General features: G+C 39.0%; 7 protein-coding genes across 8 annotated transcripts; 5 read left to right on the top strand and 2 right to left on the bottom strand.

The window, feature by feature from the left end:
* Positions 1-11,145: 11,145 nt before the first annotated feature.
* Positions 11,146-28,674, bottom strand: LOC139137395 (nucleoside hydrolase-like). Of its 2 annotated transcripts, none has more exons than XM_070705451.1 (5): positions 28,517-28,674; positions 22,587-22,773; positions 16,692-16,983; positions 15,807-15,943; positions 11,146-11,733 (listed from the first exon to the last, which is right to left on the bottom strand). In XM_070705451.1, the coding sequence occupies exons 1-5, from the start codon at positions 28,600-28,602 to the stop codon at positions 11,407-11,409; spliced, it is 1,029 nt and encodes a 342-aa protein (XP_070561552.1). In that variant the 5' UTR covers positions 28,603-28,674; the 3' UTR covers positions 11,146-11,406. The 2 variants fall into 2 exon arrangements, with proteins under 2 accessions (XP_070561552.1, XP_070561551.1); XM_070705450.1 differs by lacking the exon at positions 15,807-15,943 and adding an exon at positions 13,104-13,249.
* A 4,056-nt stretch (positions 28,675-32,730) lies between these two features.
* LOC139137394 (proton channel OTOP2-like) lies at positions 32,731-39,016 on the top strand. Its single transcript, XM_070705449.1, has 2 exons — positions 32,731-34,655; positions 37,238-39,016. The coding sequence occupies exons 1-2, from the start codon at positions 33,087-33,089 to the stop codon at positions 37,577-37,579; spliced, it is 1,911 nt and encodes a 636-aa protein (XP_070561550.1). The 5' UTR covers positions 32,731-33,086; the 3' UTR covers positions 37,580-39,016.
* Positions 39,017-40,800: 1,784 nt separating this feature from the next.
* Positions 40,801-46,068, top strand: LOC139137393 (proton channel OtopLc-like). The gene is made up of 2 exons (XM_070705448.1): positions 40,801-42,546; positions 44,611-46,068. Exons 1-2 carry the CDS (start codon positions 41,968-41,970, stop codon positions 44,956-44,958), a joined length of 927 nt encoding a protein of 308 aa, XP_070561549.1. The 5' UTR covers positions 40,801-41,967; the 3' UTR covers positions 44,959-46,068.
* On the top strand, positions 40,973-41,884 carry LOC139136463 (proton channel OTOP3-like). The gene has a single exon (XM_070704189.1). It carries the CDS (start codon positions 40,973-40,975, stop codon positions 41,882-41,884), a length of 912 nt encoding a protein of 303 aa, XP_070560290.1.
* A 2,012-nt stretch (positions 46,069-48,080) lies between the features above and the next one.
* LOC139137391 (proton channel OTOP2-like) lies at positions 48,081-54,342 on the top strand. The gene is made up of 2 exons (XM_070705446.1): positions 48,081-50,051; positions 52,720-54,342. The coding sequence occupies exons 1-2, from the start codon at positions 48,480-48,482 to the stop codon at positions 53,059-53,061; spliced, it is 1,914 nt and encodes a 637-aa protein (XP_070561547.1). The 5' UTR covers positions 48,081-48,479; the 3' UTR covers positions 53,062-54,342.
* On the bottom strand, positions 54,343-61,949 carry LOC139137392 (COP9 signalosome complex subunit 7b-like). The gene is given in 9 exon segments (XM_070705447.1): positions 54,343-55,444; positions 56,769-56,896; positions 58,251-58,356; positions 58,854-58,996; positions 59,781-59,929; positions 60,484-60,507; positions 60,510-60,558; positions 60,889-61,063; positions 61,827-61,949. Coding segments are annotated over 8 exon segments (816 nt in total). The 5' UTR covers positions 61,060-61,063; positions 61,827-61,949; the 3' UTR covers positions 54,343-55,398.
* Positions 61,950-71,841: 9,892 nt separating this feature from the next.
* On the top strand, positions 71,842-87,319 carry LOC139137387 (uncharacterized). The gene is made up of 10 exons (XM_070705442.1): positions 71,842-71,958; positions 72,756-73,089; positions 73,788-73,991; positions 75,427-75,522; positions 76,427-76,520; positions 77,816-78,168; positions 79,344-79,547; positions 86,203-86,298; positions 86,526-86,619; positions 86,976-87,319. Exons 2-10 carry the CDS (start codon positions 72,817-72,819, stop codon positions 87,206-87,208), a joined length of 1,647 nt encoding a protein of 548 aa, XP_070561543.1. The 5' UTR covers positions 71,842-71,958; positions 72,756-72,816; the 3' UTR covers positions 87,209-87,319.
* The last annotated feature ends 27,768 nt before the right edge of the window (positions 87,320-115,087 follow it).

Genomic DNA, 115,087 nt, shown 5'->3' with positions numbered 1-115,087 from the left:
CGTATCTCCACCTGTGTGACGTACACCAGCACAGATAAGAAATCCATATTACCGCTGTTGTACGTCATCAACCGGAACTTTTTTTCCTGCAATGGTACCGTTCGTACGTGCACGTCGCGACACAGACCGATTTGTCGTGATCGATGCCGTGCTCTCATGGCATTTTGACAAAAAGGTGACCCGATAAATCCAGATACGGAAACATAGAAGGCATGCCCAACGAAATTTCGAGTCGCTAAAGCTTTACTATTCCCAAGAATCGAATGAGGATACCGTCGATCGTTTGGCTCAGTAACGTCACGGTTCCAGTTGCAAGGCTCAATGTGGATATCGTCGCGTCGTACCTGGCGATCGCCAAGCGACGTCGTACCTGGCGATCCCGGTTGGCGATAAACCCGAAAGATACACCTCAACGAAAGTTCAACTTAATAAATGAATACTGTATAAACTTCGGGAAAGCGACATAGAAGGCACAAATATCGACGAACAACGATAAATTTCCTTCATCACACAAATACTATTCCGTTGTTTCTCGATCGGAATCAAGCCTAAGCTGTCGAACTGTAGCGTAAACTCTGCAGTGCAGCGCTGTAGAATCCGATGCATTTCGAAAGTTGACTCGGACAACACTCACAACAGAACAGAGTTCCCGTCAAGTAACAAAATTGGGAAGTACCTACGGGCGATATATGTGTTACAGCAAATATCAAAGTCCGTATGACGAAAACATTGACGACTGAGATGGCCACCGGCGGAGACGTGACCGGTGACGGCAGTGCCCAATACAAGCGTACACTGTGTGTGTCATCGATCTGAAACTTTCGGGTATGGGCTCGCCAAGGCCGTAAACTTGTGATATTTTAAAAGCCACAGCATCTCTAAGAATGATAACTACTGTTTCGATCGTGCCGTTGCATTCGCTTTATAAATATAATTCTAAATATTCTAAATAACTCAAAATACTATCGTTATCAGTCGCCAGCGCGGTGAAAGCTATGCCCGCCGATGGCAGACTTGCCTTGGCATCGCTCCAGCGCGAGACAATGATTGACACGCGCACGTGACCGAATCCGTATGTCTGATTGGTGGAGATACCATTCCATGTATCAAAGTTTTAGCTTAATGGGATTTATGAATGAAAGTATACCTGTAAACATTTGCACATCTCCTGGGTGACGGACCGCTTTACTCATTAAATGAAAGTAATCCGCGTTAATAAAACACAAAATCGCGATAAAAATCATGCACTTTGTTACAATAATTTTGATCCATCCACATCAAAGAAAAATAAGAAGACTGTTCATGTGATAAATAATCCCATGGATTTTTTCTCTGTTTGACGTCATCGTATACTCGTGTTTTTCGCGGAGCCCGGCTCGAAGTTGTACGGCTCCGCGAAAACACTCGTATACGATGACGTCCAAACAGAGAAAAATACCAAGGGATTATATATAATTATCACATACATGGACCCAGCTATCCCTATAGTATGACGTCACACTATAGGTATATGACTTAGACTACTATTAATCCATATTCAACATGTGGTGGATATGGGACCCGGACTACTTTTAAAAGTAAACATTGCAAAAAAACCAGTTGTTCCGTGTGTCCCTGAACTGCAAAAGTGGAGTGTAATGAAGCATAAGGAAATATGGAGTATATGTAAAATACAAAATACCGTCGATACCAGAATTTTTGTGAATTTTTGTTTTTTCGTCGTCGATTTGCGATGAATTGTTTGCTTTCTTCACCACGTACTGTCATATTAATACGCTATGTTGCCGACATTTAGATATTATTCCCTAATATTTTTCTTCGTTCAGCGGAGGAAAATATGAGTGACGTAATGACCGTGTCATCACAAGTCGAAGACGAGTGATGACACGGTCATTACGTCACGGGGAATTTCCGAGCTGAACAAAGAAAAAATATTGTAGAAATAACGGGCAACGCGCTGACCATTAACGTTTTATTTGCGGGCAAGGGCGAGAGGAAAGCCAAAAATAATGGGCGAGGCTTGCCGAGCCGTTAATTTGGCTTTCCTCGAGCCCGCGCCCACAAATACACGTTAATGGTCAGAGCGGAGTCTGTTATTTCCATTATATTATCAGCGAACCCAAGAAAACCGTCAAAATTTCCGAAAATTTCAGAAGCGAATGACAACTCGGCCCCAGAAACTGAGCAATACGCGACGCACTGTCACCCGCGCTGTAAAAAATTGGCAAACCGGGAGATGTTTTCAGGAAAAAAAGTATCTCAACTTGACCTACAAGTGCTCCATTTTGTGACTGATTATGATTTACGTTGAGGTGTAAAGTTACGATACTTTGAGTTGTTAATCTTATTATTCATATTCACGAGCATGTAAACAAACCACTACTGTGTATTTATGGTCAGTCACATGGTTCAGCTCGACCAATCAAAATGCGACGGCAGGGCATGGTAATATAATAGGGAATAATATACTTATCACATGCACAAGCCAAGAATTCGTTTTTTTTTGCAAAGTACAAGAAGTTTTCCACAACGGTTCCGCATTTTAACTTTGAACTACTTTAGTAATAATATCAACACGCCGTGGGCAAATTGTTTATCATTTTTGGTAGTCCGTCGTGTAAGCGAGGAACACGGCGTTCACGGAGAAAATGACAGACGACCTCTCGGTCTACACGTACCTTCCGCAAAGTTATACACTATTCCAAAGATAGCATTAGCCTATACATATTTACCTCAGAGAAAGTTACGCTATTTTTCGGGAACTAAATCGACTGAATGTCAACGGCGCGAACACTGTGTAACGTCGCGCCTGACCCTGGTTATACAATGCTTACGGAACCACTGTAACGCGACCAGCTTCGAGTTCGTTGTTTCCGCAGTTATTCACGTAACTCCTTAGGAATATACAGGCGGTACACTCTTGTGTTTTCATTGTTCCGTTATTATTGTTGTAGTCTATGAAAATCTAGTTTTCATTACATGACTTTTGGAAGCCTGGACACCGCACTTGACCCGCTTACAAGTTGCAGTGGAAACCGTATGTCTACGGCATGAAACGGAACACAGTGCGTCGAAAGTTCAGGCGTCGGCTGGGTCTATACCAATACGAAGCCCCATATTATATGGGCGACAAACTAAAAGACAACGACTCAAAATTTGTCGAGTCGATGTTTTTGTCAGACTCTAATAATCATGACTAAGTTTTACGAAATCTTCACGTCAGACACATTTTGGTCGTGGGAGAAATACCGGCCGCCATGTGGTTTGTTTAAATTGATGAGCACACCGAAGATCGACGCACCAAAACTGATGACATGGATGCGGGTTGTCGTGACGTAGAACGACCAGCGAATAAATTCGTATTTTTTGTTCGGAGACGACAAACTTGGTGTTACGGAGATGGTTTATTTCACACAAAGGTTAAGGTGGTTGGAAAAGGCTCTTTTTGCACCAATTCTTTTCTCAGAGTTAATGTCAAGTTTCAAGTGTTAGAATCAAGATATTTAGTTCAAATTTTCAGGATAACTACCTTAGTTAATATTTTCTCCAAAGAAATATAAAAATTGCATATTTGCAGCCATGATTTTGAAATATGACACCAGTAAATATTAAAATTTAATTTTTCATTTTTTTTACATATTTGAATTTAATAATAATTGGATAGTATTAATATTACCAAATTAGTTATAAATATGTTGACACTATTTATTGTAAGATTTGTACGGCAGGATTTGTAAATAAAATTTGTTTTTATGATTTTACATGGGTTTATATATCAAAAAATTATTAAAAATTCTTTCAAATTTCAAAATGTGATTTTTCAAAAAGTACTTCAAATACAGGAAAATTGTGCCGTACAAATCTTATCTGTAACCTTGTTATAGGCTGTAAAAATTCCATGTCCATATCTCATTTCAAAGTTGGATTAAATTGGTATACAATTATGTAGGAAAACTGTTATTCTGTCAAAAATGTTGAAAACAAGCCATATTTGCACCCCTCTTTTGAAGTCATAGAGCAGTTTTTTGGTTAATCTCACTTTTGACACCTCTTGACACTCAAAGAATCTAAAAATGCATTTACAATAGCAGTCACTCACTCTGAATGCCAGCACCGCCTTGTCAAACTTTCCTGAAAAACAGCAAATAATGACTTTCCCTTTTCAAACATTTTATTAAAAGCTAGGGGACTTCTACCATATTTAATACACTAAGGACTCCCCAACTTCTTCATATTTAGTCAGTTTTTCAGAAGTTTTAACAGGCTATAACTCTGCAATGCCTTTGTGCCCAAATGTCTAGTTTTTTTTATTCCACAGAGAATGTTGACTACTTTTATATTTAATAGTTTTGTTGAAATTTATAACTGACGCTCTGGCCTTTCCAACCACCTTAATGAACCTAGCGTCATTGATACAGAAAAATATCCATTAAAACAACAAGGTCTCAATGTATACGTCGATATGCACACCATATTTGAGACAAACGCACAATACGCTAATTACGTTTTACGAGGATGGTTACGGAAGTCGGGATTAAAATAAGAATATATTTGATTATATTAGAATCATGAAGGTAGTAATTTCACGTGATGGTTTTGCACGTGTCACAGTGACGTTTGCATATTGATGGTAACATGTCAATCTAAGATCAGACCTGTATTGATGTTTATGATTGGATGTATCATTTTATCTTCATTCATGTCTATCGTATGATCAAAGCCACGCCTTAAATATAACGTTTAAAATCCCTCTAAAACAATACAAAGAAGATAGTAGAGAGAGAGAGAGAGTGAGAGAGAGATGAGAGAGGAGAGAGAGAGAGAGAGAGACAGCGGACCCAAGACATTTAGACTATGGGAGAAGCGTATCATGGGCGAGGCAACTGTCAAGCTTGTCTACAGAGAAATAAAGTCTATGTAGTACCAACTAACTCTGAACGTCTCGTGTGGTCAATACACTGAAGATCCCAGGTACCTCCTCGGCAGGCCAAGGCGAGTTCAACAAACAAACCCCCCTTTGAAACCAGATATGAACTGAAAATGCTCACTTGTTTCATTATATTGCAGTTGTGTTTAAATTTGAACCTTTGCCACATGTTTGCAACTTCATTGAAAGTATTATGATCACATAATGAACAATTTCACACGCGATTAACTCTAAAAGATCATGAAGTATACAAATACGTAATTAGCTAGAATAAAAATACCTTCTTTGACTGCTGTCATTGTACCACCACTTTATATAGCAAGTGTAATTACCTTTAGCCAAGTCCTTCAAGCCATATATCCCAAACTGTGAAAGCTCATTAGATATGCTAATTATAAATTAGCTGACATGAAAATGTGAAATGACTTTCAATATTGTTTTAACCTGGTATAATCATCAATGTACACAGCATGTTTTGCCAACTTTGATCATTCCCAGTATATATCCCTAATTAGAAAAGATCATTGAAAATGAAAGATTAGGAATTGGCTGAAGGAAAAATGCTTAATGACTTTCAATAATGTTGTATCATAGTATCTCCGATACATGTAGCAAGTTTGTCAACTTTGGTCAAGTCAATTCAGATATATATCCCTAATTAGGAAAGTTCATTAAATATGCAAATTAGGAATTGGCTGAAGAGAAAATGCTTAAAGACTTTCAAAAATATTTTATTATAGTGTCTTAATGTACATAGCAAGTTTCATCAATTTTGATCAAGTCAATTCAGATATATATCCCTAATTATGAAATTCATTAATATGCAAATTAGGAATTGGCCGAAGAAAAATGTCTTTTGACTTTCAATAATGTTATATCACAGTACCTTTGATGTATACAGCAAGTTTCAACCACTACAATCAAGTTAATTCAGATATATATCCCTAATTAGGAAAGTTCATTAAATATGCAAATTCGGAATTGGCTGAAGTAAAACTGCCAAATGACTTTCAATAATGTTGTATCATAGTATCTTTAATGTACCGGTATAAGCAAGTTTCATCAATTTTGGTCAGTTACTTCAGATATATATCCCTCATTAGCAAAGTTCATTAATATGTAAATTAGGAATTGGCTGAAGTAAAATGCTGATGATTTTCAATAATTTTGTATCATAATATCTCCAATATATGTAGCAAGTTGTCAACTTTGGTCAAGTCAATTCAGATATATATCCCTGATTAGGAAAGTTCATTAAATATGCAAATTAGGAATTGGCTGAAGAGAAAATACTAAATGACTTTCAATAATTTCATAGTATCTTCAATACATGTAGCAAGTTTGGTCAACTTTGTTCCAGTCAATTCAAATATATATCCCTAATTAGCAAAGTTCACTAAATATGCAAATTAGCAACTACCTTTCATGTCAACCCTTAATGGTTCCCACTGCTGATATATCTTGGTGTAATCAACATTTGTAGTAAATCTCATCAAATTGTGTGCAGTAGTTTTTAATTTATATCCGTTTTTTTTCTAAAACCATTAATTATGCAAATGAGCAAAAAGTATGCACGCCACACCTACCAAAAACTAATCAGTTCTTGCCATTTGTTAACTGAATCTTATGTACCAGATTTGATTATGATCTGATCAGCCGTTTTGAGATATCAGACCAACAGCAGAGAGACAGACAGACAGACAGACACACACACACACAGACACACAGACAGACAGACAGACATCGCTGCGACATATGCTCACGTGTGTGAACACGTGAGCAAAAACGAATAGTAACGATGGTTTGTGATAATTTGTGTTGTGTACCTCGTCAAAAGGGCCTCTGTCGATGTCCATCAAACATGATAAACATAGACGATAACCCAAGACAGGTAGAGTAACAATCGTCCCTGCGGCCGTAAGAATGTTTTCTGAAGCAACATTGACGGGTTTAAGGTTAACATCACGATCAAAGCTGCTGCGGCAGTCAACCGAGTCGAGCCGAGGAAACGAAGAGCGTTCATCAATTCTGACAGCAATGACGATACCCCGGACTTGAGACATATCAGAAGAAATGCCATTTTATTAGCTCACGTGTTCACACAAGTGAGCTTATGTCGCAGCGATGTGTGTGTGTGTGTGTCTGTGTCTGTGTGTTCGTGTGTATGCAATAGTCAAATTATGGTCATATGTCATTTACTATTTGTACCTCACATTCATTAAATATCATACTGTCGCCTGAAATTTGTTCGCAAACATTTTTTTTAATCTTGTGTGAAAACGCTTCTTTTCAAAGAATCAGTCGTACTTTTTATCTAAAATTTGTGACAGTGCTGTTCAGCCACTCGATATGTTACATTTACTGGAAAAGTCTTTGTGAATATTATATTATTGTTATTGATGTCATTATTGTTGTTGTTATTATCACTGTTTACTAGAGTCTGTCAGTTGTAAGATAGGACCTTAAAAGTGTCAATTCTAAAGTCTGAGTACTGTATTTTGAATGAGCTGTGAATGTATTCCACTCTTTTTATGTATAACCTGATGTCCAGAACTGTTGTAAGAAAAATGTGATTGTGAAATATTACTTAGTGCATGTTGCTTTCTAATACTGAATTCTCATAGAGGAAACAGAAAGTTTCAGGAACTTGTCATACTTTTAATATGAACTGCAGATTTCATAATGACTAGTACACTTTGCAGAACAGACTTTCAATTTACAGACATCAAGATATTTCTGACATATATCTCTGATATAATAATTTACTAAGCACAAAGGGCGCGCCGAAAAATATTAATCATCAAGATATCTCTATAGGACCTTAATTATATATATATATATATATATATATATATATATATATATATATAATATATATATATAATATTGTTTGATATTTTAAAGAAATGTGCCTGAAGGGTGCACCGAAAAATTTTAAACATACAGATATGTCTGATATATATCTAAGTTTTGCACTAGGACGGGGCTCTGAAAAATGTCTTAATATTGTTAAAGTTACGCGCCCGAAGGAGCGCTGAAAATGCAACTGAATGATGAAATTTGTGGCTGGCACAATGCATTTACGCAAGTATGAGCCGTGTCGAAATTCAAAAACACACTGACCCCCCCCCCCCCACCCGCCTATTGGACATTTCAAACCATGGTGACCCCCCTATCACCAAAGTCAAAACAGGGTGACACCCCCCAACCCCCATTGATGCATTGTGCCTGAACAGGTTTGAATTGGCGATAGTTACCTATGTCCATGATGATGGATACTGACCAATATTCAGTACAGAATTGGTGTTAGAGGGCGCCCTGGTGCAATTTCACTACAAATAATTATATTGTTTGTGGCGACTTTTAGTAATTTGATTGAGGGAGAAGTCCTGAGAACTGTGCTGAAATTTTGTTGTGAGCAATGTAAACAATGTATGATTTATAAAACCTTAAACATTTTGTCATGTACACATGGTAAAATGCACTTTCTGTGACGTAATGCATATAGATATCATGCATGAAGTACATCGTTTGCAAAGGCGAGTTGCAAGGTACAGTTCCGACGACTTAACATTTGCTCAAACTTTCCTCAATAAATCTTTCAACCATTCTCTTTCGAAATCAGGAATTGAAATTGAGGGTCACCGCGCAAATTTTGGCACTAGGGAAACAAATCATCCAAGATTTACAGATATTTGAAATTCAAAATGGCCTTCTTCCCTGTGTTTATCTCTATGAAGAAAAATAAACTTTCGACTGTCCAAAAACTAAGATGGTGAAAAATTTTTTTACACCAAATGAACCCAAACAAGTGATAGATCAGATTAGAATTGGTAAAAATTGAAAGCCCGAATATCTGCCCCAAGGTGCGTTCTACTTTAAGAATAGTACTTTGTCATTCAATTTGCTACAGTTTATTGTGTACACATAAACTAATAAACATGTTGACCTTCTTGATCAATAGAGGGAGACATCTAACTACAAGAAAACTAAAATAGACAATTGCATGCAAACATCATCTTTTGCTGGAAACCAGAAAAAATCCAAACTTTTTATTTACTTTCACCAGCTCCTAATACATAGTAAACATTCCTGTTTGAACTTGAAATTGTACATTCCAACTGAACTTAATAGAAATTCCTCTATCTGGCAATAAAACTTACTTACATTTCTATGTACCCACTAGCATTTCAGAGGAATAAAGTACAGAAAAGTATCATAAATTCACCACGCTCTCACAACTGAACTTTAAATTAAAGAAAGTTACATCTTTTTAAACATACTCTTTGTTGAAATCAATGCAACCTGATGTGAGCAAACTGGAATGATAGCTGTTTTCAATAGATTTACAAATAAGATAAATGTTATAAATTGAAAGATTACAACATTGAAGAAAAACAGTACATCTGGTCAAGAGATCACACTCTTGTGAATTAAAGGTATCCTGTCACCTGCAATTTAAATATGCCCATATATGGTCGAAGGGGCGTTCTTTATATTCAAAATGCGCAAGTGAGGGTGCTGGTTTTAAAAAGCGGCCACCCGCTTAAAATCTAATTGGTTAGATTTTCTCTTTCCATTGTAACTGTGGCAAAATTGGAAAAGGTGACAGTATACCTTAAGCAATAATGTACCCCCTCCTGGCTAATAATGGAAAGAAAATGTTGTATGACAGAATGTATGAAGTAAAAATAAGTACATTATGGATGCAAAGTTTTAGTCCATTATGGGCCAGGAGAGGGTACATTATTGCTATTATTTTATGGTTTTGGCAGTGCCAGTGAATTTATAGATATATAAAATATCTTGGGCCACAATACTGAATAATCAGATACATTATCAATAATAATCTGGGTGATGACATCACAAAATTCACTGGTATTGATAAAGATATAATACAGTTACTTTTAATTTTCGCTGAACTTACAGAAATGTGTCAATTACATCTTTAGAGAGTCACCTGACGAAGTCCTAAAAGATAATTAGATTAGTTCAGAACATAGTTAACACAACCTGAGTACTTATGCACCAGTATTCATTTCTGTTGCTTGTAAAATTTTGTATCTTTATGAGACAGTTGATCTGGTAGTATGAAATAATTGTCTGATGTCATGACTCTCTCTGGGTCCCTGTCAGCGGAGGTTTTGAGTTGTGTGATAAGATCTTTATGACCCTGGTGTCATTGTTAAAAACCAAAACGGCCGAACATGATTCTGTCTTTATGTTGCAAAGTGAATTTGAAATGGTGAATTTTAATTTCGTTTTGATGGTGCGATTGTGGTTGTGAAGAAACATCAAACCTTGAAACATGTTTGGTCAGTGTACGCCATTTTGTAATCAAACCGGGTGTGCCACGAGGCATAGTTGTGTGATTGTCAGCCACGATTGTTCTAGGCTTTTCAAAACATAAAACTATTATTGCAACTTTGATTGGCTAGAAATGATGATGATCATGTATATTGGTTGTGTTGTCAAGAAAACAAGTATGTTGTGGTTGGAGTTAGTGTGTAATACTTGAAGTCCAAAATTATGGTGTTATTCGTCAACAATTTTCTAAATCTTTGTACGTTTAGTTTCAAAATCTTAAAGATTTCTTCATACATTCTCCGTTTAAATGTTTGGCTATTTCAAAAACACATGTTCATTTTTGAAATTTTTCTAAACCAAAAAATACCAATCCTGAATTTTAACAAGTGATTAATTCAAAACAGCGGCAGGGTCAAGAGAACAAACAACAACATGATTCCTGAGTAATAATTCTGCGGGTAAGTACAAATCATGTTTTTATTTGAATTTTTCAGTTGCCTAGATAATATTCTATGAAGGCAAGGCTGCCATCTGATTTGTCAATGATATAAATTGTATGTAATTGTTTGACCACACCAACTTTAGGTCTTAAAAGTGACATCAAAAGTCAACACGCATTCGCTTTTTTGGCAAGAAAACTACAGGTACACTGCTTAGGTTTAGATAAGACACAATACAATACACATGTTTTCATTTATTTGCAAAATTTAAATCAGCAACTTTATGGAAAGTTTCATTTCCATGCATAACCAAGCGAATGCTAAACGTTATCAATCTTGCTTTGCTGGCTGCTCTAAATAGGACAAACTATGGACTATACCAAAGGTTACATGGGAGGACAAACTATGGACTATACCATGCAGGTTACAGGGGAGGACAAACCATGGACTATACCATAGGTTACAGGGAGGACAAACCATGGACTATACCAAAGGTTACATGGGAGGACAAACTATGGACTATACCATACAGGTTACAGGGGAGGACAAACTATGGACTATACCATAGGTTACAGTAATCACTCTTTTCGATGCCACAAGCAAATTCAACCTCCAAAGGACTCTGGTTAGGCAACTAGAAATATCAAGGTCTGTGATGGGATTGATGCTATCTTCACTGCAAGTGTAAGATCTGATCCATATTTTTTCTGAACTCTGCTCTGGAATCAGTATCTACCTAAGAGCACTTTCAAAAAGTTCTACGAAGGCATTTTTGTTCACTCTCATGATGATGTTGAGATTGGGTTCCTTCTTAAGCAAGCCTTCCCAATCAACTACCATCTGACCTCGGGTCCAGGAGCCATTTAACTCAACCGTGGCGTAATGCTTCTCCGACTTCTCCACGATGTCTGGCCGAAGAAGTGCAGCCATTGCTAGGGCGTCACATGAACGGAAAAACCCGAGGCGTTGGAAGCGCTCCTCATCAATTTGCTTCTGTCGAATTCTCTTGACAAAGTGTGCCTTCTTGGTTGGCATATTTACCATTTCAAGGAATTTGTCCTGATGGGATGACGTTAAAAATGAAAAGTTAGTAAAATAAGAACACAAAAAGTACTATGCGGACACTAGTTCTGCTACTGTTCTACATACATGCACATATTTGTTAACTCTGACCAGTTCAGTGTATCTTGTACACCAAGGAAACACTACACCACAAACACAGAGACAACACAAATAATAAACTGAAGCTAAATGTAAACTTGAAAATGATTGCATGTTTATTTTAATTTAAACTGCAAAACTTCTTTTGGCACCAAAATATACATGTCCCCACCTAAATAAACATATCAGAAATATCTTGATATAGGCATAAATCTAGTGTTCTTCACGGTACCCCTATAGCTTGTGCAAATCAAATATGACCCTTGGCACGGTCATTTCATTTTGGAGAGAGGGAACTACTAGTATTGTATACCGAAACATCTTCTCTTCAGTGACAGAATACCGCAGTTGATGTGGTTGTCAATGCATGAAACATTATGACGTGTGAGAGAACATAAAACAATGATTAAAAGCTTACACATACATACACACATACATACATACATACATACACACATACATACATACATGTACATACATACATACATGTACATTCATACATACATACATACATACATACATATATACATTGTACATACATGTACATACATACATACATATACATACATACATACATATATACATTGTACATACATGTACATACATACATACATACATACATACATACAATACATACATACATACATACATACATACATACATGTACATACATACATACATACATACATAAATACATACATTCAGACAGACAGACAGACAGACAGACAGACACAACAGATTGAATACTAGTAGCTCCTAATATTATTCGGATGTTATTGCCAGTGGAAGCTAAACAATAAGCATATTGTTCCAGTTAATCTATGGGCTAAACACAAGAAAATAATAGCAATGGTGTGTAAATTTGCCCATTTCGCATTTTAAATTCATTAGCATATATTTGAAAGAAGCACACTGATTTGCACAAAATATGATTTATAGAAGCAGTAGTGCATCTAAATGCCAATTTTATGCATGCAGCAATTCTCAGGTTATTGCAGTGGACAGACATACAGACAGACAGACAAACAACAATGCCAACTGATCCCAAGCTTCTTGTGCTACATGTATACCAAATGAGAGCTACATACAGATATGAATGTGGAAACAGCCAGAACACCCCTTCAAGTATTTACAACTGAGACACATCACCCAGAAACATTTCATTTTTGAGAGACTAACGATAAAATATCATGTCAGGTATTTGTAGCAGCATTTTGAACTTTGGACATGGTTGAGTATTGAAAATGAATGGTTACTGCAACACTTACAACAGAGGGATTATTATAAGGCTGACAACAAACTTCCCAAGTAACTATGGAAGCAGGACATTTGATATCATTGAAAACTGCCAAAGCACCTTCAGGATCACCCTGAAAATTAAACTCTGCACTCAGACTTTCTCCATTCCCACGTCCTTGAAAGACAAAAAGCATACATGTGATTGATGTCTCTCAGATGCAAGTTCATTAACACATTTCAAGCAAGGAAGCATATTGCATACATGTAGTTGTCTTAGCACTGCCTGGAATCTTGCAAAGGTAGAAATTACAATACATCACCAATACATGTTGATGTCATTTTTCAAGACACTGTAACTTGCATCTAACAGGAATGCATCTTCAAGCAGTTCACCTATACGCCTGGTCCTGATTCAGCATTGACAACGATGGGTTTGAGCTACAACATGATGGTCAAAGTGTGAAACACATAAAGAGTGCGTCATTAGAGAGATTGCTTTGCTCAAAGTGCTTACTGGAAGTGAACGGCCAACTGACGGTCATACTGAGTTGAAGGCACTTTACAGCGACCCATCCTGGAGTGGCCCGTGGATAAAAATCAAGTTAACTTCGGCCTGTCAGCATTCGTACTCCACAATACATGCAAATGTACAGTGATACCAAAACTAACTCTGCTGGCAAATAAAGCTATTTGATTGTGCTTCCATATGGTAATTACTCTATCACTGTGGAATTCATGCAACTGATGCTGTATTATGACTCCTTATCTTACTTGTTGATGAAACTCTGCCCTAACATATCACATATTCAAAATTTGGTGCTAGAGAAACAAATTACTCAATATTTACTGATACCATCCCGGTATTGAAGTTTAGGCGACGAAATATCTGTCCCTGGGTTGCAGTCTCCTATAATGAGACAGCTGAAGACCATCTCAAAGTCCATGTTTCAATACTCTTCAAGCAAGTGCTAAAATGGTGCTCTTGGTATTTTCATTCCTTGTAGTAGCAACACAGTGTAATTTGGTGACATGTGCTGGTGCTTGTTGGTCCTGGCCATCCTTTTAAACATACCTTAATTTGGTGACATGCACGATTTGAAATTTTGTGTAAACACCTCATCGTGTTGCAGACATTGAAGGGAAAAGCTAGTTGAGATTGGTGACACACACAGTGGTAAAACACATGGAGTAAGCTAGTGTTTGCAGCTTTCCAAGCAATGCTGGGTACATGAATGCAAGTACTTCACATGAAGATGCTGACTGGCCCACTGGGTAATAGCACATATTTATTTCTCCACGGACCATATGAAATAGAAATTAACACTGGTAACTCAAAGTTTGAAGAGCAAACTTAAATAACCCTTTACCTGCCAGACAGTATCACTTCCCCATCAGCCAAGTCAGTAAAAAGCGGTATTGAGCCAAAACATTTTCACCCACTTGGCTTGGCCTGTTATAGCATCTTTTGTCCAAAAAAATCAAGTTTACAGTATTTATCGTTTCAACAGCTTTCAAATATACAGTATTATTTTAAAATACACCATATGGAATATGTTGTGTTTCGTTAATTTTAACCATCTTGACCTGATGGTGAAATATGGACTTAGCAGGAAAAGCGTTTATGCCATTACATAATAGGGCCTGTCAATATCTTATTCATGACACACATCATCAATATCATAACAAGAACACGGGTATAATTCTGCCTCAACACAGGATGGTACAGACATAGTTTTTTATATTACATGAAGGGAAAGGGAGAAAATGGCTAACTATTCTTATACATTCAACTAACTTTCTGCTTGTACCTTGAGCACAAAATGAGCATACACTGCAGACCCATAAATAGACACATCATAAATACAATATTGATGGAGTGTGTCATGACAAAAACAATGACCTCAAAACATCCTTCCTTACTATAGACATTTACATTGCAAGTTGTAGGGTGTATGTTTGAATAGGAAATAGCTTCAAACGATGAAGATTATGTGTTTTGTTGCAAACTGCATAGATTAAACCACCTGCACTTTATCTTGAGGTACAGAATGTGTCTCAGTAGATATTACCACTTAAATTTTTACACTTGTGGGGGGGGGGGGGTCATTTTAAAGCTCTTGGTGTAAGGAAAATGTTCACCGTCTCATTTTTTGAAAATCAAAATTGCACTTTTGACAATAGCATTAACATAGGGATGGCAGCCATGTTGAATTTCAAATATAGGTAGATTTTGGTTAATTTTTTTTCTACTTCCTAATTTTGCACATTTACCCCGGATTATCATTTTTGATTTGGTGAGAGAATGGTAGAATGTTTCTTTCCATTCAGTACAGTTTGAGCAAAAGTGCAGCCTTTTGCTGCCGCAATGCATACTACATTAATGTACCCTAAAGGAGGCACCGACTTCAAATTGGTACAGTTTGGAGCAAACTTATCCTTGTAATTTTTGGAGAAAAAAAATTTAAAAAAATTGATAAAACGTGGCTTCTGAAACCCATATGATGAAGCATTTAAAGGTAAAGTCACTATATTTTTGTTATATTTCCTGCATTTTTTTCCCTGTTTGTAAAATGCAATATTTTCGTAACACTTCAAAGTCATGGCACACAGCACGCTTACTGTGGAAAGTCAATAAGTAGACTTTGAATCTTCAGCTGACAACAAACTTGCAATTGTGTGTCACATGTAAGTGAAGGAGTGTTCTGATTGGTCAAAACTATTATCAGCCCTACCGAAGGCAAGGTTTCTCGTAGACAGACTTCATACGGCAACGATGACAATGAGCATTTGCAGTTGTTTAACGTAACAAACGCTGCTTCTTTGTCATTGTAAAAATTGGTTTCTGCCGTTAAACTAAGTCTTCCTTTAGCTACATATAAAATACAATATGATGAGAAACATCAGACAATTTCCATCAATCTAATTTAGCGGGATAAATATAATCACAGACGCCATAGATACAAAACAAGGCTTGAAAATTTTTTTGTGGCAAGGCTGAACAAAATGTTGAGGAAAACAAAGATATGATTTTTCACAAGAAAGTGTGTTTTATGCACCATTTAAGGGACCAGTTATGCTAAATTTTTGTCAATTTTTTTCACTATTTTTGTTCTTAATAACCATAATTTCCTGTTGTACTCCCCACAGCATGTTGAAATGTACAGTGTTCATCTTCTCAACTCATGCTATACACGTGTGTAATCTGCATTGTTACTGTTCAAAGTGATTTCTTCAGAATGAATTCCGGTCTGGACTAAGATTCAAGTGTAAACAATAACAGTGCAGTTATGTTGACAAGCTATAAAGCAGGTGTTTCAACATTCTTGTTGGAGTATAAGAATTTGCAATTGACATACAAAATACAAATAATGGGAAAAAATCATAGAAAATTAGCATTACTGGCCCTGTAATATTATTTTCATTTCACTGTCAAGGCAAATTATTCAGTGTCTCATCAGACTTTCATTTAAGCAGTGCCTAAGCAATATTGTCAAACACTCAGAAATATGGCTTAGGTATATGAGTACTATAAAGGATGAAGAACTTCTGAGATAGGTCTGAAAACAGTAAAAAGTAGTAAACGAGGTTTACATTTTGTACGTCCTTAGAAAACTAACCTTCAATGTTGCCTCCCATGATCATAATGTGTTTCAGATTTGACGTGAAGTTCTGATCAAGTCGAATGGCAAGGGCAAGGTTTGTCAGTGGACCAATGGCAATCAAGGTGAGTTCCCCTTTCATCTCATTTGCATAGCGTATGAGTGCTTGGACTGCATGCTCTGATTTGGCCAGACTTTCCAGGGGTGCATTCGGATCAGGAGCATCTCCAAGGCCATCGTCACCATGGTATGCACTTGCATGGACTTTCTCCCCTATCAGGGATGCTTCTGCACCTCTGAAAACTGGAATCTGAAAATACAAACAACTATACATGTACAGTATGAGGACAGCATTTCAAAGCTAGCTCAAGGCCTATCATCAATTGTGCCATCAAATTAGGACTGAGGGAATTACTCCCTACTTTGGAGCATTCGGTGGCACACACATTGACACATTTGAGATCAATGTCAGCTTGAGTACTGATAAAATTTCCCTGCGGGAAAGTCTTATCGGATTTTAAACCCTTGTCCTGCCAAGTTCATATTACACTATCATATAAATTTGGTTAAAAAGCTTGTGAAGCACAACGTGTTCAATATGGTGCATTTTAACAAAAAATAGCGTCAATGACACTGTAGCTCCCATCCTGGACTATTTAGTGTTTGTTCTCTGGTCAGATATTTGAACATGTGTGAAAGGGATAAAGTGCATGAAGTGAAAATACTTAAATGAAATGTACTGGAGACAGTGAAATATGTTTAATGTAATTATTCAGAATATAAAATGGAAAAGATACAGAATTAGATATATCGAATACTGTGATACAACCATTAACTCAACAAGTCATTTACAATGACATAGTCCCCACTTGTAATAGGAGTATTAGTCTTGATGGGGCAGGAAAATGTGGTCATTAAGAAGTATCACTGGAGTGTATATGTTGAGATCTATGGGCACATAGGTCTATGTCGTTGTTCCCAATTTGAAACACATGAGGCATGTCTAAGTTATGGTTCTAAATCGGAAAAAAGATCAGACCTCCAGCAGTATTGGCCAGCAAGAAATACATATGCGCATTATAAATGAGGTACAAGATGTGACATCTTAAGGTCTAATATCCTATCAAAATTGGAGGGTACAGAACTTGTGGTTACTGAAATATGCATATATATGTATAATCAAGGTCAAAGGTCATCGAGGTCACATGACATTTTGAAAAAAAAAATTATATTGCTAATTAATCCCTATATGCCAAAAAATCAGATCTCTAGCTCTATTCGCTTGCCCAGAATTAGATGTGTACATAATTAATGAGGTAAAGCGTGTGTTGTCATAAGGTCTCTATCCTACTAAATACAAAGGACATAGCACTTGTGGTTACTTATTTTTGACATAAACATAAATTTAGGTAAAAGGTCATCGAGGTCACATGACATTTGGTCAAAAAATTTCTCTCCTATAGTTATCCCTATATACCAAAAATCAGACATCCAGCTCTATTGGCTCGCTCAGAATGAGATATGCGCATAATTATTGAGGTACAGTATGTGGCGTCATAAGGTGTCCAATCATACCAAACATGAAGGGTGTAGCACTTGTGGTTACCGAGTTATGGAAAATATGTATATTTGAGGTCAAAGGTCACCGAGGTCACGTGACATTTTGTCAAAAAAATTGTTTTGCTAAGTTATCCCTATATACCAAAAATCAGACCTCTAGCTCTATTGGCTCGCTCAAAATAGATATGTGCATAATCATGAGGTACAATATGTGGCGTCATAAGCTGTCCCATCATATCATACATGAAGGGTGTAGCACTTGCGGTTACTGAGTTATGGACAAATATGTATATTTGAGGTCAAAGGTCACCGAGGTCACGTGACATTTTGTCAAAAAAATTGTATTGCTAAGTTATCCCTATATACCAAAAATCAGACCTCTAGCTCTATTGGCTCGCTCAAAATTAGATATGTGCATAATTAATGAGGTACAATATGTGGCGTCATAAGGTGTCCCATCATACCATACATGAAGGGTGTAGCACTTGTGGTTACTGAGTTATGGACAAAAATGTATATTTGAGGTCAAAGGTCACCGAGGTCACGTGACATTTTGTCAAAAAAATTGTATTGCTAAGTTATCCCTATATACCAAAAATCAGACCTCTAGCTCTATTGGCTCGCTCAAAATTAGATATGCACATAATTAATGAGGTACAATATGTGGCGTCATAAGGTGTCCCATCATACCATACATGAAGGCTGTAGCACTTGTGGTTACTGAGTTATGGACAAATATGTATATTTGAGGTCAAAGGTCACCGAGGTCACGTGACATTTTGTCAAAAAAATTGTATTGCTAAGTTATCCCTATATACCAAAAATCAGACCTCTAGCTCTATTGGCTCGCTCAAAATTAGATATGCGCATAATTAATGAGGTACAATTTGTGGCGTCATAAGGTGTCCCATCATACCATACATGAAGGCTGTAGCACTTGTGGTTACTGAGTTACGGAAAAATATGTATATTTGAGGTCAAGGTCACCGAGGTCACATGACATTTTGTCAAAAAATTGTTTTGCTAAGTTATCCCTATATACCAAAAATCAGACCTCTAGCTCTATTGGCTCGCTCAAAATTAGATATGTGCATAAATATGAGGTACAATATGTGGCGTCATAAGCTGTCCCATCATACTATACATGAAGGGTGTAGCACTTGGGTTACCGAGTTATGGACAAATATGTATATTTGAGGTCAACGGTCACGTGACATTTTGTCAAAAAAATTGTTTTGCTAAGTTATCCCTATATACAAAAAATCAGACCTCTAGCTCTATTGGCTCGCTCAAAATTAGATATGCGCATAATTAATGAGGTACAATATGTGGCGTCATAAGGTGTCCCATCATACCATACATGAAGGCTGTAGCACTTGTGGTTACCGAGTTATGGACAAATATGTATATTTGAGGTCAAAGGTCATCAAGGTCACATGACATTTTGTCAAAATATCCGAGATATCTGCGTGAACGGATGGACTCACGGATGGACGAACAGACGGACATGACCCAATCTATAAGCTCACTGGACTTCATCCGTGGGGACTAAAAATTGTGTCACTGCATCCTTTTTGCAATATGAATACGATGAGAAACTAAATTTTTATTTTCGTGGCCTTATACATGGGAGTCTATGGAGATCTGCCTTATACATGGGAGTCTATGGACGTGTAAACTAAAATATGCAAATTCACCACGATTTGCCCAAATTTGGGAAAGGTCACTCCTATGCACTTCCATACCAAGTTTCAAATCAAGCAGACTTGTGGTTTCAGAGCAGAAGATTTTTTGACCAAAAATGGGAGAAAATTACAAAAAAATTCATGAAAAATAGCAAGTCCAAGATACTGACCCAAGATGTGCACAATCATTTCATGTCAGCCCAAAGTACTCAGGTTCTTCCCCAGAGTTCCAGAGTGCTGGACGGCTCTTAATATTCATGAGCATTAATATCAATGAAAACTTAACATTTATATGCTTGTATTTTTACATTCTTAGGGCTTGATATACAAATAATAGCCAATTCCACTGTACCTTCAAAGTATTTTTTCAGTTTTAACTGAACAAAACAGAAAGAAAACAATCTTTAGTAGTTGTAAAGGAATCTTTTGAAGCTTCTGAAAATAATGTACCACTTTTTTGTCATCATTTTCCTGTGCTATATCATCCCTCACCACTATGAAGTTTGGATTACCATTGCACTGTACCAGCATCCAGTGTTTTTTCAAATGACCTAGGTGGTCTTGTTACTGCTCATGCGCAGACTTTATAGAGTTTAAACCAAGAACTTAGGGGTTGGCTAATCGGCCATAGTTTTGAAAGTTGAATTTCTCGATGTCAAATTCACTTCAATTGCTTCTTGATAGTCATTGTAGAATGGGAAAATTCACAAACAGAGAGGCTTGTTGCCACGGACAAGTAACTTTTGGCTTATTGACCTGAAAAATAAGTGAGTGTTCATTGATAATTCAAAGACTGGATTCGTTGACACCAACTTGCTCGTGACTTTCATTGCATGCAGTCTTTCACAATGCCACTCATTGAGTTTGAACTGAACATTGAAGAGTACGTTTTAGTTAGAAGTCCTGTTTTTGTGCTCATTTTCGCTTCCGTACTTCATTTTTGTGGTGTTATAAACCTTGATACAAAGCAAAAAAACTTCAGTTTTTCTCCTTCTTTCGATCGTACAGAGATACTGTGTGACAGGAAAACCGTGTCTAGTTCATTAGGGCGATGATCTTGTGAACGTACGTTCAACAGCTGAACAGCTTTTCATATGCAAAATCAGCGTACGGTAATCAACCAGTGGTATTGTTTAAATAGCATTTTATTGAAAGGCATTCTATAGTACCATTGTTTTCATCAACTCTTCACTCTTCACGCAATTTTATGAACTGCTTGACCTCAAAAGTGTCATAGACATTCATGTTGATTGTTCAAAGCATTGAACTGTAAGTGCCGGTCGGTCACTTGTCAATGCTGGTCGGAAATTCTGAGTGCCGGACGGGCCCGTCCAGCGCCGTCCGGCGTGGGGAGAACCCTGAGTACTTACATGCTAATTTTTCATGTAATCTGCTCAGTGGTTATTGAGTTTTTCAATTTTGACTGTTTTTACATTTTTTCACTTAATTTGCATTTTTGGCAATAACAACTTCATTTGAACAAAATCTCATCTACAGCCCATCACCATGTACACACCAAATATCAAGATGAAATGTACAGCGGTTTGGAGTTTTGGATGTTGACGGACAGACATACAGACATACAGATATACAGACATACAGACATACATACATACAGACATTTCCCTAGCCTATAAGAATAGCTTCCATTGCCATATATACATATGGCTATGGGAGCAAAAAAGTGAACATTTGAAGGCCCCTGAAAAAAACATACTGTAAACATGACTTTTACAGACAAAAGCTGCTATAAGAGACCAAGCTAAGCAAGTGAAAATACATATAGACTTTGCTCAATACCACTCTTTACTGACTTGGCAGATGGGGAAGTAATACTGTCTGGCTAGAAAACAGCACGCTCTGACAGAGGTGTGTTAAGTTAGCTTTGATTTCAAGTCAACACTTCACCAAGTCAATGCTTCATATCAACACTTTACACTGCTATACAGATAAGAATGGAAAGTGAAATTGATCTAATTTTGTCACACTTGTGTAATTGGTTTGTAAAGTTGCTCCAATACTGTCTTCAGAAGTGCACTGACTTGTAACTCTGGCGAAAATCAGAGAGCTTTTATGGACCCATAATAAACACACACCAAGGAGTACACTTTGCAGTGCACTTCACATACACAGAATCATATTACACATATACAACTCTGAGTTACAGTGTATCACAGCAGAGTCGGAGTCTAGTTGTCATTAGACTGTTGTTGCCTTTGCATTGTATGAAGTTCTTTGGCAAAAAAATCATGATCCACAGGAAAAGAGGTGTACCGTACCTTCGCCAGAAGCAGTACATGAGAAAGTTGTCAAAATGTACGGGGATGGAAAGTCAGGAAATGTTATTATACCCTACACACACAGACACTAATCAGTTCCTACCGGCCGTCAGGCTTTATTGCTCTATCAACAATTACAGTCGAAGCCTACTGTGAAACAACAATATCATCCGTCTGTTGTTTGCCGCAACTTAACTACAATTACCGATCCTGTAGTAAATTTTGAGATAACTTTACAAAGCAATTACACAAGTGTGATAACATTTAGATAAATTTCACTGTCGTTTCTTATCTGCATAGCACAGTGACAGGTAAACACTTCATCAAATCAACACTTACATCAAGATAACAGTTCATCAAGTCAATACAAGCATCAAGTCAACACTTACATCAAGTCTGTCTGCAGCTTGCAAGGTTCTCAAAACATTCTTTGTAACTTGGTGGACATTGGTGTTGCCATGGACACAGGTTATTCCGACCACCTCAACATCTGGCTGGGCTAAAGCCATCAAGATGGCTTCAGCGTCATCGATGCCTGAATCAGTGTCAATCAACAACTTCATTCTCTTCTTCTGGCTGTGATCGTGAAAACACATGAAGAGAATTCAGTGTAACGATGAAGAATACCAGCAGTGTATAAATTTTGTTAACCAGTAGAATCTTACTCATTTTTATCACTGTGTCATTGCAAAATAAATAAAAAGTTTACCACTCAGAGAGATTAGTTTTACCAAAGGCAGAACACAGATAGGATGAAGTGTGAAACTCAGGTAAAACATGTTGTCAATGATAAGGTAGAATACACCTCGGGGACAGATATTTGAATTCTCAAACTTTTACAATTCTTTTCTGCTATACCACTTGTTTGGGTTCATTTTAAATGTCTTGGTGTAAGAAAACTTTTCACTGGCTTAGTTTTTCGAAATAAGACAATTTATTTTTCTCCATAAAGTTAACACAGGGATGGAAGCCATTTTTAATTTTACAAATCGGTAAATCTGAGGTTATTTGTTTCTCGACTAAAAAAAGATTTGCACAGTGACCCCCGATTTTTATTCTCAATTTTGAAAGAGAATGATTGAAAGATTCCTTAATGAAAGTTTGAGCAAAAGTTTTAGCCTTTGACTTTCGAGGCGCATACTACCTTAAATCCAATTAGTAGCATGAATTTCATTGTGTTTGTAGAGGGCAGTATGGCCGTAAACATTAATTGCAATAAAAAGTTCCTATTGTCATCCACTGTAGCACACACCTCAGGGCAGTTTTGCAGATCTTTTCACAACACTTTTCTGATCTAGATTGTGTTCACTCATTTGAAACAGTATGATTAAAATGGGTTGTTACTGCCTTGATTAAAATGGAGTTGTTATTGCCTTGTTTTTGTGAAAACATAAGAGACACTGTCTTCATTGAGACAACGCTGCAAAATGGTAGTGTTAATTTTAACTGAAGTCAAGTCCTGAAGTATATACATTCAGTCTTTATTTTCTCCAAATCTTGGTTATTTGACTTATTTCATAGCCTGTGGGTGGAGAATTGGACATGGCTTGGAAAAAATGTAAAATTCTCCTGTAACGCCCCCCCCCCCCCCTCCACCCCCTCGCCAGTTGCATAATATCACTTTGACAATGGCAGTGACATACGATTAGATAAAGAGCTGGGTTATGACAAACCATGGAAGAACTGCCAGTTGAGTACATGGTTAGATGCGGTAAGAGCGCGCAGTACGTGTTTTGATTATTTTTGCAATCTGCATTGCAACAATACTGACGTGTGGGGGCCATCAACCAAGTAAGATTGATGGTTTAGAGGTCAAACCTCGTCTCACTGTAGCTGCATCAGACATGTCTCGAATTTGTGGCAACAACTGGCGTAAAATCAGCAGAGAATGTGAGACGCACATCAAAGAACTTGTTTGACAGCCATTACATATGTAATATTCTGTTTTGGGTGTGATATCAATACACAAATCCATTGTGCGAACATCAATGCCAGAGTTAAATACATTTGCAAATTACAAACTGGAAAGAGAAGCCTGTCTTTTATTTCTCATTTTGATGTGATATTTGTGAGGTGACTTCAAATGTTTTCATAAGCTTGACTCAGATGGAAATGTTGGGCAATTGAATGCATACGCCACAAGATCTGATGTTTTAGGGGTAAAACAAATCATTTTGAAATTGCCCCTCATGTGCACTTTCATTGAGAACAGTATACACTGTACACATGCATGTATTGGCTGGCTATGAGGGTACCAGCATATACCATTATGTTTTCAACTCTGAGGGCCCATGAGTCACCCAAATAACAGTCTCATGAGGCCATACGTTGAGGGGAAACTATCTGTTTGAGGTAACTCACGGGCCATTTGGGAAACAAATATACTGTATGCTATTACCTTCATGGCTAGTCAATGCTACGTACATAGTACATGTATACGTCTAACACACATGACCTCAATAATTTTTCCTGACCAAAGATTGAGAAATGTTGCCGCTATCACTTGTCTCAGTCACAGGTGATAGCACAATCCTTGATAACTTTTTCTATCATGTATGCATGTGTAGAATCTAGCTTATCCAGGTAAAATTTGTCCTGATTGTTACTTGGGCCGATGGACCCTGTCATTGGTCAATTGTCACTATTCACAGCAATTCAGGGAGTCTATTTGTATTATTCAATTATAATATTCAGATTCTGCCAACCAATTGGACGACAGCTTCCGAGACACTGCACATTAATCCTATTTTGGGGGCGGCCAAGAGGTGTGAGGGATTTCCAAAAATGTAATAAATTGAAGGACTAAACATCAGCAGACCGTCGCGCTACTGGTAGGCTGTTGTGTAGATCGTGGGGTGAATGTCCCGGCTTGGCAAGCAGTAACTTAGCTGCTGAGAAAAGCGAGGTGACTGGGGGCCAGTCTAGGATTTTAAATACATCTACACTATAATTTGCATGGACACTGATGCGGAGTGACCTAATTGCAAACAACAGCTTGCGACTGTGTAATGCTGCTTATCCAACTACCATGTACATAAATCACTCTTAAATGTGTTTTCATTATAGTGCAGCCTGCAGACCTAGCTGAAATTTAAATGCAATAACTGTAGCCCTATGGCCAGGTTGGCTTCGATTTGGCCACAGACGCTTCTACTTTATAGGTTTTAGTGTTTGGTTTGGGCCATGCACACCAACACAGCCCCGGTACTTTAGTCACTTCGACCCCGTCACACTTTTCCTGTTTATAAGACAACATTTTAACTATGTCATGCAGGTGATGTTTTTTTCCTTGAGAAATCTGCTTGCTTGCTATTTGATACGCAAAATGAAGGCGCCACGGTCTAGCGCCTGTGCGGAAGTGGCGACGATTTGCCAGATGTATTACTACTAGACGCATCTGCCTTTTGGCCATGGACTCGAGGTTTTAGGCCATATGCGTTCTCAGCGTAACTAGCTTCCACCGTGGAGGTACACTTCCACTACAGCCCTTCAAACTGCTATGAACATCGAACAAACCGACAAAGTGCTTTCGAGATAAGGGATCGAGGTGACTAGGGTGCAGCAGGGGGTGGTGTTAGCTGCAAAATTGTAGCTTTACGGTGAGGCGGTCGGTGAGTTTTGGCTTTTGCGACATCGCTCACCAGTAGAGCTACAATGCCGAAGGCCCTGTAGCATACAAAATAAGCGCGCCACACATGGCGCAGCATTTTCATGTAAAATCTCACATATTTACTGCATTTGGTCGTACCGATTTATCACTACTGAAGACTAAACACTATACTACACTAACCTTGTCGTTTATGGGGTTTGGTATTAGCACAGACACGTCGATCGCGTTCCATAAACATTGAGCGTGTTTCTGTGAGCCGCCATTACCGGAAGTTGGTAATGGCGGCTCCAAGAAATGTTTTTGGAACGCGATCGACGTATTTGAAAAATACCAAACCCCATACACGACAAGGTTAGTGCAGTATAGTGTTAAATCTTCAGTAGTGATAAATCAGTATGACCTAATGCAGTAAATATATGGGATTTTACATCAAAATGCATTGCCATGTGAAGCGTGCGTTGTGCTTATTAGTCCCCGCGGACGAAGTCCGGCGGGGACTTATAGATTGGGTCCCGTCTGTGCGTCCGTCTGTCCGTCCGTCCGTCCGTCCGTCCGTCATCAACAGTTTCTCAGACACTGCTAAACCAATTTCGTTCAAACTTGGCACAAAGGCATAGCACTATGACCTACAGATGCACGTCGATTTATTTTGCGATACGATCCAATATGGCCGCGAGGCGGCCATTTTGTTGCGATTTTTCATGTCTTTGGACCATAACTCAGACATCCTTGAACAGATTCTGTTCAAACTTGGCACAAAGGCATAACACTATGGCCTACATGTGCATGTCAAATTATTTTGCGATACGATCCAATACGGGCGCGAGGCGGCCATTTTGTTGCGATTTTTCATGTCTTTGGACCATAACTCAGACATCCTTGAACAGATTCTGTTCAAACTTGGCACAAAGGCATAACACTATGGCCTACATGTGCATGTCAAATTATTTTGTGATACGATCCAACATGGCCGCAAGGCGGCCATTTTGTTTGCGATTTTTTCATGTCTTTGAACCATAACTCAAACATCCTTGAACCGATTCTGTTCAAACTTGGCACAAAGGCATAACACTATGGCCTACATATGCATGTCAAATTATATTGCGATACAATCCAATATGGGCGTGAGGCGGCCATTTTTTTTGCGATTTTTTTCATGTCTTTGAACCATAATTACTCAAACATCCTTGAACTGATTTTGTTCAAACTTGGCACAAAGGCAAAGCACTATGGCATACATATGCATGTATCAATTAACCTTGTTATAGGATCCAATATGGCTGCAGAACTGCCATTTTGTTGGAATTTTGCATGTCTTTGAAGCTTAATTCAAAGGTCATTACACCCATTTTGTCCAAACTTGGCACAAAGATCCAGCACTATGGCATACATATACATGTCAATTTACTTCGTGACATGTTCCAATATTGCTGCCAGATTGTCATTTTTTTCCAATATCGCTGCCAGATGGTCATTTTTGGATTTTTTCATGTCTTTGAGGCGTAATCATATGCAAACATTCCTTAACCAATGTTGTTGAGACTTGGTACAAAGATAAAGTACTATGGCATACATATGCATGTCTACTAATTTTATGCTATGATCCATATGGTCAATAGACAGCCATTTGATTTCAATTTCGGTGTGATTTTTTTATGTTTTTAAAACATAAACATAGGTCACTGTCCCTCGATGGACTGATTTTGTTCAAACGTGATACAAAGATAAAATACTATGGCTGCATTCTTGTGCACATTAATTTGTTTCATTCTATGATCCGAAATGGCTGATTACAACAACATACCCGATCCCATACCATTTCGAAAATTCCACCAAACCATGTGTATAGTATGTGCCATCATGACACTAGAGGCAGTGAGGGCATCGTTATGTGTGATGTAATCAAAAGTTCCTTCAGTTGTCATTACCGGCAGAGATGAGTCATTTATTGAACGTTCCGTAGATTACTTTATTATGCAAGTCACAGGCCTGATGCACCTGTTGCATCAATGTCATTCCACAGCTACCTAGACCACAGCTACCTAGACACCAAAGATTATAACAAAATGGACAAGCGGGGACTGTGTCATCAATGATGACTTGTTTTGTATGCTTCAGGGCCTTCGGCATTGTAGCTCTACTGGTGAGCGATATCGCAAAAGCAAAAACTCACCGACCGCCTCACCGTAGAGCTACAATTTTGCAGCTAGGGGTGGTGTGACCAGGGCTGACAGCGACACTCGAATTAAACGCTCAAGTGAGCGGTCCAAACGACTCCCTCCCTCGTAAAACCGACCACCTTCACATTTGCTGTACAGCAATTCACGGTAACGTGGATGCAAGAAAATAATAGGGTCGAAAGCTATGTGTTGCATTGCAGCGGATCCGTAGCCCTACCACTCCCTTTGCTGGTTGTGCCCCACTCCCCCAACACAACCAGCAAAGGGAGTGGCAGGGCTACGGATCCGCAGCAATGTGCTGCAAGGGCAGGGTTCCACGATTGTCAAGCGCCATCAATCATGAGTGGACGCCATGCTGAGGTAGTGATCACAGTCAGGCATATGTACACGTCTATGGGGGCGTACAATGGGGGCATATAGCTCTATATATAGACGCCGAGCGGAATAGACTGATCACGAGTGACTGTGTAGTGATTGACCATTGGAAGCTTGTGGCTGTAGCTACCCTGCCATTACACATCATACTTACCAAAACGTTGCTGTACCAGTTATACGACACAAAAATGATCGGATTGGAGTTAGAGCACGAGCTAACATCCACGCTAAAACAATCATGAACACGTCTCGAGCTCCTGCAGTCGATGTGACGCGGGATCGAGTGCGTCGATATATTTTAAAACTTCCGGGTTACTGCCGATGGACAGCGCCCTCTCCCATGTATTCCGGCCACAGATACAGCTACCTCTCATTCATCGTAAAAATTACCTGACCCTTAAAGTATCACTTGAGATTTCTTGCTAATATCTAAAAAAAATGAATAAATTACGACTTTTATAGTGTTTAAGCTCAGGTCGTGTGCCGTTTTATTTTACTTTGAAATTAGCTTACTTTTTACGGTGTTTAGCTGCAAGAATGTGCAAAAATTTTTACTTTCAAGATATAATTTTGGCAAGAAAATATCGCCCCTTGTTAGTAGACAGACTGGTACGACCCTTGATGCTGCTCTGCTACATATGTCAACATGGTAAAAGGTACTTAACCCTACAGTCCCTTGGTGGGCTATTCAGCTCTGGGACTATTCGCCCCATAGACGAGTGCACTGAAGCAAGACTCGTCTATGGGGCGAATAGTCCCAAAGCTGAACAGCCCACCAAGCGACTTTGTTAACCCTTTCGCTTTATAGTGACTTTCAAGATATCAAGTGCTTATAACTATACAAACTTTCCATCAGGAAACCTCCATACTTCTACTCTCCACAACAAAATATACTCTCGACGGACCTCTCCGAAATACAACATTCCCGGATCGCCATCGTCTTGTTTTCCACGTTTTTCCTCTTCTCAACTAGACTTGGTTCAAGTCTGTGATTTGTGAATGTTTGAGTGAAGTGAACGCAATGATTGTATTTTGCTTTTTTATGTGAAACGGGCGCGTGTGTGGACGCGATGAGTGGAGTGAACGCTATACAGCAGAGTTTCACACGGAATCCGGCAGAAACTAACTCACTACTGCGCAGACTCAAACGTGACGCATTCAATCGCTGGCGTGAGCTGCCAAATTCCAGATAGGTTTGTACGAAATAGGAGAGACACAAGAGAAACTATTATAAATGATTTTATTTTTTTAAATTCACCGACTTGAACCAAGTCTACTTCCCAACCGGCAAACTCATGAAACGTACCAATCATCATCATACCCCCTACCCGCCCAATGGACCCTTTTCAAGATCAGTGCTCACTGCGCAATGCAGTGAGAACAAAACCCCTCCAAATTTGCACAAACAGCTTGGTTTGCTGCCCCTTAATTTGGTCCCGACCCTACCCCTTCCTTTGTTTTTGATAAAAAGTGACCCGATGTTTTCAAGTCAGAAAATTCTTTCTCTGTTGTGTTCAATGGAAAACTGCTATGACCTTTCCAACTTCAGAGAACGAATTTCAATACCAAATGCAGTTACGTTACGTGAACTATAGAGCGTTGTTAGGCGAGAATCATTTGATTCTGGGGGGTATGGAGGATTTTGAGAAAAAAAAAATTGTCACCAGGTGAGATAGAAGAAAAAAAATTGATCCTGTCATGGCCTGAGAAAAAAAATTGTCATAACAGACAGAAGTGAAAAAAAAATTGTCACAATGCACCAGAAATTAGCAAAATTTGGAAACCTTATTCTCATGTATTCTTTGCCGGCGCGCCGCCATAGGCGGCGCAAATGTTTTTACCACAAGCAATTCTTATGTTTTTTCCCCAGCACTTATGATATAAGCATGCACTACATAGGTCTACTTTACACCTCAGTACACTCAATGTTTTCCTTCCGTTTCTGACCAAGAAATCATATTTCAGGATTTCTGTTGCAATATCTCAATGGCATAGGCACTATCTAAAGGGGACTATTTGACTTCTGTAAATGGCGAAAATTTAAAACACAAGACAGGAGTCAATAAACTAGTGTTAATAAGCCTTGTTTCTCTGACCACAAAAGATAACATCTTCCCTGAAACTTACATCGATGCTTGGTCATGTAATTATAACACCGGATCGCCTCACTATAGAGTCCGTCAATATAGTGGCGAACTCTCTCAATAACTAATCTGGCTTCTCCTCTTCGAGGACGAAGATGACTTAATAATCACACAACCAAGCGGAGAGGGTACAAAACAAGAGAGCGACTGATGAAGGAACCCCATTTTTTATTCTTAAACACCGTTAAGACGAATCACTCAACCAAACCGGTTTACCGGGACTGAGATCACATGACCAGGGTCAAATCACTATCAATTCACCAGTGTCTCGCCGTGTATTCGGAGGAATGGGGGAGGGGGGGAGGGGGTCACTAAAAAATTGAAAACTTCAAAATGTGGAGAGTAAGAAGGGGCGGGGTTATTCATTTTTTTGTGCGAAATAAATTGAAACACATCTTAGATTGCACACATCCATAAATTACTCAAATTTTCGGCTGACTCGCAGCGTGTTTGCAAGGTTATATCTGATTGGTCGATTGTCACTATTCACAGAAACTTAGGGAGTTTATTTGTATTATTTTATTATAACGGTAGATTCTGCCACACCAATTGGATAACAGCTTCGAAATCGCTGCACGTCGGCCCAAAATTTTCAATGCGAGAGGGGCACCCCTATCATGCTCTCCCCTTTGGTCTTCTAACAGTTTTACTGGTAAAAGAAAAAATTAAAATACCTCTCGGATTGCACTACACTGCACCGTGGCGCACATCAATTTCTCAAAATTTTCACAGGATCTAGGACAAAACTGAACTGTTGTGAATTCATCCTTTATTATCACAGAAACATGTTTTAATTTACCTCAGTTCAATGACCATTTTGACAGTTAAACATACCATATTCAGGCTTTTCATTAGAAGCTTGCAGCTGGAGAAATGACACAAGAAGGTCACAGATTTTCCGTTCCTGTATATTCATTTGTCTTTAGTCTCTGGCAAACAGAACTGTTTTTCACAAATTGTATTGTCATTGTTTGGTTGTTGAATATTGTGACTCAAACACTGATCATGCAAAAAATGTAAAAAATATCAGTGTTCAATGTCATTTTCAAACAGTTTTACCGAGTGCAAAATAAACTGAAACTCCTCTCAGATTGCACCATTAAACATCAATTTCTCAAATTTTCAATACGAGAGGGGGAGCCTCCCTCCCGTGCTCTCCCCCTTTGGGTATTCTTACAGTTTCACTTAGTAAAAAATTAAAAAACATCTCTCGGATTGCACAGACTGCACCATTGCACACATCAATATCTTAAAAATTCCATGCAAGATAGGGGAAAGCCCCTGTGACGCTTTCCCCTAAGCCTTTCGCGTGTTCTCGCCCTGTACTTTCAAATTCTGCCCGGTCAGATATCCTAGTGAAAACCCTGTCATAATACCCATCCCAAATTAAACAATATACTATATGGTTAGATACTGCGTGAGCTTTTATATCTTCATTTTATTGTGACTTGCAATTTCATTTTGATGGGTTCACCTGTTTTGAACCACCATGAGATAACTGATGATAGTCTAGCAGGGTACATCAGGATTTGAAAGGTCTTAATACTGTTGCTGTATTTTGTAAATTTTACAATTACATGTATTGGTATTTAACTTTTCTAAATGGGGGGGGATCAGTCAAAATTTCAGAGTTAGAGAGGGAGGTTACTCAATTTCATTATGGTTGGCGGGGGGGGGGGCACTCGAAATTTCGGAGTTTCAGGTCGTAAATAATGACGACTCCCTTATATACAACGCATTACAAACTTGATGACCAAAAAAAATGCACTGCTACTCCATTTGGAAAACAAAAATTGATGCAGCTCTGACAGTAGAAAAAAAATGCTGTCACTCTGACAGGAAAAAAAATTGCTCCCATACCCACTTCCTACATTACCCCCCCCCCCCCCGAAATCAAATAGTTCTCCCCTTAACAGAATAACTGGCTCATTTTCTCTTTTTCCACACTTCGTTATTGGTACATCGTCAAGCAGCATCCAGCATCGTACTCATAATTTCATGCAAATAGTATGTAAAAATAAGTAAATTTATGTGCAGCTGGTATCGCTCCTCCCCTGCTGACCTAACCGGGTGACCTGAACACTAAATAGAATCTATTATCAGATTATGTACACAAAATCTACATTTCACCATGTTCTTTTGATTTATTTCCTCAAGAGTGGCATCCGAGTCGTTTGGAAAGTCCGCCACACATATAAATAGCACGGGGATTTCCCGTTTTTCTGCATTTGTTTACGCTTGCGTAAAGCGACGTTAACCGAGAAGAACAGTCCGGAACTGAAAGGCGTTTATTTTTTTCCAGCCGTCATAAGGAAGGACGGGGGTAAAATATGGTCTCCAACTACCGCCATGGATGAACATGATACAGTTTTACCTGTCGTGAACACCCAAACCATTGTTTTTAGGAGAGTCTCTGCCCAAACGCAGTAGTGGTCAGAAAGCGGTGAGCATTTATCTACCCGTCATTTATCGTGTAGCTGAATGGAAGATACGATACGCATTCTCCTAACACACGATCCAGTTTCAGGTTAACAGATATATTTTGTAGCTGACTGCATTTCGGCGTATTCTCTATCAGCGATGGCTGTACGGAAACAGTGGCTTGTAAGTCCGTTGATTACCGGCCGTGGAAGCTCGGTTGCCCGACGTGATGGGCGTGTCTCCTCCGTTCTCTTTGCATGTAACCTGGTGACCGTCGCTGTCGTTTTCATGATCACACAGTTGATGTCTGGCAGACCAGGCAGCCTTGTCAACGAAGTTACTGCCCGCCATGTTCAAATTCTCATTTCGATCATGCTTGTGTTCGCCACCTCGTTTATGATATGGTTTATTATCCGTGGCAGTCGGTACTCGCTGTGGCTGCTCGAAGACAAGTCGCACGATGGACAATCACAGGCCCATTTCACCTTAGATCTCCTGGGCGTCTACATATTTGGCACAGGTAAAATAGTGCTTGAACTGTTGGAGATGTTCGCTGCCTTGGAGTGCGTGGCAGTGGCCCATCACCTTGACAACATGGCTGACTACGTCACCAGTGTCGTGTTTTACGCACTACGACTGGTCTTCCAGGTAACGGAGATGTTGTTCCTCGGCAAATTTTCGAGAGCCACGCTTCACAATAGTGTTGTTACCCGTTATTCACTGTTGCTGGTTTTGTCAGTCAATCTCATGCTGTGGTTCTTCACTCTAGCAGCCGAATCAGAGGAACTGTTTTCGCACTCACCGTTCACTCGGCGAATGGACAAGATATATTCTGCCAACGAGACTGCCATGTTAACGCAGATTGAACAGTGCATAAACCACACCACGAAATGGCAGGTGAAGATGAAAACTGTCGACCACATTCTTTTCCCTTTCTGTTTGGAATACTCACTGGTTGCCGCGAATGTTCTCTACCATATTTGGACTTCCATGAAATTTCTGAAATGTTGGCATACAGAGCAGAAGCGATATTCCAAACGAGCAGGTAGGGAGGAGACTTTGAAGGTCTTAAAATTCACAGAAGATCACGATAATAACAGTGTTGTCGTTACCGTCGATAATATAAGCATACAGTCGAAGGATGCAGTCAGCATCATGAGAAATGACAACCGAGGGGATGAGGGAGAAAGCTCCAGCCTCGTTCGCGACGACCAAAACGGTTTGGAGTCGAGTACTTCATCGTCAAGGAAGCGGAAACGGACCCCGACTCAGCAAAATATGATAATGCCACACTGCGGGTCGGCAGGCAGCATCGCTGGAACATTTTTGATGATTGTGATGGTGTTGGTATCGGCATTGCAGCAGCAACATTTTATGCAGGGCAAAATAGAGCACGTCTACTACGCGACAAAAGTAGCCTACTTCGCTATCATGTCCGTTCTCTGTTGGATTGGCTTTGAGCTGATCGCGACCCAAGACTACGAACACCGACCTTACGGAGGGGACGATGCGTTGCTCGTCATTCCAGTAACCGGGGAGTTCTGCTACATGTACTTCAAGGTTTTATCCGGTATAGGGGTGATCATGAACCCCGGCAAAGGTGAACTGTTGAGCGCCTGGCTTTTACTGGCAGAAAAACTGTTCACTGGTATGGAATTGTGGTTGCAGACTACCTTTCTGATAGCAGCATCGCGGTATCGTCCAAGATGCCAAGCTAAGAGTTTAAAGGTAAACAAAGACGCAAGTATTGACTTTGACAGATTCTCACCAGTGAAGAAGTTTGGCCGATTCTCACCAATGAACGGTGCGTCTGGTTGATTCTCACCAGCGAATGATGAGTATAATACATTCTCACTGTGCTTGGTGAGAATTTCCAGTATCACTGGTGAGAATCTGTTACTTAATTCTCAAGGAGTGCACTACTCACTACTAGCCAGTGAGAATTTAAAAATTATCACTGATAGCGGTGAGGATAATATAGCGATTCTCACACTAATTGCGAGAAAGCGTCACTTTCTCGCTCCAGTCTCGCAAGTTTTTCTTGTAGTGAAAGTGATGACTGACCATGAGTGTACATCAAAACCATCGTGACTGTCAACTTATATCAAAACAAAACGAAGTTTCCCTTGCACACATGACTGATGGCCAAATAACAGTAGTTTCGAATAAATCGCAGTTTAAAGACAGGGAGGCATGACACATATCTATAACTTTCGTTCTGTCTTGATTATTTCCCCGAATGCTGTCGGCGGCATCATTTTCTTCTTGCTGCCCAGAAAGGGACGTAGATGTAACTTTCGATCAACTTTAACCCTTTCACCCCCAGTTTCCTGTATACAGGTCCAACTTTACCATAGGAAACAATGGATTTGGGACAAACCATGGTGGTGAAAGGGTTAAATCATCTCTGTTCTAGAAAACGGTACATTTTCTTTTTCCTTCCACTCCGATGTACGTGAAATACACCGTGACAGGTTTTTAGTCCGAACACAACGCAAGGCAAAGTGCACAAAAATATATAGCGTCATCAGTTTTCGACACATGGAATATTCAGACCCGGAAAAGAAACGCGCTCTGTGTTGGCAAGCTGCCAGACTGAGCATTTCAACTTGATATTAGAACGAGAAACTAGTAACAGAACAACCATACCGAAAACAGATCAAAGGTTACTCTATCTGACCTTCATCTACGTAAGATTAGAGCAGATTTAATTGTTTTGAACCGGTTGGGAATCATTAATGTCAGTTATAGCGCTGTGTACGATATCATACGTGTGCCATCAAATCCATAGCCTCCTATGATAAAAATACTAAAAGTCCCCGACTGTTTCAAAGGTACGCACATGTTCAAATGTTTAAAAGTGATCACAATAACCTTTGAAAAGTTATCAGCGTTTTAAACAAGGGGTTTTACTGGTAGTCTTTCTTGATTTATCGACATCATCATCTTGTCTTTCGTTATTCCACGTTATTTGTCCTATTTTCTGATGCTTTCCACTCTCTTCTTTTGAAATAATGTAAATCTCGTGTCTCCCTAATCATGTTGCCTGATGGCGTTTCCTCTTGCATCATATCGGCCGCGAAGTCGTGTAGAGATGAAATATGAATGAGACTCGTTTTCGCGCATTCACGCTGCCACGTGACAAAGATGGCGCCTTCGCTATGTGGAGAATTTAATGTTTTTGTATCGTTGTTTAGTAAGCATGCCTACTACTATCCTGGAAACAAGTGACATCTTAATTTCCCAATTTTGTTAGTCGGCAGTTCTTCGGCACCACTTCAAATCTGACAAAATCGCCTGACAGTGAGGGAACGATGGCTTTTCTGCAGGAGAGCAATTTGTAATGTGATATCATTTGTGTTATGGACGACTGTTTCCAATGAGCGCCGTGTAGTTCTCAGAATTCCAATATAGTTTATCCGGGAGAAACCGGCGTCGATATCCGCATTGTATATTTTGAAAGCGTACCAGCAGGTCATGCGGTCATTCTAACTTCTCAAAATCGGGACCCCTGACTTTGGAGAACAAATAGATTTCTCCTCTTTCGATTCCAATAAACACGTCTGCACACAGAAAATATTAATATCTTTCAAACGGTTGATGGACCCACTCAATACGCACCCCAAAAGTGAAAGACTTAAACTTTTGCCCAAATTTGCGTGAAGGCAACTTTCAGTCGTTCTCTTTCAAAATACAGAATAATAATCAAAGGTCACAGTGCAAATTGTTGGTACCCGGAAAATACATAACTTCGAAATTGATATTTGACATTCAAAATGGCCCCTATTCCCGTGTTAACTCTGTGGTAAAAATTTAACACTTTCGATTTTCCCAAACAATCTGGTAAAAGTTTTTATCATCTTAGTTACGAGCTTAATATGAGCCCCCACAGATGGTAGACCAAAACGATCGCAAAACTTTGAGAGTCTGTCAGCGATGCCAATCTACCGACCTTCAAGGTATTCAACGTTGTTATCTTGTAAAAGATATTTTATTACACTCTACAGGTAATTTTCGAACGAAAGCGTTCAAACAAAATCGAAATAAAAACCTGCTGAAAACATCTGCAAATCAGCATATTTTGTCCTTAAGTTAAAGGTAAACAGTCACCTGTAATCTAAATATGCCCATATGTGTCAAAGGGGCGTTCCTTGTATTCAAAATGCCCATGTGAGGGCGCTGTTTTTAAAAACGCAGCCACCCGCTTAAAATCTGTGATTGGTTAGATTTTCTCTTTCCATGGTAACTGTGGCAAAATTAGAACAGGTGATGGTATACCTTCAAAACAAGTTTATATTTTATTTCCGTAGATACAAGGGATTATTTTGTGCCTGCTCTTCTGTAATCTTGGATTTTGGATCAAGTCTTCGTTCATTGATCAGCTCGACGATCACTTGTCACCAGTCGAAGTTCAAGTCTACTCGGTTCCAAACCAGTGGGCGCTCATCATGAAGGTTCTGCTCCCTTTCTGCATATTCTACCGTTTTCATTCGGTCATCATGTGTTGCGGTATCTACGTGAGATTCCGAGAACAGCCGAGACTTCACGAGATGGACTGCTACACATCGGACGAGGAGAACCCTATTCTTAGAGTACAGAACGCTCAGGGTACGAAGTGTAGAAATTACGAGAGCGTTCAGAAGACCGCATGACTGAACACTTTATGGAAGTTAAACTTTCAAGTTTAAACATTTTAAAGTAAAACTAAATCATGTGTGTGTGTTCGCATGCGCAAACGCAACTGAAAGACCAGACTCCTGGGAATGGGAAGTGACGTTATTTGTGTACAATCTTTAACAAAGGATTGCAAGCGGTAGTCAATATTTTGTGCTACCACACTGTGAAAGGTAATTACCACCTTCTTGCTCTCCCAGGCACCATTATAAAGGTGAAAAAATTCTAGAATTATCGCCATTACACTTACAGGGTGATAATTTACTAATTGCGATAACCTTTGAACATCGAGCATTTGTTCTCGAACACATAGAACACATTTACGTGAAGTCATAACGCATAAGATACAAACATTTCCCACCTTTTATCTTTCAAACAATCAGCTGTAAATTACGCAATAAAGTATCCCGTCCTATAACGGACGAAAGGAAACTTTGCACAACAGAATTTGCGAGGCAAAAACCGAGTAAAGATGGAGGGCAAAGTTTACTTGAGTCTATATGGGCCTGGAAGGGGTACATTTTTGCTATTATTTTACAATTTTGGCAATGACAGAATATGTAGATGTAGAAAACAGGAGCGGCTTATCAAAGCCGCGTTGACAAATCGTAGTCCCTGGAGTAGCTGTCAAATTCAGATGCGCAATTCTAACACCAAGGGAAGACAAAGTGAAATCAGCAGAAAGTACCTTCCGAGGCATCATTCATGAAAATGTCTATACCAGTCGTTCGTCTTGTCGATAAAGTTATTTGGAAAGCCACTGGAGGAAAATTACTGTTTGAAAGGTCGGATAAAAATGTTATCTACACTATTTCACTGCAATACGTCACGAATGGATTACTTCAGTGACATCACAGTGACGTCATTCAGCTTGAAGTGGCTCTATGCCCTTCAACAACCACTTTTTCGAGTCAGAATGTGTATAATACGATTATCTTCCTTAAAAGGGGCTAGTGCTCTCAATGATTGAGCTGCAGAACCCGACAAATCAAGACTAACGCCGAAATACTGCGACTTTCCATCAAAACATACAACCGGGGAATTATCGAAGTTGCTCGTAATGCACTATCGGCATCTGTGATCCCGATAATAGCAAGTTGCGAAAATTACGTTTTCACTGTGGTCGTGAGTTTGTGTAAAATGGTAAAATAGATTTTTCATATGAATTTAAACATTGACAATGATGATCAATCTGAATATCGGTAAATTCTTGCTTGTTTATCGCTCATTACATTTTAAATGTTATAAATTTTATTCTATATCATCAAGGAAGACAATAAGTCATTTGAAAGTTTTATTCTATGTACAGTATGAACTAATAATAAAGTCTCTGTGTATATGCAATGCCATTATTATCCTATGGACAAGCATGAACATTGTGGGAAGTGAATAAAGATTTCTGTCCCAGAAACATATATGTGAACGTTTCAATGTGTTGTTCCATTAACTGTGTGTGACTTGACATGTTGAAATCCATAACGGTGAACATCTGAAGTGACTGAAATTCTTGTCGGTGAAATTCTATACCGTAGCCTTTTGTTCTTTGGTCGAAGTCATTTCTGATAATGTCCTTTATTGTGGGCAAAACAAATCTACCCTTTAATGCTACTTAGACGCTTGCCACATGGCCATACTAGTGGGGTTTTTTTTGCGCACACACTCAAGCCACATAATGGACAAGCGGCTTATCTTTCACTTACATGTGTTGACGAATGCGGAAAGAAGAAACTTAAGGTTGATATCGAGGGTCAGTGGAGCTCCAGACCGCCACTGGTGGCGTGCAACACTGCGCTACTTACTTAAGTGGAATCACAGGAGTGCATAACACTGCTAAACTAAAGAGTACTATGATTAATACACAATTGTTGGTAACAGTGTTTACAATAGCACTCCATTTACAGGAACAGCGATCCAGCATTGTATGGCTGCAAATGTCCAGTATCTCGGTGGCTGCTGGCCCTCAAACTGTGCTTGTTTGTCAAATACATATTAACAACAATGACAAAAAACGATGCTGTTATTATTGTTGTTGTTGTTGTTGTTGTTGTTGTTATCATGATTATTATCATGCGTCATATACAAATGAATATCTGACACCAAATCATCTGTGCTTAAAAACAATACAATGATGCACCACTATCTCATAACACTGACATCTTTACTTTTCCACATGGCCGGCAACTGAGTGCTATCTCGGGATGAACGAAAATATGAGAAAGAGTAGTATTACCGGTGCAAATTTTTCCATTGGCCTGTCAACATATCAGTTACAAGAGAAAGATTGGTGAAAAGTTGGTCATCGCGACCATGTACGTATCGGAAGAAGGGTAACATCGATGTGAAAGATGCATCTTGTCACTGGAAATTAGATGTGCTCTTTTTAACAGGTAATTCGTCTCGTAGACTTGCCCAAAGTTTGTGCGTATCTAATATCAAAACAGTGTAAACGGAAAGAATGAACTTCAAGAGACTGTCGTGTTAATGGTGAGGTGATCGCGAAATTGAAGTAATTTCCTCCGGCAGACAGGCTATTGCGTATACAAGTGGGGTGAACGCGATGGCCCACAGACGCTGGGCCAGCCAGTAACTGCATGCAGCAGAGAAACGCAAAGCGAATGAGTGGGGCGTTCTATTCGTCTGGCTGTTTTAAATAGTACTCTCTTATTGGACTGAACGAGGGAGGAGGAAATGAGAGACAGATTTTACACTCTCAATTCCGACGCCCACGTTGACATTTCAGAGTATAGAGTGCAGTCTTTCGTTCTCCCAGATGACGTCATATGTGAAAGTCTTATCGACTGTCGAAGACGCAAAGTACAATGATCAACTCTTCGGTCATCATCGAGCTATTGTCTGTGGCTTACGATGTTCGCGAAATCATTAAAAATGGAAAATATGTCAGGGTGTGTAATATGACAAAGTACGGGCACAATGCATTTTGACTTGTGTGGATATTACAGTTTTCGCCTTCAACGAGCGATCGCTTTTATTATTAAAATGCAAACTGCAAATGCCCACGGTGTCAACAGTTGACCTAGTGGATGGGGTGGTAAACTGTAGGTTTGCCTTCCTTTGGGGAAGCACTATGTAAAAATAGCATGGCTATTTCCCAATCTTGACTACCACGCATGTTCGGAAAGACCGAAAGTAAATGTCGTGACCATTCGCTTATAGCCATTGGACACTGTGGTGAAACACGGTCTTTGCATCTCTGTGCGTCAGATTGAGTGCATCGCAAACACACCCTTTTGCGGTAGACAAGAAGAGGTGTCAGCATAGTCGAATGAGGAATATCACTTCCCACTAAGATCTGGGCTTAAAATTCACTGATCATCCAGCTGTACGTTTCTGCGTATTATTCGCTATCAGCGATGGCTGTACGGAAACAGTGGCTTGTAAGTCCGTTGGTTACAGGCCGTGGAAGCTCGGTTGCCCGACGTGATGGGCGTGTCTCCTCCATTCTCTTTGCATGTAACCTGGTGACCGTCGCTGTCGTTTTCATGATCACACAGTTGATGTCTGGCAGACCAGGTAGCCTTGTCAACGAAGTCACTGCCGGCCATGTTCAAATTCTCATTTCGATCATGCTTGTGTTTGCCACCTCGTTTATGATGTGGTTTATTATCCGTGGCAGTCGGTACTCGCTGTGGCTGCTCGAAGACAAGTCGCACGATGGACAATCACAGGCCCATTTCACCTTAGATCTCATAAGCGTGTACATTTTTGGTACAGGTAAAATTGTACTTGATCTGTTGGAAATGTTCGCTGCATTGGAATGCGTGGCAGTGACCCATCACCTTGACAACATGGCTGATTACGTCACCAGTGTCGTATTTTACGCATTACGACTGGTCTTCCAGGTAACGGAGATGTTGTTCCTTGGAAAATTTTCGCGAGCTACGCTTCACAATAGTGTTGTTATCCGTTATTCACTGTTGCTGGTTTTGTCGGTCAATCTCATGCTGTGGTTCTTCACTCTAGCAGCCGAATCAGAGGAACTGTTTTCGCATCCACAATTCAGTCGTTCGATGTACGAGATATATTCTGCAAACGAGACAGCCACGTTAACGCTGATTGAACAGTGCATAAACCACACCACAAAATGGCAGGTGAGGATGAAAACTGTCGACCACATTCTTTTCCCGTTCTGTTTGGAATACTCACTGGTTGCCGCGAATGTTCTCTATCATATTTGGACTTCCATGAAATTTCTGAAACGTTCATATACAGAGCAGAAGCGATATTTCAAACGAGCAGGTAGAAAGAGATTTCGAAAGTGTTAAAAATCACAGAAGATCACGATAATGACAGCATCGTCGTTACCGTCGATAATATAAGCATACAGTCGAAGGATGAAGTCAACATCATGAGAAAAGGCGACAAACGGGATGAGGGAGAAAGCTCCAGCCTCGTTCGCGACGACCAAAACGGTTTGGAGTCGAGCACTTCCTCGTCAGATTTAAGGAAGCGGAAACGGACCCCGACTCAGCAAAATATGGTAATGCCACAATGCGGGTCGGCAGGCAGCATCGCTGGAATATTTTTGATGATTGTGATGGTGTTGGTATCAGCATTACAGCAGCAACATTTCATGCAGGGTAAAATAGAGCACGTCTACTACGCGACGAAAGTAGCCTACTTCGCTATCATGTCCGTTCTCTGTTGGATTGGCTTTGAGCTGATCGCCACCCAGGATTACGAACACCGACCTTACGGAGGGGACGATGCATTGCTCGTCATTCCAGTAACTGTGCAGTTCTGTTACATGTACTTCAAGGTTTTATCCGGCATCGGGGTGATCATGAACCCCGACAATGGTGAACTGTGGAGCGCCTGGCTTTTACTGGCAGAAAAACTGTTCACTGGTATGGAATTGTGGTTGCAGACTACCTTTCTGATCGCAGCATCGCGGTATCGTCCAAGATGCCAAGCCAAGAGTTTAAAGGTAAACAAAGACAGATGTATTGAGTTTTGTAACTTTGTTTCTGGCATGCCAGCAAAGCGATGAACTAATTTCACATCGAAACCATCGTGACTGTCAACATATCAAAACAAAATGAAGTTTCCCTTGCACACATTACTGATGACCAAATACCATTAGTTTCGAATAAATCGCAGTATAAAGACAAGGAGGCACGACACATATGTTTAACTTTCATTCTATCTTACTCTTATTTCCCGAATGTTGTCGATGATATCATTTTCTTCCTGACGTAGCTCATCTCTGTTCTAGAAAACCGGTACTTATGCTTTTCATCCCTATTTATGTGAAATATGCAGGTTTCTTTCGTGGAAACACAACGCAAGACAGAGTTCACAATAACGTCATTTTTAGCTCACGTTTGGTATATGTACATACACCAAAGAGAGCTTACATGGTGGGTCGGTGGCATCTGTATATCTGTTAATATGTATGCATGTGTGAGCGGAAGTATGTCCGTTCACATCAAAAACTCCGAAACCGCAGCACCCATCATCGTAATATTTGGTGTACAGTTGCACCCAGGAATGGAAACGGGAATTTCTTCAAATGAACATATCAGTGTCAATAATATGCACATGATTTTTAAAAAGGGAAAATCCTGCGAATTGCTAAAACTCTATAACCACAGGTTAGATTGGGTTAAGACTTGGTATGCAGATTCTTGAGGGTGATTTTAGTTAATAGATGTTTTCAAATTGAGGTGAAATTTTCATAGCGGAATAATGTTTCTGAACCGGTTGTGAATCATTATTGTTATTAATAGCCTAGCGCTATGTACGACATGGCAGAAGCTGCCATAAAATTAATAATTCGTACATAACCATAGCTTAATATGAGCCTCCTATGGCAGGAAACTACTCAGAGCCTCGACTGTTTGAAAGCTGCAGACATGTTCAAATGTGTAAATGTGACAATTAATCTTTGAAAGGTTCTCAGCGGTTTTGTAATGGTAGTCTTCTTCGATTGATCGACATCGTCTTGCCTTTCATTATTCCACGTTATTTGTCCGATTTTCTGAAGCTATTACAGTCTGAAGTAATGTAATATCTCGCATCTAATAATCAGTTGCCCAATGGCGTTTCAGCTTGCATCTTCTCTGTCGCGAAGTCGTGGAGAGATGAAATATGAATGAGACTCGTTCTCGTGCAAGGAAAGATGGCGACTTCGCTGTGTGGATGATTTAACATTTATAATTGTATCGTTGTTGAGTGAGCTTACCTACTATCCTGGAAAGCGATATTTCAATTTGTCGACAATGTCAGCCGGCACTTTCATTCGCACCACTTCAAATCTAAAAATCCTTTGACATTGAGGGAACTTACCAATGATCCTGACAAACATTATTAATTGAACATGTAATGTTTTTTCTGCAGCATAGCAATTTGTAATGTGATATGATTTTAACAGTAGCACCTAGGCGTATGTAGTTATGTCAGGCTGAAGTCGTGCAGAGTTACCGATATTAGGGAGGAACCGTTGTCGACGTCCGCGTTTTATATTTGAAGGCATGCCTACAGATCCACATCATAAAGGTCATGCTAGCATTCGAAACCAAGACTGTTGATCTAGATTTAACCCTTTTCGGTTCCAATAATGTTCATTTTAACTTTCAGCCGTTCTGTCGTGAAAATCACGAATAACAACCCGGGGTCACCGTGCAAATTTTGGTACCGGAGAAACAAATAACTTAAATTTACCGATATTTGACATTCAAAATGACCGCCATCCCTGTGTTAACTCTATAAAAATTTAAAATTTTCGATTTTACCATTTTAGTTATGAGCTTCAAAATGAGCTCCCACAAGTGGTAGATAAAAAACTATTGTAAAAGTTTGAGAGTCTGAATATCTGTTCCCGAGACACATTCTATCTGAGAGGTAATCAACGTTGTTATCTGCACAGGTAATTTTCGAAAAAAAGGCGTTCAAACAAAATCGAAATATAAACCTGCTAAAAGTATCATGCAAATGCTGTATATTTTGTCCTAATGTTAAAACAATTTTATGTTTTATTTCGAATCCTTAGATACAAGGGCTGGTTTTGTGCTTGCTCTTCTGTGATCTTGGATTTTGGATCAAGTCTTCGTTCATCGATCAGCTCGACGATCATTTGTCACCAGTCGAAGTCCAAGTCTACTCGGTTCCGAACCAGTGGGCGCTCATCATGAAGGTTCTGCTCCCTTTCTGCATATTCTATCGTTTTCACGCGATCATCATGTGTTGCGGTATCTACGTGAGATTCCGAGAACAGCCGAGACTTCACGAGACGGACTGCTGCACTTGCGACGACTCGGAGGAGAACCCTATTCTGAGAGAACAGAACACTCAGAGTACGAACTGTAGAGATTACGAGAGCATTCAGAAGACTGCATGACTGAACACTTTGTGAAACTTAAACTTTCAAGTAACATTTGAAGGTAAAACTAAATCGTGTCTGTGTGTTCGCATACGCAGATGCAACTTAAAGACCAGTCTCCAGTCTTGTCCCCTGACCTATTCCTACCGTTGGCTAACCATGGTTTCCAGAACCAAGCATCCAATGTCGACATTGAATGAAAAACTAAAAATCATTAATTTTTGAGTCACTGCCGTACATGCGAAAGGAGGGTAAGTCTGTCATGTCTAAAATAAAACCATAGACGATAATCGTATTGCACCACTGAATGCCATCAAATAGAGAAGTACAAAGTCGGATACTTAAAAGTAAAGCCGTGCAAATAACGTGAACGTTCTATGCTTCTTCGTCTAATTTCCAAGCTTGCCACTATAAAGATGTGCTAATCACATGATCTTGTCAGGTGACTGTGCTCATTAATATGCAGTCAAAATTTCTGACTAAAATGGCGGCCCATGCGTAGCATTATGAGTAAAAATCTGGGAGATGAGATCACATAATTCACTAATTTTGACAAAGTTTTAATGTAATATGCCATGCAGGACAAGCAGTGCATGGAAATTCCTTTGAACATTGGTTATGCTGGTTTATATCAGAGAAACAGCAGCGGCTTATTAAAGCCTTTTTGCCAAATCTCACTGAGTCCGCGGAGGAACTGTTGGCCAAATTCAACAATTCTAGCGCCACAGGGAAGATAGATCAGTGTGAAATTAGTAAGGCATAAGATCAGAGTCCTCATTCATCATGTGAGAAAGTCTGTCAATCATTCGTCTCGTCAATAAAGTAATTTTGAAAGACACTGGAGGAAAACTACAGCAGTTTGAAAGGTCAAACACAAAATTTTCTCCACCCTATTTTACAAAAGCCGATTCTGCAATACGCCATCAGTAAATGACTTGAGTGACACAACGATGACGTCATGCACCTGAAAGTGGTTCTATGCCCTTCCACAACCACTTTCAGTAATAAAAAGTATAATGAGATTATCATCCTTAAAAGGGGCTAGCCCTCTCAATGATTGAGCTGAAGAACCCGACAAATCAAGACCAATGCCGAAATTCTGCGACTTTCCATCAAAACACACAACCGAAAAATTATCAAGGTCGCTCGTATTATGTTGTATCGGCATCTATGATCCTGATATGTCGCAAGTTGGGAAAATTACGGTTTCATTGTGGGCGTGACCGTTTGTGTAAAACGATTAATTGATTTTTCACATACATTTAACATTGACAATCATGGCCAATTTGAATATCAATAAATTCTTGGCTGTTTACCGCTCATTACTTGAGCATGGTGGTAATCAAGGAAGACAGAACGGCATTTAAGGTTCCAAGACAAGAAATTGACCATTTTAAACTAACAATTCTCTAGTGTTTAAGAAGCTCAGAACCCCCGTAAATTGTATATTTTCGGAAAGCCTAGATACAGGGAACAGTTTGGTTACCATAGTGTCACCATTGTTTACATAACTATCATGTGACAGGTAATTTGCATAACCTTTGAAAAATCGGTTTTCCCTATGTTTTGTTTCAATGCTTTGAGATATCTGTATGAAGTTTGTGTGAGTGCAAGCTGTCCTGAGGGTCTTCAAAAGTGTGTCTCAGAATTTTTTTAAACCTTCTACAACAATTTTTATGCCAGAAAAACTTCCAGAGCAGTGAATTTAAGCGTAGTTGATTTCTTTAAAATTGTGCTCCAAAAAAACTAAGCAAGATATAAAAAATCTGAGACACACTTTGGAAGAGCGTTGTGACAGCTTGCATTCCAGCAAGTTTGAGTCAGATATTTTGAAGTATTGAGACAAAACATAGGGAAAACCGTTTTTTGAAAGGTTATGCAAATTACCGTGTCACGTGATAGTTATGTAAACAATGGAGACACTGTGGTTACCAAAATGTTCCCGTATATCTAGGCTTTCAGAAAATGTATACTTTACAGGGGTTCTGAGCTTATTAACCGTTAGAGAATTGTTAGATTAAAAAGGTCAAATTTCTTGTCTTGGAACCTTAAATGTTTTTTTCTGTGTAGTGCATGAACAATATTAAAATCTTTGCGCATGTGCAATATAACTATGGATAAGCATGCACTCTTGTCGTATATTGGAAAGTGAATAAAGATTTCTGTCTTAGAAACATGTATGTGAACGTTTCAATGTGTTATGATATCCCTTTTATTAACTGCGTGAATTGAAATTTGAAGTCCATAACGGTGATGAAGTGACTGAAATTCGTACTTGTCTGTTGAAATCTATTCTGGAACTTTTTGCTCTTTAGTCGAAGTAATTTGGATAATGTCCTTATTCTAAACAAAAACAAATGTACCTCTAAATGTCACTTTACGCTTATCAATTTGCCATAGGTTTTTTCGGGCTCGCACTCAAGCCACATGACTTTCAAATCACCTATGATTAAACAGACTATACAGAGATGCACCACTGTCTCATAACACTGACTCATGAAAGTTTTTGATTGGCCTGTCACAATATCAGTGGCAACAGAAAGACTGGGGACAGTTTGATCATCGCGACCATGATGGACGTATCTGAATAAGGGTTACAATTGTCGCGAGCCAGAGGATAATTTCTGCTCCGCTGACCTACGCAAAATTAACGACGGGTAGCGCTAAGCTGTTGCCGTAAAGAGGCGCGTGGTTTACGACGAAGGTGGGTTACATGCATCTTGCAATTGGAAATTATTGTGCTCTCATATCCGTCTTGTAGTATTCTTGCCCCAAGTCTGTGGCATAAAAATGTCAACAGAAAGTAAACAGAAGGAATAAACTTTAGCAGACTGTCGCATTAAAGGTATACAGTCACCTGTAATCTAAATATGCCCATATATGGTCACAGGGGCGTTCCGTGGATTTAGTATCGGAGAAAAGCCTTGAGCGAGCGGGGTTGGGATGGGGGCAATCTATTCGTCTGCTTGTTTTCACCAGTCCTCTCTTACATGTAAGAAGAGGAAATGAGAGAAAAGTTTTAACACTTTCACTTTCGACGCCCACGTTGACAGTTAAGACTATAGCGAGTGGTCTTTCGTTCTCCCAGATGACGTCATATGTGTGTGGATATTATGTTTCGCGATAAACTGCAATCGCCCACGGTGTCAACTATTGACCTTGTGCATGGGATGTTAAACTGAAGTCCTTTGTATTCGGGCTTGCCTTCCTTCGGTGAAGCACTGTGTAAAAATAGCACGGGTATTCCCAGTGTTGTAGAGTATCACGCATGTCCGGGTAGACCGCAGTGAAAATATGTTGTGAACTTTCGCTCATTGCCATCGGGCACTTATAGGTGAAACACGGTCTCCGTGCATCATCTTACCTGTTGTCACAGTAGTTGGATTGTTGATCGAGTGCATGCCAAACACACCCGATTGCGGTAGACAAGCAAACGTGTCAGCATAGTCGAATGAGGAATATCACTTCCCACTAAGATCTGGGCTTAAAATTCACTGATCATCCAGCTGTACGTTTCTGCGTATTATTCGCTATCAGCGATGGCTGTACGGAAACAGTGGCTTGTAAGTCCGTTGATTACAGGCCGTGGAAGCTCGGTTGCTCGACGTGATGGGCGTGTCTCCTCCATTCTCTTTGCATGTAACCTGGTGACTGTTGCTTTCGTTCTCATGATTACACAGTTGATGTCTGGCAGACCAGGTAGCTTTGTCAACGAAGTCACTGCCGGCCATGTTCAAATTCTCATTTCGATCATGCTTGTGTTTGCCACCTCGTTTATGATGTGGTTTATTATCCGTGGCAGTCGGTACTCGCTGTGGCTGCTCGAAGACAAGTCGCACGATGGACAATCACAGGCCCATTTCACATTGGATCTCCTGGGCGTCTACATATTTGGTACAGGCAAAATAGTGCTTGAACTGTTGGAGATGTTCGCTGCCTTGGAGTGCGTGGCAATGGCCGATCACCTTGACAATATGGCTGATTACGTCACCAGTGTCGTGTTTTACGCATTACGACTGGTCTTCCAGGTAACGGAGATGTTGTTCCTTGGAAAATTTTCGCGAGCCACGCTTCACAATAGTGTTGTTATCCGTTATTCACTGTTGCTGGTTTTGTCGGTCAATCTCATGCTGTGGTTCTTCACTCTAGCAGCCGAATCAGAGGAACTGCTTTCGCGTCCACAGTTCAGTCGTTCAATGCACGAGATATATTCTGCAAACGAAACTGCCACGTTAACGCTGATTGAACAGTGCATAAACCACACCACGAAATGGCAGGTGAAGATGAAAACCGTTGACCACATTCTTTTCCCTTTTTGTTTGGAATATTCACTGGTCGCTGTGAATATCTTGTATCACATATGGATTTCCATGAAATTTCTGAAGTCGGCGCGTGGAAGGGGGAAGCGAGATTTCAGACAAGAAGGCAAGGAAAAGTCTCCCGGGTTCGTAAATATCACGGGAGACCACGGTTTCAGCGGCCTCTTCTTGGACACGGAGAAGAGCAGCATCCTGGCGAAGTATGAAGAACACGTCACACAAGGAGAACAGGACAGTTCAAACCTCGTTCACGGCGAGAAAAACATTTCGGACTCTAGTAATTGTAGTAGTATTGAATCTGCGAATTACCGGAGTGGGGATAGGACACCGACTCAGCAAAATATGGTAATGCCACAGTGCGGATCGGTAGGCAGCCTCGCCGGGATATTTTTGATGATTGTGATGGTGTTGATGTCAGCCCTGCAACAGCAACATTTCATGCAGAGCAAAATCGAGTACGCATACTACGCGACCAAAATAGTGTACTTCAGTATTATGAGCGCTCTCTGCTGGGTTGGCTTCGAGCTCATCGCCACCCAAGACTACGAGCACAGACCATACGGAGGGGACGATTCGTTGCTCGTCATAACAGTAATCGGGGTGTTCGGTTTTATTTACTTCAAGGCCTTTTCTGCCATTGGTGTGATCATGTACCCACACGGAGGCAATGTTTGGAGCGCCCGGTTTTTACTGGTGGAAAAGTTAATCAACGGTGTCGAACTATGGTTGCAGACAACATTCCTAATCGCAGCATCACGATATCACCCAAGATGCAAACGGAAAGGTGCAAAGGTAAACAACCTATACCGTTTAAAAGGGGAAAGATGCTGTTTTATATTTTCCTGATGTCAAGAAATCATGGTAGGCCTTTATTAGGTCGCATAAAGTCACTCATTGTACAAAACATCGACATAACGTACATACATATACATACATACGTATGTAAGTACATACATACATACATACATACATACATACATACGTACGTACGTACGTACGTACGTACGTACGTAAGTACGTACGTACATACATACATACATACATACATACATACATACATACATACATACATACTACATACATACATACATACATACATACGATAGCGTAACAGACCTACCCATCTCTACATTGGCTATTGTATTTTTCCCCAGTTTCAATGAAATTTAGGACAATCATTGTCCAGATATTTGCAAATGTCCGAAATCAACAGACATGCAAGTCAGTGTTAATTATGCAAGCCTTACTGACTCACGTAAATCTGATCTGTCGTTCTTGAGATCCTTTCGACCGACTGACCTCGGTAGGGCATTCATAACTTCCTTGCGTGAAAACGAGCGTTAACATATTGCGTTCCAACTTCTCGCTTTCGTTTGCATCACTTCTGTTCAAAAACAAATTGTTTGACTCTGTTCTAAACTGCTCGTACAAACCCTCATACAAACAGTGTATGTCCGCCCGACAGTAACGCTCTTGGATTGGTAGGGAGAAGCAAATTACTTGACAGGGATAGAGTGGTGTAAAGTCTCTATAAAATGTGGAGAAGCTCTGCGGGCGTTCTCCCAGCAGTCCAAGTGGGGAATTGCTGGGAGAACTGTAGTCAGTGGGTGAAAATTTTCAGCTTGTACCTGCGAACAGCTTAAATTCTCTTGTATAGTTAAGTTCATTCAAATGACAAGGATTGAATAGCAGTTATTTCCATGTAAACACAAACACCTCTGGTAATTATTTCTCGAAACTGACAGTTTGATCGCCTCGTTAACAATGACCTCATTTCATCTGTGAACTAAACACGACCTAAACAATTTTATTATCCTACTATACGTCTGGTCAATTTTGCTCATGTAACCACAGTCCGTGATGCAGGGACATGGTGTACCATAATAATATCATCCAAACCGTTGGCTCAGTATGCGCCTCGAAAGTGAAAGACTTTATACTTTTGCTAAAACTTTCCTCCAGGAATCTTTCAACCATTCTCTATTAAAATCAATAAATCAGTGGTCACCGTGCAAATTCCGGTACCAGAGAAACAAATTACCCAAGATTTACCGATATTTGAAATTCAAAATGGCCGCCATCCCTGTGTTAACTCTATGGAGAAAAATAAAATTTTCGATTTTTCAAAAAACTAAGACTGTGAAAGTTTGTCTTTCTCCAAGAGCTTCAAAATGAGCCCCCACAAGTGGTAGATCAGAAAAGAATTTGAAAAGCTTGAGAATCCAAATACCTGTCCCCGATCTGCGCATTCCAATTGTTGCCACAGGCACTCTCGCACCACAGGGAATGGAGTAATCATGTTGTTGTTGTTGTTGTTGTTGTTGTTATTGTTGTTGTTGTTGATGGTGATGATGATGATGACGATAATAAAAAATATTAAAAAACAATGTGTCATTCCTTGCTGTTGTTTGTCGATGTTGTAGATAATTGTAAAAGAAAACTGTAATCGTGACCAAAAAACGACGTAGGTCGCCCAACGTCACTCCCGTCCTATAATATAGGACGGGAGTGACGTTGGGCGACCTACGTCGTTTTTTGGTCACGATTACAGTTTTCTTTTACAATTATCTACAACATCGACAAACAACAGCAAGGAATGACACATTGTTTTTTAATATTTTTTATTATCGTCATCATCATCATCATCACCATCAACAACAACAACAATAACAACAACAACAACAACAACAACAACAACAACAACAACAACAACAACAACAACAACAACAACATGATTACTCCATTCCCTGTGCTCGCACTCGTGCACTCACACAGCCACTGTGCAAAGACTAGCCACTGATCAGCTACACAGTGTTGGCTACAGGCAGTTATCAGTTAAAATGCCATCATTCCACATGAACCAGTCCCCTTGAGGTTCCAGTGGTAGTAACTTTTGGTGTATTTTCTAGCGTTCTTGTTAATCTGTTTGTAAAACGGTTTCTTGTTTCCCACCAAAATCATGTCCAAATGCATTGTTTTCAACTTGTTCACACAGACTGAACGCGAGTAATGTCCAATTGTATCTGTTGACGACTGAAGTTTTCTGGACTAGAAATCATGTGTCGACAATAACATGATACATCATACATATTGCGCGTTTGCTGAGCTAATACTTCTTATTCAAACATGAAGAAGAGAAGAAGAAGTTTTCTGAAACAAAAGAAATGATAAGATTGCATCAAAAATTACCAATTGTTTCTGTAATTTATTTGTCCATTTCACGCCCAAAAGCTAGCCTTTCACATCTGTAATAAAATATCAAACGATGATGGATTCGTTGGTTTAAAATGGACAACCTTTTGAACAATTTGTCGAATGATGTCGTCATGTACAGAGCCTTCGCAAAAGTCAGTTTCGATATCAAAGACAAAAATATTGAAGATTTTCACTGTAAACTACTGCAAAGCCACCTTACTTTTTTTCATGATCTCAAACGATTTTTAAAATCTTATTTCCTTAGGTACAAGGGCTGGTTTTGTGCCTGCTCTTCTGTAATCTTGGATTGTGGAGCAAGGCTTCGTTCATTGATCAGTTCGATCATTACCTCTCATCGGTCGAGATTGAAGTCTACTCTCTTCCGAACCAGTGGGCGCTCATCATGAAAGTGTTGCTTCCCTTCTGCATTTTCTATCGTTTCCACTCGGTCATCATGTGTTGCGGTATCTACGTGAGATTCCGAGAACAGCCGAGATATGACGAGACGGACTGTTGCACATCTGACGAGGAGAGCCCTATTCTTACAGTACAGAACGCTCAGAGTACGAACTGTAAAGACTACGAAAGTATTCAGAAGACCACATGACTCAAATCACTGCTCGTAGACTGAATAAGATTTCTGATTACTGAAATTTTACTTTCCCCATGGTGTAAACCTGGGAAAATTACCTTAATCTTAACAATGTAAAGTTTCCTTTTTTCAAATAAGCCTTAAATGGTCGTCTTTAACCACAGGCGCCCGTGGTCTGGCTAGTCTGCTTGATCGATCGATCGTCTGCTCGATCTATCGAACCCTTTGCTCTGCCGTCCACTGCAACTAAATTTTAGTTTCGGTAGAGGGCAGAGCAACGAGTACGCGATTGATCGATCAGGCAGACTACCCAGCCCACAAGCGCCTGTTTCTGTCTGTATCTATGAGTTTCAAGAATATAGTAATCACAAGAGTTTACATCATCAAAGAAGCTTGTTATTCAGGCCCACATTGGCCCACTACACCAACCAGTTCATTAGAAAATCGCACGAATTAGTTTTGTTTCATAAGACGAAGTGTGTTCTATTTACCACAGGTGCTCAGAATTTTTTTCTTCTTATTTGCTAAATTGAAGAGCTCTAATTTGTTTTCGCCATTGTTTCAATCATATCGATATCGTTGCAAGTAAAGGAACGTTATGATAAGTCGGGCTATAATGCTGCAAGAATCGAGCAAGTATTCGTTACAGAGAGCACCCAATACCTGCCTTTCCATTCTATCATTACCTGGAGGTTGAAAGGAGAGCCACAGCCAGCTCACACATAAACCTTGCAAGGCCCAAAATCACAGCCTGTTGAACACCGATTGATTGAAAACTTGCAAAAGAACCCGTTTTAACATCACTCGTTTACGTTTGGCTTTACTCACCTGCAATCATATAAGCCGATCGTACAAACAGGGCATTTTCAACTTACTCAGTCTTGAACTGCAAACCTACGATTGGCTATATCAAAAACATGACTTAACTTACTCGGTCTTGAAATGCAGACCTACGATTGGCAACAGCCTCTTAAGGGGCTGGCAGATGTATCTCTAAATTTTTTCACTTTTTATGTCAACTAGTTTGTTTTTGCACGCTCCAAAGCATTTTGAGATACAGTGTAAGCTTGAAAATTCGGCCTATAAATGTGTGAAATATCCAAAAATGGACCAGTAATATTGGTTCTCACTCATACATTTGTAAACTTTATGCACTTTTACATGTGTGTGATATATGTGATACATTGATACATAGATATATACATACCCACACATACATAGAAACACACGAGACAGACATACACACCAACATCAATCCATTCTACCTCAATAAATATAGCAAATGGGAGGTACAAATCAGTCTCGCTGCATTCAGCTTTGTGTTTTTATTTTTTATTTTGCATATTTCTCTATGCATCTTAAAGATTACAACTATGGTACACAAAAAAGTCTTCAAAGAACACATCCAAACAAGTCCTGCCTGAATAGAGCAGTCACATGACTTATTTGGCACTCTGCCAAGTATTATTCAAATGATCATATTCTGGTTTAACTACCTGACATCTGATAAGCAAAATATGTCCTGTTGCCTTTTAGTTTATCATGGTATTCAATGATCCCGGGGTCTGTACACTCACAGTCACTGCAAAGTCAAACACTTTCCTCAGCTTTCCTGGAAGTTTGGGGATTATTGGGTGTGCAGAAGAATTTTTCCCGGAACATTATCAGTCTAGTGTCGCAGAATCTTCCCTGCAACACACAGTTCTGTATGAAATTCGTATTTAGCAATTTTCATACAAACTTTTGCCAGTACTTTGCAGGACAAATGTACCTATTATGAAGACTTTCTAGGAGAGATTTGAGATTTCAGTACTTTCAATAACTTTTCTTAAAAGTGCAAACCCCAGGATGAAAGTGAGGGATAATTAGATGACTAATATTGGTAAACCTAACGGTATATACTAATATAACAATGCAGGTTAGAGACAGTGAACTAGATAACATCATGAAATCTATGACTTTGACTCTGTAAACCAACCTGTCAGTGAAGTATCCTTCATTTTCATTCCTGATTAGCAAACACCTTAACTCGTACCTTCCTTTTCCTAATGCCACTGTTCTTATCAAGTATAGGTCACACTCATCTACTCATCAGAGGATTATTCCGTTCTGGCTTTCAAAGGGGTGTAGAAATTCTGACCCGTTCAATCAAACCTACATGTGCCTGACACACTACAAAATTTCAGACGAGTCTCAACTGAATGTTGCCAGCAAAATTTTTTGAGAATTGCGTTCCATTGCACAAAAATCACAAGGTACGCAAGGAAAAGTTGCACTGAAAGTAATTTGAATCTTTAAGTTCACTAAAACTCGTAAATATTGTCCGAAATGTTCTTGCGAAAGCCTTTGTTTTCAACTCTGTGACGACTTCTGCCAAAATTTCCCACTTCCTCTCAACCTGTATTAGGAAAAAATGCAAAAAGAAATTTAAAAAACAATGATATATGATGATATATATATACATTTAACACGATTGGAACTAATTTGGTATAATTGGCTTTTTTAATTGTTCAAACTTATCAAAAGTGATAGGTGAAATATGGCTGAAAGTAGAGATATTACAAATAAGGCCATTTAAAGAAAATTCTTTGTTTGCCGTCCTTGGATTTTTGAAAAACCTACCAGCCAGCAAGGGCAAAAAACAAACACAGACAAAAAACACAGTGTATTCAAATAACCTCATTTTTTATTTGGTTTCTTTAGAAGAAGAAATGGTTTTATTTGTAATAGTCTTAACATGTGTTTGTTTCTTAATTTTCTCTGAAAACCTACTGGCACGCGTAAGCAGACTCATGAAAACAAGTGAATTGCAAAAAGGAAAATTAGATGAGGTTACATTTGCTGATTAAACCAAAATTATTATAATATTCAATTATCCAAAATTAGTTCCAATCGAGTTATTTATACAGAGGGAAATCCTTCAATGGCCCTATTTGAGATTTTTGTGTAGGACAGTAACCAAAGAAGAGAAACACAACCCACTTGTGACTACTACACAGGAACACTCCTGATTAAATATGTTACAGCTACATTGGTAGCATATTTTGGGTTGCTTTTTTCAGGATACCATCCAATCTTTCTTTCTTTCACTGACATTAAATTACACACTTTAAATTCTTTGAGCTGAGTCAGTAAATGATATGTCCCGCCTGTACAGACCAATTGATGTAAAAATTACTGGCTACATTTGAAATCAAACCATAATTTGAACAGCGCTCTTATCACTGATCACCATATGTAATACGCTGTTGTTAAATATGCCTTTCTAAATAAACTTCAGGAGATTTTTGGTGAATGAATAGCTATGGATCATTTCCTGACAGTAATTTAATATTACTTTTACGTGACATGTACATCATGTCAAAAGTTATATTACAATAAGTTTCACATTGGCAATTATGTTTCTGAGTGCGAGCCCAGATATTATTTCTGAATTTAAACTTACTCATACATTCTGTGTACAAATGTAGTAACATGCACACATACATCTGTCAGCAAATTAACACGAAAAGACTTGAGTTTGAAAGAAAACCATGAAAATATTGAAAAAGATGTACCACTGAGACTAAGAGGTCAATGAACTATCACACAAATGCACACTAATGGCAGTGTATGAAGTACCGGTAGAAATATTCAAGCACCTGTCTTTTGCTCAACCAATTATGGCTGTGGGATACTATTTTTGAAATTGGTGTTTGTTAGTTTGATGATACTTTACTCACCCCTTGACTTTTGATGATTTCTTAGTCGCTCTGGTTGGCTGTGCTTCAACTTCCCTAGTGTCTGTGCTCATGTGTTGATCATCCATGTCTTGTGATGTGGCTTTCAGTGTTTTCTTGATGTTTGCAACCTACACAGTCAAATATGAAAGTTCTTCATGTCAGTCAGTGACTCATACCCCTGATTGCTAAATGTAAAGACAGTTAAGCACTGTGGGTGCTATTTGACATTCCCTTTACACAAAGCTATTTGTATCAATGGGGTAATATGATATAGAAATAAGTCCAATAACCACTATCATTCAAGGTAAATATGTAATATACCAGGTCAAAGAAATAAATGAAAGATGACAATAACAAAGGTCACATTGAACCGCTGCTTAGTAGTATGGTAGTACCAGGTGTCCAGAATGGGTAAGTATACACTGATGTAATGTTGTATCTGTCAAGATTGACCAAAAGAGATAAACCGAGTGTAATTCAACAAAACTACCAAATTATTATTGTAAATTAAAGCCAGGAATGCTGTCACTCATCCTTTGAGAAAGAGATGTGTTGTGTTTTTGATGTCACAATGTGTATCTGTCAACGAACTTCTTAAATTTGTGCAAATTTCTTTGCCTCATCCTCATACTATTCAATGTGTATCTGACATTGCTTGTCTCTGAAAGAACTTTCTGGAGTAACTGGGGTGTCAGTTTGGCTCAGAGGACACACTGTTACAATTCATTTGGCATGTCAACTTTCAGTCACCAGACCCTGTTGTAACCCTTTGACCACAATGGTTTGGCCGGAACTCATTGTTATTAATAGTGATCATGGACCTGTCTATTGGGAAATGGGGATGAACAGGTCAACTCTCTTTTCAGTTGCTCTTCAGTGTAACCCACATCATGGTACCACTGTTTTCCCTGATGCTGGTAGACCTATTTGCTGTCGGGTATGACAGGAGAAACAGTTGATGACAGAGGCTTTCCAACTTTCTGACTTCGATGATATTAAATATTTCAGCATTTTTGGACATCTCATTTTGTAACATTTGTGAAAGCTCACATGATGAAACTGAGACTGATAGAGATCTATGTCACACATGGGGTAATCGAGATGCTCCACTTTATAAAACAATGGTCATCTATTAATTACTAAAACCACAGATCTAAACATTTCATGCAATTGGTCAGTATTTGATATGAAACAAAATGAGGCAGTTAGATATTCCATAGGGATATACACCTCAGAAAGCAGATCATAGCGTCTAACCTGTTTGCATCTGTAAGGGGAATACACATGCCATATCCCATGTTTCCTACATGGTACCGGAAATTATCCTTCATGAACAAATAATTAAAGGGGAATGGCAGATGATGGAAAATTCTCTATCCAAGCTAGACAAAACGTTCAAAAATGATGGGAAAATCCAGTTGTGCACAAGGGATTACCCCTGGGAATCAAGTACACTGAATGACACAAATCATGTATTGTTACCTCTGTATCAACTCTCTGCTTTGTCTTGACGCAGTTTTCTTTGTAACTATTGGCATGTTTTATTTGTTGATCGATTCCACTTAGTACAGTTTCACAACCATCACACCTACAAGACACAAAGATAGTAATGAGATGTTTCAAGAGGCACTTAAGTGAATGCACAGATACCCTACATAGGTTGGGTTTTCGTTAAAGACTACCAGCTGATAGCAGGTACCGCAGTGAAATGTTTCTATATCATACTGTATGCGTGTAAACAGAGTCATACAACAGGGATGTAGAAATATTTGGTTACAGGGGATAAACATAAAAGTGGCTACATGTATTGTGTGAGCACATAGAACTTGTGCAAAATGTCCCCAATTTTTCATCAAACTAACTTCATTAAATATTCACAGCAAGTAAATTTAAACTGACTGCCAGCTGCTTTAGCTGGCTGTAAGCTATTTTCTACATGCCTGTAATTACCAGATCAGTACTAAAATCTAAAAATTTGTTCTCGATTTTTGTACAAAATCTCTTTAAAGACAATAAAACACTCCATTTCTGATGAATAGTGGCTGAACAGACTGTTATCATCACATGTCGGTGAATAAAACTTACCATTCTTGAAGAACTTTGACGATATGTGAAATGTTCTCAGGCCTGATATCTCTACCGATGACATAGTCAATTTCTAGTTGTTTGTTTTTCTGGTCTAATTTACCCCTGACGACGTCTGCATAAATACAGTCAATGATAAGATCCTGAAATGGAATCCATGAAGAACATGAAAAGTTAGAAATGTTGAACGAGTCCGGCAATTCTAGCTATGTTAATAGAGGATAGTTTCTCTTTTGAGTAACCGGGATAACTAAGGATAAATATGGGATACATCTGAAAACAAAGTCTCTCTATCAGAAAAACGTTGTTGGAGTTATATTCTATAAAGGCAACAAAAATTGACTTTAGCACTCAAAGGTTTAAAGAATAGTAATATTTCACGTAACAAAAACTGAAATTTTAAACTTTACACTTTCTCTAGTTCTTTGCAGAAGAAATCTTTAATCTGTTTACCCCAATTGCATGTAAACAGGTCCACAATCACCATTGATAACAATGGGTTTGGGCCAAACCATGGTGGTATATGGGTTAAACTGCCCTCCTAGTACTTTCTAAATAACAATTGATCAAGAATAGGTATTAAGTATCACAATGGAAATTTTCCATCAATGAAGCAAAATTACTAAACATGCTGACAAGTAAAATTGTATACAACCTCTACTTTCTCTGTTATTTCTGTTAGCAAAATCTGAATTTCTAATTTGCCAGAGACAAAAAAGTGAGCCTTCCATTCCTTTCTATTCTCAAAATCTCAAAATCTTGAACATTGAACACAATACAAAAAGGGAGAGTTTTTGAGGAATATCACATTGCTGGAAAATTATTGTATGGATGGAATCAACCTTGACTGAACGAAAGAAAGAAGTACACATGTATAATCCGATTATTTTTTCTATATACTTATCTGACATGTGGCATTTGACTCACCTCTAGCTCTCTAAGGTTTTTCATGTCAAGCTCCTGCAGTAGCACAGAGTACGGAATGCACTTTGTTTTGTCAGCTAGGGAGACTATTGTCAGGTGACGCAGCTTTGCTTGTTGGGTAGGGGTCAACTCAGGGAGTTCAGACGCACTTGCTGAATTTGAGAAAGAAAGTGTTTTTGTTATCAAGCTGTCAGGGTAAACATGTCAAAGGAAATGTGCATTCAATATGTTACATGTATAAGTCAGTATCATCAAGCTGCTATCATAATCTTCCTTAATATTAACTCTCCCAATATATGAACTCGCAAGTAGGAAAGAAGTTAAAACAAGCCATAACCATATAACCTTTGTGAAATTCTGTAGCAACCCTGTACTTTTTGAGAAAATGGTACAAATTATACCAGGAGTATTAACCCTTTGAGTGCTGCAATTTTTCCACCAAAATTTTACTGTACCGTTTTGCCAAATTTTATGAATTTTTTGAAATTTTTTGATAATTTTGAACCAAATGGACATAGCCTTTCAAGGGTAACAATTTTCAACAAAAATTTTGGGAAAATCTGAAAAAAATTGTCCAGATCTGAAAAAAGTTGCTAGCTGTGTTGTATTCTATAGAGGCAACAAAAGTTGACTTTGGCACTCAAAGGTTTAATGAATCGCATCTGTATTACTGAGTTTCATTAGTTTCTATGTGAATGCCTCTCACCTTTGTAATCTGTGTACATTCCAAGGCAAACATGTTCAGTAATTTCAGATAGGCTGCATTGGGACCATTCGCAAGCTGTGGATAGCAATAATTGAGAAGGAGGACAAAAGTATGATTTCAATATAGTGTGCGGGATTACAATAATTCAATCAATGTTTGGTAGAGTGATATCGTTGCATGGGATGTGACTACAGCTACAATGTACGATTCAAAAGCTTATCTGAATGACGGTATGTTTGGCTGATCTTTCAAAGTCAAACCTTGATTTCCATTGTGAAGTATAAATGAAAATCTGTGAAGCATCACAGTTCAGTTCCTCTACACTGTTGCACATGCACATGATACGAGGCATTTCAATGTCACCAGAAACACATAGACACCTGGCGGCTTCAAGAAATTCCATACCTCTTGTACATTGGGCATTTCCAGTAGCTCTCCGAACACATAAACTCCGGGAGCTTCCAGGACCTGCTTGATGAGGGCCACCACTGCCGCTCCCTTGGCAGATTTTGCAAGCAAAATGAACTGTTCCAATGGATGGTTTGACGCAATCTGCTGTTGCTTCAACTCTGACATGGTGCTGTAATAAGCATGGGAGAAAACATTACTCTTACAAACACGATTTTTGTGAGTGACCGTGTTACAAACCGCCCAATTCAATATCGGTATGCATTATAACACACTTTGTTCTCACTGAGAATGTGGATATATCGCAAGGAGGTTCATTACTTCAATCAAAGATGTCAACTCAACGATCACGTATGTAATGGGCTACTTTTATAATCTCGGGTCTACACATTCATTTTTGAACCTGGTGTTAACGGGGCTCTAAGTAAAATGTATACACCCTCCGCCGTGCGACATGTTTAGCCCGGGCCATCGAGAAATGGTGCGTCGTTTAGAATTAAGGCATGCGACCGACCCAATGGAGCCGTAATAGGGTTGATCGCTCCGCCGAGAGCTTAGACTAAGAGCCCCTGGAAGCCCGTGTCAGTGTTTTGTCGACTTACATAATACATGTATCTTTACCAGAGTCGAAACGTTCGCTGATGCTTGCTTTTAACGCCTAAAAATTCTCAGGCGTATATTGAGGGCTGATTGATTTAGAATATATATATATATATATATATATACCAGTAGCACACATCTCCGTGATCCTGATGATGTACATATGTATACAGTCGCAGTGAAGTTCATCAAAGTTCATGTCATCGCGAACCGGAAGTCCGTTCAATTTTTGCGGCACACAGTGTTTCAAGGTTCCTAACAAATCTCGCGTGCTTTCTAATTTGTCATTGTAGTGTACCTACTATAAATTAAAGCACAAGGGATGGAAAACGTACCTCTAGTCCTCAAATTTGTCACTTTTACCAGAGTGGAACAGTCCGTATCGTTTGCACTCTTGTCTGTGCGTCTGGTTAAGACCATTTAACCTTACTGTAAAAGATACACATTGACCCTCTAACAATACAGAATCTTTTATACGATGTGTGCCCTCAACGGCAAACATCCCGCAAAACCCTGGCACAAAGTGCTCGCTACTGTTTTCGCTATGGAGATGTTATATGGCACTTTTAGAAAAGAGATAACCGATACATTTAAGTAGTTGTTTGAGGCGTTTTATCTATTTTATGCTTTCAGGTAAAAATTCGTAATTCATGGAGACGATTTGGGGTTTGCCTGTATACATTCCTATAGCACACAGCCAGTGTGCGAAATTAAGAGAAAATAGCTTCAGGTCATAAGGGCCTGCACCAAGCCAAAGCTTCAGGTCCTTAGAGAAAACGGCCGGTCCTCAATAAATGCAGTTGTTAACGACCATTGAAGTAAACTTCTCCATCAATACTATGCTTTTGAATGTTGTAATATTTAATGTTTCATGTCCTTTTATCAACAGAGTCAGTAAGTATTCTCTGAAAAGGACTATTGTTTATATAGATTGCAGAATAGTGTAAGTGAATGATCATGAATCATTCATCTACATTATCTGGGATCTGAAAAAGATCACAGCCCTCATCTTCCTCACTGTCATGCGCACACATTTATTAATGTTTCCACCATTGGGGGACTATGGGACTGACAGGGGAGTTTGACATTTTTTTCTAGCCATGTCTAACCCCCCACTCCCGGACCATAAAATGATGTCAAACACTCAGGGGCCGGCGAATACAGGCTCATGCACTGACTACATGTGGATAATGAAAGCGAGACAGTTTGTCTCTCATGACTTTCTGTGGGGGATGATGTTCTCTACATGACTGTGTACAATTGTACACTACACCAGGGCATGTGATATTGTGATTTGAAAATGGTTGGCGAGCTGGAAATCACTTCTGAAATTAGCCGACGCAAGTGGTAGAAGAGTGAGTGAATAACTTAGTACCCTGAAATCAGTCATGAGTAAGGGGAGTGTATGAATAATTTTTTATGCAAACATTGATCACTACGTCTTTTTGTTGTAATGTAAAACAGAAGGGAGAAAATACTTGGCATGTATTTTGATATGACGTATGGATTACTTTCAACATTTTTCAAAAAATAAATATGCTTAAATGTGACCTCTATTGCATTCATGAAGAAACAGACGAAGTTATACTTTTAATTAAAGGGACAAATAAGCTTATCGTAACTTTTTTCTCGATTATAGAAATTGCAGACAACATGAATGGCACACGTCGCCACTCGCAGAAATGAATGCATATTTTCTGATCGAAAAGTTTTACCGGAGTGATTGCTGGGTCTCATCGCCCTTTGAAGTTTAGTTATTAAAATGACCCTGAAAAATTGACAGAAACTATGCTGCTGAAAACGATCGCGACACGATCAGTTAATAATACCGTAAAATCTTAAAAGACGTAATTTTTGCGACATGTTGGCCTACAGCCCAAGATGACGGTGAGTTTTGCATGCCTGTCGTAAAACGGTATACATCGAAACAATTTGAAGCCCTACTCTCAGCCTCTGAGAGTATACACGACAAAACTGTTATAATAAGGCCTCTCCATTTTATAAAATGTACACTTATTATCGCGTCGATATATCGTGGTAACAGTCGGCCTTGTGAACTTTGGTTAAAGACCAACGAGCAAGCAAGATGTTCCCGCGGTCCACAAACAAACGCAGCGAAACGTGAACTTGATTGTTGACTGCAGGTAGCACAATTGGGCTGTCATGTAACATCAGGCGTAGTTCAAAACCATGGACGTAAAAAATACCTCGATAATCAAAACAATATATGTTTAGTCAACAGCGCTGTACTCGTAGTAGGTTTTTGTCTTAAACTCTTCTTTGAACCGTTTATGTTTTGAACGCTTCAATGGAAAATCAAAGTAAAGGAAATGGAGTCAGTTTGATAAAACGAAGGGCTGTATATGTACATTTGTGTATATGTAAATTCCAAACACTTAAAGTGTGGAACTAGTGAAGTGATTCTTGGTGTTGTTGTCATATGACACAGATATGCTAACATTACCAAGGTTACACTCACTAGACGAGTATTGTTATAATATTGTATCGCATTGTTGCACCAAAATCAATCCATCCCATTGCTAGAATCTGCATGCACGGACGTAATTCATACTGATCTGAATGTAATTACCTGCACCGTGCTATGCGCGTCGATCGGAGGGATTAGACTCTTCGTAAATGTAAAACGTCGCAAGACAAAATAAATTACTTGTTGCGACATTGTCATCCCCTCTTTGGTCTGGCGTACCATAGATCGAATTCCCCACAACCAGGACACGAAGTGCGATCAATATCCCATGTTGTTCAGGGGTCGGATTGTCTTGCCAGGAATTTAATTACTAGATTACAATTTCAATGGAAAACAAAAGGCTATGACACCTTCATAATCCTCTTACAGACTAGAACAAACTCGATCCCTGGGATCAATTCCACTACCTTTAACACTGTTTATAACAGTACACCCCCATCACCATGTGGAAAACATTGATAGGTGCATGACATTCAAGTCTGAATCACATGATTCAAAGTCAGTCATCATTTGCATCTGTTACAGGTCTTGACGGAGAAATTTTCATCATTTATTCCAAATTGCAGTCGGTCATAAGGACCGACATGTTGCTAAAAACTTTCGGCCCGACGAGAAATCTGTCGGTCTCGGACCGTCGGACCGACGTTAATTTCGCACACTGCACACAGCATAGATTTGGTTCAAGTCTGTGATTTGTGGATATTTTAGTGGGGAGAATGCGATGATTTGTGTTACTAGTATGTTCTCATGTGAAACGCGTGAGTGGGGTGGGATGAACGCAATGAGTGGGGTGAACGCTATACAGGGGAGTTTCTCCCGGAATGATTCCGGCAGGAACTAACTCAATACTGCGCAGACTCAAACGTAACGCGTTCAATCTCTTGGAAAACCTGGCCTGGGCTGCCAAATTCCAAATGGGTTCGTATGAAATAGGAGAGACACAAGAGAAACTATTATAAATGGTTTTAGTTTTTATTCTCCGACTTGAACCAAGTCTACACACAGCATCGAACACCGATGGTATTGCAATCCGTGCAAAATACGTCCTATGGTTTTCCTTTTTTTAAGGACACGTTTTTGTTTTTCCGTAAAACGTTCTCGAAAGATAATTAAATAACTACTCATTCCGAAAAGTTTATAACAAAACGAGGGTACCCCTCTCACCAAACGGGGGTTCTAATTGCGGGGACTCCGTTCGTTTCATCGTGACTGCCGATATTTTACTTAGGCTACAAAGATTTTCGAGTGTGTATGCCAAAGGAAAAGAAAACAAAAAAGCTGCATTTTTGTATTTTCCTTTTCATGTGTACGCGACTTCAAATTATCTCCTTCTCTCTCAGTGTATAAGTAGGCCTATACGAGTACAATCCAAAGTAAATGAACGCCCAGTCACCATTCAAACTTTTGTACAAGACTCGGAGACAAATAACCTAAATTTCTCGATATTTGAAATTCAAAATGGCCGCCATCCCTGTGTTAACTCTATGGTGAAAAATAAAATTTCGATTTTCGAAAAACTGAGACGGTGAAAAAATATCAAAACAGAGTAAACCGCAGCAGATAATATCGTTCTTGGTAGGCTGTTGCGTAAATTGTGGGGTGAAACGTGAAGCGTTGGCCACACAGCTCGGCCAGCCAGCAACTCCTGCCGAGAAAAGCCATGCGACGGGGGTCTGTCTAGTTTGAAGTATACAGATGTATAATTCCATATATTCAGCATACTTTCTTGTCGATATTGTTTTGCTATGAACCACAATTACACAACAACAAGAACAACACTGATAATACCAACAAAATGCCTGAGACTAGAGCCCACAAAGAAAGTGACCAGAAGCGCTTCAAACAAAATAACTGCAGGCATAATAAAATATCAAATTTACATCTTCTATTTAAAAGAAATCGATATTAATTGAAAAGATGCAATTGCACAATATGTCTAAAAACATTATAGCAACGCTTTTGGACAGAGAATATTTGACAAAACTAAAAGTTTTCTCTTTATTATGGTAGGTAGGTTTAAGATGGTAAGGGGAACGTAGACTACGCCTCCGGACAATGTGACAGTGTCACGGATCGTGTGAAGGTGAGTAGTTTAAGCTTTTGTTGACCAGGCCAATTGATGTAAAATCTCCTTGCAAAACCTTGAGCTTTGCTCCCATCATTTGCTGGTTGTCATTCAGACAGCGGGAACACTGCGACGGTATACTTCAGGTGATGTAACCGTTGCTTCTCTTTCTTAAAGGGCCTATGACATGATTTCCAAAGTTTTTATTTTTTCCCTTCAAAAACTCAGCTAGGGGACCTGTCTTTGGATTGCATATTGTGTCAGTTCGGAAAGATGTGCGCGAAGGGCAAAATTTGACTCCCTTTTCTTGCTCGGTGATCAGGGGGCCTCTTCGCACCCGAGCCAGGCAGCGGTATTTGCATATTGACCAACAGGTAGAATTGACGTCATTTGTACAACGCTATTGTCACGAAAGTGTATTTAGCGTTCTTGTATAAATTAGATCACAAACAAAGTCAGCTATATAAACAGTGCTCACAGACGCCCAGTAAACACTGGTAAGGAAGCCACACCGGCGGTCCAGCTGCAGGGACTTATCAAGTTGCTTCCAGCGAGGACAGTGTTGACCAGAATTCAGAAAGTGATTTCGAGGGGAATTAGCTTAAAGACACATAGGCAACCCCAGGCATCCGGGACGAGTGGTTCCAAATCAGAGTCAGATTCTGACTCGGAATGACAAAGCGCGAGTGGACAAAGCAACGGAATGCTCGGGACAGATTTGACAGTACGACGAGCCTACTTTTCATTTCTTTGTATGAAATAAGACAGTATCAGTCTTAGTTTGAACTTTTCACGGTTGAATTTATTTTATAAAATGTGGAGCAATTCAGTGCCTGAGTATTTCGATTCAATGCATTGCATGTTGTAGCTGATACTGCAGTAGGCCTACAGTACACTCAGTGTGCAGTTTTCGGACGACCTCAGTTTTCGGACATGCAATCACATTCTGTTCGTCGGACTCACTTCGCTCCGTAATGATAGTGTTTTACAAGTTGTGTGACCTCATATTAAGTGAAGTGATACTGCTGTCCCGTTTTTGATAGTTTGCTTAGTAGAAGCTATTTCGGGCTATACAAATTCGGCAATGTTAGCCAGACCATACGATAAAAGGTGCCGAAAGCAACACACAGAGACAGCCCATAGGTAAGCGCCAAACACGTCGAAATATGGTTATGTCGTATATTAAACGTAACTAATTATCACGAAATATTTACATTCAGTTTTTTAAACACATTGAAAATGAAAATTGGGGTTTTGAAGTTTCAAATTATCAACATTTAGCCCCTACTCACTTTCCAAATACGACGTCCGATTATTGCGATAGCAGTCCGATTACTACGCACTCAACACGGGGTCAAAAATTTTGCAACTTGACCCCTATATACCACTTCCGTCGTGTTAACACTTTGACGATAAACACAAAAGGTATGGCACGGTCCCTCCACAAAATGAGGGACCGTGGGTATGGTAATAAGAATTCGTAGTGCTCGTCATTTATGAAACGACTTTGGTTGGACGAAATTCACTACCCTTTCCGAAAACTATCACTCTAGCTAAATCTGTGTATTTATAGACTCTTGGTTATTGATATTAGTGTACTTGATTACACTAGGGTGATTACAAGCACACGTGTGCAAAAATTTGATTTTGGAATTTTACCAAAAGGTTGATTCACTATATATTGTGGTCTGTGAGGAAAATATGAATAATTTGTTTAAAATACAAAACTAGCTAAATCTGTGCTTTTATAAATGTTTGACAATTGATATAAATGTTCGTGATGAGAACAATATGTTTAAAAGAGCAGATATGAAAAACAAATATGATATTGGAATTTCACCAGAGTGATTAGTTGCATAGTTCAAAAAAGATTCTTTGAAAGTTCACAGGTCAGATGAGAAATTATATGTAAATTAAGATATTACTGATATGGACTGTGACACCTGGGGAGGGTGGTCTCTTTTGAGGGACCCAATTTTCCACCCCATGGCCATAAGGTGCAAAGGGTTAATGAATCAAATCTGATGAATTATTTTTGCGTGTTCCACATTGTAGATATTTAATTTGGAGGGGTTTTGGCATTTTATTTGTCGCTTAGGTTCCACCGAGCCCCCTCCCCATAAAAAAAACCCGAATGCTTCCTAATAACCGTTCAAGTACGGTTTACTCGTTGGCTCCATAGGGTAGCAGTGCGCGAGAAGGTCAATCCTCGAATTAACCAACTGTCAGACTTGTTGTCTTAGAAAAAATAAACACAAGGCCAAAGTTGTAACTTGTTCAGCGGGTGCGCGCTAAATTGACCTTTCGGGCACATGTTTTTCTGCGGACGCGCTACTCAATTCTTGACGGTGTCCCCGACAACAAGGTGACGGGAAATAATGAAATGTTGACCAATAGAGTACTCCGCGTCACTTTTTGGAAACGTTTTATAATAATCAACGAATTCTTCACTAGAGTGCCTGTTAGGAGCACGTTCAAGCAAAAGTTTTCATTTCGTGTCACCCTACTTGCAGCTGTCCAATTTGCCGGATAACTCCTGGCCAAAATATCTGAGAGATATTTAAGCAAGTGTTGGTGCGTCCAGTTCTCCAACTTGGTAAACTGCGAGATCCAGTAAGTGGTATCGTTTTATGGCTTATGAATTGTTTAATTGATCTCAGGGTCGATTTGTGTATCTAGGATAGAATTACCATCGTGTGAAAGACTCTGAATTCATGTTTGAAGAGAATTATGTACATATTTATTCATTAAACATGCCAGGTGGGTGAATGTGATCCATCCAAACAGATCACCCACAAAGAAAACAGGTAATCTAAGGCTTTTTTGTTCATGAAATTCTTCTTCTAACACATGTGGCATGGAAAAGTCCACTCCAACGCAACAATACCCGTTCTGTCCTTACATACTAGTCGCACAGCTATAGAAAGCCTGTGTTTATATTTTACAGTGATAGTTCTCATCAACATCAGTAGCGCGCACTATAAAAGAGAAAAGTTTGTCAAACTTTCGGATTAATTTTATCGATAGGCAACCATTATTCATTATTTCATATATATAAATATATATATATATATATATATATATATATATATAATATATATATATATATATATATATATATATATATATATAAAACATATATATAATGGCGCTTCTTCATCAATGTTCTAGAGCCCCAGCAATATTAAATGGTCCACCCTAATCTGCCTCTAACTGCCTGGATATTGTCCATGTTTTACAACCAAACCGATTCATTCTTTGATGTATTGGACCGTTATCAATCCTTTCCCTCTGTACGTCCTCAGTTGATTGTGTTTACTCCGGGCGTACACTGGATGTCAGAGTAAACTTTAGCCATCAATGCACAATTCGTTCATTCACGTCACCGATACGACTCGATACTCCGAAAACTCGAAGCGTTTTTACACTAAGCTATTCTGCTATATCCAGAGAATACGTATATTCGAAGTAAGCGAACGGATCTGACTAAAAAAAGAAGTCAACAGAATTTTAAATACCATTTTGAGAGACAACGATATAGTCGAGTTACTTCCAGAGCTACAATGCAGTGAGCATAATGTGACACTATACTAGAGATATCGGTTTACCAGAACGCAATCCTTCAAGACACTCTGTTTACATCAAGCTAGTGCCTAAGCAACCTCTGGCCAATAGCAGTACAGTAAACACATTGCGAAAATCGACCTTCTGACGATATTCGATCGCATTTTGCGGTGTAACTTTGTCTCTACTAGTCAGTCCTTCACATTTTCACCCGGATGTGGACGGGCTTACTTCACCCATTTGCTGTACTTAATGTTCAGCCCAGTGACAGCTTGTCACCAGAAAGTAGAGACACCCTGGGCACATTTTAACGGTAAGTGGATACCCATGACACGTAAAACTACCGCTTCCTAAACGCATATGCTGAAGATTCGAGAAATCCTCGACAACATTTGCAAATCCTAAACTGATAGTTTGTATTGTGCTCGAGCGGTGTCCGTCGTTAACTCTCCTCAGCAAATAAATTGGATGAAAATGCTTCTAAGTGCATTACGTCATTATACAGTCGGGATATACCAAAACATTTGGCGAGACATAATATCATGGCAAACACATCAGGAAACGATAGATCAAAATAACCCATTGTCTCTAGACCAAACTGCTATTACAGGGTACGTTATGATAGATTTATGACGTATCGACAAACAAACAGACGATAACGAACAGTTGTGAAGTCAACAAATAAACTCGTGGTGGTGAGGTCTTTATGATAACGCATTCTTCAAAGTTTATCAAAAGGTCGAGCACGCATGTGTTAGCATAATACATTACACTTTTTCTCTCTCGTTTTCTTTTAACAGAAGCACGTCCGCGTTTCTTATTTAAAACTAGTAAAACATAATATTTTCATTCCGACATGTTTAATTCTATTTTTCAATTTATAAGCACCTACTCCAACCCTATCTGGTGGCCTTTTAAGTTGGCATTCGATCCGGTAGTTTATAGAGTTCGGTATCGTTTGAGATGCTGACTGTATTTGCACATGCAGCATTGGCCAAATAACTACCACTGCAATGTCGACCTAGGTTGGTACGATGTGCTGGTGTTCAAATATCACTTAAGGGACCGTCTCAGATTGCCACAGAAGTTCAAAAAGCGAAATTCGTTCGTTTAAGGGAGGGGTTTGACCTCCATTCAATTGGTGAACTTCACTTTCGCACTTTTAGTTTGTGATCGCAAGTTCTCTTTACACTGTTTGTAGAAATAAGAAAAACTGCACACTTGTACCTGCACATTTTGCTGTAACTGTTTCCACCTCGTTCGTGTCATGCTATGGTTAATATTCAAATTTGATCGATTACTTGACGATGTAATGTGGTCAGGGAATAGATATTCTTGTGCAACAATCTGAGACGATCCCTAAGGTTAACACATCTCAAAATGTCACCCCTTCTCAAACTTAGTCTCGTTCTCACTGATACAAACGACGAGTCAATCGCATGTAGTCTAGGGTCAGGCTATTTGATCATGCATGATTGTGTTTTACAAACTCACATCCATCGTTGACCGAGCGATGGATCCCTGTGCAAGCATGCCATTTTAATAAACAAATGTATATTTAGAGCGTACCCCGGCCGTGTGAATCGATGTAGGCCAAACAGGGTCAAACTTCGCCACGTGTTTCTTAAATCTGGCACTAAAAACTCTCAAAGCTAGACTGTTTAGGCTACATGGGTATGATGAGAGAATGACGTCCTTTATCCAGAATGATTTGTAAAAAGCATATGAATGAATTCTACTAGGATTTTGTCAACTTTGTTACGATTGAGTGGCTCTGCATCTTTCCAAAAGTATTCAATAACACCATAAATCTAATACCAAAGGTCACAAAAGCGACACTTTTGAAAACAATTTATGTTCCTTTGCTACGCTATGTAAATGCGAAACCTTGCTAATACATTCTATGACTGTTCCTCTTTATGTTGTGAGTTCGAATCCGATCAGAAATTTGCTGAATTTTCTACCCTTGGTAGATAGCTCTGCTGATGGACAGAATTGTCCCCGAGGATGTATTCATTTCTTTGATAAAGTTTGTGTGCGATGTGTGACGGCGAGTATCCACAGTTGCTTGTGAATCGATACACGACGGCCGCTGTGGTATGCATTAGAAAAGCAAGATGGTCAGCGTCTGGTTTGAAAGTAGTGGCGCTGTGATCTACTGTCAGTTCCTGTTAGTTTGAAACATTTAAATTGTAAATTAGGGTATCACACTACCAGCGCTAATGCACCCGCTGCTGACCAGCCCTCTGCCAATTTGAGAAAGTCGCGGTTTCATGTCGAAAGCGCGGGTCCCGTCGGAAATCGCACCCAGACGTGCACCGAAGATGGTTTTTGACACAAAAGATAGCAGGTATGAATTTGGAGATGTCCTTGAAGTCATTGATGCTAATTTATGAATAATTGTGGCCTCTTATGATGGAAATCCGTCTTTGAACTCGGCGATATCTGCGTACATATAGCTGCCATTCCATTTCGCAATTTCCTACTTTCAAAGTGCATACCACCTCTGTCGTATATCGATTCACAAGCGACTGTGCAAGTGTGTGAGTACGAGTGCTTCATGAACTCTACAGCGCTTGGCGGGGTCGCAGCCGATTGTAACAACTCGGATCGGCTATATTAAACCGCTCTTTATAAAGGATGGGGATTTGGCAAAGCGGCTTTGACTGTGATGTCCTTCGTTAGGACACTGTTTGCCGTACTTTGTTAGTTCGAATCCGGGATCGAAAGTTACTGAACTTTTTACATTGAAGGAAACAAATTGCGGTCGCGTACTTTAAGGAAGTCAGTCATCGGACCTGTGCCCAAAGGTTGCCAGGGACCCCTGCGACCAATGTAAACACTATATCTAGGTTACGTTGGCGATTGATGAAAGTTGAAAGATGTTTGTTAACAATGTATATCCTAAAATTTAAATGTTGCAGCTATGTTGAAGTGATGCATCTAGATATCATGCATAAATACATTTTTTGTAAACATGAAAGTCGCATACGCGCAATTCCGACGACGGCCTCCAGAGCTTTGTTTTACGCTAGAGCTATGCAGTCTTGGTAATATGTCTTTAAAAAGACATTGTGAAACTGGCCAGTGAAGTATTTTATGGTCATCGTGTTATTGAGGCTGACGAATTTCATTTAAAATCGACAGAAAACCCACCGAGAGAGACACCAAGGAAGTAGTCCATTAGAATATCAAGACTTTTGTTACAATGGAGAAGAAAGGAGTATTTCCCACATATTTTGTAATCGTCATCGCTGCCACGTCGATTGTCTCAACATTAGCAGACGTCTCCCCCTTCTTGGATATGACATATGCGTTTAAGACGGGCGAGACCATCTACTGGCCGACAGCAAGACCCTTCGAATTAGAGATTGTGCAAGCTGGAGAAAATGATCGATTCGGAATATACATGGAGTGGAATAACTTCTGTGCAGCCGAACACGGAGGGACGCATGTAGATTCTCCCGCTCATTTTGTCAAGGTAGGAGACGTGCATGTTGGCCAGCTGAGACCATGTTTTTTTTTAATATTTCGCAAAATTTGACACAAGATCAGTAGCACACATTAATTTTTTACCCTTATGGTTCCTTTGTTACTGTTTGATATGAATCCATTAGCAAGGCTTTTCAGTGACTAGCGATACGGGTCAACGTCTCACGAAATCCGCCAGGAGAAATTGTATATGCAATCTGAACTCTGTTTTAAATTAAATAATGAGATCACAGCCGATATTTCATTTCATATACCATTGAATACCATTTGCGAAGACCAACACAAAGTAAATTCGACACAGCTGCGAAGCAGAATTAAAATTCCTGGAGGCCTTTTTCGTACGCGAATACCACAAAAAGGCAGTCGTGTTTTCTCATAGTCACAGAGAGAGAGAGAGAGAGAGAGAGAGAGAGAGAGAGAGAGAGAGAGAGAGAGAGAGAGAGAGAGAGAGAGAGAGAGACAGACAGACAGACAGACAGACAGACAGACAGACAGAGAAAGAGAGAGAGGAGTGAGGGAGGGAGGGAGGAAAAGAGAGAGGCACAAATAATGGTATATGACAGAACGGAAAAATACTGTATTGGTAATTCATTTAAGTGAAAAACAAAATAGGAAGGAATTTGTCATGCTTTGTTTGACTTCGGTCATCGTAATGGTAGCAACCGTATACATTTGTTACTGACATAGGGGCGCAATAGGGTCCACGAAGTAGCACTGGACACCTTAATTGGACCGGCAGTCAAGCTAGACATCAAAGATAAGGCAGACGAGAATAGCGATGCCGAGTTGACCGTTTCTGACATACAAGACTGGGAGAAAATCCACGGAGAGATACCAGATGACGTCATCTTGTTGGTCTACAGTGGTTGGGGAAGTCGATGGCCAGACAAGGTACACTTCTTGTATACATATCCTAGTCTTTCCGGTTTAAAGTGTCTATGTAGACTCCAGTATTTGATACCATATTCGAAAAGCAGTTTTAAACTAGCAGCTATATAGTAAGCAGCTATTAAACGGCGCACGGTCCTCGCACGCTCAGGCGCTTCCGCCGTACGACTCGGGCGGCAAAAGCCGTATCAGGGCCGTAAAGATTAATAATACAACCAGTGTGACAGTTTTCGGACGACCTCAGTTTTCGGACATTTAATGACATGCTGTTCGTTGTACTCACTTCGCTCCGTATTGATAGCGTTTTACAAGTCATGTGACAGCATATTAAGTCAGGTGACGCTGCTGTCCCGTTTTGGATAGTTTTTTTTTCGGTAGAAGCTATTTCGGGCTACAAACTTGGCGAAGTTAGCCACACCGTACGATACAAGGTGTCGAACGCAACACACAGAGACAGCCCATGTCCGATATGTAAGCGCCATACACGTCGAAATATAGTTGCGTCGTCCATGGATTAAACGTAACTAATTTATCACGAAATATTTACATACAGTTTTCTAAACACATCGAAATTGAAAATCGGGGGTTTGAAGTTTCAAAATATCAATATTTAGTCCCTATAATCATATTCCAAATACGACGTCCGATTACTGCGATAGCAGTCCGATTAACTGCGCACTCAACATGGGTCAATAATTTGGCAACTTTGACCCCCTAAATGCCACTTCCGTGTTTGAGGTTTGAGGATAAACAAAATAAAGTTTCAAAAGGTATGGTAATAAGATTTCGTAGTGCTCGTCATATATGAAAAGGCTTTTTGGGCGAAATTCATTACCGTGTCCGAAAACTGTCACACTGAGTGTAACGTTTACACTGCCTCCGACAAATGACTAGCAACTTTGACCTCAGTGAAAACCTACACGTACTGGCAAATCTGCCAGAAAAGGGTAAAAGAAGATACTGTGCATTTATCTTGTCCATATTTTTCATTCTTCTTGCCTGATAAAAATAAAATTCGAGCATTTATGACAATTGTAAAGCAGGTGCACATGTGTATGCTTTTGAAGTTTATGTTTTGCGAGCTAGATAGATGATAAGAAATATATTCTTTCGATTTAAAATAATGATTTCACCTTTAGTCGGTGATAATGAATCTGACATTGAACTTTGATACACGGTTCCTGATCACAAGTATAATACCCTCAATATAGAAGCTTTGGAATGTCTTTTAAAATAAATTACTTGTAATATTCTGACCATCAAGATATTCATGACGTCTCTCTCTGATAAAGGACGCAATATTTTATAGTTGTCCCCGTGAACTTCATAAGAGTGAACAACCTATTGTTGTCGGATGAATTTTGATTGACTTTTCAAAAGCGGTGAGCGGATTACAATACAATGCTCTGACTATATCGAACACTTTAATTTCCAATAGAAAGCCTTTTTAGGAACAGACACCAACGACACATCACAGCTTCATTTCCCTGGAATCAGTCCCGAAGCTGCTCAATGGCTTGTCGACAACAGAAGGGTAAGTCGAAATTCTTAATTATTCATTAAGGTAGCACGCGCCTCGAAAGCGAAAAAAACCTTAAACTTCAGCCCAAACTTTCCTCTACGAAACTTTCAACCATACTCACACAAAATCAAGAATGTAAAACAGGAGTCACCGAGCAAAATTTGGAATTAGAGAAGGGTGTTAGTGAACATTTATTTGAAATTCAAATGGCCGCCACCCCTGTGTTAACTCTATGGGGAAAATATTTTTTGGAAAAAAACAAAGAGGGTGAAAGTGTTTCTTACACTAAGAGCTTTAAAATGAGCCCCCACGAGTGATAGATCAGAAAAGAATTGCAAATATTTGAGAGTCCGAATTAATATCTGTCCCAGCTGGAGGCATATCCTACATTACATTAAACATGTCGTGACAAACACTTAACGAGAGGTTAATTTCGTTCAGTATGATCAACATTGTTACTTCTTCTGGGCGCTATGGAAAAATGGAAAACGACCGCTGAAGAAGTTATGATGTAACCGGTACAGAACAAAATACATTCGTATGAACAATCTCACAGGAATACAATGTAGACCAATTTCTATGACTGTTCATGTATTAGACTGAAAGATCCATCGCTCGGCTTTGGCGCTCTCTACGCTCCCCTGGCGCCCTCAAGTGACGAATCTTTGAGTCTATTCATGTGCATGGTTTAGTGCATGGTTTATTCAAATTCAGTGTTTCACCTGCCTGACACTCTTTCAAAAACACAGCGAATGCATCGCTTGTAAATAAGCGCATTTTGCTTCTATTCCGCATGAGCACTTATTATAATTTTGGTGGTAAAATCGAAAGGTATAGGTAGCTGAAAGTAAAAAGACTGCAAACTTCAATATTAGATGTTTCAATAACATATTGTAACATTGCCTTTTTTTTAAAGATCAAAGCTGTTGGTATCGATACCCCTTCCTTTGATTGCGGACAATCAAAGACGTTTCAGGCACATCGGATTCTATTTGAAAAAAATATACCGGGTAAGTTACAAAATGTATTAATCTAAGTTGCCACGGAGTCTATCAATAAGGCGGGGCGGGGAGGGGGACTTCAATGTTGTTTGATAAATAACTGTTACCATACATGAGTGGCATACTTCTATGATGCAAGTCAACGACTCTTGTTTATATTTGAATATGTTTTATTTGGAATAGTAAAGAAGGGTTACAGTGCTTGTCAGTAAAGGGAGAGTTTTTTGCCCTTTGTAACATGACTTTGATATAATCTGATCGGGTCGCGGTTGCCTTAAAGCCCCAGTAATGCTAATGATGATAATTTTACCAATTTTTATTTTGATTGTGAACCATAATTCCTTGTTCTTCTCCCCCAAGAATGTTGATATACACTGTTTCCAGCTTGTCAACTCAGCCTTTGTGTAAACTGCATTGTTATTGTTGAAAAGTGATTTCTGGTTCGAACTACGATTCCAATGTAAACAATAAAAATGCATTTACACATTGAATGATAAGTTGATAAGCTAAAAAGTGGGTATTTCAACATTCTTTGGAGGGTAGAATAAGAAGTTGCAATTGATATATACAATAAAAATAATGAAACAAATCATCAAAAGTTAACATTACTGGGGCTTTAAGCATACTTTAATCGTGTGACTATACAGCAGTACAAACTTTCATTGTTTTGTGTCAAACTGGCTGTTAAACAGCCGGTAATTCGAATCACACAGTGAGCTATATTCGGCGCATGCGCCAATATCCTAACCCTAAAATGGCAGTCATCAATCCCTTGTTCTCGCATTAGCGTTCGTTAACATTGACTATTTATGTGATTTAGTTAGTCTTTTGTTCTCCTTTGAAAGTTGTGCACTGTTCCAGTTTTAAACGAGAATTAGAGCTGATCACACACCTGTCCATTTACAGTCATTCTCACTCTGTTGCCTGCGTTTTTCCTGTACTATTCTATCCCTTTTAAGGTACAGTGCGTTTCGGGGACAAGTTATGGGGAAGATTTCCATATCTATTACCGTTCTAGTCTGTTACCTTTGTGAATTCAGTTTTCATCGTCTGGTTGCTCAAAAATTCCAACTTTTATTCACCTATAGAGTAAGCACAAGGTGAGCGCTATTGGATTTATATTAGTTTTCCCTAATGGTAAACTTCTTAGAGGGTGATCCAAAACTTGTATTCTTTGTAACCGTATAGTGCCAGGTTCTAAGGTTAATAGAGCACTTCAATGTTTTTTGCGGAAAGTTTGAGCTAAACTTAAAACATTCTGTATGGGCTCTGGGGCAAAATACCATCTTGTTCTTTTTCCAAAGGTCTTGAAACTATAGCACAGCTTGATCAATTGCCGGCGACCGGTGCTACCATATACGCAGTGCCCATTGGAATTCATGATGGCAGTGGAGCTCCAGCGCGGATCTTCGCCACTGGATGGCGCGGCGATATTCCGGAACCTTGCAACATAGAGGCAGGCGGTCCGTCTCCTTATTTGGACATGAGTTACCGCTTTAAGGAAAATGAAACCATCTATTGGCCGGGCTCAAGACCGTTTGAATTAAACATCGAATTCCGTGGAGAAACAGAAGGGGGATATTATTACGAAGGCAACAGCATTTGTGCAGCTGAGCACGGAGGCACTCACATGGACGCACCATCTCATTTTGTTAGGGTAAGGGACCGTCTCAGATTGTCGCATAAGTTCAAAAAGCGAAATTCGTTCGTTTACGGGGGGAGGGGAGTTGACTTCCATTCAATTTGTGAACTTCATTTTCGCACTTTTATTTTGTGATTATATGTACTCTTTACATAGTGTGTAAAAATAAACAAAAACTGCACACTTGTACCAACAAATTTTGCTGTAACTGTTTCCATCTCGTTCGCGTCATCCCATGTTTAGTACTCAACTTTGATTGATTACTTGACGATTACTGTGCTTAGTGGATACATACTCCTTAGTGGCTATAGCAAAATGCCACATTGTACTCCCAGGCAGACATCAACATTTCGCACTTTTGAACTTTCAGTTAGGGGGTTTTGATGTAAACGAAATAATTTCGTTTCTTGAACTTATGCGACAATCTGAAACGGCCCAAGAGAATATGTGTGTTGAACGAGCCCAGACACAGGCAATTGCAAAGCCTTTCTGAACACACACGCTCTCTCTCTCTCTCTCTCTCTCTCTCTCTCTCTCTCTCTCTCTCTCTCTCTCTCTCTCTCTCCATACTCCATAGAAAAGCTAGTTTTTCTGAGGGATGGCAAGATCAGTGTTTTCTCTGCATGTTCACTGAAAGGGGACTCTTTGTGCCCCATTCATCAAAACTAGGGGGCAGATTTGACATATGTGGGAGCAGTCACTGTTTGTGTTGATTTTGCCTTCCTAGTAGGAAGCACTTCCCCGATATACCCTATTAATAGATAGATAGATAGATAGATAGATAGATAGATAGATAGATAGATAGATAGATAGATAGATAGACAGACAGACAGACAGACAGACAGACAGACAGATAGATAGATAGGTGGGTGGGTGGGTGGGTGGGTGGGTGGGTGGGTGCTTGGGTGGATGGATGGATGGATGGATAGATGGATGGATATATAGATAGATAGATAGATAGATAGATAGATAGATAGATAGATAGATAGATAGATATCACACATATATGTAATACGCACATATACTTATATGGATACTTAAATGACAGTGCAGCTGGCGTTCGTTTCATAACTGCTGTCAAACACGCAAATCGACTGTTTATGGAGAAACACTAAGGTATCCTCTGTTATGATTACGCTGTATTCATCGTTCAAGTTACTGTATGCTTTCCCTAACCTCGTTTACCACAGGGAAAACCTCGGGTTCACGACGTGCCCCTCGACGCTCTTATAGGGCCAGCTGTGAAGATTGATATAAAGGCAAAAGCGGACGAGGATTCGTTAGCTGAGATGGAAGTTGCCGATCTGGAAGCCTGGGAAGAGGCTAATGGTCGTATCCCAGATGGCGTCATAGTTATGGTGTACTCTGGCCGGGGATTCCAATGGCTTAATAGGGTATATATATCATGACAGTTTGAACTTAATTCTTGCTGCTTGTTTTGTGGTGTTAACCCGTATTTTAACAAGTTAAATCACAAATCACTGACTAGAACTATTTTTATAGCAAAAGTTTGGGGTGTTCACACTAATACACCGAAACAAAAGGAACTTGTAAGTTCGTGGCATTGCATTATGTATGTTATGTAGGTCATTTCCCCCACACTCATCATGACCTGAGTTCAATTAGTCTAGAACATTCTCAAGGTCACTGCCCTTGATGACCTCACAACCTTGAATTCAATTAGTCATGTTTGGAATGTTCTGGAAAGTTGATTAGTTGTGTAAGGGAGATAATTTTAGAACAGTAATTAGCATGTCAATAAAAGTTCTAGATTGTTCTTATATGCCTTTATAAAAGGGACGTGCACAGCTTCCAGTCAGACTTTTGGGATCGTGTCTCTTGTGTGTTACTAAACTCCAGCAGTAGTCATTCTCAAGACTTTTCAAGACCTTCACTGTCAACGCTGGATTTATACTGTGGACTTTGTGCAGCTTCAAGCCTGCAAGCCAAAGGACTGTTCATTCATCCGACTGACTGTTACAACTCTGAGACTGGAGCTTTGCCGTCCCAGCTGAGATAAGTAGTCTGTACACTTTTAAAGCTTGTACTCTGTCCCTGACTTAGCAATTAGTTTTGTTTTCGTAATAAATTTTGTTTAAACGTAAACTGCTGAGTTCACCCTTTTGTTCGTTTTCTCTGCACGTAACAAATTGGGGGCTCGTCCGGGATACGAATATTTTGAGCCGTTTGACAACATTTTGCCTACCTTTTCAAAACTACTGTATACTGTGAACTCAGCGAAATTCAATCATGGCGGAATTCAAGCCAGACGAATTTATGGATGACCTTGATCAGGACACATTTAATTCCCTCAGAAAAGACAACCTCATAGCACTGGCCAATTTCCTTAAAGTAGATGTCAAAAGATCTATGCGCAAGCGAGAAATACAGTTCAAGATTGCAAAACATTTAGTTAATTCTGGCCATTTTGAGGAGTCTGCCTTAAAAGATTATGAGCCTGAGTCTTCCTTCGAACTCAAAAAATTGGAATTAGAAATACAGGCAGATTTCGAGCTAAAAAAATTGGCATTAGAAAAAGAAAAAGAATTACAAATGAAAGAAAAAGAATTACAAATGGAAAAGGAGAGACAGGCATTAGAAAAAGAAAAATACAAATGCAGTTAGAAATGGAAGAAAGACAGAAAGAGAGGGAATTGGAAATGAAAGAAAAAGAATTACAAATGGAAGAAAGACAAAGGGAGAAAGAAAGAGAGGAAAAGAAAAGGAAAGAGAATTAGCAGAACACCGACTGCAGTTAGAAATAAAACGTTTAGAGCTTGGACAGTCAGGAAAATTCTTCCCTTCAGACAAGTTTGACATCACTAAGCATTTCAGGTTAGTTCCCCCTTTCCAAGAAAAGGATGTTGATAAATATTTCCTTCATTTTGAGAAAATTGCTCAGAGTCTGGATTGGCCTAAGGAGTCCTGGTCTATGCTTTTGCAGAGTGCTTTGGTGGGTAAAGCCAGAGAAATTTACATTCAGTTGTCAGTAGAGCAGGCTTCAGATTATGATTCTGTGAAGGAATTAATTCTCAAGGGTTATGAGTTGGTGCCTGAAGCTTACCGTCAGAAATTTAGGGATTGTGAGAAGGTGAAGGATCAAACTTATGTTGAATTTGCTCGAACAAAAGAACAACTGTTTGATCGTTGGTGCTCTTCTGAAAAGGTCAGTCAGAATTATGACAAATTACGACAGCTTGTTTTGATTGAGGAATTTAAAAGGTGCATCCGGAGTGACATCAAGACGTTTATCAATGAACAAAAGGCAGATACATTGGAGGTTGCTGCACGTTTGGCCGATGATTATTCATTGACCCACAAATCTTCATTTCTCAGCAAACCATCCCAGTCCTTTTCATACAGAAACAATGCAGGTAAATTTAACTCCTCCTTTTCATCCAAGAATTTCTCAAAGGAGAGTAGGAAATCAAATGACAACAGTTCACAGAGTTCAAGTAACACTCCCACATCATCAGATCCCAAGTCTCAATCTCCTTCTGACAAACAGTTCGGTACACTTTCTTGTAATTATTGTAAGAAAGACGGCCATTTAATGTCAGAGTGTTTCAAATTGAAAAGAAAACGTGAAGGTCAAAGTGGTCAAAGTGGATCTAAGCCCACCGGCTTTATTTCTTCATCAACTCAATTAGAGTCTAATAATGTGTGCAACACATTTTCTGAGGTTAAACCCCTCTTATCCCCAATTAATGAGGTCAAGGTCAATTCTTCTCAAGATAGCATTATGGGTATTTTCGAACCATTTATTCATGATGGTTTTATATCACTTTCTAGTGATTTCTCTTCCGCTACCCCTGTCAAAATTTTAAGAGATACCGGGGCTTCCCAGTCTCTTTTGTTGGCAGATACCCTGCCGTTTTCTGAAAAGTCATTTTCAGGTTCTAAAGTTCTTATTAAGGGGGTAGATTGTAATGACTACATTCCTGTTCCTCTCCATAATGTCTATTTGTCTTCGGACTTTGTTTCTGGACCTGTGACTTTAGGTATTAGGCCTTTTTGCCTTTTGAAGGGATTCACCTTCTTCTTGGAAACGACCTTGCTGGGGACAAGGTCATTACTAATCCACTTGTGACTGATAATCCTAGTTTAGATCAAAATCCAGAGCCAATAGAGGAAGACATTCCCGGCCTTTCCCATCATGTGCCATTACTCGAGCCATGTCAAAGAAAACTTCTGAGAATCAAAATACTCTCAAAAATAATGTCACAGATGTTGACTTAAATGACACCTTTCTCAGTCAGGTGTTTGACACGGATCATTCCGTTATCCCTCGTGGATTTGAAACTTCCAGTAAAACTTCTGCTGACCAAAGTCAGACATTTCTAGATCAAATCTCATTGCAGAACAACACAAAGACCCAGATATTTTGTCTTTGTTTGACAGGGTAGATGATGAAGGTAAAACTTCAGATAGCTCTGTTTCCTATTATACAAAATCTGGTATTCTCATGCGTAAATGGAGACCTCCAGATGTTTTGGTTGATGACGATTGGGCTATAAAACATCAATTGTGATTCCAAAGCCCTATCGTGCTGAAATATTGCGCCTGGCCCATGAAACGCCCTGGGCTGGTCACTTAGGAGTCAGGAAAACTTATCATAAAATTCTCAGTCACTTTTATTGGCCTAATCTCAGGCAGGATGTAGCACATTTCTGTAAAACTTGTCACACATGTCAAATGGTAGGAAAGCCGAATCAGACCATTCCAAAGGCCCCTTTACAGCCAATTCCTGCATTTCAAGAACCATTTAGTAGGATTCTAATAGACTGTGTTGGGCCCTTACCAAAAACAAGATCAGGAAATGAGTACATGCTGACAATAATGTGTACATCAACTCGGTTCCCAGAAGCCATACCACTGAGAAATATAAAGACAAAGACTATAGTGAGAGCTTTAGTCAAATTTTCACTTTATTTGGCCTCCCTAAATGTGTCCAGTCCGATCAAGGCTCCAACTTTATGTCTGGTATTTTTCAACAAGTAATGGATCAGCTAGGCATTAAACAGTATAGGTCATCCGCCTATCATCCAGAAAGTCAGGGTGCTCTTGAGCGATTTCATCAAACTTTGAAAAACATGATTAGGACCTACTGTTTTGACACAGAGAAGCAGTGGGATGAAGGAATTCATTTTCTGCTCTTTGCTGTTAGAGAGTCAATTCAGGAGTCTCTTGGTTTTAGCCCATTTGAGCTTGTATTTGGACATACAGTCCGTGGCCCACTTAAGCTCGTTAAAGAGAAATTCCTGTCAGACGATGATGATTGTCTGAATATTTTGCAATATGTGTCAGATTTCGTACAAAACTCTCTAAAGCATGTGAATTAGCCAGAGAAAATCTTGAGTCATCTCAGCAGTCAATGAAAACCAAATATGATAAAAGCACCTCAAAACGGAAGTTTGAACCAGGTCAAAAAGTTCTTGTTCTACTTCCAATTCCTGGCAAACCACTCCATGCTCGTTACTTTGGGCCATACCTAATTGATAAGAAATTGAGTGATTTAAATTACATCATAATAACACCTGACAGGCGAAAACAAAAACAGCTATGTCACATAAATATGCTTAAGCCATATTTGGATAGGGATAATCCTACTATAACTCAGCCTGTCAGTGCAGTCAGTTCAAACCATTATGAAGATAGTGATACTGAAACTGACTTGAGTGAAAATACTCTAAACTCAAAGCTGGGCTCGGTCAAGCTTCAGAACTCAGAAATCCTGGAGAAGCTGGAGTCTACAAAGTTGGCACACCTCCAGCCAGAACAACAACAACAGGTGAAAGAACTGCTCCATGAATATAAACACCTGTTTCAAGATGTTCCAACGAGGACAAACGTCATCTATCACGACGTTGATGTTGGGGACAGTAAGCCTGTAAAACAACATCCATACAGACTGAATCCAACAAAAGCGAAATATCTCCAGGAAGAAGTCAAATACCTGCTGGACAATGACTTTATTGAACCCAGTAAAAGTAACTGGAGTTCGCCGTGCATACTTGTTCCCAAATCAGATCACAGTTATCGTATGTGCACGGACTTTAGGAAGGTCAACACTTTAACAAAGACAGACACTTTCCCAATCCCGAGGATTGATGACTGCATCGACCGAGTGGGAAAAGCCAAGTATGTGACGAAATTTGACCTACTGAAGGGATTTTGGCAAGTCCCTCTGACGGATCGTGCTCGTGAAATATCCGCCTTTGTTACACCAGACGGATTGTTCCAGTACAAGGTGATGCCATTCGGAATGAAGAACTCCGGCAACGTTCCAACGGATGATCAACGACGTCATATCCGGGCTAGACGGGTGTGCAGCTTACGTTGACGACGTAGTCCTGTATAGTGACACCTGGGAGGAACACATCAAGCTCATGCGGAAGTTCTTTGAGAGACTGAGCAAAGCAATGTTGACTGTCAACCTTGCCAAATCTGAGTTTGGTTGGGCTAGGGTAACTTACCTCGGACATACTGTAGGACAGGGTGAGGTAAAACCTGTTGATGCCAAAATCAGTGCCATTTCAAGTTTTCCCATACCAAACTGCAAACGACAACTGATGCGCTTTCTCGGTATGGCTGGTTACTACAGAAAATTCTGTCCAAATTTCTCCACAATTACTGAGCCTTTGACTAACTTACTTAAAAAGAAAGTAAAGTTTGTTTGGTCAGAGCAATGCCAACAGGCATTTGATACACTTAAAGCCATACTGCAAAGTGCTCCAGTGTTGTCTGCACCAGATTTCACTTTGCCATTCAAATTAGCTGTGGATGCTAGTGATACGGCTGCTGGTGCTGTTTTATTGCAAGAGGATAGTCATGGTGTAGATCATCCTGTTTGCTATTTTTCACGCAAATTTAACAAATCCCAGAGAAACTACTCTACAATTGAAAAAGAGTGTTTATCTTTGATATTAGCTTTACAGCATTTTGAAGTTTATGTTACTTCTTCAAATCAGCCAATAGTGGTTTATATTGATCACAACCCTCTTGTCTTTCTACAGAAATTAAAGGCAAAAATCAGAGATTGCTAAGATGGAGTTTAATGTTACAGGAGTTTAATCTTGACATTAGACATATCAAAGGCAGAGACAATTTAATTGCAGACTGTCTCTCTCGTATTTAGAGTTTATTGTTGTTCACTTTCAAGAAATTTTATTGTTGTTCACTTTCAAGAAACTTTACTTTAGAGTAAAACAAAATTTGAGTACTTAAATCCTTTTCAAGATTACATTTGTAAAAGAAAGATTTTTCTTTGAAAAATTTTTTTTTTGAAGAGGGGGTGTGTTATGTAGGTCATTTCCCCCCACACTCATCATGACCTGAGTTCAATTAGTCTAGAACATTCTCAAGGTCACTGCCCTTGATGACCTCACAACCTTGAATTCAATTAGTCATGTTTGGAATGTTCTGGAAAGTTGATTAGTTGTGTAAGGGAGATAATTTTAGAACAGTAATTAGCATGTCAATAAAAGTTCTAGATTGTTCTTATATGCCTTTATAAAAGGGACGTGCACAGCTTCCAGTCAGACTTTTGGGATCGTGTCTCTTGTGTGTTACTAAACTCCAGCAGTAGTCATTCTCAAGACTTTTCAAGACCTTCACTGTCAACGCTGGATTTATACTGTGGACTTTGTGCAGCTTCAAGCCTGCAAGCCAAAGGACTGTTCATTCATCCGACTGACTGTTACAACTCTGAGACTGGAGCTTTGCCGTCCCAGCTGAGATAAGTAGTCTGTACACTTTTAAAGCTTGTACTCTGTCCCTGACTTAGCAATTAGTTTTGTTTTCGTAATAAATTTTGTTTAAACGTAAACTGCTGAGTTCACCCTTTTGTTCGTTTTCCTCTGCACGTAACAGTATAAAGAGAGCTGTAAAAAATAACACCACATTTTGAAAAAATTGCGAGTAATGCAAGGGGGGTGCTAAGCACCTTTTTACTTTTTCACACGTATTGGCGTAACGAACAATTTAGCAGTGATCGTTATAATAGTGGTATGGGGCCAATTTTCTAGCCCGGTACATTTGTTTTTCCAGACAGCCTTTCTTGGATTAGAAACGAACAATGCATCCCTTCTGCATTTTCCCGGAATTCATCCCGACGCGGCAAGATGGCTAGTTAATAACAGAAAGGTAGGTGAAGCTTTACCGCTTCTAACTCTTTAGTTGCAGGCTCAGCGCATTTACACACGGAGATAGCGGTAGTACTGGTATTTTGGTAACCTCTGCTTAACTAAATATGATAATAGGCTGAGAAAGAAATGGAAAGTGTGCGAACATGAAAAATGAGGCATGTCGGGAGTTATATAATATTTTCTCGGAAACTGTGAGTTTTAGGAATTTACGTCATTGTATTTCAGATAAAATGTGTGGGAATCGACACGCCATCGCCGGATCATGGTCAGTCCCGAACACTTGGTAGCCACTTAACATTTTTTAAAAACGATATCCCAGGTGAGTCCAGTGTTTATATTTAGTTTGTGTGCTAGGCTGCGCGGCGCCGAAGCACGTCATTTAGGGTGTCGTGATGCGTTTGTCTGACAGCAAACGTTGTGTTGACGATCGACACACAGACATGTTATAATCACTAACCCAGACTGTGGACAAAAGACGTAATGAAAATTTCCAGTGTTGTAATAACGATTTTCTTGTTCGATGGATTAATTATGATGTCCTCTTGTAAACACCTTAAACGTTGTAAATATTGTGATTTTGGCGGTCACCATTTCATGAAACAGCAATTTCTGCTCAAATTTTAAACCGAGAAACCCATATTTTATAAAGCATTCTCACAATATGTTCTGTTTCAGTTCTCGAAAATGTCGCAAATCTTGACAAGCTGCCTTCAAAAGGTGCCACTGTTTTCGCCATTCCCATGAAAATACACGAAGGAAGCGGTGCTCCGACGAGAATCTTTGCCACCGGTTGGAATCCTGATCTCAATGATCCTTGCAGAGTCGTTGGTGGCGCTTGTCATCCAACTTTTGGCATATCGCTGCTCTTGTCGATCGTTGCTAACATTTTTATCAAACTGGTTTTCTAGTTCGTGCAACACATATTCCTTAGCGTTAAAATTTGAACAGGACATGCATTATACATTTGAAAAGTAATTACAAGGAAAGAGTTTAAAATTTGTCATGATGCATTTTTACGTAACATTTGAATGGTTGTAGTACGTGTTTTTGATATCACTTGCTCACTATAACCCTATTTTTGTTATGATAGCATTGTCTCCGATTGGAAGTGTTGCCTCGTTGATTGAGTCAGTAATTCTATTGAGAACTACAGATTTACGGTATTGGGAGTCTAATGAAAGCCTTGAGCAGGGCAATGCTACAGGTTTGGTTATCGTGTACAAGAAAATGGGGATTGCAAGCGACCGTATTATTGCAATTGCATCACACATTATGTAAGTAACTTTGTTGCAGTAGATAAAGCTTAAATCCAATGGATGGATCAAACATATACTGCGGCTATGATTATAAATGACGGATTGAGGACAAACAACGTTACTGAGTTTTAGAAAAAGTGATAAGATGACAATTGATCTGTGAATTTCACAAATTGACGTCTGTGAAGACCTCAAAGGTGTCCCTGACCTCAAAGGTGTCCCCATGTTTTCAGTTAAACTTGATTTCCGTGCAGTCTAATTAATTTTCGACTTTACAGAAACAATAAAATGTTCGCTAATTCTATGCAAATATACTGAGTTTTAGAAAGAAGAAACTGATTGCTCAAAGTTTAATAGAGAGTCATTGTACTAACATCATACCGAAACCTACGCAGAAAAAACATGGCACATGACAACGTATTATTGTATCATTTCTCAGACTGAAAGAGGTGAGTTTTTAAATTGTTTGAACTCTTAATAAAATAAAAAATGTAAGTACAGTGAAACCTGTCTACTAAGGACACCTTCAAGAATGGAAAAGTGTCTTTAATATAGAGGTGACAGGTTAAATTCTATTCAAAGTGTAACTTTTGTTTGATAAATCTGTCCTTAATAAAGAGATGTCCTGAGTAGAGAGGTGTCAGTAAGTACAGGTTTCATTGTATATGCGTGTATAGCGGGCATATTTTTACTGTACCTAGAAGGGCAAAAAGGTTATAGAAAGTAAAAAATGGTATGACGTTGTCTAGTGAAGATTTTAGCTACTTGAACGGTTCGCGAAATTTCTACAATCGACTCACATGCACTGTTTCCATTTCTAAAAGTTCAATTATTGCGGTCAGTCGATCCATACATTCATCGAAATGTGCTTTGTCAAAGCTACAAGCATTGCTTAACCCTGCGGAGGGAGCACTGAACCCCAAAGTGAGTACAGGTGTACCTTGGAGAGTTCGAACTACAAAGCACAAACTGTACAATTTTTATGTTTGTTTTAGAAATGACAGGTCAACAAAGTTTTTATGATCAAAGGTGCTAGATTAAAATACAGAGGTCAAAGGTTTACCTTTATTTATCGTCTCCTCGGTCAAAAGTCGACACGAGGCAAATTAGCGATCCACATGATGCTTTCCGCTTGTAATTTCCTCAATGATTGTGCAATTAGCTACTATCGTCTAACTCTTGGTTTGAAACAATTGTTCATCTTCATTAGCAGATTAGTATACCATTATTACTTAGCATAATTCATGCCACAGCATCACTTGGAAAGCTAGCTTCTTGTCGTCACCATCCTTATCTCCTATTGTTTCAAAGTTGCCATGCTCCTCCCCCCCTCTCTCTCTCTCCCTCCTCCTCCTCCTCCTCCTCTTCTAAAAGCCATGAGTATGGATAGTTCTAGTAATCTGACGTACCTTATATCAATGTCATCCCTAAACCTTTCGCTTTTCAAAAACATCATGTTATTTTCTTTTTTTCTATGGGTCATTACAGTTATTTGTAGTTTTGGTTTGGGTAACTTTCTCTCCGTTTTAGTTCAAAAGAATTCTTCATAGACTCTGCTTGTCCTATGGCGTGGAAATCTGGTTCGCTCGCCGTGCTCGGTGGGGGGGGGGTGATTTCATTCACTTCATTATGATGAATTTGCCATCAGGTTTGCAGGTGTAATAGGGATATTGCATTGGTTCAAATTATGAAAGTTATGAAATTGAGTATGCTGCATACGCCGTTATCTTGTCGCTTTTGGTGAGACCACCATCTTCTAAAACACCTTATATAAGGTTACTGCGAACAACAACAGATTTTTGAAAACTACTATAATTTATTTGATTTTGTTCTACGGCTTCTTGGGTTCTTAATTTTATTTGCTTCAAAATCTTGAGTCGACCACTTTCGAATTGTCAACGATAAAATACCAGTAATTTATCAAAAGCCAAGTATAGCATGTAGATTTTGTTTCGCCTGTTTCACAAATTTGTGTAGTGAAAAAGTAACACAATGATTGGGGTCATCTCAAACCATCACTTGACCTTCGAGAAATCCCTACATCACAACAAATGCACGGCATTGTAATGTTATGTTTTTACCTATACAGCATAGCCCGGACAAAATCTACCGGCAGATTTCCTAGTGATTTTAATCAACTACATGTGCGTATCTGATGCAAGAATTCCTGTTAGGAATGAGTACTTTCTCTTCAGCCAAATCATATTCAAACGAACGTTTTATATACACAAGCTAGTACAAGTCACAAACGCAGGCATCAAATCCGGTCAAATATCCACAACACATTCTCAAACATATCATATGCTCCCAAGGATATTTTTCTGACGAAATCCTAAGGCTGCGGCCACTACTGTCCATCTCGAAAAAATATTCTTTTCTGACATACAAGCAGCAGAAGAATTTTCAAAGGATGCTTACACTGTTTATTGAAAGAGCAAAAGGTACAATAACATGTCAGAATTAAAAGGATCAGAGATAGCATTACCTTTGATAGTGTTTTTTATTTTTGTTACAGAAAACATTTTCTTACTCCCTAATGTACAGTGAAATACAACGTATAAGTTTGTTAAGGTATTATGCGCCTCGAAAGTGAAAGATTTAAATTTTTGCTCAAACTTTCCTCATGATCAAGCAATAGTTCAATCACTCCTTTTCAAAATGAAGAGTAAAAATCGGGTGGGGGGTGTCAAATGTTGGTACTACAGAGACAAATTACTTAAGATTTACCGATATTTGAAATTCAAATGGCTGCTATCCCTGTGTTAATGATGTGGAGAAAAATAAAATTTTCGATTTTCGAAAAACTAAGCAAGTAGAAAGTTTTCTTACACCAAGAGCTTTAAAATGAGCCCCCACAAGTGGTAGACCAGAAAAGAATTGTAAGTTTGAGAGTCTGAATATCAGTCCCCGAGGCGCATTCCACCTTAAGGCAACGCATGGTATAAGACTGCAATGCTGCTATTGTGTTTCGGAGATAACTCGCTCCTCCATTTCTCAATATATGAAATCAAAGTTCGCACACCTTAATTTACATAATGTTCCAAAATCAGTGACCTCGTGGTGTATGGACCTTGATATAAGATATTGAGAGCGTTTGACACGAAATACATGTGTAACAGTTGACAAATTCTAATCCTAACTTATTGAACTCACATATACAGATTTCACTAAGACTATGATGTTGGCAATTGAAATCGACAAATAAAATGTATGAAAGAAACCCAAACGATTGGTGGAAAATAGATAAAAGTTACAGCTAGTAGAGCTTTGAAATCACTGTTTATGCATAGTTTTCACAAAACAATAATATTATACAATATATAAATCTTGTATTTGTGTAGACGGGGTAGAGTTTGCTTATGCTTGTGATAAACATGTGTGTACCATGCAAATAATATGTGCTTGTTACACATCTAGTGGCTTCAAACGGCAATGTAAACCATAGGATAGAACATTGGACAAAACCGATATCTATAATTACTGTAAGCTGTTTCTTTTCAGTTAAATAGTAGGTTCAGCTGAAGTGATCGGGTAAGTCAAATCAATTCAGCTCTAACTCGTAAAATTTAAACAATACTAAAATCTGCAGGCCCTTTTTATAGCATAAGTTACAATACAGTATAAGCACCTTGCTCAGAGTAGAAACAGAACACAGAGCGCATTTCTTCTGTGTTCAGTCCGTCAATGACAGTCATGTAAAATTATGATGCTGTCGTTCTGAATTTATAATTCAGAAAATAACAAAATCTTTACGTAGGTAACACCAACATGTGTGAGCCACGCAACAGCAAACCTATTCGGCTGTGTCAATAAAATACGCAAAAGTTCACACCAAAACTTTCAAATGTGGCATGCTACATCGTAGTTAAGGTAAACGTAGTCTAAAAAACTGTGAAAACTCAGCTCTTCTGAATACAGGGGTAGAAAGAACAAGATATGAAATTATGTATCAATTTCAAGATTTTCAAAAGAGAGAATTCAGCACCATCTTGCAGCTTCGTATCTACTTTTCTGTAAATGTATAGTTATGATCGCGGGTGGTTTACAAAAAAAAAAAAACAAGTACAGTTACGAAAAGTAATATTCGGTCTCAGTGAAAGTTATTACATTCCTTGTTACAATCTGCTGGAAAACCGAATAAATCTTTTCATTGCGTATCGTACTATTTATTTGTGAGCGTAGTCCACTTGGAGATGAGAATGCTAAAGTTTAAAGAAAAACATTGTTACTTTTGAAATACTTTTGGTACAACACTCTGTAAAACACAGGGTGTTGGAAGCACATTTCCGTAAAGGCTAACCAAAAGATTTGGAACAAGCACGAAAAACAAATTAAGGCGTAATATTAGGGTATTAATTATGATATGCGCACAACTCTGTGATGAGAATAGGTCAACTGTTCAAAACCTTAGGAGAGTCTCACAGTGAATTGCTACGAGATAATCTCTTTCGGATTCCTATACCAATGAACATTTTGCCTGTGTATACGTACCTATGAGACAATCTACTGGATTATTCTTTGTGGTTGTCATGAGTTTATGGTTTAATTGAAGACATTGAATTAATGGACGCAACACAGGTTGAAGGTCGATAACATATATTGTCATAAAGCATGAGATTTCATCATCATCTATGTTTATAAACAAAAGGCCCAAATAAATTTTGAGGCTGCAAAGTCTTCCGATCTACCCGCATTTTTCTTCCACCTCACCCAACATGTTCAAGACAATAAAGATCGAGAGACACAAACATTTTGGGATTAATGAAATAAAGTACCTAATGCTTACATATGTATCTAATTGAAAATAGAGGCTGTGATAGTGTGTTCACTATGTTAGAAAAATTACATTTTAGATTTCTACCTTATCACGACGTTTGAAACTTCATTAATTCAATAGGCTATGGATGTGTTATCGCAAGCGGTAGACTAGAGCAGCTAGAAAAGAGTTGTAAAAAATTGAGTATTAGAAATCTATCCCTGACGAGCATTCCAATTAGAGTTCTACATGTTTTGTCTGGGTCGTGTCATCATGTTCTCATGATTTGTCATACTGTATTATGGCATATCATGTCATTTCATATGACGTCAAGTCATGTTGTGCCTTGTCACGACTTTACTGTGAAAAAACTTTGATGCAATAATTTCCATAATCACACACCGCTACTTTCAAGTCATCGGTCACACAAATGCCAGTCGGGTTTTTCAAGCCGTCGGGAGTGTCATCAATGCGACAAACAAAGTCCCCTTGTCGGTCGTATTTTAAAATGTTATTATTGTAGTTATCTGTGACATACACGTAGCTATTTTTGTCCACGGCGAGTCCGGTTGGACTGAGCAACTCACCATATCCAAAGGCAAACAGGAAACGGCCATCATCATCAAACACCTGTACTCTTCCATTAACGCAATCGAAAGTTTACATAAACATTTCCACCATGATCAACAAAGATATACCTTGGGTATCGAAATTGGCCCTCGTGACTACCAAGGCTACCGAATGAGCGAATGTAACTGCCGTCTTGATTGTAGATTAGGACACAGTGTCCCTTATTATCAACAACATAGACCCTCCCATTAATAGGATTGACGGAAACACCAATTGGGTTTTTAATTTTGCCGTTTCCCAAACACCTTATTAGCTTGCCATTCTCATCACAGACAATAACGTGCTTATTTCCAAAGTCGGTGATATTGAGGTGACCGTTCCCTGACAGGGCCACATCATAGGGGCGAAAATTACCCAGTTTTGGAAACGTGATTGTCTTACGATATTGCCCCCCTACTGTGAAAGACTGCAATCGTCCATTATTATGTTCACAGATCAACAAATCCCCATTTCCCATCACCTTTATGCCCTGTAAACCAATAAATTGGCCAGTGCCTGAACCTCGCCCTCCAAACTCACATACCAACCCTTTCGTTCGTAACGGTGCTCTTGGTGACACCGCTATTGGTTTCTTACTTTCTGCAGCCTTTGTATGTATCTCTGCGAAATTCGTGCATTTCGACATTCCTTTGGTCTTATCATTTTCATGGGTTTCGTTTTCCGTCCTTCGTTATCGTTTCCATTCTCTTCAAATTCTGGTCCCGATTCAGCCGAGATGGACTCGGTCACCACTTCGGTTGGGGTCACCGTGATGGAGTCGTCTTCATCGCCATCCATTTTCGTCTCGATGTTGTCAGTTTTTTTAGTCTCTCTTCGAAGCAGGTTTATTTCACCGAGCCTCCAGTCTTTACAGACATCGTCACATCGTACAAATTCCATGTAGTCGTCTTCCGTCGGCGATACTCGTGTCTTTAGTTTAAGCAATTCTTCCGCCTGGTCCTCGACTCCCTTCTTTGCTGATGTCACCTGTGGCGCATTCCCATACTGCAACATGTCTCCACCTATTCACGGGTACATTTGAGGTCATTCTCAGCGATGTCCAGTTCTTTCAATTGCGATGTGAGGTTGAATTTCCGTTTTTCATATTCTGCTTTCAGTTCTGCCTGAAGTTTGTTTCCGTTTTCTTGTATCAGACGTGTGTGTTCTTCGACCTTCTGACGGATGTGCTGGCTAACCTCATCCGTCTCTTTCCGAAAACAGCTGTCCAACGAGTCTAACACTTGTTGTACTGCAACTTTGCTGTCAACGGCCTCCGTCTCTTTCTCTTTCACTTTGTCGATTATGGCTGATAAATCCTCGATGAAACTTCCCGCGCCTCTCGAACACATCTGTAGCGATGTTCTGGTTTCGCATGGTCTAACGCAGTACACTTCAGACAGATTGCCTCTTTACATGTATCGCAGAAGAACTCAATCTGGTACTCCCTATGAGCAGAGCAGTAGACTGGTGGTTGAATGGAGGTGAGGTCACTGCACCGTGCGACATTGTAGTCGTCGAGCGACATGAGACGATGTGCTTTCATCAGAGGAAATTTTGTGTGGGCGGACGCACATAACTGACAAATATCAAAAGCGCATTCAATACAGCGTGTCGTCGCACCTTCTTGTTCACATGCTTGACAGTTTCTCGACCCGTCCTCGCTTTCTCGTTTGGCGAAGAGATCAACTAAGTCATTGAGGAAACCATTGGACGAAATTGAAGAGACGCCATTCGGGAGCTCGTGTGACCGACGGCATACTGGGCATGTGATACTGCCGTCACTTGTCTTCACTAGCTTATTCGTGCACAGCTCACAGAAACTATGTAAACACGGTAGGATTTTTGCATTCCTGTATCGCTCTGAACAAATTCAACATAGGAGAAAATTTCTGTCGATTTCTGCCAGAAGGTTTGAATCTCTGGCCGCCATTTTGTGTATTAAAGGTTGGCAAATACTGAGAATACGATAATTTTCTACGAAATTAAAGCATTAGTGGAGAGGGGTGGTGAATTATGAGGGAAATCTAAAAATCAAAATTGCTAAAACATAGAGCTTCTTTTTTAAACATTAATGAAATCAAAGTCTGCGAAAAATAGTATGTATACCGAGCGAAGTCCGAAGAAATAGCTTGTCAAATATTAAGAAAGGGCAAGATGCACTCAGCATCTTGACCACCCCTACCGGCATCGAATGGTCCATACTTGATCTCGTGTTAGGCTGCGTTCACAAATAACGATTAGGGGGGGGGGGGCTGGAGGAATCTCGATTGAAATCTTATTTTTTTTCAGATCCCCCCCTGAGTACCCTAAAAAATTTTCAAATGCCCCCCCTCTATATGGTCAAAATTTTTCAAGTCCCCCCCCCCCCAACTATCACAGGCCCGCATATTTGTAAAGGATGTGAGCGCAGAAAAAATAAACATGTATTGCGCCGTTCTGCTCACAGGTGTTCAACACTACCTGTATTAGCACTTTGTATAGTCATATTCCCAAGGCAAGTTCTTTAAATGCATCAGTGAATTTTTTAGATGTATTGGTCTAAAAGCCAACTTGAGTTAATCCAACTCTGGCCAGGTCAATTGCTCCTGTTGAAGAGCACACAAAATGCAATCATGAGAGAGTAGGAAAATTGTGAATTCTGGCTAATTGCCGTATTGCACAGTGACCTACCAAAAAATTGTTTCAAAACTACAAGACCTATATGAATTAGATGCTACTCAAAATTGATGGTCACATATTTTTTCTTCGAGTCTTTTATTACTATTCAAAGTTTACTTCTGTATCATTTTATAATAAGAGTGTGAAAATTTAGAAAATCAAGCATGGTGACCCCATCTTTTTTTTTTAATATTTGATTATTCTCATATGCCAGAATTCAAACATTTATATGTTTTCTTCCATGTGTTGCTCTCTGGCCTGATCTTGTGTACAAGTGAGTTTCACTGTCATGAGTGTCATTTGACCCAAACCCTTCTTCAACTACCATGTACATCAGAGCTGTCTCTGTCACTGTTCAGGTATGCAGTGACAGTGACACTGCAGTAGCAGGGTAGTATCTGGTAGTGACACTACCCGTAGGCTGTATAAACTTTGATAATTTTGGCAATATTTTGTTCAGTTTTACAACTGCGTTCTTGTTCGACTTCCTACAGCATGTTGAATTGTCCATGGCGTATTCAGCATGCTATCACAGCCTATGTATGTGTACCATGCATGTGTATCACTGACAACTGACTGTCAGTCTGGACTCCAATTAAATTATCACCAAATACATATTTATATTTATATATACAGGCTTTGTCGACAAACTAAATATTGTGTGTTTGAGCATGCTGTAGGGAGATAGCAAGAAACTGTAGTTGTTATATTGCATAGAAATATTGCAGAAATCATTAACAGTTGCAGCTTCTGCCCTGTTACGAGGCTCAAGTTTGTTTTTTTACGACAAATCACACTTTTAGATTTTTTCGAGATAAAAGTCATGAAATGTGACAAAATGGTTCTAGATTTTGTTAAATTATTACTAACATTACAACATTTTGATGACATAAAAAATGATATTCATTTTTCATTGAATTACCTACAAAAACTTGGAATTGGAAAATGTAAAACTCAAAAGGGACCCAAAAATTTTCAAGTCCCCCCCTACAGGTAGAGCAAAATTTTCAAGTCCCCCCCTTCCACTACCCCCAAAATTTTCGAATCCCCCCTGAATTCCTCCAGCCCCCCCCAACCGTTTTTTGTGAACGCAGCCTTACGCGTACATTCGTCCGTATGAAAAGTTTTTATATCGACTATCAATCATGAGATGTGAAATCACTTCCGGGTTCTTTACCCCGCGGTGTAAACAAATCCGTCTGATTTTTATACATCCATTGATCTTTGTTGATGCTTGTTTGGCTTGAGCCGAGATTTGAAACATTTTGGCAAAAATCGTTGTCTGCAGACTGCTGTGATAGCTGGCAGTAGCATCTTTGGCAAAACAGTTATAAAGCCCGGTGAAAATCGTAGCAGCTGGCATGAATGGAGGAGGGGACACACTCATAGAAAAGGCGTACGGGTATGTGCCGCCCGAATTAGTCACTTTTTCACGAAAAAACTGAACATGTGTCGATTTTTCATCCTTAGAAGCTAAATATGGGTCGATAACAATGTTCTAGGCTTTAGGAAAACCTGTACATGCAACATAATAATCCTGAAAATTCTCCAAATTTGTCAAGCATATCTCTAACAACGGGTCTCATATTTTTGGAATATACACGGGTAGATGTTTCAAACTCGGCTGACACACCCACTTATGAAAATATCAAGATTTGCTTCATTGGGAGGAAACCATAGTTATCGTATTTCTTCCGGTTAAAAATACTGAATTGCCAGAAAAAAATCGATTTAAAGTTATCCAATTCTATGACGTCATACTTTTTACTAAAACCTTATGCATTCTAGAAAGACCGGTATCTAAGCTTGCTAAAACTATAAGGTAAATGGCATTTCAAGCCAGTTTACTTCATCAAGGAAAGAATGTTGTACCCCTACCCCTAGCTTTTGCAAACCCCATACAGGTACACGCAATTCAAAATTGACTCCAGAGAAGTAGTGTATAGTTAAATATCCAATGTTAACACTTTTTTGTTGTTTAATATGTCGGAATAAATAATTTAAACTCAAAAAGCTGTCAAAAAGTTTGCTTAATAAAAAGTAAATCACAATTGTTACATGGTATTTTGATTAAAAAAATCAAAATTGTCGAAAAATTCATTTTAAAGTCGTCCTATTCTATGTAAACCAATTTATTTTGCTAAAGTTGGTGTTTCTCAAAAAGAACAGTATCTGAGTATAAGGTTTGTGCTATTTCATGCTAGTTTACTTAACGAAGAGGAGGATATAGTACCCCCTACCCATACCCATTTTTCGCCATTTTTCGCGGTACGTGCAAATCAAAAATCAGTGCAGACAAGTAGTGCATCCCAAAATATCCAATGTTAACATCTTTTTCTTGTTCAGCAGATCCTAAAGAAAAACATACCAATGTAGTAGAGATATGTGGGAGTGCACGGTGGGCCCCTCCGGCCCACGGACTATAGTGAGTGCATAGAAATTGAAAGACGTTTACCCAAACTTTCCCTGGCGAAACTTTCAATCATTCTCTGAACAACAAATAATGAAAATCAGGGGTCACTGTGCACATTTTGATACAGAGTAAACTATTACCTAGCAACATTTAGTGATACTTCAAATTCAAAAATTGCCACCGTCCCTGAGTCAAGTTATGTGGAAGGATTTTGTTTCATTTTCACAAAAATAAGCCGGTGAAAACTTTACTTACTCATACACAACTTCAAAATGAGCCCTCATAAGTGGTAGAAGAATTGGAAAAAATGAGTCCGAATATCTGTCCCGAGGCGTTTTCTACCTTAAAATACGATGCTTCTGGTCTTAAGCCTGTATAGTTTAAACTTTGTCAAAGCAGTAAGAACATAAGTCAAAGGCCCACATTTTATCGACATTTCAGAGTCTAAAGTCTACGAGCGGTAAATTAAAAAGAAGGGGTTCAAGTTACGATGCGTGTGCGTCTACCCTTCGTATGACAATAAGACTGTTGGCGATATACAGTTAAAACAGGACGAACTGCTTGAACAAAATAATGCACCGAGTGAAAGAATCGATAAACTAGATCCTGAAGCGATCGGTCTACGCTCCAAAACTTGCCGGAATAACCTCATCTTCAGAGGGTGAAAGAACTTGAGGGTGAACGTTGTATGACTGCGAAGAAGTTATACGTGACACTTTGAGAACAAAATTGGATATATCGGATGCAGACGATGAGAAGGAATTCTCCAGTGAACGAGTACATAGACTGAACGTGAAAATGAAGAAAGGAGTTCCAAGACCAATCGTTGTCAAGTTTGTTTCCTAAAAGACATGGGCTGAGAGACTGCAAAAAGCGCGTGACAGTCTTGATGAGAGAGTCCGAGCTGAACATAAACGAAGATTTTCCGCCTCAAGTGCGCCAAAGTTGCCAAGCTCTCTCTCTCTCTCTCTCTCTCTCTCTCTCTCTCTCTCTCTCTCTCTCTCTCTCTCTCCTGAAAGCCAGGAGTATGCATAGCTCTAGTAATCTGACGTACCTTATATCAATATCTTATCCCTAAACCTTTCTCATTTTCAAAAACTCATGTTCTTTTCTTTTGTTTTCTACGGGTCATTACAGTTATTTGTATTTTTTGGCTTGTGTAACTTTCTCCGTTTTAGTTCAAAAGAATTCTTCATTGACCCTGCTCGTCCTATGGCGTGTAAATCTGGTTCGCTGGCTGCACCCGGGGGGGGGGATTTCATTCACTTCAGTATGATGAATTTGCCATCAGGTTTGCGGGTATAATAGGGATATTTGCATTTGGTTCAAATTATAAAAAATATGGAATTGAGAATACTGCAAACGTCATTATCTTGTTGCTTTTGGTGACAGCACCATCTTCTAAAACACCTCATATAAGGTTATTGTGAACAACATAATGTTCATATTTATGAAAATTGCTATAGTTCATTTAATTTTGTTCTACGGCTTCTTGGGTTCTTAATTTTATTTGCTTCAAAATCTTGAGTCGACCGCGTTTTAATTATAAACGATAACATACCAGTAATTTATCAAAAGCCAAGTTTGGCCTATAGATTTTGTTTTGCCTGTTTCACAAAATTTGTGTAGTGAAAAAGTAACACCATGATTGGGGTCATCTCAAACCATCACTTGACCTTCGAGAAATCCCTACATCACAAACAAATGCATGGCATTGTGATGTTATTTTTTTACCTATACAGCATAACCCCGGACAAAATCTACCGGCAGGTTTCCTCGTTATTTTCATCAACTAAATGTGTGTGTGTATCTGATGTAAGGATTCCTGTTAGGAATGTGTAGTTTCTCTTCAGCCAAATTCATATTCAAACGAGCGTTTTATATCCATAGGCCAGTACAAGTCAAACACGCAGGCATCAAACCCGGTCAAACATCCACAACACAATGGTACTACACGTTTCTCAAACATATCATATGCTCCCAAGGATATTTTGCTGACGAAATCTAAGGCTGCGGCCACTACTGTCCATCTAGAAAAAATATTCTTTTCAGACATACAAGCAACAGAAGAATTTTCGAAGGATGTTTACACTGTCAATTGAAAGAGCAAAAGGTACAATAACATGTCAGAATTAAAGGAATCAGAGTTAGCATTACCTTTGATTGTGTTTTTTATATTTCTGTTACAGAAAACAATCCCTTACTCTCTAATGTACAGTGAAATACAACGTATAAGTTTTGTTAAGGTATTATGCGCCTCGAAAGTGAAAGATTTAAACTTTTGCTCAAACTTTCCTCATGATCAAGCAATAGTTCAATCACTCCCTTTCAAAATTAAGAGTAAAAATCGGGTGGGGGTGTCAAATGTTGGTACTACAGAGACAAATTACTTAAGATTTACCGATATTTGAAATTCAAAATGGCTGCCATCCCTGTGTTAATGCTGTGGAGAAAAATAAATTTGATGAGATTTGCTATAAATATTGATCACATCAAGATATATCAGCTGTGAAAGTTATTAAGGGGCACAGTAAGTGAGGCTACCCCCAATTCTCCATGATCTGTACACACGGAGATCACTCACTGAACTCAAGCAAATTTCTTCTGTCCATATTTCAAAATTCTGGCAACATAGTTCTGATAATCATAATTTTCTGATTTCTCACTGTGAATAATGAGAAGATCAACCCCTTTTCCGCGGAGGAGATAGCAATTTTGTAATTTTGTAGACATAAATTTTTGACAGCCATACACAATATTTTCAAGGAAACTAAGGGAATAAGTTGCATCTGTGTTGGCAAAAGAAAGGGTATTGATTTTTTTAATGTTCGTAACAAAGGAAATTTGCATGTCTGACAGGTGGTATGATGAGACCATCTTAGTTGCTGATAACTTTATCTTGACAAGTGTGCAATTTTTAGCACCTCCAAACATCGACTTCTCATTCAATTTACTCTTGAATTTTAAACATAATCAATAATTTTGGAACATAGTTTTAACAAATAATCCTGAACTTAAATTGTATGTTAAAAATTGTAAGGAAACTGATAAAATTGAAGAAGCCTTTAGCAAAAAATGTCTGAGTGAACAAATCAAGGGGAATTGTGGGTAGCCTCACTTACTGTGAGGAGTGACGTGAGAGATAATTGCTAATTTGAATATTTAATGAAATTTCCGAATTCGGGATACATATCTGAATTTACTCTATCAAAATTGACGAAACTTGGTATGTATATTGGAGATACAATGATTTAACATTATTGAAAGTCATTGAGCATTTTTACTCCTTCCAAATCCTAATTTGCATATTTAATGAATTTTTGAAATCAAGGATATATATATTTGAATTTACATGACCAAAATTGATGAAACTTGCTTTGTATATGAAAGATACTATGATAGAAAATTATTGTAAGTCATTAAGCATGTTTACTTTAGTCAATTCCTTATTTAATGAACTTTCATAATCAGGGATATTTATCTGTATTGACTAGACCAAAGTTGACAAAACTTGTTATGTACATTAAAGATACTATGATACCACGTTATTGAAAGTCATTAAGCATTTTTACTTCATCCAACTCCTAATTTGCATATTTAATGAACTTTTGAAAGTAAGGATGTATTTGAATTTACATGACCAAGATTGAGGAAACTTAGTATGTACATTAAAGATTATGTCGGCTAACATTCTTGAAAAGCATTAAGCATTTTTGCTTCAGCCAATTCCTAATATGCGTATTTAATGAACTTTCCTAATTAGGGATATATACTTTGATTTATTTGATCAAAGTTGGCAAAACATGCTATATACATTGACTCTTATACCAGGTTATTGGAAGTCATTTCGCATTTTCATGTCAGCTAATTTATAGTTTGCATATCTTCAGAGCTTTCACAGTTGGAATATATAGTTTGAAGGACTTGACAAAAGGCAATTACACTTGCTCTATACAGTGGTGATACAATGACAGCAGTCAAAGAAATTAACTATTTCTATTTCAGCTAATTATTTGAATACTTAAGGACCTATAGAGTTAATCTGTGGTGAATATTGTTCATTATGTTGATCATAACACTTTCAATGGCAAAGGTTCAAATTTACACATAACTGCAACATATTTATATAATGAAACACGTGAGCATTTTCAGTTCATATCTGGTTCTTTCTCGTTTTCGTGTAACAGAAGCACGTCCGCGTTTCTTATTTAAAACTTGTAAAACATAATATTTTCATTCCGACATGTTTAATTCTATTTTTCAATTTATAAACACCTACTCCAACCCTATCTTGTGGCCTTTTAAGTTGATATTCGATCCGGTAGTTTATAGAGTTCGGTATCCTTTGAGATGTTTACTGTATTTGCACATGCAGCATTGGCCAAATATACTACCACTGCAACGTCGACCTAGGTTTGTATGTGTGCTCGTGTTCAAATATCACTTAAGGTTAACACATCGCAAAATGTCATTACCTTCTCAAACTTAGTCTCATTCTCATTGATACAACGACTAGTCTATCGTATGTAGTCTAAGGTCAGACTATTCGATCATGCTTCTGTTTTACAAACTCACATCCATCGTTGACCGAGCGATGGTTCCCTGTACGTGTCCCGCCGTGTGAATTGATGTAGGTCAAACATGGTCAAAATTCACCACATGTTTCTTTTATCTAGCGCTAAAAACTCTCAAAGCCATACCATTGTGAGGCTCAAATTTTGGGTTCGACCAAAAACAGGGTTTCGGCACCATACTAATAGGATTAACCATGATTTATTACATGCCTCGATGTGAGTGCAATTCAGTGCATTGATTTGAATAGGAACATCCGGGATGTTAGCGTGCCAGTGAACGATGTACTGGCCAGTTTCCATGGTTACCCAGTCCAGAGAAGGCTTTCGACGTTTTCGACATCAAAGTAGACGCTTAACGCTAGATGTAAAATATCCATGCGCGCACTGCTATTTTGATCTTCGTTAAAATCTGTTTGATGCTCCTCGATAATGTTAAACTTGTTTGAGAATATCCTGCATGTAACCAAATGTCATAAAGCGTCACTGTGAAGAGGCATGTAATAAAATTAGAATTGCCTCCCGGCGTCAGGCAAATTGTCTCCTACTCTCGGTCACATAAACCATGTGTTCAGGCAATAATATATAATATTAAATGGTTTGTCCTGAGAATTCAAGTGACAGACATATTTTGTTAATTCTGTGCTGTTGGCGTATGCCTTACTTCGGAAAGATTGGACATGATTTGCATAAATGTGTTGTCAGTTAGACCGATGTAATGTTTCGCCTCATTGGCATCGCTTTACAGATTATAGATTTAGACTGGCAAGCTCCCTGGAGTGGGCAATTGGTCTTGATGCGGCATTTACATACGTAAGTGTGTTTTTAGTCCCCGGACACCGTCCGGGGTTAGTTATAGGTTTGGTCATGTCTGTGCGTGGGTGCGTCCGTCCGTGCGTCCTCCGTTCGCGCAGATATCTCAGAAATGCCTGGAGCGATTTCATTCAAACTTGGTACAAGGATTACTTCATATCTCATACATATGCACGTCGATTTTTTGTGATACGTTACAATATGGCCGCCAATTGGCCATTTTATTACGATTTTATCATGTACGGAGCCATAAACTCAGACATATCTCAATCGATTTTACTCAAAGTCGGCACAAGGACATTAACCTATGTCATACAGGTGAACATCAATTTGTTTCACGGTATGATCTAATATGGTCGCATGACAGCCATTTTGTTACAAGTTTTTCATGTCCTTAGCCAAAACTCAGGCATGTCTTGACCGATTTTATTCAAACTTGGTACAAGTTCATTGACCTATGTCATACATATGCACATAGATTTGTTTTGTGATACGATCCAATATGGCCGCCATTCGGCCATTTTGCTATGATTTTTATTTTATTTTACTTTATTTGCTCATCAACAGCGCCATCAGGCAGCGACTTACAGACATGAAAATAAAAAAAGTGGATAAAATACACTAAAATTTAAACAAACAAAAAAGTACTCTAAAAATCAAACAATGACAAAAACAAATTAACGTGTCTTTTAAAAGTTGAATGAGATTTTTCAAAAACATCGACATCGCAAACCTTATCAATCAGGTTATTGAAAAAGTCGTGACGTACGTCCAATCAGGCCATTTTTGTAACATCAACTCTACAATAAAGGATGTGTAATAGAGGTCTATGTCTGGCAGAGTATCTAGGTACGCCTAGACCATAAAACATGTACAATCTGCAGAGTCATAAGAAGATAAAAGGCATTTACGCACAAACATACAATCAAATAGTTTCCCACGTAAGAACAAAGGTTAAATTTTAAAAAGATTACAGAGCAAGTTATAGTCACAATTACACCAAGATGAAAAGTCACTGTGACATCCCTGTTTATGATGTAAATATCTAAGAAAACGTTTCTGAATTGACTCAATTCGGTTTGCCTGACTCTCAGAAATTGAATAGAAAATTACTGTAATATATTCTAAAATTGGACGCACCATATTAATAAACAGGTGTCAAAAGACAGCCACTTGAGTAATCAAATTAAAATTGCGTTTAATGAGACCAATTAGTCCATTGGCTTTACCTACAATAGAGTCAATGTGATAAACAACAGTGAGTTTTGAATCAGAAATGATACCAAAATCTTTAATGTGAGAAACATGATCGAGCAAACAGTTATCCACATGGTAATTAAACTTAATAGGTTTCTGTTTTAAGGTGATGGTAAGTACCTTACATTTGCTAGCATTCAAATCTAAGCGCCAAATTTTTGACCCCTGAACAAGTTTATCTACAGACTTTTGTAAGTGCTTGCTATCATCAAGAGTTTTAACACGACTGAAAAGTTTTGGCATTGTCAGCAAACAGCAAAGACGGAACAGATACAGTCATTGGCAAGTCATTTATGTATAATAAAAATAGTAAAGGCCCAAGAATGGAACCTTGTGGCACACCGGATGTTATCTGGCACCAAGTCGACGCTGCTCCATTTACTAGGACACATTGCTGCCTATTAAGCAAATAACTTTTTAACCATTTCAGAATATTCTGATGAATGCCAAATACTGTAATTTGTAGAGCAGGTAAACGTGATCAACTCTATCAAAAGCCTTGCTGAAATCTGTATAGCTAATATCAAGTTTTTGTTTACTTTCTATTGCATCAATAGCATTTTTCACAAGAACAGCGAGATTGGTTGTGCAAGAGCGCTGTCGAACAAAACCATGCTGTTGTGTTGTGATAACTGGACTAACATGAGTATAAATATTAGCACAGATTAGCCTTTCAAACAATTTTGCTATAAATGGAAGCAGCGAGACTGGCCTATAATTACTGACCCGTTCCCCGCTTCCAGACTTGTGTATGGTATTACATTTGCCCTTTTCCAGATGTCAGGAAAACAGCCCTGAGAGAGTGAGGTTACAAATGGCTTCCAAACTGGGACTGCTGGTCCAATTGAACATTGTGATAACACATGATTACTAATATTATCAGCACCCTGGGCCTTCTTAACATTGATATTTGACAACAGGTCATACAACTGTTCTGTACTGATTTCTACATTTTGCATAACCTTGTTGGAGAATTGTGGTACATCAAGGTTGGTATGGTCTGACTTAATAAATTTTCATGTACGGAGCCATAACTCAGGCACATCTCAACCGATTTTATTCAAAGTTGGTACAAGGACATTGACCTATATCATACATATGCACGTCAATTTGTTTCGCGATATGATCCAATATTGCTGCCTGGCGGCCTTTTGTTACAATTTTTTCATGTCCTAGCCATAACTCAGGCACGTCTCAACCAATTTATTCAAAGCTGGTACAAGGACATTGACCTATTGACCATATGCACGTCAATTTGTTTGACGGCATGTAGCAGTATCATGTCAATTACTGAAGTTTGTAATTAGGCTGATATGTCAAGAAATACTGAATCAAATTTCATGAGACTTGTATAGATGTTAAGCTCACATTGCTTTAACAGTGAAAAGACATTTATTAGTGTCGTTTTGTAAGTGCATATGTAATGAAATTTCCTAATTAGAGTGATATATCCACAAATACTGCGTCAAATTTGATGAAACTTGATACAGATGTTGATCTTATAGTGTTGTAAATAGTGCATAAAACTTTATGAATATGGTACCGGTGATACTGTGTTAGTGTTAGGATAGTATGCAAAAATGTTTGGCAACGTTCTGTTGATTATTTCCTAGTTGACTCATTTAATGACCTTTTGTAACATCAAGCTAGTGCCAAAGCAATCTCTGACCAATAGCAGCAGAGTAACACATTGAGAAAATCGACCTTCTGACGATATTTGAACGCATTTTAGCTCATGTGTTCACACGTGGGCTAATGTCATAGCGATGTCTGTCTGTCTGTCTGTCCGTGTGTGTGTATGTTAGTGTGTGTGTGTGTGTGTGTGTGTTTGTCTGTCTGTCAGTTTACACGATAACTCAAAAACGCCTGAACAGATTCAAGTCACACTTGGTACACATGTACCATATGCTACTTGCAAGAACTGATAAGATTTTAGTTAGTATGGCTTGCATATTAATGAAGTTATGCAATATCATTTTTTTCGTACAATGGTTTCCCTATGGAGACGGTAATGACAGTGCAGACATTTATCAAGAAATAGTGCACAAAATATCATAAAACCTTTCACAGATTACAATCTCAGAACATTACGATGATTATGATGTACTGTGAGTGTCAGGTCAATTATCTGCTCATTTGCATATTTAATGAATTTTTGTTATTGGTGACATGACTCTGAAATTCCTGCACCAAACTTGATGATACGTGCAAAAATGTTGATCTAATATATATCTAAGTATTCTTAGAAGCACAAGGCAGTGTCAAGCTGATAAATAGCTCATTTGCATATTTTATGAAGTTTTATAATTAGTCATATAACTCCGATATAACTGCACCAAATTTGATGAATTCTGCTGCTGATACTGATCTGACTGATATCTAACTGTGGTGTAAAGCACTTAGTAGTGTCAAGTTAATTAAGGGTTCATTTGCATATTTAATGAACTTTGTAATTAGGTATATAACTCTGAAATTACGGCACCCAAGTCAGTGAAATGTGGTACAGATATTGATCTGATAAATATCTAATTGTACTGACAAGCATTTGGCAGTGTCAGGTTAACAAATAGCTCATTTGCATATTTTATGAAGTTTTGTAATTAGTCATATAACTCCGAAATAACTGCACCAAATGTGATGAAATCTGCTGCAGATACTGATCTGACAGATATCTAATTGTGGTGTAAAGCATTTAGTTATGCGGGGTTAATTAAGGGTTCATTGCATATTTAATGAACTTTGTAATTAGTGATATTACTCCAAAATTACGGCATTACATGAGAAGAAACTTGATACAGATATTGATCTGATAAATATTTAATTGTACTGAGAAGCATTGGGCATGTCAAGTTAATAACTCATTTACATATTAAATAAAGTTTTGTAATTAGTGATTTAACTCTGAGAGCACTGTGCGAAATTGATAAAACCTGCTACATATAATGATATAACAGATCTTTGTTCTTATTACACACCTCACACGGGTGTCGATTATATTGGTATGATTGGGTTTATTGACAGGAATATTAAAAAACATAATACAATAAATCCTCGTCAGAGATAGTTACTCTGGCAGTAGACCGTATACACGGCTAGTCTTATCAGAAGTCTGTCTTCCACTCCGCGTCGTGTGCTCAATTGAACTGCTGTCAGAATATACAATGTCTGTCTTTGTTCTTGTGTTTTGGTTAGTGATTATCCTGAGGTCTGCAAATGTTGCGTAACATCTCCTTGCTCGTTGTTTTGTCACTTTATATGAGACAGGTCAAAGATACAATTGTTTTACACAACTTCATAACAGTCAAAAAGTATGCAGTAATTCATGTCATATTGTATTATTTCATGCGTCCAGTAGTGTCTGATAAATGTCAATACATGTCGAGTCATCAGCAGTCAATTTCAATGCTTGATAACTAAGTTTGTAATTTTGTCAAACTCAAAGTCATTCCTTCCATTCAGGGGTCACATTAGTATGTCAAGTTGTTCTGTTGAGTAAATGCTACAATTTTCTAGTCTGTGTACTGGATATCCAACATTCTATGATGCGTACTACTATTAATGAATCTATTGTAAAACACGTGAGCACATTCCGTTCATATCTGGTCATGTCTTTACGGCATAACTTTACGGATTGCTTTCTCTACCATTCAGACTTTCGAGTTGTCACCCGTATGTGGACGGGCTTACTTCACCCACTTGCTTTACTAAATGTTGAGCCCATTGACGGCTTGTTATAAGAAGTAAAGACGCCCTGGTCACATTTTAACGGTAAGTGGATACCCATAACACCTAAACGTACCGCTTCTTAAAAGCATATGCTGAGAAGAATTTGAGAAACTCTCGACAACGTTCGCAAATCATGAATCATATACTAAAATTTTTACTAAGCTCGAGCGGAGCCGTCTATAGAGAGCGGTGCCCGTCATTAACTTTGTGAGCAAATAACCGCGATGAAAATACTTCTCAAAGCATTACATCATTATGCCATGCAGCCGGGATATGGTGACACATTTTGCGAGACACTGCGGCTAGATATCATAGCAAACATATCAGGGTAGATTATGATAAATTTATGACGTATAGACAAACAAACAGACGACAACGAACAGTTGTGAAGTCAACAAATGAGCTCGTGGTGATCAGGTCTTTATGATAACGCATTCTTCAAGGTTTATCAAAAGGTCGAACACGCACGTGTTAGCATAATACATTACACTTTTTTTTCTCATGTACTCACACACATGAACATATGTCGCAGCGATGTCTGTCTGTGTGTCTGTCTGTGTGTCTGTGTGTCTGTGTGTCTGTCTATCTGTGTGTCTGTCTGTCTGTCTGTCTGTCTGTGTGTCTGTGTGCTCGATATCTCTAAAACGGCTCATCAGATCAGAATCAAATCTGGTACATACATTCAGTTTGCAAACGGCAAGAACTGGTTAGTTTTTGGTGGATGTGGCTTACTTACGTTTTGCTCATTTGCATAATTAATGATTTAAAAACAAACGGATATAGACTAAGAACGAATGTACACAATTTGATGAGATTTGCTATAAATGTTGATCACATCAAGATATATCAGCTGTGAAAGTTATTAAGGGGTGACGTGAGAGATAATTGCTAATTTGAATATTTAATGAAATTTCCTAATTAGGGATACGTATCTGAATTTACTAGATCAAAATTGACGAAACTTGGTATGTATATTGAAGATACTATGATTTAACATTATTGAAAGCCATTAAGCATTTTTACTTCTTCCAAATCCTAATTTGCATATTTAATGAACTTTTGAAATTAAGGATATATATTTGAATTTACATGACCAAGATTGATGAAACTTGCTTTGTACATTAAAGATACTATGATAGAAAATTATTGAAAGACATTAAGCATTTTCACTATAGTCAATTCTTATTTGCATATGGATATTTATCTGTATTGACTAGACCAAAGTTGACGAAACTTGTTATGTAAATTAAAGATACTATGATACCACGTTATTGAAAGTCATTAAGCATTTTACTTCATCCAACTCCTAATTTGCATATTTAATGAACTTTTGAAATTAGGGATATATATTTGAATTTACATGACCAAGATTGAGGAAACTTGCTATGTACATTAAAGATTATGATGTAGGCTAACATTATTGAAAAGCATTAAGCATTTTTGCTTCAGCCAATTCTTATGATGTATTTCATGAACGTTCCTAATTAGGGATATATACTTTGATTTATTTGATCAAAGTTGGCAAAACATGCTATGTACATTGATGATTATACCAGGTTATTGGAAGTCATTTCGCATTTTCATGTCAGCTAATTTATAGTTTGCATATCTTCAGAGCTTTCACAGTTTGGAATATATAGTTTGAAGGACTTGACAAAAGGCAATTACACTTGCTATATACAGTGGTGATACAATGACAGCAGTCAAAGAAATTAATTATTTCTATTTCAACCAATTGCATATTTGAATACTTAAGGACCTATAGAGTTAATCTGTGGTGAATATTGTTCATTATGTTGATCATAACACTTTCAATGGCAAAGGTTCAAATTTACACATAACTGCGATATATAATGAAACACGTGAGCATTTTCAGTTCATATCTGGTTCTTTCTCGTTTTCTTGTAACAGAAGCACGTCCGCCTTTCTTATTTAAAACTTGTAAAAATATTTTCGTTCCGACATGTTTAATTCTATTTTTCAATTTATAAACATCTACTCCAACCCTGTCTTGTGGCCTTTTAAGTTGATATTGAATCCGGTAGTTTATAGAGTTCGGTGTCCTTTGAGATGTTTACTGTATTTGCCCATGCAGCATTGGCCAAGTATACTACCACTGCAACGTCGACCTAGGTCGGTATGGTGTGCTCGTGTTCAAATATAACTTAAAGTGTGAGTCCCGCCACATTTTGAGCCTTTTTTCGTTTGACTTGAGGCCTATACTCTAGTTCTGGTTGTCAATGAAATTGGTATTAATAAAACAAACATTTACACACAAACTGAAGCTTATTTGAGCGGTTTTTAGACGGTTGTATTGTGTTATTTTGACGAAAACACGGGAAAAGTTGCACGTTTTGACTTCAATCATGGCGACATTTTCCGGAAATTGCCGAGCTCGCCCCGTTTTGGCGAAAGTAGCTGTGACGTCACTAATAGAACGCGCGATGGCGACTTAGTGCATTGACTATGGTGATAGTGATAATTTCATGAGGGAAAGCAGTGCAACTGAGAATGTCATCGTCACAGAAGATATGACAAAACTGTTCAGAATTTACAGGCCTGCAGATTTTAACAGGCGGGACCTTAACCTAAACGAGAACAAGAGCGGAACTCTTGTTGACCGTCTATGAGGAGCCCCTGACGAGCCCACCACAGTCCAACACACTAGTGCACTACCGTACACACAACCGCAAGCTAACAAAATATGAACGAAGTCTGGAGTTGCCATCCCACCTCATTATTACTTCTCAACATAAATTGCCTCGTTCAAAATCTGTATACAAAAATTTGAATTACACCATGACGTTTGTAGATAAATGTAGTAGAGATCAAGTTGAAAATTGTCCACCACATCTTTCCGATCCACAGTGGAACCGGCTGAGGGTCACGTTAGCATAAAAACCAAAGTAGTATTCTCGCCGCAAAATCTTCAGTTTGGCGTTATAAAACCTCACATGAAGTTTGGCACTTTCAAAAACATGTGACCGTGAAGACATGTCTAGCCAAATTCTTGGGAAGAGATAAATTAAAATTGACATGATGTAAATATCGGGCACACTGGCACCCGAGGCCGGGCGGCTCAGCTGGCCATTTCTGTGACGGAGTTATCAGCTACGCTTCCGCAGGTTTTTTTTCTTGATTAAGTGTCAGCGATATAAAGCACAGTGTTCATTGTTTCATGACTGCGAAATTCTCAAAGAAGTTAAAATAATTTAGGGGAGACTTAGTCGGACAGAAGGGAACAGATGACAACACCGCCACTGCTTCGTCAGCAGTATGAAACACTGTTACTGGCAGCGCCATGCTGTATTATACACAACCTATCGTTCAGTCTCGCAAAGAGTCAGTCAATCACTATACGTAAACTTTTTAGGAATAAGTTAGATATCTCCCGACGTTACTAATTATAGAGTCACACATACATGTTATGTAGTACTTGTATTTTTTTTTATTAACAATCACTTTCGTAAAGCAGCTGAATCGGCATTCAATCCTGGTGGATGTAAACACGGTCATACTTCTCCGGCCCCGCATCCCCTCGACATGTTTGGGTAACCTGTCGCAGTCTTGCTGCTGTTCTCGCTCTTGTCCACAGTTGATGATGATACACGCGAACGCTTTCTGGTGACAATGGTCATACTGGTACGGCATTGCGATCACATAATCGATGTAGTAGCTCCAGGAATTAAATTCTATCTTACCGTACATCTGGCTTCCGAACCGTGTGTATTCGACGCGAAGTCACAAGGCCAAGGCACGGCATGCGAGGCACTCGAAAATGTGCACCGCAGAAAACGCTTGTCTGAATGCCTCTTTTCCGACCCTTTCTTGTAATTTTGGCAAATACGGCATCCTAAATAAAGTGCATGTTAAACTGGCAATGGCTGCGGTTACTTCAGCCACCAAAAGGGTAACTTCTCACCATGTTGAAGCCACAGCGGTAAGCATTCGCTATGGCCGTGGTGAACACGCTCACTCGTACGTTCAATTAGTTACGTCATTTCCGGTGGCAATGCCCGCGAATTCCGAAACGACCCGAATGGCAGCCAACTTCAAAATCGCACAACATATTGCATTTTTATAATATTTAACCGCGTCGTTTCCTTGGGATGATGCATTTATTTGATAAAGTAGGGATGGCAAAATCATATAGCATGGCTCATTTTAAGCAAAATTAACTTTGAATTTATGCGGGACATACACTTTAAGATTAACACATCGCAAAATGTCATTACCTTCTCAAACTTAGTCTCATTCTCATTGATACAAACGACTAGTATGGCGTGTAATCCATGCCAAAATAACACCTTACATTTTGAGCCAACCTACATGCAACTCTCACGAAACTGCATGCGATTCACAAAGCTACATGCAACTCTCGCGAACGTGCATGCAACTCACGAGGCTACATGCAACTCACGAAGCTACATGCAACTCACGGACTTGCATTTTGAGCCAACCTACATGCAACTCTCACGAAGCTACATGCGACTCACGAAGCTACATGCAACTCTCACGAACGTGCATGCAACTCACCAAGCTACATGCAACTCTAACGAACGTGCAACTCACGAACTTGCATGCAACTCCCGAACCTGCTTGCAACTCTCACGAAACTCAATGCAACTGGTGAAATGCATTCGCTTTGCGCCGCGACTCGTTTGAATCAGACTCCCTAGATTGCCTTTGAAGCTCAACTCATTTGATGACCCTGCATTCGTCTTGCTTTTTGAGCTGAACGCATTCGTGTCGGGGATAATCCATGTTGGGGGGGGGGCTTGGTTGGGGTGAACCATTTTTGAAAGGGGCCCACAGCATGGTATCTTTTTTTCAGATCCGCCTCAATAGGTTTTTTAAGGGCTGCCACTACTGATAATTGCCGTACGTACATGATGATAATGGTATGTGCCAAAAGCCCCCATAACAGGGAAACCTAAGTCCAGCGACTTTCATCATTTATCCCTTCTGATAGAACCCTTGAATAAAAAGCAGCTCAAATTTGCCACATACTTGCACGCGCTGACAACTATATGGCGCGATGAAAAGAGAAGTTGAAGTTGACTACATTTATGCTCGGAATCTAATTGCGAAAGGGCTCATGGTAGCAGCATGCTTGACGTCATCGGCGATACACAATTGGAGCTATTAGGGAGAGGAGTACTGTAATTATGCGTCAACAGTTCAGAGCGTACGTAAGACGACTATAGAGAGTTCGGACAGCTATATTTCTGACATCGATTATTACTTTCCCGGACTAAAATCAAACCATACCAATTTCAACCAAGATATGTAATAGTGGGAAAGCATCTCCACACATATCTTGGTTGTTTGCGTTTTGTATATGATTCCGTGGAGGGAGCCACTGTACTTGTACAGACCCCGAACTTGATTGGAGACACTAAGTTGAAGTGACCCTGCGATCCTTCAACGCTACATTTCGAAAACAGTTTTCTTCATCAGTAGCTTAAAATTAATTTTTGGTTTGTGAATGATACGGAATGATTGACTGATTGCATGTGTTACAATGTGTAATCATCAAATGTAATCATCATTTGATTTGGGTTTTTTTTTGGTTTGAATTTATTTCTTTTTCGTATTATTACTTCGAAACACTGTTTTGGTTTCGTTTGAGTAACTTCCTCTTTGTTTTTGTAACCCTTTTCTTCCCTTCAGAGGGAAGTTATGTGTTTAATAAATGACAGTTACCATGTAAATCGAGCTTGGCCAGATCGAAATGGCTGATATATCGGGAAATATTTCTCCGCGATTTGACAAATCTATAATATCGTCTGTTTTTCGAAGTTGGGGTCGAAATTAGGAAATCGGGCTTGCTCAGATCTGTAAAGTGAGGAATGCTCCAATATATATTGGATATTTACCCGCGATTTGAAAAATCCAGTATAGTCTCTTGTTGTAGGCCTAGAGAATGTATTTCGCGCAAGACCAGCCAAAACTTCTCATGATGTCCAATCGGTCGTCTGTCCAAGTCCCGATCATCGAGTAAAATGTATTAAATGTAAAGAATGTATTTCGTGCTAGGTCCTCCCAAACTCTCGATGATATATGATATCCGATCGTCCCTATCGACGAAGTTCAAATAGTAATGTGTTTGAAAGTTTCGTGTGGACATTTAATGAAAAATGCATTAAATGTAAAAATTGTCTTTCGTGCATGAATAAATCTACTATTGTAAAACATGCAGGATTCTTGACTACCGACCATGGATGCTATTTTCAATTAAGAGTAGGACAGAGGTAGTCGGATGGTCAGATCTGTTTGGTGGTGAAATCTCCGATATACATCGGATATTTACCCACGATTTGACAAAGTATCGTCTGGTATCATAGTTTAAGTCCACGAAATCGCCGATAGTTATCGGCTCTACAAGTCACAGACAATCAAACAGCCAAGCGCTCATTAGCATATATAGACACTATCAACCGATCGCGAGTGACGTGCAAAACTTTTGACTACACTGTAAACCGGGCGATTCGGATTTGCCGTCGAAAATCTAACATAAAAATGCGCTCAAAATACATGACATTTACCACATACGTAAATTACATGTTGAACTATGACGCTCATTGATTTTATTCCAAAAATTTCCTTTGAGTTATTTTATAAATCATGTAAAACTGAGCACTCTCTGTGACACAAATTCATCAGCCGGGTTCTAAGCAATTCAATGCAAATCCGGAAAGATAGCAGAACTCAGAATGAACTGAGAG

The sequence above is a fragment of the Ptychodera flava genome, chromosome 7 (genome assembly GCF_041260155.1).
Source record: "Ptychodera flava strain L36383 chromosome 7, AS_Pfla_20210202, whole genome shotgun sequence".
NCBI classification, from domain to species: domain Eukaryota; kingdom Metazoa; phylum Hemichordata; class Enteropneusta; family Ptychoderidae; genus Ptychodera; species Ptychodera flava.
This window is presented reverse-complemented; position numbering and strand designations above follow the sequence as displayed.

Bases quoted from the DNA above. Each gene is read 5' to 3' on its own strand.
- LOC139137395 (XM_070705450.1), bottom strand. From the start codon at position 28,602: ATGATTGTTTTAGCGTGGATGTTAGCTCGTGCTCTAACTCCAATCCGA. The intron at 22,774-28,516 runs GTAAGTATGATG...TCACGATCACAG, and splicing joins ACTGGTACAGCAACGTTTTG to CCAGAAGAAGAGAATGAAGT. The intron at 16,984-22,586 runs GTAAGTGTTGAC...TTGTATTTTCAG, and splicing joins AAGCTGCAGACAGACTTGAT to ATTCCAGTTTTCAGAGGTGC.
- LOC139137394 (XM_070705449.1), top strand. From the start codon at position 33,087: ATGGCTGTACGGAAACAGTGGCTTGTAAGTCCGTTGATTACCGGCCGT. The intron at 34,656-37,237 runs GTAAACAAAGAC...TTATTTCCGTAG, and splicing joins GCCAAGCTAAGAGTTTAAAG to ATACAAGGGATTATTTTGTG.
- LOC139136463 (XM_070704189.1), top strand. From the start codon at position 40,973: ATGGCTGTACGGAAACAGTGGCTTGTAAGTCCGTTGGTTACAGGCCGT.
- LOC139137393 (XM_070705448.1), top strand. From the start codon at position 41,968: ATGAGAAAAGGCGACAAACGGGATGAGGGAGAAAGCTCCAGCCTCGTT. The intron at 42,547-44,610 runs GTAAACAAAGAC...TCGAATCCTTAG, and splicing joins GCCAAGCCAAGAGTTTAAAG to ATACAAGGGCTGGTTTTGTG.
- LOC139137391 (XM_070705446.1), top strand. From the start codon at position 48,480: ATGGCTGTACGGAAACAGTGGCTTGTAAGTCCGTTGATTACAGGCCGT. The intron at 50,052-52,719 runs GTAAACAACCTA...TTATTTCCTTAG, and splicing joins GCAAACGGAAAGGTGCAAAG to GTACAAGGGCTGGTTTTGTG.
- LOC139137387 (XM_070705442.1), top strand. From the start codon at position 72,817: ATGGAGAAGAAAGGAGTATTTCCCACATATTTTGTAATCGTCATCGCT. The intron at 75,523-76,426 runs GTAAGTCGAAAT...TTTTTTTTAAAG, and splicing joins GGCTTGTCGACAACAGAAGG to ATCAAAGCTGTTGGTATCGA. The intron at 86,620-86,975 runs GTGAGTCCAGTG...GTTCTGTTTCAG, and splicing joins TTTTAAAAACGATATCCCAG to TTCTCGAAAATGTCGCAAAT.